At 43.4% G+C, this 121,896-nt stretch overlaps 2 protein-coding genes across 2 annotated transcripts; both read right to left on the reverse strand.

The window, feature by feature from the left end:
* Positions 1 to 5,144: 5,144 nt before the first annotated feature.
* IL12RB2 (interleukin 12 receptor subunit beta 2) lies at positions 5,145 to 28,392 on the reverse strand. The gene is made up of 12 exons (XM_054980383.1): positions 28,134 to 28,392; positions 25,833 to 25,947; positions 22,268 to 22,443; positions 18,968 to 19,137; positions 17,946 to 18,084; positions 17,129 to 17,269; positions 13,114 to 13,215; positions 12,878 to 13,033; positions 9,730 to 9,846; positions 8,181 to 8,280; positions 6,995 to 7,061; positions 5,145 to 6,015 (listed from the first exon to the last, which is right to left on the reverse strand). The coding sequence occupies exons 1-12, from the start codon at positions 28,390 to 28,392 to the stop codon at positions 5,494 to 5,496; spliced, it is 2,064 nt and encodes a 687-aa protein (XP_054836358.1). The 3' UTR covers positions 5,145 to 5,493.
* A 30,492-nt stretch (positions 28,393 to 58,884) lies between these two features.
* Positions 58,885 to 107,109, reverse strand: IL23R (interleukin 23 receptor). Its single transcript, XM_054980384.1, has 13 exons — positions 106,992 to 107,109; positions 106,259 to 106,276; positions 102,296 to 102,592; positions 100,657 to 100,780; positions 92,661 to 92,824; positions 90,432 to 90,577; positions 90,137 to 90,296; positions 87,435 to 87,517; positions 80,640 to 80,856; positions 73,167 to 73,367; positions 63,323 to 63,464; positions 62,005 to 62,095; positions 58,885 to 59,490 (listed from the first exon to the last, which is right to left on the reverse strand). Exons 1-13 carry the CDS (start codon positions 107,107 to 107,109, stop codon positions 58,885 to 58,887), a joined length of 2,367 nt encoding a protein of 788 aa, XP_054836359.1.
* Between the last annotated feature and the right edge of the window lie 14,787 nt (positions 107,110 to 121,896).

Raw genomic sequence — 121,896 nt, forward strand, 5'->3', positions numbered from 1 at the left:
GGCATGGTTATATCTGACTGCATGGAATTTGAAAGGGAAAGATTATTCTACAAGACTCTCAACCAGCATGCTAGTCTCCAGAAGAGTTTCTGTTTCTAGAATTTATAACTCCTCTTGGAAGTCATATGCCAGTTGGTGCCAACAAGGATATCTAGATCCAAAATATCTAGATTCTTGCAAAACAGTGTTGACCGAAAACAAGACTAATATGCTGCTGTGATGGATTGCACATGTTAAAAAGCCTGGAAGGGCTGTATACACAGCAGTACAGAATCAGAGGGTTGTGAGTGGCAGGCTACTCCAAGGCATCTGATTGGGTAGCATGAGCTGGAACGAGGAGGGTCTTTTTTCATTCTTAGCAGAGATCCAATGTGGAGAGTTGGGAGATGGAATCCTAATGGACAGCAGATTCAACACAGGCAGGAGAACAAGTTGGCAAGGAGGTTTGGGAAGTAGGTGAAGACTTCCAAACAGACCAAAGAAAGGGGTAGATTATCTAATGAGATTTTCTCTACCCAGTTAAATAGGGAGGGAGCTCTGGAAAATGGAGAGGTCAGATTCAGTTAATGACTGAAGGAAAGCAGTGGTGTGAGAAAAGAGGAGACTTGGTGTACGAGAAAAGTATACCTGCCTTCCTAATACCAAAAGAGAAAGAGAATACGGGAAGAAAGTATACTGGAGTGCTTATAGAAAAAGAAGGGAACTAAAGCCTCAAAACAGAAGCATTTAAGTGTCTGTGAACAACATAAGAACTGAAGTCTGTGCATGTTCTGATTTTACCTGAGAGAGAGAGAGAGGTTGAATTACCTTAGAAATTTTCAATCCCTGATTTCACCTGACCTTTCCCCTCTAAAAAAAACAACTACTTAGTTATTTTTGGAATTTAAAAATGCCTCTGGTGCCATTTCTGTGGTTTAAGGATGAAGAAACATCATTAGACAAATATGTTGCATAGACAGGTAGCTACCTTCGCTACAGTTCTTCCACAGATTCAGTCTGGATCCAAACCAGTTTAAAGCAAGATCCAATCAAAAGTGTAATCAGACTGGGGGAAGGCTGCTACAACTGTTATATAAGCAAAACCTAGTGCAGTTTGATATGCAGATACAATAGGAAGTTAAATAATTATTACTGAACTAGGTACCATATATAAGAGGTGGAACATGCAAGATTTTGGCATCTATAGTGCAGTGCAAGATTTTGGCATCTATAGTGCATGAGGAATTGCTAAGATAGGCAGGTAATAGTCTTGAATTTATTAGCAAATTCATCAATTTCTTACTAGATTCTTTCTGAAATTCCTTTGTAGAATAGTTATTTTTAGACCTGCCGTAGAATGCTCTGCAAATGTTCACCCACTAGTTTATGAATATTGTGATTTTTAATGTCTGATTTGTGTTCATTTATTCTTTTGCATAGGTACTGTTTGTCCAATGGAGAGAGTAGAAGGGCATTGTTGACACATGCTGGTGTAGATTAAGTTTGAGGATAAGCAAGCGATTTGAGTGCAAGACAGGATCACTGATGTTATCGATATTCTCAATGTGGCTTAATCTGTTGATACTTGTCCAGAGTCTGGGAGCCATGGAAAGATAAGACAGTTCTTTCTACAAACCTGTGGAAAAAATATGGAGGGGGAAGAGGGGGTAAATGTCATCCAAAAATAAATGATGCACCTGTAACTTGAAGAAGCCTCTGTGGTTGTTGCTAAGCAACCACAACAGTATTGCCAACTGAAGCCTTGGTTTCTGTCAGGGCTCTTTCTAGGGCTGTTTTGGTCTTTGAGGGAGGACTCACTGGGACCCTGCATGGCAGCAACTACTGGCTAACGATGCCATGCAACTTGCGTAACTCACCCAAGACTGGCTACTTGCTACTGTTCAACAGCAGCTACCCCACAAAAGCCAGTGTGATGTAGCAGTTAGTTTCAGACTAGGGTCTGGAAGACCCTAGTTCAAATCCTCTCTCTGTCATGCAATCTTGCTGGTGACCTGGTTATTCGTGACCTTATACTGGTAACACTCACTTCACACTCACTTCACTGGTAACCTACTTCACAAGGGTGTTGTGAAGATAAAATGAAAAAGAATGATGTAAGCAGCTTTGGGTTCATAGTGTGGAGAAAGGCTAAAGGTAATAACAAATTATAGGTGAAGATTGTCAGATAAAAGGAGGGTGGGTACTAAAGAAGGAAGCATGGAAAGGGGTTGCCAAGAGGAGGGAAAGAGGAAATAGTGTGGGGAAGGGGATAGAGGGGACAGTGAGGTGCTCCATACAAGTACTTGTTGGTTCACCACTTTTCAATTGGTCCCAGCACAGCAGCAGGCATTGTGCAAATGGGCCATAGTTTTTCTGGGTGAAGGCTGCCAGGAATGGGGAAGAAGGGAAAGCTGAAGATGGGGGGGGGGCAGAATTGTAGGTTGGGTAGTGGGTGGGAAGTGGAGAAGGAGGCTGATAAAGGGGGAGCTGTGGGAGGCATTCATGCAAGGGGAAAAAGGAAATGGGGTGCTCACTGCAAGATTCTGGAATTTAGAAAGGGTTTAAGACTGGTACACTGAAGAGGGCAAAGTAGGTTTTGTCCCATGGCTCTTCCATCACAGATACTCCAAGACCTGAAACCCCTCTTTCCTGGATCCTTTGCTCATACTTTGGATATTTGTACTGCAGGATCAGAAAATGTAGGAAACTTTCTGCCTTACATTTTAAAACTGCTCCCTTTCCTTATCAATCTTTCCTAAGCTCTCCCCCACTACACAGAGACCTCACCATCCTTGAGCCCCACTTGGGGGAAACATCTATCTTCGCTCATGTCATCAATCTCCTCCCTGCATCTTGGTCTCTGGAGACGTATGCATGTATCAAAACACCAGGGCAGGCTCTGATTCTGGGACTAGCCCATGAAGTACGATACTTAGCCAAAGCAAGATGACTTCCATTAGGAATGCTGTGACTGACTTAGTAAATGCTCATTTCCCAAATGCCTGTGTGATTTTATATGCTGCCCATTACTCAGTTTATATACCCCAAAATATCTCTTGCTCTTTCATTGTGTTATCTTTATATGTTCATTCAAGATAAGAATCATGGTTATTGATTTCCTCTGTCCTTTCCCATACTTCCATCACATGAGATTGTTCTAAGTGTGTGAACGTGAAAAATCATACCAAAAGGCCAAAGGCACTGTAGCTCCTCCATTCTCTTAGAAACCAATGGTTAGTGAGCAAATTATCATTTAAGCAGATTTTAAAAAGTTTTTAAAACATTGCAGCAGCAAACGATTTGAAAGAATCATAACAATCAGATTTAACTAAATCTCCCAGAAACCCTCAAGGGAGAGAAGGAAGCGAGAAAAGAATACTAACCCCAAAAGCCCGGAAGAAATCCAGCTAAATAAATAATAATAGAGTGGTGAACAAAGTCAGTGTTATTATCCCCACAATACAACTTGGACTGAGAGGAGTGGCTTGCCCAAGGCTACCCGCTGTGCTCATAGCAGTAGTGGGATTCAAGACAGCAGAATTCTGATTTGCAAGCCAACCACTTAACTTTGCTACAGCCTTAGGCACCAGGTGAATAGCCGTGGGGAGGGTGTTCCATAATCAGGATGCTATCATAGAAAGCTCTTTCTGACAGCTGGTGTAGTATAGTGGTTATTGTATTGGATTAGGATCTGGGAGATCCAAGTTTGAATCCTACTCTGGGTGGTCTTGGGCCAGTATCACACTCTTAACTTACCTCACAGGGTTGTTGTGTGGATAAAATGGAGAAGAATGTAAGCTACTTTGGATCCTTATTGGGGGAAAGGGCAGGATATAAATGAAGTGAATAAATGACTTCATAAGAAGCTAATTCTCTGTACAAGGTAATGAGGGATTCAGTGCAACACTTTTACAGGTGCACGAAGTTCCATCTGCAGAATGTTCAGTTCCCCCCTTGTGGAGCAGCCCAAAAAGTCCCCTGACGTCCAGTTCTTGTAGTGAGGCTTCATTAGAAGAACATGAAAGTTCATCAATTTATCTCATAGTAAACTCTGTGGATTCCAGGTTGCAGGACCAGGCTACCCATGGACAAGATAGGGGATCTCCAGGTATGCATAAAAATACAACTCTTTAAATTCACCCGAAGAAAAAGGAGAGGGAGAAACTGATTATAGCTCACTTCCTGCTGCTGCTGCTGAATTCTTTGTGCTTTGCCAGTTAGCCCAACATACTGTAGATAGCTGTGTCTTACAGTACACTCTCTGACCCCTGTGAAAATGACAAAAACAATCAAATGGGCCACCTATGGGCAAGGTGCGGTCTTTGCAGACTTAAAGCACCTCATATATAACTTTCTATACTAAAGGGGAAAAAATTCCTCAAACCAGCCAGATGAGGGCTAAATAGGCTCCAGAAGGGCCCTGGATGTTGAGTGTTCACTATTAGTTAAAGGGATCAGTCAGCTCAAGCTTTTCAGAGCATAGAGAATTTTGGATGGGGAAATTCCGAGTGGGATTTTCTCATTGTAACTGCTACGATTCCTTACAGCCTCTAATGAGACTGATCCTTGCCTCTGGCAGTAAGAAAAACAGCAATCTGGACAAAAGTTTTTTTTGTCACAAATGCTGGATTATTACTTTGGCATGAATGTTTTTGTACTTGATCACATCTATAAATGCTACATTTAAACATCCTCAGTTCCCCCTCCCAGGCTTGACATTGCCTTTAGGAGAAGCAGTTTATACTAAGGTAACTTAAATAGGATATTTTGATTTAAGTTGCTACAACTGAATATTAGGCTTGAACAAAGGGATGGGATTTTACTGTTTTTCATAATTTTCTGTTCTTTTCTGCCGATTTTCCCATGTATTAGGTTAATAAAAATACTTTCTATTTAAGCATCCATGTCTGTCATACCTTTTTCTCCTATCAAAACTGGAAGCCATGTAAAACAGATGAAAAAATTCTGTAATTTATGTAGTGCTTGTGTTTTGAAGTTCTTCATGTGAAAAAGGGGGCACACTTTGCATGACAGACCCCTACACAGGGACTGTTCTGTCCACAGGAGGAGTGCAGTGATTTGCCAGCCAGTTACCTAGTAGGGATCGTATTTGTGTGTGTTCTGTTCAAGAAGTAAGTGGATACAAAGAAAGACGTTGTAAAATGTCTCGGTACCTCTATTCATCATGTTTAATTTCAATAGCACATTTTTGTCCCAAGCATTATTGTTGTGCTGCATAGGAAACAAGTGAGATGATAGTAACCTTAAATGCCTCCTTAAGTTCCAAGGAAATCAATTCATCCTGGAGGCTGGGAAGCTATTTGCCTTCTGCGTCAGCCTCGCATGAGATAAGGGCGCAAGATAAAGCTAATATGCACAGCTGAAGTTCATACAAACAGCCCACTACAAAGTTATCCAACTGTGCTGTGCAAATTTTTACCAGAAATATGATGAATGATGGTTACATATACTTGTGGTGTGTGTTTAATTAGGGTACTGTGGATACTTCGTAACTTAATCTGTGAAGGAAGTACAATCCATTTTTATGGCATCTAGAGTAAGTTTTCCACCAACAGAAAATATCTGTGGTAGAAAAGTTCTTGGGAAAGCAGCAAGCAAATTAAACTCCCCTTCACTGCAGTCTTCAGCCATGTTTGTGATGGGGGGCACAATGGTTGAAGGCAAGTAGTTTACTGTTGTATCTTCAAGTGGGTTAACGAGGTAGTCAGAAAACACTTGGCCATGATTTCCTTCTTCAGATGCAACTTTCTTGTACAAGAAGAGTAACTGATGCTGGTCTAGTGTGTCATTAATCAAAGGGTGGTGGTTTAACTTGTCTATGGTGGGATTTTCTTCTTGGAAAATATCAGGTGACCACTTGTGGCTTTCCATTATCTCTGTTCTTTCTGATAATAGCACATCCTCAAAACCATGAGACTGTCTTTTTATCCAGACTTCTTCTATTTGTAGAGTTTCAGGCTCTTCCAAGTTGCCTAGATTATTTAGGAACTGGCTGGAATATACACTTGGCTCATCCTTAATGAGAGACAGAGAAACACCAGTACATCAGTTAAATATGCACCTTGCTTAAAATAAACCTTAATCCTTTGTATAGAAGCCAGTGTTTTATGACTGCTCTGCCAGAACATATATATTTTTAAATGCCCTTTTAGTGCTCAATTTGGTCTACTTTTAGCAGGTAGAAAGACGAAATTACAAGGAAAATTGCCTTTTGTCTTGAACAAAACTGCTTTTAAGACTCGCAAACATGGGGGCAGGGAGTAGAGATGGGCACGAACCACAAAAAAACCAAACCATGAGGTTCGTGATTCGTAGGTTTTCATGAACCAGGAACCACAAACTGGCACGAACTGCGGCAAGTTTATGAACCAGTTCATGATTCGTGGAGTTTAAATGCCCCTTTCTGGCTGCTTAGCAGCGGCAGGGAAAGGGGCATTTGACAGTTTAAAGGGCCCTTTCCTACCTTGCAAGTGGCAGGTCCCTTTAAACTATCAGTTGGCAGGCGGCATGGGGGGATCCTCCCCTTGCCCCCCCCTGCGGGCCCATGCAGCGGCAGAACATGCCAAAACGGCCTTCCCGCCTCTTGCGGGAGGAGAGGGAGGATGCCGTGGGGTTTGGGCAGTTTAAAGGGACCTGCCGATTGCAAGCTGCAGAATAAGTTTATATGGCCATTTCCCCAGGGAAATGGCCATTTAAACTGCCCCTTTATGACCAAAATGAACCAGTAGACCAGTTTGTGGAAAGAAGCTTCCATGAACCACTGGTTCGTGAACCACGAACCACTCTGGTTCGTGCGTTTTTTGGGGGTCGTAATTCGATTCATGCCCATCTCTAGCGGGGAGGGGAGAGACTTACAAACAAGGGCCTGCAATTATTCACAGCCTTTCCGCTGCAAACACCCCCCCCCCAAACAGCAAATGTGTGATCTTTATGTACAGAAAGTAATGAATCAGTCAAGATAATTTCATTAGAGATTCCAAGTAGAGAAGATTACCTCCACAGATGTGAATTTTTTAGCCCATGAGGAATTGGCAGGATCTGGAACAGCTTTATTGTACCACCTAGGTTAACAGAAAAGAGTGAAAAACTTCTAGTAAAAAGTAGAACAGAACAATACGTGCTTAAACTTCCAGTTAGAATGTTCCCCAAAATCTGATTATATAAAGTACATTTTTGAAGTTCTAATTTCAGTAAATGCAGAGGGAGGAGTTCACACAGTGCCATCATGCAGTCCATGTTCTTTTATTGTGTTGACTTGAGCTGCCAGGAGTTATTGGGTGGATCCAACTGTCCTCCAAGAGCCTTCCTAAGGTGCCTTCCTCCAACTAGAAGACTCCTTAGAGGAAGACTTCAAATTTGAGCCAGAAGGAACTCGGGGGTATAAGTATTTTAACAAGTATATTAAAAATAATTGTTGCTCAGTGGAGTGGTAGAATGGGAGTAGGATCCACCCCTCCAGTTGCTCTGACTAACTCTTCTCTGGCATACTGTAATTCTTCCTCAATGTTCTTCAATTTTAAAGTTAACTAGCCTAACTTAGTAAAATATGAAGGAGTTCCTGACATAGCAAAACTGGATTTGTAGATTGATTGCATAAGACAAGTCTTTCATGTCCTATAGAGTCTTGGAAGACCTTGGTTCTAGTCCCCAAGCCATGAATCTCACTGAGTGACTATGGGCTGGTAGCACAGCAGGATTTGAGCCCAGTGGCATCTTAGAGACCAATGAGATTTTCAAGTTACAAGCTTTTGAAAGTCAAAGCTCCCTTCTTCCAATACCTGATACCAAATATCAAAAAACCTGAAAATCTCATTGGCCTCTAAAGTGCCCATGGATTCAAATCCTACTGTTCTACTACAAACCCACACAGTTGCTTATCTGTAGTGCTCATATGGGCTAGTAGCATTCTCTTGGCCTAGAATGGCTGTGAGGAAAAAATAGGATAGAAGAGATCCACATGTATTGCTTTGAACTATTTTGAGGAAGGGCAGGATAAAAATGGATAGATTTTTCATTGACTAGTGGAAGCAAGTCCTGTGCATTTAATCTGAACACCTATTCTCCTATGTGCATTTCTGAGTTAGTTGTTCTGTGATATGCAACAAGCATGTATCATCATTTTCTGGCCATTATACACTTGACATGATTATACATTCTAATAGAAAGGAATGTTCACTTACTGTGGCCTAGCGCACACAACGCAGCAGGCAGAGACGGCAAGACCTATAATGCAAAGGACTAAAATAGGAGCCCAGCCAGGTTCATCAGTAAATCCAAGTCCTGTTTATAAGGAGCAAAATGAATTGTTATACATATGACAATTTGTAAGCTATAGAAAGGAAAGTTTAGAAACTCCCATATAAAGTTAATCAAACATATTCCTTCCAATGCTTTGATTTAACTCTAGTTCTAGCATGCAAATGAAATTTGCTCCTGGGGTGTGTGTGTGCATGCTTGTGTGTGTGTGTTCAGGAATAAATAATTAACCAGTTTATATAACTGTATATAACATATACAGGGTGTACCACTGCTCCTGGGGAAGACCTGCCTGAGTGAAGTCAAGGTGTGGAAGGAATAAAACACTCAGTTTATGCAAAACAAATGATCTTTCATCTGTAGGGATGCTTTTTACAATGATGCTTGTTTGAACTGTTTCCCCCACCTCAGCCTCATCACCAGTGTTTCCAAAAACTTCTCTTCAAGGCCAATCCTGTGACAGATAAAGTGCCTCTGAACGTGTGCAGAATGCCTTCAAACAGGGGAAAGATTCCCCCCCTCCCAGCTTCAGGTACTTTAAAAAAAATGTAAGCTCTGTTAAAAGGTATTGCTGAAAGAATCATCTACCAGTTAAGCATATTTGATCTGATTAGTAAAAGCTGCAGTTTTTTGGCTGACAATAAAAATCCACAAAAAGGTCCCTGGTGAAATGCAATGCCACTTCCTGGGAAAAAGGTTAATCAGACGTAGTGGTATTTTTCCAGTTATAGAAAGCAGAATTGAACTCTTACCCCATTGCAGCCCACTCAGGGCCAAGCTACACATGACGAATGACACTTGAATGGCAAGTGGATTGAGTGGAGGGCAAGTGAACAGGGAGAAATACACTTGCCATTCAAGTGTAATTCGTCATGTGTAGCTTGGCCCTAAGTTACCTTAAATGTTATTCCTGGGGCACAGAAAAATTAACTCTGGATCCAACCCACTGAAGATATAAAACAGGGCTGCCATGTAGGGACATAAACGTTCACGTTCTCTTGCATTTGTTCCTCAATCAGTTCACTGTTTATATACATGAAAGACATATCTGTATTATAGATATAAAGGGATTTAGACTTTCCCTCTCCTCAGAGGACTCTGAGGAGGACTCTGAGGAGAACTAGCAGCAAAATCAAAGTAGCTAGTATGGCTTTGTCAATAAAATGGGTTTAAACTTGATGACATAGTTTGTCCCTAAGTCAGGTCTTTGAAATATAATAAAATGCAATTAAAATGTTAAGAAGTGTAATGTGCTATTAAAATGTACTGCTTTCTTTTTGTGACTGAATCTTGAATCTTGAATTTTTTCAAAAGTAGACCTTTGGACCTTTCTGAATATGTCCTTATCCCAAAATGAGTTCTTTCCATTCCTCAGCTAAAATATGAAATGTCGCCTCTGATGCAAAGACCACATAAAGTATCCCTTGGTTGTGCCTTTACGCAAGAGCTATACAAGCACAATATTGAAATTACTTTCATTCCCTTTAGGACTCTCTCTGGCCTTGGGGGAAGTTGTCATCCATAAAGTATATGCAGCATCAGCCCGTACATTTTTTACTGAAAATGGCTGTGGGGCTGCTTTAGGGATATCTGGAAAGAAAAAGAAAAATGCAAAGGTATTATTGTTTCTTGAAGACAAACGTGATTATAAATTAAGCTAAAATTCTATTGCAAATACCTTGTCTAAACCATGCCTCTGCCTTTCCATAATCTGAGCATTCAGAGTAATCTGAACTTCTAACAAGTTCTAAATTTGGTCATTTTCTGCTGTTGGCTGGATTCAACTTAAGGCCTCAGCCCCTATGCCACCTTTTTTTTGTTTCCTGAGAAACCGTAGCTAGTAGGAATAGTAGTCCTTGTTTAGGTTAGTACTCATCATGGGGTGTATGTGGAGTAGGGTTGCCAAGTCCCCTTGCCCTCCGGGCGGGAGGTAGGAGACCTGGTACTCTCGTTACAGAGGTCTCACGCACGTATGCACTCCTGTGCGTGTGTGCGCACCCCCGGGGCTACACAATGACATCACTTCTGGAAAGTGATGTCATCGTGTAGGCCATGTGCTGCCCCTGGGAGCACTGCAAGGGTGGCATGATGGGCCCTAGAGTGCTCCTGCACTCCGCAGTGAGCTGACTTAGGCCCATTTGGAGGTGAATAGGGGCTAAATCAGGCCCATTTGGGGCTGAAATCAGTCCACTGTGGCGCACGAGAGCACTGCTGGGGTGATGCAACGGGCCCTGGAGTGCTCCTGTGCTCTGGAGAGGGTTGATTTGGGCTGAAATCAGCCCACTGCAGTGCGCAGGATCACGGAGCGCCACCTGGGAGTGCTCCCTGGGAGGTGGGTTCCCCTACTTTCTCCCCCACTGGCCAGGTAAGCAGGGATGGAGGGTGGGAGCGGAGGATCCCCCGCCCCCAGTGGGATACTGGCAACTTTAGTGTGGAGGGGAGCGGATTTAGCTCTTGCCTCTCTGTATAGTTTGATGGAAGCTGCTCTCTTCCATATATACACACACTTGTTTTAACTGGAAGAAAAAAAAGACACCTCTTTGTCTTTCTCTCTTCTCTTCAAGGGTGGGGGGGGAGGGTTGGTTTCCATTGAGGAAACCTTGGTGAGGGAAGAATAAAACATTTATTTCTGTTTGTGAATCTGTCCAACAATAATGAGCGGCTCTTCCACATAGACCAAAAATTCCTTCAACAAGGCCACCCAGGGCTAGAGTCGGTGAACCTGCTGTTAGCTGAGTTGCATAGTAAGCAGGGATGCATGTGTGCAAACCTGTGTTGCAGAGTGTGTACATGAAGAGAAATAAACTTACTCTCAGATCCTTGGTTACCCTTTAGAAAAGAAATACAAGTCCATTTATTGTTGGAACTCCATTCTGGATAGAAAAGAGTAGAGATAGGATTCTTTATAGCTATCTAGTCTAAAAAATGCCAGTGGATGGCATGTCTTGCACCCATGGTGGCAAGATGGAGAAGAAGGACAATGGAAGAGGAATTCCCTAAGCAACCTAAAATGGCTACTAATATCTTCCAAGAGATTTCAGTTGTCTTTTATTTCCCTTTAAAAAGAACTAAAGGGTACGTTGAAGGAGAAGCGGGCAGGCCGAACAAAAAGGAATACAGAGGGAGGCAAAGAATGAATGAGTGAAGGGTGGAAGTGGAGCCAGGACAGAGGGATAGAGGAAAGGAAACTGAGCAAAAGGGGGAAACATGAGTGCCGAGCAGGGCCGGCGCGCCCATGGAGGCCAGGTAGGCGGTGGCCTCGGGCGCGCGGGCACTGGAGGGGCGCTGGAAGGGGTGTTGGGGGGTGGAGACGCGCGCAGCGAAGCTGGCATGACTTGGCTGCAGCTACTGCTGCAGCCAGTCAGCCAGCCCCTTGCTGCCACGACCGCTGCCACACACCCCAGCCGGGCGCAGCCTCTGTGCGCCGCTTGAGCCCCGCTGCCGCCGCCACACTTCCCAGCCGGGCGCAGCCTCCACGCACCGCCCCAGCAGCGGCTCGCAGCTTCTGCTCCCGGCTGGGGCGTGTGGGGGCGGCGGCGGTGGAAGCACGGGGCTGGCTGGCTCCGTTGCGTGTTCCTCCGCCCCAGCCGGGCGCAGAAGCCGTGAGCTGCTGCTGGGGTGGTGCACGGAGCAGCCTCCGTGCGCCGCCCCAGCCCCGGCTCGCAGCTTCTGCGCTCGGCTGGGGCATGTGGCGGCGGCAGCATGGGGCTGGCTGGCTGGCTGCAGCTACTGCTGCAGCCAGCCACCCCAGCTCTGCTGTGCACTCCTCCGCCCCAGCTGGGCGTAGAAGCCGTGAGCTGCTGCTGGGGTGGTGCACGGAGCAGCCTCCGTGCGCCGCCCCAGCCCCGGCTCGCAGCTTCTGCGCTCGGCTGGGGCATGTGGCGGCGGCAGCACGGGGCTGGCTGGCTGGCTGCAGCTACTGCTACTGCTGCAGCCAGCCACCCCAGCTCTGCTGTGCACTCCTCCGCCCCAGCTGGGCGTAGAAGCCGTGAGCTGCTGCTGGGGTGGTGCACGGAGCAGCCTCCGTGCGCCGCCCCAGCCCCGGCTCGCAGCTTCTGCGCTCGGCTGGGGCATGTGGCGGCGGCAGCACGGGGCTGGCTGGCTGGCTGCAGCTACTGCTACTGCTGCAGCCAGCCACCCCAGCTCTGCTGTGCACTCCTCCGCCCCAGCTGGGCGTAGAAGCCGTGAGCTGCTGCTGGGGTGGTGCACGGAGCAGCCTCCGCGCGCCGCTCCAGCAGCAGCTCGCAGCTTCTGCGCTCGGCGGTCCTCCACACGCCGCCCAGCCCCCCTGCGGCGCGTGATGATGTCTGCAATGACGTCATCACGCAGTCCGTGGCGCGCCCGCGCGCACACGCCGCCGCGGGCGCCAAAACCTCTGGAACCGGCCCTGGTGCCGAGACGGCAGAAGGAAATTCTCCTCCCTTCTAAGTCTTAACGGATCACCCACCTATTATGTTTCATTTGCTACTTTGCTATATCTCGATTTTTAAAGGTTCCACTCAAGCTTTATAGTTCATTTTTTCTTATAAATTCCAGAAAACAATTTTCTTGTTTGAAAGCTGAATTATTATTTTTAATATCCGTGCAATATAAAATGTTCTAACTTTGAGTAGGGACATACCATAAACTTCAGAGTCCACACTGGTGGATTTTTGCTGCACATATATCTTGTAGCTAACAATACAGCCTGGTTGCTGATCTTCTGGAATTTCTGTCCAGAAGACCAATATGCTCCCATCTCTTACTGTTGTATTAATATGAGGTCCAGTTAGTGGAGCTGCAAAACAGAAAATGTTCTTGAGAAAATAGAAGTAGTCTTTTATGCTGAATCTCAGACTGAGCATCCATTGCTCTTACCTTTTGCTGATACATCTCCTGTAGTGGGAACTGCTTTTCCTTCTCTGTTCCAATAAAGTGCAAACACATGAATGTGATAACACACATTAGGCTTTAGGTGCTCTAGAAATGAAAAAATGGCGTGTGACTCAGAACTGACAGATATAAGTCTATTATGTTACTAACACATTGTTGCCAGGTGCCCCCTGGTGGCGGGCAAATTCCCAGGGATTTGCCTCCTTATCCACCGATCGCTGAGCAATCAGCGGGAGGGGGCAAACTCCCGGAGTGTGCCTACCACTGGTACACACCTCAGGAGCATGTGTCATGCACGCACTCCCACCCCTCGCACTATCCACGGGAGCATCCCTGAGCTCCAATTTGGCCCCAAACCGGCCAAATCGGAGCGCGGGAGTGCTCCTGCAGTTGGCGCGATGACATCACTTACAGAAGTGATGTCGCCAAGCACTTGGTGTGGTGACATCACTTTTGGAAGTGATGTCATGCCGCTGCCGGAGCCCGCGCGCAAGTTCCAGGGCCCTATCCTCCCACTGAGAGGATAGAGGGACCTGGCAACTCTATACTAATACCAAATCAAGCTCAAAGAGGACTTCCCTCTCCCTTTAAAAAAAAAGTTGTGGGTATTTTGCAAACAGCCTTGTAATGAAAAGCGCACTCCAGCATAATGTAGTCAGCCGATTTCAGCCCAGAAAAGGGCCAATTTGGCCTGCTGCAGAGTGCAGGAGCAGTCCAGACTCCCTCGTGCTACCCCGGCAGTGCTCCTGCACACGACAGCAGCCCATTTTGGGGCAAATCAGGCCTCTGCGGGGCGTGGGAGCACTCCAGGGCCTGTTTCACCACCCCAGCAGTACTCCCTCACTCTACTGTGGTCTGATTTGGCCCACTGCAGAGCGCGGGAGTACTCCCAAAGGTGTCATGTAGCCTGCATGATGACATCACTTCCAGGAAGTGATGTCATCATGTAGCCTGGGAGCATTTGTTGCCTTGCACATTTAACAGTGATGAGCTCTGTTCTCTCAGGTAACTATCACAGTGATTCAGAACCCGAAAACTTGAGGCACCAGTATTTAATGGATAACGGGAGAGGGAAAAGTCCATTTCCAAAAAAGATGGGTGCATTCCATATCATAAATGAAATGTTACCCTTCAGATTCATTATCATAAAATTCCATCTAGAAAACAAAGGATTAGGAGTGAGCGGGGAGTTTTGGCATTTATACTTTGTCTTCTGAGTTAGTTGTCATTTCATATAGTAACTGACACCATCAACAATAGTCTGTGGTGTAATGATTGCAATTCAAAGGAAGATTTGGTAAGTCTGATAGAAACCCACAAAAAACCCAGACTTTTGGTTTCATTTATGCCTTTGATGCTAACAAATCTTTGCCAAAAATCAGGTCTCACAGAGGAAATGAAAACTGTGGTCATGGTTCTTGATTCAAGGTTCAGTTTCAAGGAAAGTGAGCAGCATTTTATGAGAGCTTTTAGAAATCTTTAGAGAATTTTTAGAATTTTTAGAGAGCTAGCCAAAGCAGGTCTTTGCAAAATCTTACTCAAATCTATTCAATGGGGCTTACTCCCATGAAAGTGTTAAGAAGTACACAAGAAGAACCCTGCTGGATCAGACCAGTGATTCATCTAGTCCAGTATCCTGTCTCACACAGTGGCCAATTAGTTACTATGTAAGGTGGTCAGGTTTAGGTTGGGAAATTCCTGGAGATTTGAGGGGTGGAGCATGGAGAGGACAGGATTTGGGGAAGGGAGGGATCACAGCGGGATATAATGCCATGAAGTTCACCCTCCAAAGCAGCCATTTTCTCTATGGAAACAGATCCCTATGGCCTGGAGAGCAGTTGTAATTCTGGGAGATCTCCAGCCACCACTTGGAGACTGGCAACTAGAGATGGGCACGATCTGAATTACGATTTCAACCCCCCCCCAATTTTGGCGTTTTCGCCATCATGACTCAGCTAATCGGTTCTGTCCATGGCAACTGATCCAGCCGTCGGGAGTTTGCTAGTTCGGGACTTGATCGTATGGGTCAGTTTCTGTTCAGAATTGCAGACACTCTGGCGCTAGCAATTAATTCCCGGGGCAACGGAGTCAGGGAAATGAGCTGTGTTTGCCCTCCTTCTGTCGCCCTCGAAACACGAATGGAAGCCCATCTTTCCTTGATTAGCAGGCTTCCTTCCAAACACGGAGCAGCAACCCAGGGGAGGGAGGGGGAAGGGGGTGGGCACAAAGGAAAGGCAAAAGGCAGCGCGGGAGGCTGGGAGGCCACCCGCGCCGTTCGCCTTTCCCCAGGACAAGGGGCGTGTGGGCAAGCCAGCCGCGCCTTGTCCTGGGGAAAGGCAAAAGGCAATGCGGGAGGCTGAGAGGCCACCTGCGCTGTTCGTCTTTCCCCAGGACAAGGGGCGTGTGGACAAGCCGGCCGCCCCTTGTCTTGCGGGGCAGGTGAACGGTGCGGGCAGCCTCCGAGCCACTCGTGCTGCTGCCAGCTCCACAGCGCACCGGGACAGCCGGCTTGCTGCGTGGGCAGGGGCGACTCAGGAGCGCGTGCACGTGCAACAGCCTGACTACGGTTGCTCTGGGCGCTGGCCTCCCCAATTCCCGATTTCAGACCGGAAACAAGACTTGATCGGTTAGAACCGGGAACCTGCATTCGGCGGCAGCCCAGATCCAAGATCGGCTTAATCGGGATTTATTTTTGGATCGTGCCCATGTCTACTGGCAACCCTATTACTATGGAGGGCCAACAACAGGCCATAGAGGATGAGGCCTTCCCCTGAAGTTGCCTCCTGGTACAGAGGTTTACTGCCTCTGAATGTGGAGGTTCTCTTTTGTCAAAATCCCCCTTTAAAGCTGTCTGTGCCTGTGACTATCACTACGTCCTGTGTCAGTGATTTCCACATACTAATCCCTCATTGAGTAAAGAAATATTCCCTTTTGTCCATCCTGAAACTACTTCCCACCAACTTCATGGTACACCCCAGAGTACAAGTGTTTTGGGAGCAGGAGAAAAAGTTTTCTTTGTCTACTTTCTCTACCCTATGCATTATTTTATAAAACTTGATTATGCCTAGGGTTGCCAGCCTCCAGGTACTGGCTGGAGATCTCCCGGAATTACAACTGGTCTCCAGGCCACAGAGATCAGTTCACCTGGAGAAAATAGCTACTTTGGGGGGTGGACTCTATGGAATTATGCTGTGCCAAGGTCCTTTCCCTCCCCAAACCCCACTTTCTCCAGGTTTCCCCAGGTTTCACCCCTCAGATCTCCAGGAATTTCCCAACTTGGAGCTGGCACCACCTCCACAAGTTATCACTTTATAAACTGAAAGTCCCAGATTCTTCAGCCTTTCCTCATAGGATCCTAGTCTAAAACTACTGGCAAGCCTGGGTGAGTCATGCAAGTTGGATGATAACAAGTCACCTGGTGGGCCTAGCCCTGATGTGGCCTCCTTCAAATGCCAAAACAGCCCTGGAAAGCCCCCCTCCTGCCTTTTACTGATAGAAACTACGCCTGGAATACTGACAAAATTGTTTTGGTTGCCTAGCAATGGAGACTGAGGGCATCTGTTTCTTAAAGCTACAGACACTGCTTCTATCATTTTTTAAAACCAATATATATAATTTAAAGAATCAAGATTATTATGAAAACCTGGGGTGTTTTTCAGGTTTGTAAAATGAGTTGTCTTGTCTGTTCATGACTCCAATCTCTGAATTTCAGTATCCTCAGATTAGGCCCTTCTCTCCCTTTGCCCAAGATGGAATAATAACAAAATAATTCACATACAACCCATTCAGCTCCTCTATACTCTAAGGTTCTATATGAGTGAAGTCAGGCTTACTGTAGTGCACAGTTCCTTGTGTGACTTGAAGGAGCAGCAAGCCACCCTCCCACCCTCCACTATTCTGGACTGATGGGGGGGGGGACTGTCACAACTTTATGGGTTTGGTGGTTTTGTGGCATTGGGCCGGATCCCAACAGGGTGAGTGGGCCTTCGGGACTGCTCACCCCGACGGATCTGGAAGCAAGGGTCACCAGGCAGGGCTGGCGATGGAACAACATGTGCTGCGGGAGATGCATCGGTCAGCAGCCAAGCCCCCGATGCCAACGGGGATCCGTGCCCAGATGCCAGACCAGTGCTCCATCCAGCTGTAATCAATAAAGTTGTGGTCATTTCTAACCCAAACAAGAGTCTAGTGTGATGCTTCAGTTGGAATGCAGTATGACATAGCACATAGGTGACAAAAATAATTTTTTTTACAAAACCATGTTTTAAATATTCTGTAGCTCCATACTATTATTTCCCTCCCTTAATGAGGCCAATTCCCCTTCATGCCCCTTTGTAACTTTTTTTTTGTAAATTGCAGTGTTTTCTCTGATGGTGTTGAGGATCATTCCCCCCCCCCCAAAGTGTTGAAAGTTAAAACTGAAATTAGTATACAGAATGAAATTGACAGAATTTTATGTTGTTAATTTGATTTCTCCCTAAGAAAATGAATTTCCTGCCACAATCAGCACAACCCACAAGGTTTTGGTTTTTTTGTTCCATGATTTATTTGACTTATTTACCCCCACATAGTGGGTTGAACCCAGGCTAAATTTTCCATCAGCAGAACAAAACTTTCCTGCCTCCTCCCTCCCACTACATCCTAACGATTACCATAAAATGCTGCTCCTGGTGGAGAGGGGACCCTGAGGAATGACATGAAGGGGGTCTGCAGTAGGAAGGAAGAATCAGTGGAAATTGACAGTTTAGCCTGTATCCAACCCCATATCACTTAAGTTTACTTTCTGTAGAAATTAATGAGAAGACTTATATTATCACCTGCTTCTGTTTGAACTGACTTGCTCCAGTCGCTCCATAAACCTTTGTTTGGAAAGAACCTGCAGGACACCTGGAACTCATACTCTGTGTCTGGCTTCAGGCCATATAGCTTGTATCTTCTAGCAGTTACATTTTCAAGCTTTAGTGAAAAGTGAAAAGCAAAACAAAAAAGTATTAATGCAAAATGACAGGTACTGATATGAATGGTTGGCTGTGGTTGCTCATCGGAGAAGAAAGGGTGCTCTTCCTATGTTCCAGGATGCCATATTGTAGGTAATGTTGAGTATCCCAGTTATACACTATGCAGGAAATAAGTGCCAGTTCCAACATTACACGCATGAAGTATGTATGCTACAAGTGGCCTCTTGTATATTGGCATAAGCCCACCTCTATATTCTTTGTGAGGCTGTATGGAAGGTTATTGAAGACTTGTTCAACTGCTATTTTACATTTCTAAAACGATTAATGCCTCATTAATGGAACAGTACTGAAACCTATTGTATGGTTATGACTTCCATGGTTGGTTGGTGAACTTTTACTTTACTTAATACAAGGAATGTTCTGAATAAAGGATTAGCCGATTTTCTATAAACTCACAAAACCCTCAAACTCAAGCATGGCCTAAGATGCCTGTTTCTATCAACAGAAATACAAGTAGAAGTTAATACCCCATTAAGGGTCTTGTGCATATTGGGAAGACTGGAGAATTAGGAATTTAAGATGTGTACACTTATGTTTATCACACTGCTGATTTTTCTACCTGATGGTGCCTAAAAAGGCACAGCTTATACATCTACTACTACAGGTTCTCCTGTCATGTTTTCTAATCTAGGGTAAGTAAATGTAAAGTGTGCGTACAAGGAATTTAATTCCATATCAGATGCATGTTATTCCCTCTATATAGAACACTATGGAAAGAAAAATTGAAATTATGTTTATAAACGATCAGGAGGTCACATCTGAATACCACACGAATGATACACAGATGTAAAATAATATGTATCATATAAAATTGTTGTTACCATTATCCAGGAATTACTGTTAATTGGTTTGAATCTTATTCTGAAGAGTTGTGTGTCTTGTTGGATTCGGAAGAGTTGCATGTCTTGTTGATCTTGCCAGAAAATAGTGCAATTCGTTGCATCAGAGCCATCAAACTTCACAGAGATATCCATTGGGGGATGAGGTTTCACTAGTGATGGTTATCAAAAATACATTCAAAAGCAAAAGTTAATACTACTGCCAAAGACAATTTCAAAAGTACACAAAATGTTAATTTACTGAAAGGGGACCCTTATTCAGTCCTGCTATAATATAGTGAGATCCAATGTGTAAGCAAATGAAAATGATGTATTGTCGAAGGCTTTCACGGCCGGAGAACGATGGTTGTTGTGGGTTTTCCGGGCTGTATTGCCGTGGTCTTGGCATTGTAGTTCCTGACGTTTCGCCAGCAGCTGTGGCTGGCATCTTCAGAGGTGTAGCACCAAAATACTACTGCCAAAGACAATTTCAAAAGTACACAAAATGTTAATTTACTGAAAGGGTGCTACACCTCTGAAGATGCCAGCCACAGCTGCTGGCGAAACGTCAGGAACTACAATGCCAAGACCACGGCAATACAGCCCGGAAAACCCACAACAACCAAATGAAAACGAATTTCTGTGTAAGCAGTGCATTTCTTTAGGGGGTACATGCTTTTATGGACTACTGGCACCTCCTATGCATTTGGGTCTCTGGGCTGAGAGAACATCATGGGTACTAGCACCTCTTTTTAAAAAGGAAGTGCTAGTGTATAAGTGTCTTCTGTTGGGTTGGGACTTGTGCATGCAAACCAATTGCATACAACCAGGGCTCTTTTTCAGATGGAACATGGTGGAACGGTGTTCCAGCACCAATTAAAAATGGTCACATGGCTGGTGGCCCCACCCCCTAATCTCCAAACAGAGGGGAGTTTAAAAAACTCACCCCTTGCTCCAGTTGACTGGTGCCAGTCAGCTGGAACAAGGGGGGGAGGTTAGATAGTCCTCGGTGCCGCTCGCAAGCGGCACCAAGGGTGGTTTAAACTTTAAAAAACTCTCCCCCACACACTACATGCCAGTCAACTGGAGCAAGAGGGGAGAGTTTAGATCACCAGTGGCGGAGGGCAATTTAAACTACCCCATTGTGGGAGTGCTCCCGGGGAGTGGCTGCGCCCTGCGTGATGACATCACTTCTGGGAAGTGTTGTCATCACGCAGTCTTGGGAGTGTGCGTGTGCTTTGATTGTGCATATGGGGTACCAAGGCACCACCTCCTGCCAGGAGTTGCCCTCTGTGCTGGCAACCCAAGTTCCACCACCTCTTTCCCCTAAAAAAAGCCCTGCATACAACACCAGGGCCTTCATGTGCTATTCCCATTGCTGGGTCAGAAACTTTATGCACAGGCTGATGAGATCAATATCGCCAACTTGTTCAGAGGTGAGAACTGAACCTATTCTTCCCTTTAACAGTCTGATTGACTGGTAGGTGACCACAGATATGCAATATCTAGAGTATGTGAGCCTCTCTGAATTAGGGCTTACAGGTGTTCTTTATTCCCACTATATTATAGCACTCTTCTCTTACCCTCACTCCTGAATAGAGATGGGCACGAACAGCAATATGAACAAAAACCACAAACAGCCCAATCTGCTGTTTGCAAACAAGCTGTTCATGAGGCCTCATTCTAAACAAACAGGTGGTCGTTGCAAGCCTCGTTCCTTGCTGTTTGTCTGGCACCTGCAATCAATTCCCTTGGCAACTTAGGCAGGGATTGTCTGAACTCTGTCTGAACTCCTGCTGTTGCCCTGGAAACCCCAATCTAAGCCCAATTTAGCTTGATAGGCAGGTCTTCCTTTCAAGTGTGCTCCAAATTTGTTACAAGGGAGCAAAGAGCAGTCGGGAGGAGGGCTCCCAGCTCTGGCTTAGTTTACAGACAGTGGAGAGGGAGAGACAGTTGCTGTTGGCATTTTGATAGAGTGCATTGGAGTTTGAATTTTCTTTGTGTGTGGTGGGATAGGGATCTACCCCTTCAAGTTCCAGGGCTGCTGCCAGGCTCTGGGCCAAGCTATTGTTTATTATTGGTACCTTTCCTGCTGCCTGCTCAGGTCAGGTTTCTGGGAGTGGTGCAGTAGGGATCTTAACCAAACTTGGATGATGGCTGTAGGAGAGCCTGCTGGCCCCCATGAACAGCCAACCACGAACATGCTCGTGAACAGGGCCGTATTCGTGAGTCCCTGTTCGTGGATGGCAATGAACAATGAACATCATGTTCATTTTTTTTTACTGTTCGTGCCCATCTCTACTCCTGAACAGTTTCCTGCTATCTACAGATTTCATATCCATAGATGAATAACAAATCACAAAAATAAATAGCACCTCTCACTTTGGTTCTCATTTGGGAGTATCTGATTAAAATGGGAGGGACCAAGCCAGTGATCTTGCAGTTGACCCTGGTGCTGCAAAAACAGAATAAGAACTGCACACTGTACTACGGTGGGCCCATGAGAAAGCCCTTGCACCACCCAGTCATACAGACAACTATTATCAAGACTTTAAAAAAACAGCCATCAACCAGACCCTTAGTCCTTTAGTGCACGAATCAGAGCTGATTCATGGAATTTCACACACACAGATTACCAAGGATTACTAACTTTTACAAGGACTGCGGGTAGCTATGCTGGTCCAAAAAGAACAACAAAAACAAATGTTATGTGATACTTTTTAGCTAGACCAACCAAAATAGCATAAAATTGTGTGCAGGCTTTTGCTTTCCTCTAGCTATCACTAGGTTGCCACTTGCCAACAGCTTCAATAGAGCATGTTGTTTCATGTTATGCTGCTTTATGTTTATGAAATTCTGAGCAACAGTCTCATCAGAAGCACATTCTGATTCTTCCCCTCCCCCTTCCAGGTTTCTGAAGCATCTAATTCTGCTGGTAGAAGGGATGAGGTTCTTCGGAGACAAGAAAGCAAAAACCTCCCCCACTGAGCAAGTGAATTTTGCCACGGGCTCTTTTGATTGGTGGGAAGCAGGAAGATGAGAGCATTCCATTCAAGCCAACATTCTGTTGGAATCTTTTGGAATGTTAGATTAATCCGATGAACTGATCTGAGACAAATCCCTTACATTCAGGGCTGCTGGAAGTCACTAGAAGATTCTTCTCGCACCACATTTGGGCAACTCTTGTATTCCAAAGGACAAATGCACGATGATCTGATTAAAGCAAGTGTCCTGCTATAATCCTCCAGCTGCACCTAGCCCAACCAGAGCCCCCAGCATTATTTACTCTTGTTTAATATTTACCTATGTCTAATAATTTGAATCGAAATGGTAGGGAGAAAGCATTCCCTAGCTTGTTTGAGGCCATAACTACAACTGTGTAAGTAGATTCAAAATCCGGCTTTGCTCCAAAATCCACTGAGACACATGTAGAATGCATTTTCAAAATCTGTGTTTCATTAGTGGTTCCTTTTGTTATCCTGAAATAGAGAAGCATAACCAGAAGAGAATGTTGGATGATCACACTCTGTTAGGGAGCTCTTAATCTAAAACCAATATGCAATTGCATGACTAGAACAGGATCTGCTTTTATTAGGGTAGTCAGTTCAGTTGATGGACACTTACGCATAGTAGGTGACATGATCCAAACCCAAGGTTTAGACTAGACTTGACTAGACTAGCTATCCAGAAGTCAGAACGTCTCATGTGATTCTTTCCTCCTCCGCATTTTCTGCACATCAGTCATGAGAGGCAGGAGAAACTAAGAAAAGGGGAGCAGCTCAAAGTTACCCAGTAACTTCATGGCTGTGGGGGTTTGAACCCAGGTCTCCTTAGTCTCAATGTGACACTCTTGCTGTTATCCACACTGTCTCTGAAATATTGTACTTGGGACCAAAAATGGTTTTGATGCTTCAGCAATAAATACAATGAAGTGACAGGAAATGTTCTGGGGCACCTTTTAACTATTGAAATGATATTTGTTGTTATTCTGGGTGAAAATATGGTTTTGTCATGAGGGAGAGCAAGCTTCTTTTCCCTTTTCTTTTGTTTGAGTAGAGGTGAGAAAATACTTTTTCCACAGCAGTAGAAACAATTGGCAAGGGAGCAGGTAGGAATGGCATCTATAGACCCCTCAATCCCACACCCTGCACTGCTGCAGCCACCCCCACCCCCTGCTTTTCCTCCTTTCCTCATTGGCTTGTGTAAAGCTGCAGATGCAACAGACATTTATTTTTATTTATTTATATTTCAATTTATATACCGCCCATCCCCAGGGGCTCTGGCCGGTGAACAGTTAAAATCGATAAAAACAAGAACTAAAATCAATATACAAACAATAAAACAAATTAACAAAGTGCAGTGGTGGGGAGAACCCTCCCCCACCCCAAAGGTGGGAGGCCGACATGGCACCGCCCCCTTCAATCACCGAATGCCTGGCGGAACAGCTCTGTCTTACAGGCCCGGCAGAACAATAATATGTCCCGCTGGGCCCGGGTTTCCATTGACAGAGCGTTCCACCAGGCTGGGGCCAGGACTGAAAAGGCCCTGGCCCTGGTTGAAGCGAGGCAGGCTTTCTTAGGGCCGGGGACCACAAGTAAATATTTATTCGCTGATCGAAGCGATCTCTGGGGAACGTACAAGGAGAGGCAGTCCCGAAGATATGCCGGTCCCAACCCGCTCAGGGCTTTAAAGGTAAGAACCAACACTTTGAACCTGATTTGGAATTCAACCGGAAGCCAGTGCAGCTGGCGCAGGACATGTGTGATGTGTGACTGGTAAGGTATACCAGTCAGGACCCGCGCCACCACATTCTGGACCAGTTGTAGCTTCCGGATCAGGCCCAGGGGTAGCCCAGCGTAGAGTGAGTTACAGTAATTTAGCCTGGAGGTGACCGTTGCATGGATCACTGTAGCCAGGTCCTGGGGCGTCAGGTAGGGGGCAAGTTGCCTGATCTGACAAAGATGGAAAAATGCAGACTTGGCAACCACTGTGACCTGGGCCTCCATCGATAGGGAGGCATCCAGGAGCACACCCAGACGCTTTACCACTCGCAAAGTTGCCAGTGGTGTCCCATCCAGGGCAGGGAGCTGGATCCCAACATCTGGCAGCCCCCGTCCCAGCTGCAGGACCTCCGTCTTCACTGGGTTCAATTTCAGCCTGCTCTGTTTCAACCATGCCGTCACAGCCTCCAAAGCTCTGGCCAGATTGTCTGGGGCCATGTCTGGCTGGCCGTCCATCAACAGAAAAAGTTGGGTGTCATCCGCGTATTGATGACAACCCAGCCCAAACCTCTACACCAACTAGGTAAGGGGGCGCATATGTTAAATAACATCAGGGAGAGTATTGCCCCTTGGGGAACCCTGCACACCAAAGGGTGACGGGGCGATAGATCTCCCCCGAGCACCACCCTCTGTCCCCTGGAGAAAGGAGACCAGCCACTGTAAGGCTGTCCCCCTAATCCCCACATCGGCAAGGTGGCTGGCCAACAAATCATAGTCAACCGTGTCAAACGCTGCTGTGAGATCAAGTAGCACAAACAGCGCTGACCCGCCTCGATCCAGGTGCCTGTGAAGGTCATCTGTGAGGGCAACTAAGGCTGTCTCCGTCCCATGGCCAGGACGGAAGCCAGACTGGAATGGGTCCAGGACTAGAGCATCATTCAGGAATTCCTGCAGTTGTACCGCCACCGCCCGCTCAATCCCCTTGCCCAGGAACAGGAGGTTCGACACTGGGCAGTAACTGGACGGGTCGGTGGGGTCCAAAGATGGTTTTTTCAGGAGGGGCCGCACTACCGCCTCCTTTAACGCTCCTGGAAAAACCCCAGAGCTCAGGGAGATGTTAACAATGGCCTCCAAATGGTCCCGTAGCCCCCCCTGCAGTCTGCACCCCCTGCAGTCTGAAATCCCCCTTCCTCTCACTGTCCCTTTCCCTGCCAAGCCATGCTGCCATATTCCAGTGCAGTCCAAAATCCCTTTAAAGGGCTAGGGGGGGGCACCACGTGGCAGAGAGTTGCCCATGCTATTCTGAAAACCAAAAGGGCAATTACGGGCAAGAGCCAAGTCAAACAGACACTAGATGTCCCCGTAATGATTACTATATACCAAATTATACTATTCAAAGTATATACATCCAATATAATTACTACCAATCATGTAAAGTGCAAGTGCTACACAATAGGAATTTTACAAATTCATCTATGACACACACAATCCCCGTCAGAGCTCATTTAAAGGAATAATGCACAATGGCCACACTATCAGTTCATGTAACATATAGTCCATGTATGACTATTTATGGAAAATGTTAAATGACTGTTTATAGATCTTATATGTGTTTCTACTCATCATGATATTTATGGATTATTATCAATGAATTTGTACAGAAGTTGTTAGCATTTATAGTTATATGAACTGATATGAACTGATAGATGAATTTGTAAAATTCCTATTGTGTAGCACTTGCACTTTACATGATTGGTAGTAATTATATTGGATGTATATACTTTGAATAGTGTAATTTGGTATATAGTAATCATTACAGGGACACCTAGTTTCTGACTTGCCTGCTATTTTGAAAGTAGAACTTAGCTCTGTCCCCTCCTTGTGGTGGCTATAGGTGGTATGTTCAGACAGATGCTTCTCCTGCAGCCACCCAATGGTTCCCCCTTTGAACTGGATAAAAACAGCTTTCTCAAAGGAGAAAGTCCTGGAGCCTTCATGAGATGAGCTTGTCAAATGGATGTTCCACTTTTGATCTGGGGGCCTCCTGTATTTCCTGTACAGAGAAAAATCCCTATGTGAATGTAGAGATGCTGAGGCAAGGCACCCGTAATGTACTCAGTCCCTAAGGCACAGATATTTTTACTTACTGTAACTCATAGACTGTATTAAGATATGTATAGTTTCCATTCGTCCAAGTGCAATTAATGGTCCCATTTCTTTCGCATGGATTGCAAGATAAATTTTTTGGCTGGTCTGGAGGAACTTAAGAAGAGACAGATGATCAGAATCTAAGATATGAACAGGTTAGTAATCTAGTGATATGAATTGCTACTTTAGTGGCAATGGTTAGATTCTTTTTAATTCTTTAGATTCTTTTATAGTTGTTTGTTCCATTTGATAGTTGCCTATTCCATTTTGTTTTTCTCAAAAACACACTGAGAACAAAATAGGATTGCTCTGCAGACCAATTGTTTCAAGAGATTGCTCAGGGTCTTTCCTTGAAAAATTGCTACAAGTGCATGCTTTGCAATTGTGAGAAAGCATATGATAACCATATAACATCATGCCCTCATCTAATAATGTGGTAGTATGAGGGAACATATTTGCATTTGACATCTAGCAAAGAAATCCTGTTTCTCTGCAGACAAAATACACAGTGTGTATGGTAGTTAGATGGACAGTCAGAAAGTAATGAAACAAAAAGAATGACAACAAGAACAGAAAAGATTCATTGGCAAGGGATGGATTTGCATTGCTCTTTGTTAATTTGCATCACAAAATGTATGTGCCCATAGCTTTCATCTTTATTATAGTAGTGCTACTTCCCAGTTTGTGGTGCTAGCACCCTTATTCTGGAAATGTAACTGCTTATAATAATAAAACAACTGTTTATAAAATATTTCTGCAACAAAAGCGCTGTCTTGAGGGAAGACATGTAAACTCTCCCCCACCCCTGACCTGACACTACACACACACACACATTTATTACCTAAACACTGACTGGAGTGGAGGGGAAGTCCTTAAGTTTGTTCAAATTGTAACCTATTTTATCCCAAAATCAAAGGTAATATTATGAAATAATAAAGTAGCAGACAAAAAAGAATAGATTCCTTTACAACAATTTTCTTTACATAGTATGGTTCAGACATCACATTAAACCATGATTTAATCAATACAATTAGAGTTTGTGTAATCATCCCAATGCAGACCACTCCACTAACTATGGTTAGTTATGGACCATCAAACCAGCACCTGAAACCATGGTATGAAATTTATTAACCATAGTTGCAGGTGCGTAGCCATGTTGGTCTGTAATAGAAGAGCAAGATTCATCTTAAGGACCAACTAGATTTCCAGGGTGGCTCTTGAAAGCTCATACCCTAGAAATCTAGTTTGTCTTTAAGATGCTACTGGACCCAAATCTTTCTCTTTTATTAACCACAATTAGTCTTAACAAAGCACTGATCAAACTAGAATTTCTCAAGGCAAAGCAGGATTTGAGTTGTTGCCTACCAGCTGAGTCATGGGCTGATTCCGCACACATTGGATAATACACTTCCAATCCTCTTTAGAAATCATTTGGAACTGAATTTTTCGAGTGTGAAACAAAAAAATCCACTTCCAAACGATAGCTAAAGTGCATTGAAAGTGCATTATCCAATGTGTGCGGAATCAACCATGGTTTCAGAAACCAGGTTTTAGAAACATGGGCTTAGATCCTATAATATCTTTCTGCTGATTCTCCACTGTGGAGTTCATTCATCTCATGCAAAACGCATTTTGGCTCCTAGAAAAACATTGTTCTTCCATGGACAGAAATGTCTAGTGCCTGAGGAACGCATGATCCACAGAGGAAGGCCACCTCCACAATGGTAAAGAAGACTGTAAGCAGAAAGAAGTTATAGGATCCAAGCCCAGGGCTACAGTCAGCCAAAGATAAGGGCTGTTGTGCCTCATTGACTTCAGTAAGGAAGTTTAGCATGTGCAATCCTAGGAACACTTTCCTGGGGTTATGTCCCACTGAATAGACCTGAGTAGCATTCTGAGTAGATCTGCTTAAGATCACTTTTTAAATCTCTTTCATTAGCACTGGAACTAAAAAGTGATGGACTTAAACTGGATTGTGCCCTTGGGTACAACCTAGAAATGTCTCTAACCTAAACCAGACTAAAATGAATGAGAGCAATTAACAGTGATGGTCATCCAATTCCTCTTTAACTAAGGGAATGGCAATAACTGTGGGAATGGCAATTGTACATTCTTCCATCCAAAACATGCTGGGAGAGATCAAAGCAGGTGAGGCCAGTATGGCACAGTTTGATCTAATAAAATAACTCCCCAACAGACAGCAGCATCATAGACATCTCCTTGCCTCTGCTGCATGTTTCATAACCCCCACCCAGCCTGTTAACCTAAGCAAAATGCTTACAAACATGCAGACATCTTACTTCCAACATTGATGTAAATTCCACATATGAGCTGTCTTGACACATGCCCTGTAGAAAAACATTGAAAATTCTGCTTCCCAAAAGTGTCCATTAAAACGTGAGCACTGACTGAGTGCCCATAACGACTGTTTACTTCTGATCCATTTTGTAAAATTGCTATATTGTGCGCATCCAATGCAGGGTCCAATATGCTTCTGTTTTTCAAGCAGGAGAGAGTCACATTTGATCCATGTGACACATCTGTGGCACTAGCATTCATGCTTCCGCTACATGCAAGGGGGGAAATGAATGTTTATACTGTAAGAATTCCTCGTAGAACAAATCAGTTTTGGATACCACATCTATCTTTTTAATGGCCAATAAAGATGTCAAATACAAATGGCCTTCACCTGCTGTGAACTGAAATGCCTGCTAAAAACTCATCTTCCCTGTTGTCCCAGGCATTTCATGTTCTTCATGAAGTCTCTTCCATTCCTGTGCTTCTGTCTGCTTTGCAGCTGTACCTTTAATAACCATTTGATCAGTACCAAGTAACTGCAAGCCAGAAAAGAGTTCAATCTACTGAAGTCTACAGATCAAATTCTCTTAAAGGTCCAGGGACAGATCAGACTTGTTTTTATAGCCAGATAGTAACTCTACTCTTGTCTACTCTTCCTAAGAGCCACATCAGCCCATTTCCCCCTTCTGTCCTACTCAAGTGCCTGCTATGTTGCCTCAGCCACACTTTTTGCCACTATAGAAGTTATACTCTAGCCAGGAAACACGGAAACACCTCTGTGCCCTTCTCTAATGTGCTGCCTCATCACATATTTTGCCAGATTGCATGCGGGAATGGCTGCCAAATCTTTAATGGCTGTGAGGAAGAGAAAATTTAAGTTTCACTGGACCAAGTCAGGTGCTGAACATATGTGCAAACTGTCCTCCATGTGCCATCATGTTTGCTTAACAGATGAGTAGAATAGGGGCAGCACAGCTGGAAAGCTTCATCACACTCCTGTATATATAAGGTAAGCTATGTGCAAACATGCCTTAACCTGGATAGCCTAGGCCAGTGATGGCGAACCTTTTTGAGCCCAAGTGCCCAAACTGCAACACAAAACCAACTTATTTATTTCAAAGTGCCAACACTGCAATTAAGCCTGAATACTGAGGTTTTAGTTAAGCAAAAACAACTCATACAGTTGTCTGAACTAATTAACATCTCTCTCTCTCTCTCTCTCTCTCTCTCTCTCTCTCTCTCTCTCTCTCTCTCTCACTCACTCACTCACTCACTCAAGAGCCACGACTGAAAGTAAAGCAAGTTAAATCAAAGCAGCTTGCTCTTCTTTAGAAAGCCAGCCCGAGCATCCTGGCTGCTGCCTCCGCTTCCTGCTGCTAAAGAGACGGGCAGCAGGGAGGAAAAGGAATCACATGGGCAGGGCCAAAACCCATGTGATCTCTGCTCAGAATGCCTTTCCAGGCGTTCCGCCTCCAAATGAGCTCTGGAACTAACAATCTGGTGACTTGGCTCGCGTGCCCACAGAGAGGGCTCTGCGTGCCAGCTGTGGCACGCGTGCCATAGGTTTGCCATCGCTGGCCTAGGCAAACCAGATCTTGGAAACTAAGCAGGGTCAGTCTTGGTTAATAATTGGATAGGAGACGTCCAATGAAGCCCAGGGTTGCAGAGGCAGGCAATGGCAAACCTCCTCTGTTATCTGTTAGTCTCTTGACATAAGTCAGCTATAACTAGACAGCGCTCTCCACCACTATGTGCAAATACAAGTTGGACATATACAAATTCCAATAGGTAAGCCTTTTTATCCACTGTATAAAGATATACATAATTTTGTATAGTACAAACAATCAGTAATGCTGATTAGTGACTCTTAATAATGGGTTGGATCCAGAGACCTGTCTATAGAAGCACTAAGAGTTGTGGATCTTCCCTACTTTCCTCTCCCACCTCAGCAGCCACTTCCAGGAAAGTTTATTTCCGGGGCTGCTAGTCCTACGTGTGCAAATAGTTGCATGGGTTTACAGGCTGCAGTTGGAGGAGGGAGTGGGTAGAATGGCTTCTTCTTGCATGGTGGCTCTCCAATGACAGAAGAGGCAGGGGGGATTTTGAACCTTTGCCCCTCCTTACTTTGGCCTTATGGCTATTACCCAATGTGGTTCCCAGGCTCCAGGAAATAAACTTTCTTGGACATTATTGCTTGGAAGAGGGGAACGTGGAGAAGATCTGAGGTCCCTGTGCAATTCATGAGCTGGATCCAACCCACAAATTTTACATTAATAGTAGAAAATAATATTCTCTCTCTACAAATTCCGTATGAAAATGGAAAGCAAGGTACTCAACTCATCACAGACTTCTGTTGTTCCAAAATTTACACCTAAAATAAAAAAGGTATTTTTTGTAAATAAGCAATTCAAAGAATAAGGATCATTAAAAAAAACTTGCTAACTTTTTTTAAAGTTACTGTAGCCAAGAATGGTCTGCTGGGCTCCAGAAAGTGCTAAGACTGGGCACTTGGGCTATAATCACAAGATTATCACCAGGTGAGAGGCCCATAGCTCAGTGACAAAGCCCCTGAGAAAAAAGGCCAAGCTGTGGAACCATCAGGGCCAGACACTGGGACAGGACCTTATAGAGGGGAGGAGCCCAAAGCAGGCTGTCGCTTTGCATTTGAAACAAACATCCATTGCCATCTAAAAGGGTCTCCCATAAGACCATTAAGACCAGAGTCCAAAGTTACATAGCTGCACTACAGAGGCCAAAGTTCAAACTGTTGCAGATGATTCTGATCAGGCTTGAATCAGATGCAGGTGTGCATTTACGAAGCCTTAAGTGTCTAGTCAGCTTTCCTAGATCAAATCATTTAACTCCTGGCAAGAGGTACCAGGTATAGTACACAAGTAAATACTATTACAGAATCTCTGCTTCCATTTTAAGCCTTTATGAAAATATAAGTATTCAACATTCTTAACACTGGCTAAATCAACCAATTATACCAGCCAACATATCTACATAGATTATTAAAGGAGAGCAATTACATGAGTTGAAGAAAGTATCTTGTCCCAAAGATAAGCAGGTCACAAGCAAGGAGCCCCTTCTAAGAAGAAGCTCCTGATCAATTCAGCATCTCATCAGCATCACCTCATAATAACAACTAACTGTCCATCTTGATAACAGCTCCCATTTTTGGCTAACTATAACTTCAAACACCATATAAGTTTATCTGTACTTGAAACATTTTCTTAAAATATATTAAAATTGTTAATTCATTTTTGCTACTTTTTATCTTAACAAAGACAATGTAAAATTAGTGCTTACAAGCTTCTCATACATATGAATATCTTTTAGGCCCTCAACCAATATATCCATCCTTGAATCATATCTTTACTTCTGTGAAGTTAGACATGATGCGATCTTCAGAAGCTCTCTGGACCTTGGCCTCAACACATATCTACTATATGGTTTAGACAACTCTTCTGATCTACACAAGGCCATACAATTGTGTTACTACTTTGCCTTTTGCCCCTCTCCAAGGTTGTTCTGTTCTGGTCCTCTAGACTTCCTTTAAGGCATGTCAAGCTGTGGAGCCAGGCTGACTCTGTTCCTGTGTGCAGAGACATCTTTTATGGTCGTCTTGGTCAAATCCAGCAGCAGCAGCCTTATACTTCTGGCTATATCCATGACAAAACTCTAGTACACCCCATACCTTCCAGATTAAGGGGGCAATTTACTCAGTGGGCAACCAGGACTGCTGTTTGAAAATACAGTACTTACCTATTCTTGTGCATGCAAAAAGCCAAAGGATTAAGAATGCATTCCATGTAAAGAGCATCTCAAGTTACCCTGAAAGTCTTTGCCTGTTTTAAAAGAAATAGATAAGCACTGAAAGATGAAAAAGGAAAACCTTTTTTCAGCTAGCAATTAAAGACAGTTGTCAGAATAATGGGGCATTGCAGCTCCCAGGTTCAAATTTGTGGGTCTTTAGGGTTGCCAACTGCCAGAAGAAAAAAGTCCCATCCTTTAAATAGCAGTTTAATAGTGCATTATTTACTAGTTGATGTTATTTATCGCTGTGCCATGATAAAGCTTCAGCTACTCTCTGTTAAAGGGACAGGACATTCTTCTCCAGGTCTATTAACCCCATTGAATATAGACCTGAACCTCTGAATTTAAAAAGAAACGGCGAGGGATAATGAAACATGGAGCTCCTTCCACTGTGGAGGCACCCTTCAATGCAATCCTCAGGTTTCTACTGTTTTTAGTACTATTGCAAGATATCCCAGATTTCTTTTCTGATTGTGTAAGTGCTGAAATATAACAGAAACCTTGATAAATGGGAGAAAGTCATTCTGAGAATCATTTAATGTGTAGAGATGGTGAAACCTTTAGTGGCTTGGAGGTAAATAACATCCCATTAAGCCTTTTTAAAAAGAGCTGGACACTCTTTTCTCCAGGCAAGTGACAACCCTAACTGGGCCTCCTGTCCTGTTCATCTGCTGGTCCCCTCGCCATGATTTTTCTATACCTGTTGTTTACTGGTGCAGCTTGTGAGGTGGAAGGACTGTGGTATTGGTGAGGAATGGGTCTTCATTTAAAAGTCTAATCAACTTCTCTGGGTGAGGATCTGGCACCTCCAATATAGGTATTATTTGTGAAAGGACATAAAAGACAGCTAGCATGATTGGTCAGTCTATTTCTCTGAGAGCCAGTGTGATGTAGTTGGACTAGGATCTGAAAGAACCAGGTTCAAATCCCCAATCTGCCATGAAAGTTTACTTGGTGACCTTTGGCAAGTTATACACTCACAGCCTAAACTTCCTCACAGTGTTGTGAGGATAAAATGGAGAAGAGAATCATGTAAGCCACCTTGAGTGCCCATTGGAAGAAAGACGGGGTATAAATTAAGTAAGTAAATAAATAAATTGGAGTAATTACATTATGTCATTTGCTGTCCCTGATTAACCAAAAGGGGTAAGTTAATAAATACTGTTGTATATTACCAGACAATTTTCTATTGAGAATCATTGCGCTTTCAGTCTTTCACAGGCTTGGCACGTTGAGGCGAATAAGTCTCTGGTGAAAAAACTGATCTGGTGAGCCAACCAAATCCAAAATGTGTTGAACCAACAAAATTAGCCTTCTTGAATTCAGTTGTAAAAGTACCAGATAAAATTTTATCCAGTCAGTCTTTGGAGTGCTTCAGCCATGTTTCATATATGTTTGAATTACATTTGTGATGGAAGGAATAATTTAGCTGCACTAATGAGCTGCCTCACCATTAAAGCATTTTCCAGCAAATATGCCTTGTTCATTATAAGCATCATTCACACTCTTCTCTTTGATAGTGTGAAACTATGGTTATAGAATAACTTGAGTAAGCAAGAATGGACATATAGCCCACCCATTTGCTTCCACACCCAGAGGTATATTCAGATTTCAGACCATGGCCATTTCCACACAGCTCACCTTCCCTCAGAACGACCCAGAACATCACGCAAAAAACACAGAAGACTGCATTTTCTCACGCGAGATTTGCACGATGTCATGCAAATCTTGCTCAAGAAAATGCAATCTTACGCGTTTTTTGCGTGATGTACCGGGTCGTTCTGAGGGAAGGTAAGCCGTATGGAAATGGCCCGTGTAATCTAGCTGGAAATTTGTGTAACTACAAGGGGAAAAAATCATACAGTGTAAACGGTATGTTTTTCTCTTTCAGCTTAAGTTTCTGTACGAGTGAAAAGAAACAAATATATACAGGGACTTTCTTTATGGGGAATGAAAACTCACTTTAACCTTGCACACCAGCTGTAGTGGTAGTATGTTCTTATGTGTAAATGACCTTCAGGCAAAGATTTGGCTGATTCTTTCTAATAGGTGAAATGCAATCCTTTCCCCAGACATCCTCGGCTCCCTTGCTCATAAGCTTGCTTCTTTGCCTCTCTGAATCATCTTGATAATGAAAACTCCCCTTTTCTTCCTGACCTTATAATATTGAGCCTTGTACTCATAGTGATTTCAGCCAGGCAGTGATGTCAGCTCATGTGAGTAACTTTATTGCAAATACTATATATACACACGTGCTCCCGAAGGAGCCATATATATACACCCCAAACGATGCCCCCTTTCAGTAACCCCCGCAATGAGAACACAGACAACTAGGATCCTTCATTTGCATGTGCAGACAAAAGATAACATGTTTACAAGGCAGCAATTGGTTCATATCTCGGAGGAATGATTGGCTGCTGCTAACCCTATTTCCCAATAGGATTGGAGACCTGAGGAGCCCCACTTTACTCAAAGCTAGCCCAATACATAACACCTTACCTGTCTTTCTCTTTGATTCCTTCCCACCCTCCTCCTTCTGCCTGGGGTGTCCTGATTGTCTTGCATCTCAACCCCTGCCCTGTTCTGTCCTTCTTCCTCCACTCCTCTGGCCCCTGTTGTTTAGCTCTCCAGTTTCCTTTCCTTCTCATAGTCTCTTTACATATCGTGAATTACCTAGGGATGCTCAAGTGCATGATTTTATGTGTGGTCCTCAATTCACCTGCAGGCTGTTCTTGTTTCCTTGGCTTCCTTGGGTCTCTCATGCTTCTCTGGAAAATCCATGATCACAGATGTTTGAAATATCTAACCAATAATTAAAGGATTGAGACTGTTTAAATGCTGTATTTCTTCAGATACAGATTGCAGCTTCCACATGGAGAGGATTCTATGTACTGCTTTCATTGCCACTGCGAATGCAGAGGGCATGCACATTGGCAACAGAGCTTCCAGATGGGAGTTTATGTGCTTTTCTACCAGCCAGCCCCATGCAGCTGCCATTTCCCCTGATGAACCACCAGAGGGCCTTTTTAAAAAACGATGGTTGCTAGAAGAACACTGTAGCTGCAGCACTAGAGCAACTGCCAGTTTTTTAACAAACTCTCAAAAGACCTCTAGTGGTGCAGCAGAGAAAATGGTATCCATGAGAGTTTGGGGAGGGACTTTTGAAAACAACAACAACTACTGCACTTATATACCACTCTTCTAGCTTGAGAGGAACAGCTTACCCAAGACCACCTACTGAACTCATGGCAGTAGTAGAATTCAAACCAGCAGAGTGCTGACTCACAACAACCCAACAACCACTATGCTGCAGCAACTCTCACGCACACTTTCCCATCCAGATGGCATGACAATGTAGCTGGACTGCATTTTTTCCTAAAAGATCAAACCAAAGCAGGATTGGAAAAGAGTTTACTGAGGATGGGGAAAAACATGGGAAAGAGGATGATTAGGACACAACGTCATGTAGATGTTTTTAAAAGTGCTCCAGTTTGGAAACAATAGCAGAGAGAGAATCTCTATATGGAAGCAGCCAATGTTAATATGCATTCATGGTATCTAGTAAAAGTATGTTTAAATGGCATAACTTCTGAGATTCGGTTTCGTTTTCTCAGCCATGCCGGGCACTCCTCTCGGCTGGTCCGGGAGGAAACGACCGGGCACCCTGACCGGGCGGCTGATCCGCAAGGATTAGCCCCCAGGACTCCCAGGGAGGGAGCCAGGGTCCGGGACGCGGCGGGAAGAACTCCCCGAAATCAATGCGGGGGGGGGGAATTGCCCGTTTGTCCCTATGGAGGCCGGCAGATGTGCGCGGCGCCTCGAGTGCCGCCGGGCAACGAGAAACGGCAAGTAAAAGAAACAGGCGGAAGCCTGTAAACAAGCGAATCCCTTCTGTTCTACAAGCGTTTGTGGAGGAGAGGTTGATCTGAAGAAGACTCGCTCTTCCCCTTCGTTGAGTTCCAGAATTTTGTTGGCGCCCCCCCCCAAATGGCAGCAAAGAAGCAAAGTCCCGCTCTCGGTAAGTCAATCTCGGCTACCTTGCAGAAGGGGGAGTCGCTCGAAGAGTTGGTGCGCAGGGCGGTGGTGGAAGCTATAAAACCCTTTGTTGACAAGCTGAACGAAACTGATCAAAGGGTGGGCTTAATTGAAAGCGAGGTGAAAACCATTAAGGCAGCAGCGGGGGGGGCAGAAAAGTCTGCTCTGGAAAGTGCGTCACTTGTGAAGGCTACAAAAAAGGAGCTGAAGTTGGTGGAGAACCAGCTGATCGGGCTACAGGTGGAACGAACGCAGACAATTTTGCGTCTCCAAAACGTGAAAGAGGAGGAAAATGAGGATCTGTGGGATTTGGTCTCGGAACTATTGGCGACACCCGCGAGGACGACTAAAGAAGAGGTTAAAAGCGCCATTTTGGAGGTCCGTCGGGCTTCTTCAAAATATGCAACAAAGCGACAGTTGCCTCGTGAGATCATTATTGACTTTTCATCTAAAAAGATTCGGGACACCATCCTATATAACTCATACAATGCGGATTTGGACTTTATGGGTTTGAAAGTCAAGATTTTGAAGGACGTTCCATTTCTAGTCCGGAAACGGCGTTTTAAATATAAAAAGTTTGCAGCTCTTCTGAGGGACCATGGAATAAAGTACAAATGGTTATTCCCGGAAGGAATATGGTTCAGATATAAAGATCAGGCCTATAAGATATTATCAGAAGATCAACTAAAGGATTTTGAGAATAAAAACCCAGAACTCTGCTGCACCAAGAACGAAGAAAAGGAGGAGCCGGAGGGGGGGGAGGAGGAGGAGAGCATCACAACAGCAGTTGCACAGAGAGAATTGCGTCCGGGACCTAGAAGGGGGAGGAAAGTTTAATCAGAATTTGAAATGTTTATTCTCTGTATGATTAACCACTCCATCATTATTCTATGGAGCTATTTTTGTATTATGACAGTATGAAGGGAAACATTGAAGTGTAGTGTTTAGTGTTTGTAGTTCATTCCCCCCCCCCTTTTCTTTTTCCACCTCCCTTTGTCCCTTCCCTCTCCCCTTTCCTTGTGATAGTCTGGTGTAGTGTTTTGTAGTTATGAAAAATAAAAAAAATTATAAAAAAAAAATGGCATAACTTCTGGTATGTTACCCAAGGTTTATTTTGGCTAGCTGCAGATGACTTACTTCAGGAGCCCCACACCAGTCACTGAGATGTTCACTGCATGACAACTGAAACCTCTTGGGGAAGTGGCCAAATGCAGCCAACCTTGCGGATAATCTGTGCAGTACTGTTGCCTCATTTTCATTTCAAGAGGCTGAGGTGGTGGTCGTACTGGCTTAATTGTAATTTCAAGAGGTTATTGGCAACCACTACACAGTACAGGCATTGTACAGATACAAGATTTTAGATGCCTGCTGCGTGTCTCTTGGTCATCTCAATTCAGATTTTGACAGCATTCAGAAGGGAATGCCTTCTCTGATTTCAGAAGACAAAAATGCTTCTTGTTTTAGAAAATTGCGCATGTTAACTGCATGCTGAAACTGTGGTCAGCAATATTTCATAACAATGTACAAACATAATCATTCTGAGCAAGAGATAGTGTCAAAAAGTCTAACTGAAAATATTCAACTGAACATGATGGGTAATTGACAGCTTGATTAATAACCCCTAAAGTTTCTGTAGCCAAACACTGGTTGTTGTTACTCCTTTATTTGGCAGTGGTACATCTGAAGTCTCATGATAAGAGAAAATATATATAGGTGTCCCTTGCATGAAGGCTTTAGTGCACTGGCATATATCTGATTTGCACTTGAATTGCTGGCAATTGTTCTTCTCTGTCATTACCCTTTATTATCTCACATATCCTTCCAATATACCTTCATTTAAATATTTTATTTTTAAAACAACCATATTTGGTTCTGTAATGAGCAATAGGTTCTAAATGTTAGTTCTCCTACTGTGTTTCCATGCTAGAAAACCAGAGCAGATAGTCCCATATTACGGCCAGTTCTATCTACTTGGGCAGAAACCTGGACCCACAGTATCTCTGTAAATGTCTGACAAGATAAGATCTCATCATAAGAAAGCATCTGATGCCTTCAAAGCATGCATTTGGAAGAAAAGGAGAGCAAGCATAGAAATTTGGATGAGATCTGCTATAGCAAAGAAGAGCTAGTTAGTACGGAGATCAGCACAGTAACAGTTCAGCAATAATAAGTTATCTCTGTGTGGTTGTCACAACCATGAGACTCTCACTCCTGTTCCTGAATGCTGAAGCGCTGCCACAAATCAGGACCTCTTGGAGAACTTGGAAGGCTCCAGTCTATGTTTTGCGAGGCTTTTCAGCCTCAGGTCCACTCTGTGTGCGTGCATTCCTTTGGCAAGTAACTTTGGACACAGGCAGGTAAAATATATTATTGTACTTTATTCAAGAAAGCACATAGGAGCACATGCAAAGCAGGAATCACTCTTTATAGACATTCAGGCAAGGCTCAAAACAAATAAGGCTTTGCTATTCTAAATATAATCTGTCTAATTAAAATACTGCAGGCTAGCTATCAAGCAATTCTCTGACTTGGTTCCAAGGCTGATTGTTCTTACCAAGGCATAAGCAAAGAGTCCATCCATGCCAGCCAACTCTAGGCATTCTGATAGAATGGCATGGAGCTGGGAAGCTCTTCCTTTCACATAATAGTAGAGAATAAAGGCTGAAAGGTAAAGGTATTGAACTTTGCCTAGAAACAATGAGGTCTGAGGTGGTCGGCCCACCAGACCAATGGACCAATCACGACTCAGCAACTTAACTGGCATTACAGCATGAGAAACTATGGGGAGTACAGATTGCAGATGACTTCACCTACCAGACTCCAAGCTTCTCAATGACATTTCTCAAGCGAACAAAAGAACCCACAGGTGTATCCAATTAGCAGGCCAAGAGACTTTTTTCTCCAAAGACAGGCCTGCACAGACAAGAGCCTGAACCAAAGTATCAAACTTACAACGTTAGGAGCCTATTAAGAGCATTTTCCTTACAGTGGGATTACCAAATGACAGTGTTCTACGGAGGGAAAAAGGTAATATCATGGAGTTGCTTTAATGTTTTTCTGCACGCTGTATTTCCATATCCTGAAACATTGCTCATACTACAACAGGAATATTCTTCTACACTTAAAACAGCCCAATCCTTACTCCAAGAATCACCTGCCTGTCTCTGTTCCTGAAAACTCTTCTTCTATGGGACAATATTTTTTATTTGCTCTCCAATAGCCTGTCTTGTGCTGGCATCTGAAACTGACCAGAAATATCTTTAAAAAAAAACCCTTAACAATGTTTAATAGAACCTTGATTACTACAGTGGATGTGGAATAACTGGAACTCACACACAATCAATAGTATTACCCCCCTTTTGTGACCCCCCAAAGCATTTTTATGGGGATCTATATGGCCAAACAACCCACCAGGTAAAGCATTCTGCAGTTAGGAGAAGAAATGGAGCAAATTTGCTACTACTCTTACACCACCGATAGCTTCCACCAGCAAGACAGATGGAGGCGTTTTGCCTGATTTCCTCCTCACTATAGCTCCTGTTGCCAGTGGCTTTTTATCCACAAGAGTCTTGCAACCCTAAGCAATGCCTTTTGTGGAGTCTCAGAGGACTATTTTGAGAAGTAGAAGGCGGAGATGATCCTCCTCTGTGAGCACCTTCCAGTCATGCAAGCTTAGGATCCATAGGATCTGAAGAAGGGCACCCTGACTCTCAAAAGCTCACACCCTGAAAATCTTGTTGGTCTTTAAGGTGCCACTGGATTCATATCCTGCTGTTCTACTGAAGGCCTACAGGGCTACCTATCTGAAACTAACCATAGGATCCAACCGTGATAGACTAGAGCATTAAAATAACCCAGGAGTAAACCTAGCCATGTCCCCTGCAGCGCCAGCATATGGGGTCCGTTCATCTTATGCTTAGGTTTTGGCAAGCCACACTGGTCATCACTGCCTTGACTGAACTTTTTGCATGCCGGCGAACCCTGTAGGCAACGTACATTACTCAAGAGAAGACTTCTGTTAACCTGGACGCTACATTCTTGTGGAAATTCTGGCTTTATATTGGACTATTAGGGCTTCCAAGCCCCTTATGTATTGTTTACATGTACTGCTTGTAGAAATTTTGTGACTTGTATACCATCGTTGATGTCTAAAGAAAATTTGTGATTTCATACCATTGCTGATATTTGTTATATGACAATTTGTATGATGGAACAATTCATATAATGGACTTATTCGCACTGAGCACTTTTAGCACCTTAAATATATGAATTTGGGATAATTGTTGATTGCATTTTCCCAAGGGCTCTTTGTATTTTTTGACAGATCCCAGCTGATTGAACTCTTGCCACCTTAAATCACAGGGACCCTTTGGTTCAGTTTGCTGTTTGTCAAGAGTAGCCCTCCATGTCAGTGGCCGTCCAGGAGCTTCCTGGTAAGTTAAAGGGCTGATCCACCCAAGGGCCATCATCCAGTGAGTTACCAGGGGCAGGGACCAGAAAATGGGCCTTGTCCATGATCAGTAGGGACAGTTAGAACATATGCATGCTCAGGCTTGCTGTCAACATAAAATGTAAGCACTTGCTTAGGGCAAAAAGTATTTGTGACAAAGCTCATGGATCTCTGCCAGGGTATACATATAAGTTATATGTATATACAGCCACAATTCAGATCAGAGAAAAGGAGATTTAACCATCCTACTCCCTTTGAGATTTAATGGAAACAGGCCTTCACAAACTGTTCTTAGCATTCTAAAGGGGGAAAAGACAATATCTGTTTTTGTCTTTTTTAAAAACCCAAACCCTTCAATTTTCCTTTAAAATGCTAATAACAGTACAGGAAGTTTGGTTTTGATTTGTGAAACTGAGCAGATGAATAATTAAATCCTTTTCTCCCCTTCCCATGCCCCCCGGATCTAAATCATGGCTCTGTGTACAGATTTTTTACAGGCTGAGGGAGATCCATGATCTTCGTTTGTGCCCTCAAGCAGCGCCGGATCCAGGGTTGCCCACGCCCGGGGCAACACTTGGCTTACTGCCTTGCGCGTGTGCGCACAGTGCACTGCATGATGACATCACTTTGGTGACATCATCACGCAGGGCGGACGGAGGCAGCGTGTAGGGCTGAGAAGCCACCCGCCCCATTCGCCTCCCCGCAGGCGAATGGCGCAGGTGGCCTCGCAGCCCCCCGCGCTGCTTTCGCCTGCTCCACAGGACAGGGGGCAGCTGGCTTGCCACACACCCCCTGCCCTCCAGGGCAGGTGAAAGCAGCAAGGGGAGCTGCAAGGCTGCCCGCGGCATTCGCCTCCCCGCAGGTGAATGGCGCGGACGGCCTCACAGCCCCCCGTGCTACTTTTGCCTGCCCCACAGGACGGGGTGGCCGGCTTGCTGGGCACCCCCTGCCCTGCAGGGCAGGCAAAAGGCAGCGTGGGGGTTGCGAGGCTGCCCACTCTGCCGCCTGCGCACTCGGGCAGCTGGGAGCTGCTCCCGGCGCCCCCTCCCTGGCGGCGCCGGGGGCAGACTACCCACCTGCCCCCCTGTAGATCCGGCCCTTCCCTCAAGTTCCAGACTGTTCCCAGTATCACTGACTATCCAGTCTCAGAAGACAGAAAATACAGACTTCCTTCCTTCCTTCCTTCCTTCCTTCCTTCCTTCCTTCCTTCCTTCCTGGATACTGCATATGAATAGCTGCTCAGGTTGCTATGTCAGGTGTGAAATACACCAGAGAAGTTTTTCTTTTCAGTTTCTTTATATGTCAAGGACACGCACTGAATGAGTGATCAACACAGGTCATTTACAAGAAAGTGTTCTGAAGTCTCTTTTACAAGAATTTTGGCAGATTAATAATTTTTTAAAATCTCTCATGGGTTTATACCAGAAGATTCCAGATACAATCCATTCCCCCCACTTGACCATTTTAGTGTGGCGAAATCAACCCATGGAATTATATCTTAATTTGGAGTCACCTGTTCCCTGATCTAAAGTGAAACACACAACAGCAATATACACCATGCAGTCTGCAGACCCACTGTGGACAATCCCATCGAGTCCTGGTATAAGCATTAGAGGAAAGTAAGATGAGAAAGGAGTTACCATAATGGAAGAGAAAGCAAAGTACTTTGAAAATTCTTTCGTATACAGGAGAAATTATATATATCCTTAAAAATTATGTTTGCAATACATAAAAGAGGTTCTTTGCTAGTGGAATAATGACAGAAATCAGCTCATGAGCATAAATAATTTTTTCAAGTATCAAGAAAAGGGGGGGGGGTATGAAGGTGGCATCACTAGGTGGGCCATGGCATGCATCTTCTTGACCTAATTCTACCTCCCAACTGCAAAAGAAGATGGAAGCAAACCTATATAGTCCCCATATAGTGCCACAGATTCTAGGTTGGATGAACAAATTCCTGTTCACCTCACCTGGGAGCTCATCAATTAGCTTGAAAAAGCAATTGTGCTGTAGTCTGAGACTACTGAAGTTACAGGCAAGCTGAGCAGGAGTTATTCATCAGCAAATTATTTATCTTTCCTATGAATCCTCACAGTCCCAGTTTGTGATTTTCTAATGGGAAGATGTTGTGCCAGTCATAATAAAGATGAAAACAGCAGGGATAGAGGGATTTAAGTACTCAGGAATAAAAGAGAACCACAGAATATATATTTAAATTCATTCTCTCTAGGTGGCTGGAAATCTCTCTGAGTGTTTGGAGGCCATCACCTGCATGCTTTCTTCTATGTTGGAGACCTCAAAATTGCAGATTCTGCATCAAGTGTATATATACATATTATCTTTTTAAAAAGCAAGAAATGCTAGAATATATCATTGCAGTCCTATGCAGAATCACTCCAGTTTAAGGCCGTTGATTTCAATGGATTTAGAGGACCAGAGTAACTGCACAAGATTTCACTGTATAGATACCCAGCAGTGCTCAATATATGGTTCTACGGTTCAGGGAAGTTGTTCTGAATGGGGAGGAACTTTCCGTTAAGGATCAAAAGAGGTGCTATTATTGGGGCTGTCTTTAGGTCCTGTGGTTGAGGGCCTTATGCTGGTATACCAGGGCCTTATGCTGGTGAATGGATCTAGCCTGGCCTTAGTTATCCAAACCCTTGTAACATCCAGGTTAAATTATTGCAGTGCACTTCCTTAACAAGCAGTTGGTCTGGAATATGGCAGCCATATTAGGGTCTGAGATTGATCGACTAGAACATATTACACAAGAATTAAAACACTTCCATTGAATGTTTCAATTTGTTCTGGTCTTAAACCACAAATAATTTGATACCAGGATATGTGAAGGACCATCTGCTCCTATATCTGTTTATCATCTGAGATAATCTTTGGAGTCCCCAACTCCAGAGACCAATGATGACTTGGAAAAGGTGGCAGTGACACTCCACTTCTGGAATCCCCCACCCCCAACCCAGATATTCAGTTAATCAACTGGTTTATTAGCTCTTAGGTTCCAGGTTAAGATATATTTGACTGAATTATTTTAACAGTATCTGCTTCTTTAATCAGTTCTTGCAGATGTTTTTAACTGTTTATAAACTTTGTTTTTAACTGTTTATAATTATTTTTTCTGCTTTTATCAGTGTTTTTTGACTTTTTAATTTGTTGTGCAGTTTTCCTTATTTTGTTAGCATCACAGTAAGATTTTTATTTGTTGTTTATGGTTCTTAGCCTCAAATGCTTTTTAGCAGAAAGGCAAGGTTGAACTTTTGAAATAAATCTAAACATTGAATCATAGAAGTAGTTAGCAGTGTAGGACAAAAAAATGGAATATTTAACATTAAAAAAAATTAGTCAGTTGAGGACCCTGAGTCTAACTTAACATTTTGGCAATACTCCGAATACATTATCCTTAGATAATATCTTACATATAAACACACCTACATTAACTCCCTGTATTATTTCCTACCAACTTTAAATTCTAGTCTTTACTTTTGAAAGTCTCCATCTCTGACTCCCAATGATCTTCTCCCTCATTACTTTGCTTTTTGTTCCAACTAATCCATTTAACTTCATTGCCTTTAGTCATTTTCTCTCTTCTCACTTCTGACTTTTTGCCTTTTGTTATTATATGCTTTCCCCTCTCTGTTTTATAGAACAGTCTCATAGTGAGGCTGTGTCCCTTATAAATAGTTTGTGTCCCCACTGTGAAGAAAAGCAGAGTAACTATAGCTAAATAAATAAAAAATATTGTTTTCTCAACCTTCTAGTTGAATATGTAAGGTTATGAAAGTTACAATTCCTTCAGCCCTGGCAGGAGTGCTGGGGAAGATTGGGAAGAGTAGATTATAAGAAAGAAAGGTTGAGTTTTAAAGAATCACCCTTCATGGCTTGTTGCTTCCCATCTTTTCCTCTTTTCCAGTGGGGACCCAAAGCCGCTTAAAACATCATTCTGCCATCATCCATTTTATACTCCCAACTGCCACCACCCTGTGAGGTAGGTTAGGAGTAGCAACTGGCCCAAAGTCCTGTTACATAGAGAAGGGGAGAAGAAGCAAACTGGGACAAGCACGTTCACATGCGTATCGTGTGAGCATCCTGTGAAGTAACTGCAAATGCCCATTACGTTTTTCTGAGTGTTCAGCAGGGGTGAATGTAAGAGGTTTCACCTGTTCCTACTTTGCCACTAATTTATTCATAATTGTAGTTTTATTTATTTCTATTTATTTAACAAAATTTATATCCCGCTTTTCTGCCCTTGTACAGGTCACCAAGGCAGCTAACAAAGTAAAATATACATACTCAAATCACATTATAAAACCATTAAAATCAACTGAAGTGCATCTTTAAAACAGTTAAAACCAGAGCTTAAAAACATACAAAGACATAAAAACAATAACTAAAACGTTTAAAACCATTAAAACATTGGGCATGAAGGAGGAATCCTTCAGTTGCTATTCAGTTGCAGGGGAACCAGATGCCTTTCCTCAAGGCTAAGTTTCTTTACAAACAGGGCACACTCTTTTTCCTGGCAGAATTAAAATTGCAGCATTCTGTCACTAGAGAAATTCAGCTTCCCACTTACAGCTCATGCTTTCATTGCAATTGAGAAAACTATGAGGAACGCAGGGGCACAAGCATGTCAGGCACACATTTTGGATGGTGCCTGTGCTGCCATAGTGATGAACTCCTCTACTCCCATGTCTAAGTGATTTTGTGACTTTCTAAAGGTTTTATTTTTAAAAATTGTAATGAAGCATCTCAGCTTTCGAAACCCTAAAAAGAGCAAACACCATCAAATCTATTCTTGCTCCCCACATCAATATCCTGTCATTTCATTAACCTTTTGCTTCCTCCTTCTTAAAAAGCTCCTTCTTTGAAGGCTCTGCACTCTCTAATGCTGATTTAGCTAGATTTTTTTTAAAAAAACTTATTTTTGCAAGCTGCCTCAAAATCTCATCCACTTCTCTCACAATTCATTTGACAAAAGAAATACAATAATATTTTAAAAGAGGAGCACAAGCACAGCCGTCCAGTGCAGCAAAACTATCCTCATTCCCAGTGCATTACGTAGGAGTTGGGTGTCTCAGAACTTTTACTGGCTTAGGGCCTGCACAACTTAACATTAAGGATAATTTTTTTAAAAATACAAGGGCTTCCATTTTCTTCCACCTTTTCCTTCCAGTTCTTGTTTAAGAGTTGAATCTTTGACAAAACCTTTCCTGAACAATCTGCACCTCCACTGGCAAATGGCTGCCCTTTACATCATCATCATCATCACATTCGATTTATATATTGCCCTTCAGGACAACTTAATGCCCACTCAGAGTGGTTTACAAAGTATGTCATTATTATCCTCACAACAAAACACCCTATGAGGTGGGTGGGGCTGAGAGAGCTCCAGAGAGCTGTGACTAGCCCAAGGTCACCCAGCTGGCCTCAAGTGGAGAAGTGGGGAATCAAACCCGGCTCTCCAGATTAGAGTCCCGCACTCTTAACCACTACACCAAACTGGCTCTACTTCTCAGGTGTCATTTGTGGTTCTTTCCCCATCCACATCTTGCATGTCCAGTGGACTGCAGACAGTCTTGAGGCATAGCACTACTGTGAGCTCTACCATGCTTAGCACATAGCACCAACTACATGTGCAGTAAAAATAACATCTTTACAGATCCTGAACAATTATAGACTCTCTAATGAAACAAGGGATACAATCGGCTTCTTTTTGCCATAAACGCTCTTTGATATAGGTGACAAGTCAGGAGACTCTTGCCCAAAGGAAATACTGGTGTCATTCCTCCACAAATTCCTGGCAAGCAGAAGAGCCTTCCTTCCCTCCTGTCAGTCCCTTCTTGCAACTCACCCATGTCCCATTCTGCTTCAGCTTCAAGTCTTTTTCCCTGTTGACATATCCTCGGTTGGTCACTCAGAGCCTACAGAGAGCAAGCCCAGCAACATGTGTGTGAGCAACCACAGCAGTTCTTGCCTGATTAAAACAGCACTGTCTTTTCTCACTCTACCTCTCCGCCCATGCAGTGGTTTCCTCATTCACCGACTGACTGACGTATGGTGCAGCAGTGAGCTGTGTTTCACTGGCAGTCCATTAAAGACACCTTTACTCTCTCTCAGACAACAGCTGCCTTCCATCTCAGGAGTTACTGTCGGAAGTGAAGTTCTGAGGGGAGGCTACGGATGGGGACCAAGGAAGGGAAAGTAAAGAATTCAATATCAGCATGTTGGAAAAGTGCATGGATAAACACTGTAAAAGTCTCTATTTCTAGAATGGTCAGCTACATTTTATAATGATATATACTATATAATGACATAAAAGACCATTCTTTTTTTCCTTTTTTAAAAAAAGAAATAGCTGTAATTTGCAGTTTGTGTACCTTGGGCCAATTCCTCTTTTAGTGCCTGAGGAATTATAAAGGTTAAATTGTTTCACTTAAACACATAGCTTCTGAGGGAACAAAGAACACTCTTCTGGAGAGAGACTGTTGTTACTGGGAATAGAGCTCCTTGCGAGTAAGTGGGGGAATTAGCGGCAAGGAGCAAGGCTATGCGAGAGGGGTAACTACAGGATAACTATACCAGTGTTTAGAGGGTCCTTTCTTCAAGGTAGCAGACAAGGCGTGGTGCTTTTAAGGTCAAAGAGTATTTTTATTTAAAGAGGAAAAACCAACCAACAAACATACACAGCACACATACGAGGCTAATGAAGAGGATATCGGGGAGGATAGTGGGGGAGAAAGCCATTGCAGGGAAGGCTGTAATTATTAGTCTCGAAGATGGAGGTCCATGGAGGCAGCAGCAAATTGACCCGCGTTTCACAGACAGAGGAAGAGAAGCAGTCCCAAACTGATTTGAGGGTACATGTAGGGATCCAAAGACACACACACATTGAAAATACTGAACTCTTTGATACACATTATAGTATATTAATTGTTGCTAAAATTGTTCACATTTTTAAAAAAATCTTGAAAATTTGTATATGTCTGCAGTGTGAGGTTTTTTTCCAGTGCTCACCCAAATCTCCCAATTTTCCCATGCTTTTTAAGACAAGGTTTTCTCACTCAAAAAGAGAAAATGTTTTATAGGAGGTTTTTTTCATGCTTCCCCTACAGTTCTCAGTTTTCTCACTGAAAACGTTGAGCAAGGTTTTTCATGCTATACATTTTGAATGAGAAAAACTTTGGCTTAAGAAGGTTTATGAAGGTCATCAAACTCTCTGTCTGATGACACTAGGGCCTGGCAGGATTTGTTCTTTCCGCTGGGCCTGTAAGACAGAGATGTTCCGCCAGGCATATGGTGGAGGCTAGTCTGGGCCCTGATGGCTACATAAAACATAAAACAAAATAAAAAATATAAAACACCTGTCCACCACTCTGTATATGGGCCTATGGACCTGGCTGAAATGCAGCACTTTATGGTTATTATTCTATCACTATCTGAGGAGGATGTTTTATTGTATGATATGTTTTAAGGAGTATGTTTTTATTGTATGATATGTTTTAATGCCTATTTATATAATGTTTAAATGTACTCCACCCTGAGTCCGCCTTGTGGGGAGGGCACGCTAAAAATTGAATTAAATCACTAACTAAATAAATAAAGGTTTTCCCTTATTCTAGAAGAGGAGACATTTCAAAGGAGTTTTTCCCAGTGCTACCCTGATTTTTTCAGTTATTCCAATGGGAAAAAATGAGGGGGCGTCTTTCAATTTTTTTCCAGTTCACATCCCTAGTCAGCCCACTGGTTCCCTTGCTGCATGCTATCTCTTCTCACTGGCTTCAGATCTCTAGGCTTCTTAGCTCTCTAGGAAGCAGTCTGGTTTTTCCCAGCCCTACAGCTTGAGATTCTTTCAACTAGAGATGCCATAAATTGAACCTGAGACCTTTTACAATGCACAGCTCTGTGCTCCAGAGGAGTTAGCCGTGTTAGTCTGTAGTAGCAAAATCAAAAAGAGTCCAGCAGCACCTTTAAGACTAACCAATTTTATTGTAGCATAAGCTTTCGAGAATCAAGTTCTCTTCATCAGATGCTCTGTGCTCTGACTCTGTGCTATATCCCCAGGTACTAGTGTGACCCCTATGGTTTGTCCTCAGTGCTGGATAATCTTGCAATTACTCCCTATGGCTCTCTCATTTTCTAGAAATAGCTACAAAACTTCCATAGCAGATTTTGTAAAATTATGCACTTCTGATAAACATTGCATTTCTGATAAACATTTTGATATTAGTTATGTTTGCCTCTAGGAATGCTGGTTTGGAAAGAACAGCGTGATCTGTGGAAAATAAAATTGTGACACATCATTGTGTCCGAATTTTGGAAGCTTTTGTCTACATACACGCACAGAGGGAGGGGGGAGAGAGAGAACTATTCTCTATTTAACCTTTATAAGGAAACAGAAGTTTGTAACGTGTTTTCTTCTCTTTTTAAGATCTTATCTAAGCTTGTAATGAAAGATGTATTTTCTACACAAAGTAAGCAGTTTTTCTTTCTGTCCACTATGTAGTTTATCTACATATATTTGAAATATCAACTTAGACCTCAGACCAAAATTTTGATAAATTAAATCTTGTGTTGCCAAAATCAAAAGAAATAGTCTGAAAGAATGTGGGATTCTATAAATATGACCAGTTTTGCTTTCTTTATGATTCTTTATTGTAACTTCACACTTTATCTTTCAGTTGGTTTTACTTTGCAGTTTCATTTACTTGAAAACTGGAGCCAGTAATACCTATACAGTGATTTTCCGGTTGATCATTTTTTACCCTGTCTGTTTTCTAAGCAACTCAGGATATCAGGTACAATTCTATTTTCCTCTGTTTTTAATCTTCCCAACCACCTTTGAATAGGTTAGGGCCAAATCCACACTTACCAGCACAGTGCTAAGCAGGCGGAGTGAGAGCGTCTTTCTGGTGCGATTTATGATGTCATCGCACTATGATGCCGCTCTCGTGGCACGATGATGTCAGAAAATGCGCCAGAAAGACGCTCTCACTCCGCCTGCTTAGCATTGTGCCGGGTAAGTGTGGATTCGGCCTAGGTTGAGGAAAGTGTGACAGACTCAAGGTGGACTTTGTAGCTGAATGTGGATTTGAATCCAGATCTCAAGTCAAAGACCAACACTATTAACTCCTACCAGCTTTTCTTCTGGCACAAGAGAAAAGTGGGGCTATTTCATCCACTTCCCTTCCTCATCATAGCTTCATCCTACGTAGCTTTGAATTCACATGGGTTCTACAATCTCTGGCACTGCTGGGATCCCTGGGATAAAAAGTGAGCCTTCTTCCTTCTTGTACCAGCCCAGAAGCTGATAGGATCCAGCCATTTTGTGTGGTTATTTATCCACTATGTTTTTCTTATGTTGTGCCTTTTAGAATGCTCATAATAGTTTAACACAATATTTTCATTGACCCCCATATAATCCTAATCAGACTCACCCATTTAGGGCCAAAAAGTTCTCTCCCACCGCTGCCAAACCCCAGGGCTTTTACCCTGTAACATTTAGCTTGTGTGTGACATCACTGTTGGCAGTTGCACAGCAATTAGATATAAGTTTCCAGAGTAGCAGAGTTTGATAATAGCACAATGGAAATAAGTAGACAGACTTCTGTGATTCTAGCTCTATAAAAATACTTTACTACATAGTAGGGTAAAAAGGGTACATTTGGTAGGAAAAACAACAAACAGTTTCTGACTACATCTTGATAGCCTCAACTAGGTACTAGAGAGAGAAAAGCTTAGACTGCATGGTCTAGTGAAGTAGTACTAGTGTAGTAGCAGACGACGACTGAACAAAGAGCAATAAAACCTTAGTATATGTTGCTAGCTAATTGCCCCCCAATTAACTGGCTCATCCAATAGACATTCCTGGATTCTCTCATTAAGACTAAAGACACCCACTTTCTCTGGCAGGAACTTCTCTCGAAGCCTAAGTGGTCCTATGCTAACTAGCTATCTGACTAAACAAACAGAATAACAATTTAACTCTTTCATGATTGAGCATAGGACACTTGCAAACATTCCAACAATCACAATGTTCTCTGTTACCAGCTCTGCTGTCTAGGATTGCTAGATACCTTAGGCCAGTGGAGGACTTCCCTGGTGCTCCCCACCCCCTGCCACTATAAAGTCACTTCCAGCTAGGACCTGGAAGTGACTTTGTAGTGTTGCATGACACTCTAGGAGTTTCCCTGATCTCTATGGAGTTTACCAGAGAGTATTAGGGAAACCCTAGAGCATTACACAATGTGATGTCACTTCCAGTTACACAGCTGGAAGTGGTGTGATATTGCACAACACTATTTCTGCCTGTCTTGGCATCCCAAAGCTTCCTGCCAGTTACCAGCCAAGTCTTGGATTATTCATATTATTGTTAGACCCTTATTGGTCTCTTTTGAATTATTCACACCTTTTTGATATTGTTCCAAATTGTTCTTGCCTGTGTGCAATATAAACTATTCTGCTTACTTTGGGAGCAAGTTTATTTGGAGCTTGAATAGCTAACTGCTGCCTTTAGAGTAATATAAAGAAGTTTAATAAAGTTTGTTTTTTACTTTTGGTATATTTAAGTTTAGTACGTTTCACTCAATTCCAGTAAATTGGTCATGGTTTGGTATTCAGTGAGGGAGCTTTTTCTGTGCCTCTCTCGACTGTTTGGTTAGTTACCAGCCAAGGGCTGGCAAACCTACTGCTATCAGCAGATGATAAGAAGTGGGAACAGTGAAACACACATTGGGCAATGCACATTGAGGAGGAGGAGGACTGAGCATGCTGGCACCACAGACAATTAAGTGCCCTGGGCACATCCTCAACTATGCACATTTGCCTAATACGGGCACAGAACCACGGGTTGTCATGGAGGCGGGTCAGCATGCTCAATCCCTTACCCTGTATTGTTCTGTAGTCATATGTCTTGTGTACACGGCTACTGTGTTATGACATTATGATATGAGGCAAATTCTGCTAGTGATGGAATAATTGTCCAGTTGATGTTTTTGGCAAAAGTTACACATTTAGGTTAATAGCTGTTTTGGTCATAAGCTTCAAGAGGGGGGCAGCAGCAGATACTCTGAGACCACTAATTATAGTTATCACTAAAGACAAACAGATAATTGTGTGAAGCTGGCAACACAGATAATCTTGTTCCATTTGATAATCACAACTAGAGATGGGCAGGAACAGCAATATGAACTAAAAAAAGCCACGAACAGCCCAATTAGCTGTTCGCGAACAAGCTGTTCGTGAGGCCCCATTCTAAACGAATAAATGAACAGGTGGCCGTTGCAAGCCTTCTTCGTTGCTGTTCATCAAGCCAGACAGTCTGGCACCTGCAATCAATTCCCTTGGCAACCGGAGGCAGGGACTGCGTGAACTCTGTCTGTTGCCCTGGAAACCCCAATCTAAGCCCAATTTAGTTTGCTAGGCAGGTCTTCCTTTCAAGTGTGGAACTCCAAATTTGTTACAAGGAAGCAAAGAGCAGGGGGGAGGGGGGATCCCAGCTCTGGTTTTGCAGATAGTGAGGGAGAGACAGTTGCTGTTGGCATTTTGAGAGAGAGGCAGGGAGAGTGCATTGCAGGTTGAATTTTCTTTGTGTGTGGTGGGATAGGGATCTACCTCTTCAAGTTCCAGGGCTGCTGCCAGGCTCTGGGCCAAGCTATTATTTATTACTGGTACCTTTCCTGCTGCCTGCTCAGGTAAGGTTTCTGGGAGTGGTGCGGTAGGGATCTACCCCTCCAGGTTCCAGGGCTGCTGCCAGGCTCTGGGCCAAGCTATTATTTATTATTGGTACATTTCCTGCTGCCTGCTCAGGTAGGGTTTCTGGGAGTGGTGTGGTAGGGATCTTGATGGCTGGAGGAGAGCCTGCTGGCCCCCACGAACAACGAACAACGAACATGTTCGTGAACAGGTCATGTTTGTCAGTGTTCATGGATGGCAACGAACAACGAACACCATGTTCGTTTTTTTTCTGTTCATGCCCATGTCTAATCATGACAGGACTGAAAGCCCAGATCACATCCTTCCATTCTGTGAACCAACAGCTCTGAATATGAGACAGTGAGTTACATTCTAAAACCAGGAAAAGTTAACATTAGTTTCTTGCCTCTTTGCTGGCTGTTTCTTCTTTCATTTTGGGGGGGGGGGGTAGGTGGATCTTAGCTGGTAATGGCTTGGTGGGAAGATTAGGTTATGGGGAGGAGAATTTGATGGAAGTGACAATGGGAGACAAAGGTATGGACAGGAGTCCATTTAGGGTAAACTAATGAGGATAGTTCTTGTTGATCAGGATGCTCTTCACTGAAGAAAATTACCTAAATTATAACTAACCACTGAATGGGGGTAAAATTCTCTAGAGACTATAACACAGAATCCGTATTTTAGAGGCAAAAGAAATTCTTACTGGCACAGCAAATACAGGGAAGCACCATCTGTCACGGTGTGAGTCCCCCTTCCTCTTTTCATAGGATGTTCAAGTCGGGCTAGATAGTAGAGGTGGGTGCTATTTTTAAACAAAAATGGATCCTAAAATGAGAAAAATGCTCTCCCTCCCACTTTAGCTCACCTTCAGGATTTCCCCCAACCCAGTTGACTTCTGGTGTTAGAGCCTGGTTAAGAGAAAATATGCTTCAAACACTGGAGGAAGATATAGGAGGGAGGAAGATTTAGCTCCTCTGGGTCATGTTCTCTGGTTTTGTTTAAAAAGAAGAGCCTTACCTACTCAAACTGTCTTTTCCCCTAAAAGGAGGTTGCCTCTTTGTTTTCTCTACCAGAGCTAATAGCTGGGGTTGCCAGGTCCCCTTACCCTCCTAGTGGGAGGGGCAGGACCCGGCACTACTTTTTTTCATCTCCCAAACTATTCAGCCCATTGGAGATCCAAATTGGCCTGGCACAAAGCGTGGGAGCACTCCCATGGCCTGCGCAATGGTGCCACTCCTGGGGGTGATGTTGGTGAGCCATGCTGGGAGCATACCCAGGAGGCCTGTTCCCCTGCCTTTCCCCCCCTGCCAGCCAGATGAGTGGTGGCAGGGGGCAGAGAGTGGGAGTGGGCGATCTCCCACCCCTACTGGGGACCTCACTGCCCTACAAGCAATGGTGGGGTGGGGAGGTGGATTTTTCCAAGAAAAGGTACAGCTGCTTGTTGTTTTTATGTCATGTTGAAAGATCTTAGCTCATGAGTCCATGGTTTTCTCTCACATAGAGTGATAATCTGATCCTTCTTCATCATTGATCTCTCATGCCATATCTGGTTGTTGTGTGTGATTTATCTCCATCAAGCAAATGAGCTGTCTTTTGTGAGGGGGAAGCCTTAGCTTCTGCCCCTCCTCTCCCCCTGGCTCTTCAATCTACCTTTCTGCTGGCTTGAGCCAGCAAAGCATTTTTTTTCCTGTTGTCCCTCAAAAAGGGGTGATCTACCACTGAGGGCAAAGACTAGGCCTCTGCCTCTATCTCATCTTTGCAGTCCTGCACAACTACCAATTAGTATAAGCAAAGTGTTTTCATTTTGTTAACCTACTGCTAGTGGAGGGAGGAAAGTCTTGGTCTCTACTGTTATATCTTCATTTCTGCAGCCCACACACCCCAAATGCCAGCTGGTTCAAGCAAAGTTTTGTCCCAGGCTCCTAGCTAGCAGCCAGCAGTCTCAGATAACAAATAGTTTGTTTATGTGTTTATTTAGTGCTTTTTATCTCACTCTTCCTCCAAGAAGGTCAGGGTAGTATACATGTTTTCTCCTCTACTCCATTTTACAACAGCCCTGTGGGTAAGTTAGGCTGAGAGTGACTGATACAAGGTCACCTGGAGAGTTCATATCAAGTGGGGCTTTTTTGTTCCTTGCTAGTATTCATTACTACTAGAGATGGGCACGAACTGAAATACAAACCAAAATCAAGCATGAACCAGGCCAGTTCGTGGTTTGCGAACCAGCGGTTTGTCAGATCCCATTTCTGACGAACCTCCACGAACTTTAGGCTGGTTCGTTTGGTTAGTTTTTTGGATTGTCACTGTAGACAGCCTGGTGCCAATCAATCAGTTTCCCAGGCAACAGGGGATGGACTTCCTGCAGACTTTCTGCTGGCCCAGAAATGAACTTCTGCTGGCCCGGAAGTGACCTTCTGCTCATCTGGAAGTGATGATTTGCTGACTTGGATGTGACGTTTTCATGAACCAAACGAACCAGTTTGTGAACCAGGGGCAGGTTCATGAAAGTTTGTGGTTCGTGAAATTTGACGAACCACGAACCATATGGTTCGGGTTTTTTCCAGTTCGCGCTCATCTCTAATTACTACACCACACTGGCTCTCAAACAAACAGGACCTGTGCCTTTCATAGAATGAGAAATCCTACCTCAGACTCTGATTAGCAGAAAGTAGAAACTCAGAAATATCAGTTGGATGTCCAGTAGGACCATCAGCAAATACTTTTGGTTAGATGCCATCCCTGTTGAGTACATACCTGTTGAGTTACTTCCCCCACTACTTTGTGGAACAGTAACAGTATCAGTGAGGTGCCCAGGTTATACAGAGGATGAAGAACTGCTCTATTATTTCTGAATGTCATTATTTTGGGGTTCAGATTATACAACAATGATATTCAAGAGCACAGTTTGTTTGGGTTGGCTAATTAGTTTCTGTCTGAATGCATGGTCCTAATTATATGCAGAGTTATCTCCCTTGAAGCGTTAATTTCTGCTTTCAGTATAGTGTTAAATTCATTTACTTGCTTGAGCTGGTTCTCAGTGCTCTTGTGTAATCGTCATTTGTAGAGGTGGGTACAGACCAGGAAAATGCCATGGACCACCGGCCTGTGGTCTGTCGATTTTCACCAGTTAGATGTCCATCACTTCCGCTGGCCCTGGCCCCACCCCCTTCACACCCAGAGATGCCAAACTCAGAGCAAGGCTTCAGCAGGCTCTCCTCCAGCCACCAGCCAAGTTTGGCCAAGATTGCATTTTGGAGGTCCAAGTTACAGACCCCCCAAGCAGCTGCCCCCAGGAAATTTCCAGTAGATAGCTAGGAGTTGCAAATGCCAATTGACTTGCATTAGGTTGCAGCACCAAAAAGTTGCAATGAAGCAAAATCAACCAGAAAAGGGTGGGGGAAGAGCCCCTTCACTCACCACACAGACACCTTCCCAGCCCTTGCCTAGGGAATTAATTCTTGCTCCTTGCTGACACAGACCAGAATGGGAGCTCTCTGGTTGGCCAGAAGAGCTGCCTAAAAAGGTTTTGAGGGCTAAGATTGGTGCAGAACGCCAACACATCCATTGCCTAGGGAATTAGTTCTTCCTCCCTGCTCACATAGAGCAGAATGGGAGCTCTCTGGCAGAGCTGCTTATCAAGTTTTTAAGGGCTACAGAAGTTCTGCGGATGCCCCCTCCATTGCCTAGGGAATTGATAGATCGGAGCCAGGATGTCTGGACTCACGGACCATGGACCCACGGACCAGCCCAAATGGAACAAAGTTCATGAAAAAGGTAAGTCCCACAAACCATGTGTTTGTGAATCACGAACTGAGCTGGACCGTGTCAAATTTAGGTCAATTTTCCAGACTGTGCCCACCTCTAGTCATTTGTATAAACAGAGCGTACATAGGATGTCCTGGAGGACTGGACTGCAGCATAAAGGGCAGCACAGCAAGTTCTCCCCAACAACTATTTCGCTGTGAAGGACAATGCTTTGTGGTTGTAATTTAAGATCTATGGGCTTGCTATGAGTTTTACTTTGCTCACAGATGCATTTTCCCAGTTTGAAGTCTGCAGCAACAGCAAATGGCGCAAACAACTGCCACATGCATGGTCCTCCTCTTCTGCTAAAACTTCATTTTACACAATGATTAATAGTTTTCAGTGGGTCTTTGCACAAATGGAAGTTTTAGCAGAGACCATCTAGTGCACACAGAACTCATTCTTAGGATCCAAACCACAATAATTTACATTGCTGTATATGCTCAGAATTTGAAGAGATGAGTACCAGCTCTGGGATGTGCACAACTGAGAAAACGTAACAAGATGCTGTACTAGATGAATTAATGTACATTTATTTATTTACTTTGTTTATAACCCACTTTTCTCCCCAGTAGGGACCCAAAGCAGCTTATATAATTCTCCTTTCATTCATTTTTCCTCACAACAGTCCAGTGAGGCAGGTCAGGCTGAGTGTGTGTGACAGGCCCAAGGTCATTCAGTAAGCTTCCATGGTAGAGTGGGGGTTTCAACCTGGCACTCCCAGATCCTAGTCTGTCACTATAGCCACTACACCACACTCTCTCTCAAATATAAATGCATTTTGTCCAGACTAAGAAGTGGATAAGGACTATTTTATACTCCGTGAATTAAATTGGCACTTTCAGTTCAGGACCATACCCTTTGATGCAACAGAAACACTTCCAGCTCATAACAAGAATTTTATGTTTTTCTGTGTTGTATACTTCAAGTGTCAACAGGAGTCATAACAGCATTTTGTTCATTATGTTCCACATTGTACACTTTGAGTCCTGATGTGTGTGGGTTTTCTCGTACAATTTCCTTCCTGTAACAGCAACCATCACTAATTTTAGATCAACCTGTATACTACAAGCATTTATGTTTAGTGATAGTTTTCAGCTACTAGAAAGCCATTCATCTTTTTGACAAACTTCAGACACAATAATGTTCTCACACCAGCTCCAAAACATCAGGCTCTAACTATACATTAGAAAAACACTGAGATATCATACTGAAAGCAGCTCCTGGACAGGCTTATCTTTGATAGGAAAACTGGGTGCTTCTTGTATGAAACACAAACCTAGTTCATATGTTTCTATGTCACTATGGCTGCCATTGTAACCCTGCTTCCCATGACTGGATTTTATGGTACCAAGGTTAGTATGAAAAGGATGAAAATACCTTCTCACATACTTGGACACTAACTAGTCAGTGTCATCTCTTTATAAGGTTCTGTAACAGGAACCCATGTGATGCTGGTCATTGATGTGAGGTTTTCATATGTTGTTGCCATGCAATGTGAGAGCCAATGATGATAAGCAGTTTTGTGGGGGTCAATCTGTCACCAAACTAATAGCTGAGCTAGGCCTCAGTCGCTACTTAATGTCTACAGAAGTGCTTTTAGATGTTAAGAAATTGTTCCAGACTGGCAACTTGTTTGATGAAAGAGTGGCTAAACTGGAGACATATACACTAATTATGATCTCTTCTCACTTTCCCTGGGTAACAAAAACTGATAGAATTAGAAACTGAAAGTTAAGTGATGTACATAAATAAAATTTTGATTGCATTCCTCTATCTAATTATCATAAATAGATTTTAGGAGGAACAAATGGGGGACCCACAATGAGTCACAGGATAGGAGACACCCCATGTTCCCCCACCCATGCTGGTCCACATGGTCTCCAATGTGATAAGCAATAGGAAAGTGTGCTAGGTGAGCATTCTACCAAGTCTCACCTCCAAACACATACTGGCTTGGATCAGTAAGTGTGCCAGAGGCCTTTTCCATTTTAAGCATAGTTTTCCCAATCTTCTGGCCAGATGGCTGGGATAGAGGCTTGGAACAGAAAGTGCATCCAGCATACTTTCTGATCCGTGTCTCCCTCCCCCACCAGCCGTCTGGAAGGGGCTTGGCATGGAGCGGAAATACATCCTCCACTCCCCTGGCCATGTTTAGGGGAAGTTGTCTTGGAGTGCCAAGTATGTCAGTTGATCTCAAGTGGATCAATGAGGATAGGAGCAGAAAGTGCCTACAGTGCACTTTCTGGTCCAAGCCACCTCTGGATAGATGCCACTGATGTGTAGCTATCACCTCTCCATTCTGGTATTTTACACACACACACCAACTGTTTTTAGGATTTTTCTGCAAAACTGGCAGCTCCTCCCCATCTCCCCTTTCTGTACCTGGTCCCATTGGTGTTTTTTTTAAAAAAATCTGCACTTTTGAGGCCATGTGCAGAATTAGACCTATTATTTCTCTCTTCAATCAAACTGGCTAGGATCCTGTGACATTCAGGGGTGCTGCAGTCTGTTGCTTTGCTTCACTTGCCTGGGCCATCTGGAATTACACTGGAAAAATTATTTGGAAAATAATTTTAGTTTTTTGTAATATACCTGTTTCAGTTTTACTATTTCGAAACACTATTTTTGCAGTTTTAGAGGTTGTTTTATGATGGATCGGAAGACAAGTACCTTCACCTTTTAGGATAGGATTGCCCAGATGTTCTTCTGGTACTCTTCAGCTCTATGGTTTAAGAGTTGCTTATAACACCAGAATGAATTGGCACAGAAATTTAATACTGCAACAGTCTCCAGCTTCATTTTTTGACCTCGTTCAAGACCAGTGTTGAGGTAAAATGTGAATAATTTGTCTTGAAGATGCAGAACAATTTTGAATGTTCTGGTTGTATGATTACTGTTTTGTTTTTGTTGTTCTTCCAGTCTTCTTTGTACCCAAATCACTTTGCAATGCTTTGTGGAAAATAAGACATTAAATCTGTAGAGTTTTCATTCACAGCTCTTAAACAAGAGAGAAATTCATCTGATATTAAGGTCTGTTCTTGAATATTATCTTCTGATGATGGGAGCTTCCATTGATTTTCTGTTGGTCTATTTGGTTCTTCTGTAGAAGTGAATATGTTGCTCTGCCCACTTCTACTGTTGCTCAGAATAAGATTGACTTTCTCAAGTAAAAGTGTATTTTCATCAGTGCCCTCAGTAGACCACGTGGAAGTAATAGGGCTCATATAATCTTTTATTAAAATATTCATGGGTGAAGCTAGGAGATTTGATTTTGCATCCAGATTTTGAGAATGTGTTTCAGAACTGCTCTGGAAGAAGGATGCCTTGTTGCAAACCTGAGGTTTGTAGCCATTTTCCTCTGTCATGTCAGAATTGTTGACAAATGGTAGGCTGATCTCGCAAACGGCTTTTTTGGTTTCCCTTTTATTATCCAAAGCTCTACACTCTGTGTCTACCAATGTCTCCTCTACTTCAGTTACTACTGCATCTTCATAATCCAATGACAGCCAGTTGAAATTGTGCATCGTAGAACAATTTTTTTCCTGAGGAACAATTATGGGAAAATGTGACCATAACTAAAAATGCAATTTTCACATAAGGAGTGGAGGACACGCAGCAGAAACCAATCATCAATGAAAAATCAGTCTCTAACCCAGTACAGCAGCATTAATCTTGTGATAACATGTGGTAGTAAAAGGAGTTGAGATCTCTATAAAACAGATAAAAACCAGTATAACCATTATGAGAAACACAGAAATTTGAAAATAAGGAGTTGGACTCTGCTTTCCATTTCTGCTTGTGTGAGGTCATAGTCACTGTGGCTGCAGAGATTTTGGGCAGTCTCCACCAGATCCTCTCATCCTCCCCACAGCTATTCCCGAATGTCCTCTGAACCCAGGGCAGTCTTTGGGAGGAAGGGGGGACTTTAGTGGGAGGTAGGAAAGTTCTCTTTCATGAGCAGATATTCCACTTGCAGAACACTGTGTCCAACACAAGGTGTGTATGTTTACTTAAAGCAAAACCCAGTGAAATAAATAATGGCCCAATAGTTTAAGTTAATCATGAATACCTCTAATTCAAAGCAATGGACAAGTTAATCAAGGTTAACTTGTTCCATGGCTTGCAACGGGATTCAGAGTAAAATGTTATGCATGTTTATGTGGAAGTCCGGCTGTGTTCAGTAGGACTTACTTTCTGGAAAATATGCATAGGATTGTAGCACTAATCATGACCGATCATTAGGGATCCCATTTCCCCAGTGAGGGTGGGGGATCCCCCGCTTTCACTCTCCACCCCCTTCCTGCACTTACCTGGCTGGCAGGGGAGGAAGGCTTGGGAACGGGCCTCCCAGGCATGCTCCCGGGGTGGCACGATGACATCAATGATGTCACTTTTAATGGATTTTAAACTTGCTGGCATTTTCTTGGGGGGAAAGGTAAGTGGGGTTTTACCATCTTTTTGTTTCTAATATTTGAAATTGTAAGCTTCCTTGAGCTTTGGGGGAAAGATGAGGTGTAAATATTTTAATAAAATAAACTGTGCAGAGCTATGGCCTCTACATGGTCTCTTCACACATTATGTAGCACACAGGCCCAATTCATTATGTAGCACACAGGCCCAATTCAGATTTGTGTCTCCCCCTTCCTCCAGTGTCCTGTGTATCAGTCACACCTAACTTGTAGTTTCTCCTTTGTTTCCATGTATGCAGTTTCCAACTTGGACTAAGAGCCAAACTACAACTGACGTCTTACACAGGTTGGACACTAGTCGGCTTCCCTCAAGTTTTGATGGGAAATGTAGGCGCCCTGGTTTTACAGCTTGGCTCTCCATTACAGCTGCAAGACCAGGATGCCTACATTTCCGATCAAAACTTGAGGGAAGCCGACTAGTGTCCAACCTGTGTAAGACGTCACTTGTAATTTGGCTCTTAGATTCTGGAACATGTGAAGAAGGGTTTCAGCCTTCACCTCTGTGCAGGGGTCATTTCGTAGAAAATGAGCTGGAGGAACTCATTAGCATAACTCATTAGCATATGTCATGCCCCTTGACATCACCAGAAATGTGTCATTAGCATAACTGATTTGCGTATGCCACACCCCCTGACATCACCCATCCTGGCTGTTTTGGACCCAATCATGGCCATTCAGGACCAAAATTGGGCCCAAAATGGCAAAAAGGGGCTGAAAATGGCTGAAAAGGGCCCCAAAATGGTCAGGATCGGGCCACTGCTGAACAGGAGAGTGATCCACCACCCATCAGAGGCCCTATCCAGGCCGTTTCAGCCCCAATCCAGGACAAAACAGGCCCCAAATGGCCGAGAGTCAGGTGGGCAGGGCCACCTAACATGTGACCTCTTTGGGGGAACTGCCGGAACTGCGTTCCTGTGCGTTCCCCCTCTAAATGAGCCCTGCCTCTGTGCAATCTCCCAACCTGCAGTGGTCATGAGAGCATGGTATTTGGCCATTGGGGAAACCCATGAGCACATTTCTGGGTTTCTCCAACAGGAAACCCCCCAGAATTTTATATGGTGAGGAAAATGGTGAGGTGAGGCTCTTCTCCACACATGGCACAGTCATGATCCAAATCAGGTTCTACACACTTGGGAATTGAGGAGAGTCTGTAAGTCATGTGTGACTGTTACACAGGACACAAGGTCCTTGGACTCATTCTGTGTCCTCTGTAATGTGCGGAGAGATGTGCATACTTTTCATATATTGCGATCAGGAGCAGGTCTTGATCTTGCATGCTTTCTAGCAGGTTCTGTCTTGCAGTAGTAGGGGGATTCTGTGTTCAAATAAATGCAGGCTTTTCCAATTTGAATAGTGAGGGGAGTGGGGAGTAAGTACATACATCCAGTCTCCTCATGCACAGAGATGAGGAGCAGTAATACCCAAAGTGGCCCACAACATAAGAGGAACCTGTGAGACATGAAAAGTAAACATCTATGTACAGCATTTTTTGTAATATGTCATGTAGTGATTTCTGCACATAGAAGCGCCTCCTCCCAAGTATGGTTAGGCATATTAAACACAGAGAAGTTTGACCTGGTAAATTACCTGAAGCAATCTGATCACACTGCTGTTCTGCACCTGAGGATAATCTTCAAGTAGCCATTTGGGTGTCACTGAAATAAACACTGTGCTAAACCTTTAAAATACAATGTTAACAATATTTGTCAATTATTGATCATTACTTAAATTCATTATTGTGAAAAAATACTTATGTGCTTTTCAAGCCAGGCTGAGGGCAGAATTGCATGTGATGGCTGCAGGTCTTTGTCTTCAAACACAGGTCTCTTACAAAACCTATAAAGCAGGTGTGAGATGGGGGAGGGGGTAGTCGACCGCGGCAGGTGGGAGAAGGAATCAATCAAACTGTTTCTCCAGTCACCACCCTCCCCAAGAGCACTCTCTGATAATTTTTTGTCTGCTGGATTAATTTCTAGTTTGGCCCACCACTCTCCCACTTCCAATTGTTTCCCCACAATTGAAGTTACGAGTCAGCCACTATCTCATGTAGTTCTACTATTAAGTTTCAGCCTAAAAGCATTTAGAACTTAAAGCTCAGGATTAATCTACCGCCAGTCCTAAACAACTTCCCCGGTGAAGAAAGTCCTACTCAAATCATGTATATCCATGATTAAGGAAAGGCAGATTCAAACTTTCACTAGCTTTGATTGTACAATCTTCTGAAACTTCCCATTCAATTTCGATGTGGGGAATTGCTGGTCTGAAAATATTGCCATATGAAAACCACACCCCTTAGCAACTCCACCCCCAGATCTTCAGTTCAGCATTTTGACCAAACAGGGAACGGCCAGTACAAACTGTCAGCAGTCCCTTGTCAAATTCCCTTGAGGTGGAATGAATACCCATGTTCAAAATGGCCATGCAGATATCGATGATCTTGGGGAAGGGGGGAGGTTATAACAGGATGGCACAGAAATCAGGCTAGACAATGTCTTTGCTTAAGCCCATAACTGGTAACAATTTAGCCTACTTACACAATTCCATAGAATTCATCAATACCATTAATACCAAACAGGAGAGTTATAGAACCGAAATTTGCATTACCAAATGACCCAGCAATATGAGGCTGGAGGATCCTCCTTACTGATTTTCAAATAACCCACTCTGGGAACCCCTGTCTGCATTTTTGCCTGTACAGGCTGGAAAAGAAGGAAAGTCTTTGAGATTTCAGGGATCTGATGTTGCATGGGTCTAGCACTGATTTCAGTGTGCTTCTGCATCCCTGTAATAATCAAATGATCACATTGCTCTGTCAGGGGGAACTAAGCATTAGAACAAACCATGCTTATATTTCTTTGGGTTGAAAAGCTTGCTCCAAGGCTAGAGGAGGAATCCCAATCTGTACCTTTTTCTGAATGACTTCTTAGTGATGAATGCCAAAATAAAGAAAGATAAGAAGGCTACTCCAATGCCAATTCCCAAGAGAACTCCAACATCATCATCTGCTTGCACCACAGCACCATTTTTTACAACTCTATATGAGTTTCCTGAATCATGAGGAAGAAAAGCAGACTATAAATATTTTCATAAAATTAATCCTACTATATAAGAGGCAAGCCATGTTAGTGATGACTCACTTTTTATTCTTGTGCAGGCACATTGCAGATGACTCTGGCCTCAAGGCTGCTGCAAAGCACCCGCTTGCCACCAAGAGGGGGCCCACTGAATCGATGGCCTAAACACTCCTCCTTGCGCCTCTCCTCAGCGCCCTCCCGCTCTGGCCTCCAGGCCGCTGTGAAGTGATCACTTGCTGCCAGGAGGGGGCCAGCCGAATCAGTGTTCTAGAACCCGTTGTATTTTTTCAGACAATGGGCGTTATCGCTAGTACATAAATATTCAAGGTTCCCTGAATAAAACATTTTTACCTATATCATTTTCCTTGAGTGCTTGATGGATAGCTTGTAAAGTCATTACAGATAATATAATACAGGGTTTTGATTTCCCTATACCCAGTTTTAAAATAACTAATTGCACCTGAAATTGAAGATGTGATCTGAGTGATCCACACACACCTCTGTTCATATGTTATCATATCTGAAGGGTAAGCTTAAACAATTAGGGGTTATTTTCAAACTGTTCAACTCCCCACCCTTTGTATAGCAATAGAATTGGTAGGGGATAGAAATAACTGAAAACTTCAGCTTGTCCAAAATGTGGCAGCCAAGCTCCTCTCAGGGATGAGATACAAGGATCATATGACCCCCATGCTTAAAGATCTGCACTGGTGGCCCATTTGTTTCCAGGCACAATTCAAAGTGTGAGTTCTTACTAGAGATGGGCATGAACAGCAATACGAACAAAATAAGCCACAAACAGCTCAATCTGCTGTTCGCGAACAAGCTGTTTGTGAGGCCCCATTCTAAACGAACAGGTGGTCGTTGCAAGCCTTGTTCATTGCTGTTCGTTGCTATTCATCAAGCCAGACAGTCTGGCACCTGCAATCAATTTCCTTGGCAACTTAGGCAAGGATTGTCTGAACTCTGTCTGAACTCCTGCTGTTGCCCTGGAAACCCCAATCTAAGCCCAATTTAGCTTGATAGGCAGGTCTTCCTTTCAAGTGTGGAGCTCCAAATTTGTTACAACAAGGGAGCAAAGAGCAGGGGGGAGGGGGGCTCCAAGCTCTGACTTTGTAGACAGTGGAGAGACAGTTGCTGTTGGCATTTTGATAGAGAGTGCGCATTGGAGCTTGAATTTTCTTTCTGTGTGGTGGGATAGGGATCTACCCCTTCAAGTTCCAGGGCTGCTGCCAGGCTATGGGCCAAGCTATTATTTATTACTGGTACCTTTCCTGCTGCCTGCTCAGGTAAGGTTTCTGGGAGTGGAGCGGTAGGGATCTTGACTTGGATGATGGCTGGAGGACAGCCTGCTGGCCCCCACAGACAGCCAACCACGAACATGTTCGTGAACAGGGTCATGTTCGAGGTTGTTCATGAGTCCCTGTTCGTGGATGGCAACAAACCATGAACATCATGTTAGGGTTTTTTTTTCTGTTCGTGCCCATCTCTAGTTCTTACCATTAAAAACATAAATGGCTTGAGGCCATTGAAGGAACACCTTAACCTATATTGTCCAGCCTTGTTACTCATATCAGTTAATTTTCACATAAACCTCAGACTACTTCTCCCTGAGTAAATTCCATCACTTTGCTTACCTATTTACCTAATCCTGTTCTAATCACTTACACAGAGAATTTACCCTACAATGACTCATGATGGACTCATGAGAGACCATTCTGTCTCTCAAGCCCTTCCTCTTAGTAATCTTCTTCTTAAGCACAATTCCCAGTTTAATTTCCTCTACATGTCTAAAGGAGTGAGTTGTGACTCATAAAAGTTTATATTGAAATCAATGCTGTTCATTTTTAATCTGTCCAATTTGTCTTAATATAGCAAGACAAAGGATTGCCTACATTATCTTCCTATAATCCTTAGTATTATTATTCTCTGGTTACAGGTGGGAGGTAGAGGCTGAGGCTTACAATGTCAAATGTGGCACAACAAACTCACTAGGTGGCCAAGCTCATGGCAGAGGGAGAGGTTCAGGTCTGTGAATTCCTAAGTCATACCTCATGCTTTCATTGTCTGTTTATGTAATCTGTAATCTAAAATTAATCTCAAATTTTAATATATCAGTTAATATATTTTATCACTGCTCACGGCTTTTTAAGAGATTAGTGTGTTCTGTGTGGCATTAGAGAGACATGTGATCAGTGATTAAGGTAGAGGTAGTCCCCCGTGCAAGCACCGAGTCATTACTGACCCATGGCGGGACGTCGCATCACAACGTTTTCTTGGCAGACTTTTTGTTACGGGGTGGTTTGCCAGTGATTGGTTATTATATTTTCAGTTGGAGCTGCCATTCTCAGTTTTCACAGAAGGCCTCAGCTACAACCATATCCTAGCACCACCAAGCACAATTTCATCTATTCAAATCTGCCTGACATTCTATGCAAGATGCAGACAAATTCAGTGCCTGAAACATCTGACCCACTCACCCTTTTGAACCATCCATCTTGATAATGAATTCTGGAAAGCTTGCAAAATATGGTGTTGTTTTTTGGTCCCAATAAAAGCCTTCTGATTTTGAATCCAGCCACTATAGTATCAATGGGACAGTCCAATACATAACCCTGAGATTCGTCTCCCTTTTTAAAATCTGTGTGACTTGTGCAGTCTAACAGATTCTACAGCTAAGAGATGTTCTCTGACGTGAATGGTTCAACAGAAGCTTCTCTGAATCTGTTTTTGAGAACCTAGGCAAGGGAGGGGTTTTTCCTGAGCTATGTTTCTCAGAATTATTAGGCTCTGTGTTTTAACTGTTAGTTAACCAAACACTGGAACTTATTTACAGCCTCAAAATAAATACAGTTTTCATTTTGTTTCTTCTGGTGTACCCTGAAGTTTTTAGTTACAGTAAAGTGGCAAGGCAGTTAACATAAAAAGAACATAAAATCAAATCCAGCATCCTGTTGCCAACAATGGCTAACAAAATGCTCCCAAGAAGCACACAAGTAGAACATCAAACTGACAGTGCTCCTCCAATGCTTGGTTCTTGCTAGTATTCAGAGATATATGGTTGGATCCTACCACTTTAGTAGTTTCCACACAGGAACAGGATTGCATGGTTTCCCCTTTGCTGTTTCATCTGTGGTCTCAGCACATCAGTGGCACTTCCACAGGGCAGATTTCCTGCAGTTTTCCTGCCCTAGATCTCCAGCAGCCGTACCCCTGGGCCTCTGGGGCCTTCCCATTTTTTAAAAAAATTGGCAACTAAATATTGTTATATCAATATAATGTTATAACAATATATATAACAAGTTATCTGAATTCCAAGATTTTGTCGAAAAAAGTAAGACTGCAGCCCTTTCCATTGCGGAAATATGCCTTTTTCTTTATAAGTCCACAAAAAGCAAGAAAGCAGGGGACCCAGTTACACATGTTACAACAGTGTTATATCAACAGAATGATATTCAACTAGGGTTATCATTTGCTGTTGGGGGCAAGAGATCGCCCATTCCCAGCAGGCCATTCCTGCCACAGCTCAGCTGGATGATGAGAAAAAATGGTGGGGGAGATTGGCCAAAACTGCTAGACTATAACCAGCAACACGTTGATGTGGCTTCTGGTTGTGCTGGAAGTGACATCAATGTGTCGCTGGCTATATGATTATGTCACTGGAAAGCCCTGCCCCCCAGCATGCTGAGTTTCCCTCCTGTTGCCAGCCTCATGTTGGCAACTCTATTATCAACTGCTATTTTTAAAAAAAATAAAAATGCCCCCAGTGGTGGTAGAAGGGGGAGAGGCTGCCATAGGGTATGAAAATCCTTCACAGCATTATTATGAGGATAAAAAGGAGGAAAGGAAGATGAAGTGAACCACTATGGGTCTCCACTGGGGAGAAAGGCAGGGTATAAAGAGGGTTGCCAGGTCCTTTGACTCCCCTGATGGGAGCCTGGGAGTCTGGCACCTACCTTACTGCACTTCTGGGTTCTGGTTTTGCATGCAGCATCCACGCATGCCCCCGGCTTGTGCAATGATGTCACTTCCAGAAAGTGATGTCATCATGCGGGATAAAAGGAGGTTGGGAGTAGAGATGGGCACGATCCGCATTACGATCGGAAAAACCCCACGATAATGGCGATCGCGCGATCATGACCCGGTGGATCGTGATCGTCCACGGCCAACGATCCTGCGATCAGGAGAGGCCTGGATCGTTGCGTTCGGGCTCGGATCGGGGATCCAGACACTCAGGCGCCAGCAATCTATTCCCTGGCAACGGAGCCAGGGGAAAGCCTGAGCTCTGTTTGCCCTCCTTCTGTTGCCCTGGAAACCCGAATGGAAGCCCAGCTTTCCTTGATCAGCAGGGCTTCCTTCCAACCACGGAGCAGCAAAGCAGTCACAAGTTGGGAGAAGACACCCAGGGGAGGGAGGAGGAAGGGGGTGTTCTGTAGCCATGGGCACCCGAATCTCATCCCTGCAAACCCTGATAGGCAGCTCTGACAGCCAAACACAGACCTCCTGTGTTGCTGAATGGGACCTGAGGGGAGGCAGCTTGTCGCCACCTCCCCGTGCCCACCAGGCCCGGCGGTTGTCGCCACCACCCACCTTCCCACATAGCTGGGAATACCTGCGTGCCCCGCTTTGGCATCCACGATCCATGATCCACGGCTCAGGAATGGTAGATGATCGGTGTGGATCGTTAATGTGGGATTGTTGTCAGCGCTGATCCACGATCAGCTGGATCGTTAATTTTTTTTGGATTGTGCCCATCTCTAGTTGGGAGCACTCCCGTGGGCTGGATCAGCCCACTGTGGGCCACAATTTGGTTTGAAACGGGTCCACTGCGGGACGTGTTTGGCCCGAAGCAGGCCACTGTGGGCACGGGGGCACACTGTACTGCCTGGGGGCAGGTATAAACGATGCAAATAAACAAATAATTGAATTTATCCTTTTTAAGTATTCTTGTTTATTAAAATGTATGCATTCTTTGGTAAACTTGCCCTGAATAATAGGATAAAAGTATATCCAGTAGCCTGGGTGAACTTCAGTATGTTAGTAAGACATGGTACACAACTTTCAATCTCTCATTTCCTTCAGTTCTTGTTTGGCAGAGAAAAAAGCAACGAAAAGAGGGGAGGCTACTCCTAGCACATTTTTAAAAATGAGGTTTGAACATGTACGGTTGTATTTGGGGACTTCCTCATCTTCTGCAGGATGGCAGAAAACTTGTAAATAACCGTTAGCTGATAGGCAGAAAACTACCTAACACTCAGACTACCAAGCCACTTCCCACCCAGTCTCTATATTACTTTATATGTACCAAGTCTTCTCTGTGTGAGGTTGCCATTGGACTGAAATTTTTAAAATCTTCCAAACAAACTGAATACATCTGCACATTACAAAATCAGTCCTGAATTCCTCCATGATGGTAAGACTGATCTGAGGCTAGATCTGTGAAAATACCTTAACTTTCATTTCCCTAGTATAGCGTCAGTGGATGTGGCTGTCAGTTCCTACTACTCTGAGTTGCCGTTGCTACTGGGCACATACCTCCCAGTTCTGGTCAGATAGAAACCTTCCCCCCTCCCCCGCCCAAGTTTATTGTAGTCCTTTCTTACCATGGGGAGCTGGAGCAATGCTTTCTAGATGCTTATCAGCCTGTCCACCTGCAAGCTTTTTCACTAATAAAGCGGGGGGAAATGAAAGGGAGTAGTTAGTAAGTACACTATTTTAACACTAACACTCAAAAGGGAATTGCATTTTTATTGTTTGAAGTGACTCAGAATAGTTCTTAAAAATTAAATTAACTTTGATTACAGAAAAGAATACATGAAGTTTCACATTATCCAGAAAATTGTCACTCCAAAGCATTATATCAGTGGCTGTTTTTCAACAAATGTATCTGTTATATTTCCTGTTCTATACCTACTACATTTCATTAATTATCAGTATGGTAGTCCAAACTGTATTGTAATCAACAAGTTAATTACTACAACCAGCTCCACTACATCAAGCAAGATCATTAGGCACTTGATATCTGGTCATAACTGTAATTACATATATTATAACATCCCAATATTTTTAATAATAGGGCAACTTCAAAAAATGTGCAAAAAAGTCTACCAGACATCTACGACATCGCCAGCAATTATTAATCAAAGTATGAGATATATATTTTATGGTGTTAAATACCACTGATGCTGCTTTTTAAAGCCATTCTCTTTTAGATCTGCAGATATTATCCTTAGCAGCACATTCTTCCATATCCATTTCCATTCACTATCATGTATCTCCTTCCCTAAGTTTTCTAAGAGATAACATCCTTCATTGCTTTCATCTGAACTGTGATTTGCATTTCTATTTATGTGTGATCTCTTTTGGGATAGCTAACCAACCCAGCATGGCAAGGGAGTATTAAGGATGGTACAAAACATCACTTTAGTTGGCGCACATCTGAGCCATGGATTCTTCTAATGTAATTGCTATTAGATTGCAGTCTTGGGGTTCTAAGAAAAATATATATGTCCTCAGTACAGTGTCAGTGTTGGATAATTCCACGTCCTACTATTATCACCAGTATCAGAGGCAAGTATTTCACCTCCTGCTTCCATATGAACTTAAGGATATTATCATCATACCTATTCAACACCATCTGTGCTTATGGTTGCTATTCTGGTAGGTACAATATATAACCTATATGGAAGTCTAGCCAGTATAGTCTTGTGGATTGCTTATGGAAATTCAAAATATTAATAAATTTTCTTAGAATCATATTCTATTCTGGATGCTGCAGTTGAAAAGCACCTAAGTTTCCTAAGTTGGCTAATATTTTGAAAACAAGGAGAATATACCTTTTCCTTCAGATCTATGGCTTACATCTACACATATTTATGCAAATGCATCCAAAATCAATTGATCGCAAGTCTTACGATGAATAAGCTAAGATTTCTTTAGTTGGGTGACAGCCCCAGCAAAAAGCTATCAGTAATGGTTGACTTCTGTCTGGAATAGTCAACAACGGGAATTCCATAAGAGTTTTCTTTCTCAGGATCACTGTCCTTCTATTCAGGGGCCTTCATCTTAGTTTTTTGGTTTGTGGGTTGATAAGAGCTGGACAAGCCTTCTCATGAAGCAGTAAAGCAACATATTCCAGAAGGGTGGTCCTATGCATTATTAAAACAAAAGGCTTTGATCCAGAAAGGGGAACATTGTTTTGACGTCCTCCTTTGGAAGAAGACAAATATGAAGTCCCTCAACAAACAGTTGGATTTTCAAGGATCACAGATTACATCATTGAGAATATGTTGGTTCTCCCTTATTTCTGTACTCTTGAAATCAAGTGGATTCAAAATATCCTTAATGTTTGAAATGCTGTTCAATCAGCACTAGCCAACAACCCAGCAATGCTTATGGAGATTTGTTTTAACTATGGAAATTTATATGGGTGGTGAACAGCAGTATAGTTAAAGAAGTTAATAGAACTGCTCATGAAATACTGCCACCCTGTGGTTTAAGGGATCACAGCAAACCCCACTAGAAAAATGCACTGTAATAAATGGTGAGGTAGCCACTTCTCAAAATCTATTACAATATTCCAAGTTTAGATGAGCCAATTAACATATACACATGAGAGACAGAAGCATGCTTTCCCCCTTTAATTAGGGAGATTAGACCACACTATAAAAGCTAACTCAAAAGACATATAATGCAACAGTCACTCTTTCCGCAACTTACACAACCCACCTGAATGGCTTTGTTCGGAACATGCTTTGCTGGTTCCATCATGGTACACAGCATACACTGAAACATTACAGTAGCTCTTCACTCTGATGTCTTCTGAAAAGGATAACATTTTATTTTTAAAAGTTGTGGCATAGTGAATTTAAGAAACACAACGTTCTAATGTTTAGGTAAGGGGAAAAGATCATGGCTTAAAGCAGGAACCCATGAATTCTAATCCTACCATATTTTGACCCAGGGCAAAAATGATCATGTATCTCCTTCATGTTCCCATCTCTTCTAACACAGCCCTGGATAATTATTAGTTATTTTAAATGTATTACATTTATGTTTCTCCCCCTTTCTCCCCAGGTAACACAGACGGAAATTTCATAGTTACCTCTTTTTATTCTAAAGAGAGAGAGAGCGAGAGAGCAAGAGAGAGATCCTCTTTGTTCACATTGAACGTAATCAGATGTATTTATTTTAAGATTTATTTTAAAAAACTGTCTCTAAACATTGAAACCAAAAACTTGCTAAAAGAAGTTCTTTGATGATTGAGGGTTATAATTTATTTATTTAGTCAATTTCATTTCCACCCTGACTCCAGTGAGTTGTGTGCTGTCTCCCTCCATTTCCCCCTCACGACAGCCCTGTGACCCAGGCTAGGTTGAGAGAGAGTGACTGGCCCAAGGTGGGGCCAGCAAGCAAGTGGGGATTTGAACCCAGCATCATAACCAGTGTGCCATGCTGACTAGGACAGACCTCGACACATTTTCTTTGGATATAGGAGCCACTCCCAAAATTTAGGACTCACTTTTAGCATTCAAGGTTTTGTATTTTAACAATCACATTTTCTAATTATTGCTACCATAAAGCCTAATCCTAACTTTTCCTACAGTGTTTTGAAATTTTACTAATGTTACTATGACAAAACTGTTGTAATATATAAATAAATATGGGGGTAACCCATGGTTATCACCACCATAACAAAAAGCTAACCTCTAATCTTAACATCTCCCACCAATTTTTCATAATTTCATCCTTTTTTAAAGCTGGATTTAATTGAACACTTAAGACAGTATAGAAAGCATCTGGTTAACAATGAACTCATCCGCCATCACTAACAGGTGTCAATTAAAATCTGCATATAAAAGAAGACAATGGAACATATTCTAATAAGAAATATACAAACTTGGCACTTCCACTGAGAATTGCTGAGTGGTATGATAAAATAGTTGTCAAAAAAATAGACTCCATGATGAACTTTCCAGGCACCATAATGACCTGCCGTTTGGGCTTTGTCAAGCCCTGGGCTAGAATCCTAGGAATCTGTAATTCCATGAAAAGTTATCTGTATAGCTTTCTACTCCATGGGCTAAGTAAGAAATAAATCATATGTTGGATCCAGAAACCTAATTAAAGGATTCCATGTTTGGGCTGTTAGCAGAGTCCATTGTTTAGCAGAGGAAGTGTGATTATAGGTGGTTGTGAGCTGGTTCTGCTCACTAGTGTGCAGTAACAAAGCATACACTTGCTTATATTTAGAAAGGAAATAAGAATTCTTTATTGTAGGAACTCCATACTCTGATAGGAAAGGAGGAGAGACAGATCCTAACTACCTATCTAGTCTAAGGATGGACATGGATGCTAGGACAAGTCCTGCATCCATGTTTCCACAATGGAGGGAGGAAAGGAAAGAGATGTTGCCTGGAACAAAACCAGGAAGAGAAGAAGTGAGAGGGAGGAAGTCAAGAGAAGGAAATCCTGAGAATAGCAATCTACATATCAAAGGATAGTCAGAGCAGTAAATAGAGTGCCCTGACCTCTCTATCTTTCTTTGGTTTGCCCCCTCTGCAACCTGAGGAAAAGGACAGTGCTGAATCCTCCTCTTCCAACACTAAAGAACTGAGCATTTTATTAGGCCTACATAGTATGAAGACTGGGGCAGGGAGTTGTGCTCTATCTTACCTGGTATATATGTTGTCGTGTTCTGACTGGGGATTTTTTCCCACAAAATGTCATGCTGGTAATCACTATGCCAACCTGCACAAGTCCATTCCACTATGTACCACAAGACTGTTTTTCCAATGGACATGGGAAGTTTCCACATAACATAAATTCCCTTCTGTTCATGATGAATAATTTGCATATCAGTAGGGGGTGGAAAATCTACATGGGGAAAATTAGAGAACAATGAATTTGAAGCAATTCCACTAATCCTCATCTTGAAAGGAAAAAGGGCTTTGCATCTTAAAATAAATTAAGAAATGACTGAAACAATGCACAGACACAAAGCAGAATATGTGAGCATATGAGAATATGAGCATATGAGAATATGAGCATATGAGAATATGCTCAGCTGTAATACAGATGAGTCAGAAGAAATACTTAATAAACCAGTTGGTTAGTTTATGAACCATTTTGACCCAGTTAGAGTGATAGATATTGACATGATTCTGGCATATGTGAAGACCACATACAAAGCCTTTCATGGCCTTGGCCTCTCATAGCTGCAGGACCACTCCTCCCCCTATGCTCCGCCATGGCAGCTTCACTTATCTGAATAGGGCCTTCTGCAGATACCACCATGCAGTTGGGCTAAATCAGCTGCCTGAACACACACATTCTCTGTTGTGGCCCCACCTTATGGAATGGCCTGCCTGAAATGGTCAGGGAAACTCCCACTATCTTGATTTTCCACAAGTGATGCAAAACTGAATTGTTCAGGAGGGTTTTTCTTTTACTCAGGTAATAGGACTGTGCTGTAAGAAATGTCTCAGAGAGAACCTTTTGGTAAAGGGATAGGGACTGTAAATGATACTACTGGGTACTGTCTGTTTATGTAGAGATGCTCCTACTGGGTAGTTTGCACATCATTAAATATGTCATGTTTAATTACTTATGCTTGGTTTCAGCAGTGTTTGTATTGTCGAAGGCTTTCACGGCCGGAGAACGATGGTTGTTGTGGGTTTTCCGGGCTGTATTGCTGTGGTCTTGGCATTGTAGTTCCTGACGTTTCGCCAGCAGCTGTGGCTGGCATCTTCAGAGGTGTAGCACCAAAAGATAGAGATCTCTCAGTGTCACAGTGTGGAAAAGATGTGGCAGGTCATTTATATCTACTCAGGAGGGGTGGGACTGAGCTGAGTCATGACTCAGCTCAGTCCCACCCCTCCTGAGTAGATATAAATGACCTGCCACATCTTTTCCACACTGTGACACTGAGAGATCTCTATCTTTTGGTGCTACACCTCTGAAGATGCCAGCCACAGCTGCTGGCGAAACGTCAGGAACTACAATGCCAAGACCACGGCAATACAGCCCGGAAAACCCACAACAACCAACTCAGCAGTGTTTCCTCTCAGTATTTGGATTTATGCTAATTTTAAAATTTATGCTTGCTTTCATATTGCTGCAACCCATATTCTGTTGTACTGTTCACTGAACGTCCTAGCTGTTAATCAACTGCACAATCTCAGATATATTTCTTGGTGAAGCTAAGAGTGTATAACTCTCTATAACTCAGGATTAATTATAGGTAAGTAGATGAAGACAGATACAAAACCAGAATTTGAGTGGAAGAAAAATGGGCAAGCAATCATATGGTGGGGAGCAGAAGTGCCCAGGGAGCTAACTAGCCCCTATGCCAACAAATCTGGCATTTACATTGGCATAAGGCAAGTTTTGCTGCCCAACTCCCTGGCCTGGGGGGGGGCAAATTCTCGTGCCAGTGTGGGAGTGAGCAGGCCATGAGCTTGGCTGAGAGTTAGTTGGCTTCCTAAATTGCTCCAGGTTGTGTAACTTTCCCAAACAGCAGCAGACAGTTACACTATGAAAAAAGATGGTGTAGCCAATAGGCAAAGGGAAATGTCAACACACACACACACACACACCCATGCAGTCCTGCCCAAATGGCCCAGAGGAGCACAGGATACTAACTACAGCAGCATCCAATCCCTTTGGGCCCTGATGGTAGCCAAACCCCCTCCAAAGCACCCAAGCATGCCCTCCATCCTTTCAAATGTCCCTGAACTCAGTAGGTAGTGAGTATGGCATAGGGTTCTGTCTCAAAGCTCCCTGCCATACAGACTTAGAGTGTGAGGCACCTTGGTGGTGGCAATTGGGCAAGCACTTTGCACTTACACCTGGACGGGAGAGCCAAGTCCAGAATGTTTGACTACATTTCTCATTGCAGATTCCTAACAGGTCCCTCATCTCCAGAGGCTTGTCTCAAAAGGGTGAGGATGCACTGACAGGTAAGCAAGAACAGGGGATCCATCCACCAACCCTGGCACTATTGTCCACATCCGCCTCCCCAGTTCCCCTTGCCTGAGGCTGGGTGCTGCCCTCACAATAATGGCCTCTCCAACTGAGGCAAATAGCAAGTTGGAGGGGGGGAAGCCTGAACTTGGCCCTCAGGGCACCATGGCCCATGTCTAACAATGGGGCAGGCTCCCAGGGAAGTGTACTTGACAGAGTCACCTTGGGGGAGGGAGGGATGCTTGCAGCCCATCACAGGACTGCTTGCAGACTCCCTTGACTGGACTCCCCCCACTTTGGGCAGAGAACAGCCTACAAATGAGGGTCAGGCTGGAAGCTGCCCCTCTATGTCTCCTCAACAAGGGAGCCAAGCAATCCTGGGACTCATTTCTGTGCAGGAACAGAGCCCAACTCCTCCTCTTCCTCCTCCTCCTCTTCTTCAGCAGCTGCAGCAGCAGCAGATACATCTCTGGCATCCACAGAGCTTCCCCACGTTGGATGGGTGAAAGTCATTGGGATGGCAGAAGCATCTGCCTCAATGCGTCTCCTGAATCCCCCTGCCCTCAGCATGGGGCTATGGTTCCTCCCAGGTTGCTGCAGACTTGGGTGTGGCTGACACTGAGGCCGAGCCCTTTGACAATGCAGCACATCTCTCTTTTTTCCCTTTGCGCAGCTGTTCAGCCAGGACACCTGGGACACCTGAGGTCATGTGCATGGCCATTACAGTTCCCGTCACTCTGCTCAGAGAGTGTTTTCAGCCTGGCTCCTGGAGCATCCTCTCTCAGGGAGCAGTTTCACTTGGGAGTCTTCCTTCGCTCGTGTGAGCGTGCAGCACTAGGGATGGCTCAGCCTGCCTCCACATGTTGGCAACCTGGGTCCTGGGATCCCTTCATGAGTTGCGGCTTAATAAAGACTGGGTTGTTCCACAACTCAATCCCTGTCTGTTTGCTTGTGCGTGGATGGCACTAGCCCCTTGCCCCTCTCTGACCCAGCTCCCCCTCACCCCCCAGCTATTATTTCCCTGTAGGGCTGCCTCTTCACATATCCCAGAAGGAGGGTTGTGGCCCACGGGTAGTAATGCAGGGGTGGCTCCAGTAGATTTTCTAGGTGTCAGAGGACCTCCATTTTGTTTTGCTGCCCAATGGAGCAGTGGTCCAGTGGCACCTTGTAGGCTGAGCCCACACTTAACTCCCCACCCTGTTCTTTCCCCTCACATAAACTGCAGGGGGCTGGGTGCAACTGGGAGGTTTCTCCAAGATGGTGTGTGGTGGCTCTGGGGTGGAGGTCTCTGGGGGAATCCCACACTCTGCCACAGCACTTCTGGGGTCTGATAAGCTGTGAAGATTGTTAGCGCATGGGGGGATCCAAGGTGGATGCTAGGGTGCTACTGCCATGGGTGCAGCAACATACCAAATTGATGAGCAGCATACCGGTCAAAATGATGCTCTCTGGGGTGCTGTATCAGCTTAGCCATCCTGTTCCCTCTTTAGCTGTTTGTGGGGGAGGAGGGGAGAGTCAGGCCTGGGGCTTCAGCCTGTCCCTGCCTTCTCCTCAAGTGCGATTTGATCCAGGATCCCCAGCCATGCCTATCCCCTTGCCTTTCCTTTGAGCCATGCTGATCTGTGTGATATTCTCTGCCTGGTCCCATGTTGCAGGTGGTGACCTCAGAGTTTCGGCAGGGTGCCTAATCCCTGCTGGCATGTCTCTTGGGAATCTCCTCTCCCCGTGCTGGGATATTTTTGGTATCAATGCCTTTCTGTTCTTACTTTCCAAGGGAAGGGGGTTTGTAGCTTGGAGCAGGGGGTATTTGCGAGCGTGTAGCACTTTTGCTGCCAATCTGGCCCTCACCATCAATGGGGTGGGCTCCCTGTCTGCTGCTTGGGTGTGTGTTCCCACCAAGCTGGGAAGGGGGCCTCTTGAGCCAAGTGCCTCTGTTAGGGTGCTGCATTTGTGGGTTCTTTCCATCCTGAATGCTGGCTTTGGGGTAAGGGTAGTGGTATTGAGAGGCAGCAGCCACATTAGCAGCCAGAGATTGCCCCATTGGTAGCTGCCTCACCATCAATGGGGTGGGCTCCCTGTCTGCTGCTTGGGTGTGTGTTCCCACCAAGCTGGGAAGGGGGCCTCTTGAGCCAAGTGCCTCTGTTAGGGTGCTGCATTTGTGGGTTCTTTCCATCCTGAATGCTGGCTTTGGGGTAAGGGTAGTGGTATTGAGAGGCAGCAGCCACATTAGCAGCCAGAGATTGCCCCATTGGTAGCTGCCACTCATGAAGGTGTCAATGGCAGCTGTTTTGTGATTAGTGGATGCTATTGGAGTTTAAACGGAGACTGAAGAACTTGCCCTGCTGCCTGTGCCTGGCCAGGTTCACCCATCGGCATATCTCCCTCCTGAAAGTCCTTAGGGAGAAGACTAGCACCACTGAAGTTACACAGCTGTCTCCATGCCTCCACCACAGCACCCCTTAGGACTGCGCTGCTGGAGTTTTTGAGAATGTTGCCTAGGAATAGTTATTCCTTCTTTTAGTTATAGGTTAGAGTATTTTAAAGATATTATATATTAGACTTATTAATGTGTGCATGTACGAGAACTCCCTCTCTGTATGTTTTTGTAGATACCCTTATGAGACAACAAATCTTGAAATGTATCAATGTGCACTGGCTTGGGTCCCAAGGAAAATTACCACTGATGGAAGGGTTTCCATTATTTTATTGTCTCCCCCTCCTGCTGCACCACCCAATGTTCCCTGAATTGCTGGGGACACCCATGAAAAACATGAACGTAGAGTCATGAGATCTGCCCCAGGAGGAGAGAATTGTCCAAAATTGCTGCTGTTTCTGACAGCAGAAATTTTAAGTGATTGGTGCCCTTCATTCTTCTGGGTAGTGTTTACAGTTATGAGCTGCCTTGCTCAGCCATGAAGCTCAGCAGACCCATGGCAGCTGGATCCAGCAGAAAACCTCTGCTAAAGGTGTGATTTTTGTCAATTTGTTTCTCCTTCAGCAGGCTACTGGCTCCCTTGTCATGCTGTACCTGGGGTGCATTTTAGGCTGCAAAGAAAGTGGGAGGTTGGCAAGTTCCACTCCACTAATGGAAATCCCTTCCACCAGTGAAAGTTTTCTGTAGTATCCAGGGCCGGCTCCAGCATCACCGGCACCTGAGGCAGCTTAATGCTGCCTCTGTGTGCACATGCGTGCTCGCGTGCGCACCGGACTGTGTGATGACGTTACTGTGTGTGATGTCATCATGCAGGTGCATGGGGGGCCTTTCAGCCCTCCCGTTCAGTTGCTCTGCAGGCCAGGTGCAGCTGGCTGCCCTGGCCGCCGGCTGTGCCTGGCCTGCAGAGCAACTGAATGGGAGGCTGCCCGCTCAGCTGCCCCACGCTGCCGCCGCCAGCATGTGCTCCTGGCCAGTGGTGGTGGTGGCAGCTCCATGGCGCACACACCTGCCTCTGGGCCAGCACTCCTCCGGCACCTTAGCGCCCTGAGATGGCGGCCTCACCAGCCTCAATGGGCAGGCCAGCCCTGGTAGTATCCAAACCATGGGTTGGATACAATAATCTGTCAGCAGGAGGCTCTTATCATCACAGATCTTTCTGGTGTTCCTCTCTACTTAGCAGTCTTATCTGACCCTGAGAAAATTGATTCCTTGGGTTGTAGGATCCATCTGGACTAAAAGATATGGGGCTGCAAAGTGGAAGGCTAGTTGACAAATTTCTCTTTGTGCTTCTTCCATTAGAAGAGCTATGCTGATGAAACAAAGAGAAGGATTTCATCCTCTTCTGCCTCTTTAGCATAGCCTCCCAACCCACATGGCTTTTATTAACCCTAGGAAAATCAAAAAGAGTCCAGTAGCACCTTTAAGACTAACCAATTTTATTGTAGCACTCTTTTTGATTTTGCTACTACAGACTAACACGGCTAACTCCTCTGGATCTATTAACCCTAGGAATCAACTTTCCTGGGCTGTATGGGATTGACGGGGGAAAGGAAGGTGGAAAGATCTGTAATAAGACCTACTAATAGTGGGCAATTCTCTGCCCCTGCCCTCAATCCCTCATCCTTGATAATTTGAGGAACAGGAGAAAAAATGGGAGGAAATGGTATTGATGGTGACATTTCCCTAGTGACAATGGTTTACCACTGAAATTAGGGGAAATTCCTAGAGCATCACCTGGAAGTGATGTCACTTCCTTCTGAAACTTCACTCTCCTGCAAAATCTCCCTGCATTTGCTAGAGCAAATGTCTGTGGTCCTGATGCCCATGGATTTCTGGATTTAAAACAAATGTATACTAAATTGAGCTCCTTGGAAGGAGGGCAAAATACAAATGTGATTGGCAGGATAGCTAGAATGTTTGTACCACTGAAACTAGTAGCAGAAGGAAGTAGGTATAGTCTCTTATTAATACAGTTTGCTGCAGAGGGTCCAAGCAAGATATAAGGCTGCTTATAGATACTAGGGTATATCCAACCATTTGCAGATTGTGGAGCAGGACTTTCTCACTTCCTTCTCTCATTGCATTCCACTGAGAACCCTGAAATTTGGTTCCTGGGGTCAGCAGACCCTCAGGAACAACATCAGTGGCAAAGTGGGAGTCTGCAGACAGAGAGGGGATTGATAAACATTGTGGCATCCTATTCCAAAGACTTATGGGCCATCAAGTCTTTGGAAAAGAGTGATAGGATACATCCCCAAGTTAGGAAGTGTCATAAGGATAGTCCCCTCTCTTCAGGGCCAGCATGCCCATAGAGGCCAGGTAGGCGGTGGCCTCAGGCGCGAGGGCACTGGAGAGGCGCTGGAGGGGGTGTCAGGGGCAGAGGCGCACGCTGCGGAGCTGGCGTGGCTGGCCCGCAGCTGCTGCAGCCAGCCAGCCCCGTGCCACTGCCGCTGCTGCCGCCGCCACATGACCCGGCCGGGCGCAGCAGCCACGAGCTGCTGCCGGGGCAGCATGCAGAGCGTGGAGCAGCCTCCGCCCACCACCCCAGCCATCTGCTGGCGAATGCCCCTGGCTTGCGCTGCGCGATGACGTCATCGTGCAGTCCGTGGCGCGCGCGCTGTGCGCGCGCCTGGGGGGGGGGGGGGTTGCAGCAGGCGCCAGAAACCCTGACGCTGGCAGTGCCTCTCTTTAATCAAATATGACAAAGCAATGTTCAGTTCTGAGCATTTTTGCATACTATTATGACTTACCATGATAATTAAAGGACTGTTGGTTCACCGTAATGTTTGCAGGTTTGGAACTTCCTTTTGAATTTTGTGCTGTCACATAGACACTGGTCACTGTTGCAGGCACCCAAATGTTGCATTTTGTCTCTGTTGTATTACATAAACTCATAATTTCCCCTTGGTTTTCACAGAACACACTGTAACTCAGAATTTGTCCTCTGCTTTCTTTTGGAAGAAATGGCTGGAAGCAATATCAAAATAATTAGAGGTCACTATTTTTGCTTTCCTAGTCCAACAGTTTAATGGTCACAATATCTATGATAAAAACATGACTGAACCAGCAGCTCCCTGTCACCTGAAGAATATACGACATACAGGCATGTGCAATAGTAGCCTAACCGCCCATTTGGATGAGGAAAACCCATTAGAGGAGCAGGAAGGGCAGAGATAGAGCCGTCTTTACTGTCCTTTCATCTGTCCAAACTGTGCTGTCCTCCCCAGTGGCTTTTCATGTGAACACATAAATCTGCCTTATATTGAATCAGAAATTCATCTGTCAAAGTCAGTCCTGTTCACTTGGACGAGCAGTGGCTTTCCAGGGTCTCCAGCAGAGGTCTTTCCTATTACCTACTATCTGGTCCTTTTATCTGGACATGCTGGGGAATGAACCTGGGACAAAGCAGATGTTTACCATTGAGCTAAGGCCTCCTTTATCTTCCTCTGTTCAATTTTTTTATGCTAACTAGAAAGTAAGAAAATAAAAAAATACACATTCTGGATATCAAAATTATAAAATTAGCAATACATTATTATATTAATAGTAAAGTGTCTGGCCTATACCAATCATGAAAACAGCAAAATCAGGCTACCTAGTAGCAAGGGAGAGGTCTTTCCATATGCAGGGATATAAACAAAAATTAATTTCTAAATTAACCAAAAGAATGGAAAACACTCAATAGCAGGTGAGTGTCAATCAAAGGGAAAAGAAGGGAGAACAGGAAATTAAACCAGCCCTGACAATTTATAGAATGCTGGATAGGTAGATTGAGAGGTGGGGTGATTTCCAAATTATTTATCTCTTCCCCCCTGATTCCTCATGGTCTTACAGTTTGCACAGATCATTATATTCAATTATAACATTTGCAATGTTACTAGTGTTAGATCGTCTAGGAATTTCACCCATTTCAATCCTCCATCAAAACATAGTATTTCTGCTTCCCCAAAACTTGTTTTATATGATACATTCCCATATTATAACTTGCCTTGGGGTACTAACCATAATTCAGTACATACGATTTTAAAAAAAGATAAAAGTAGTCCCCTGTGCAAGCACTGAGTCATTACTGACCCATGGAGGGGGACATCACATCATGATGTTTTCTTGGCAGACTTTTTGTTCTGGGGTGGTTTGCCATTGCCTTCCCCAGTCATCTACACTTTGCCCCCAGGAAACTGGGTACTCATTTTACCAACCTTGGAAAGGTGGAAGGCTGAGTCAACCTTGAGCTAGCTACCTGAACCCATCTTCTGCCAGGATCGAACTCAGGTCATGAGCAGAGCTTGGGCTGCAGTACTGCAGCTGACCGCTCTGTGCCACAGGGCTCCTACATACTATAAAACTGTCATTTACTATGTTACATTGAACTTTGAAGTATTTAGAACTTACTGTTCTCTTAAACTCATTGCCATATGAGATGGTTTCCACTGGGGATAGAACAGGTCTAACTTTAGCTTTATAGTTATACCTACCCTTCTAAGGTATCATAAAATTTTATTTTTCATCATCTTTGTTCTGTCTTAAAGCTGTACAAGGGAATATGTTAAGACAACCACAGAATAATCATATTTCAAGCAGCACTATAATATATTCTGCTATAAATGGATTCAGAAAAGGAAGAGGCACTAGAGATCACATTGCAAATTTATGATGGCTAATGGAACAGAATGGAATTTCAGAAGAAAAACAGCCTATGTTTTATAGATTACAGCAAAGATTTTGACTGTGTGGGTCATGAAAAGCTATGGATGGTGTTAAAAAAAATGAGATGTGGAACTAGAAAAGATCCTTAAAGATAAGGATATCTCTTTGGGAACCAAGATCAAAATAATCCAAACTATAGTATTCCCCATGACTATATATAGATGTGAAAGTTGAACAATGAAGAAAGCTGACAGAAGAAAATTGATTCATTTGAAATGTGGTGGCGGAGGAGAGTTTTACAATTACCATGGACAGCCAAAGAGACAAATAAGTAGGTTCTAGACCATATCGAGCCTGAATTCTCCTTAGAAGCTAAAATGAGAAAACTGAGGCTATCTTACTTTGGTCACATCATGAGAAGACAAGAGTCTCTGGAAAAGCAAAACAGGAAAATTTGAAGGCAATAAGAAAGAGGAAGACCCAAAGCGAGATGTCTGGACTCAATAAAAGAAGCCATACCATGTAAGATCTGAGCAAATCTGTTAATGATAAGACGTTTTGGAGGTCTTTCATTTATAGAGTCACCATAGTTCGGAGGCAAGTTGACAGCATATAACATATACACATAAATGCAGCATCAAAATGTGTAACATCAAAATACTGTTGTAAGATAAACATATTTATGTCTCACTCCACTTATTTTTTTTCAATGATCTGGCTTTATTTTTTTAAAACTACAGCATAAAAATATTGTACACTTTTTTAATGCTTAAACACAGTTTGGAGCAGGATTATGATAGTAACTGCCAGTTTGTTAATCTTATATTATACTTCAAGCTGTGTATTTAAATGATAAATAACCTCTTTTTGCTTCATTCTATAAATGGCCGTATAATACTTCAAAATGGTCATCATTAGTAAATAAGTACTGTTTTTATATCTTGCTTACAAATTTCCTCCCCTGCCCTTTCTATTTCAAAAAGTTTTATAAAGACTATGAATAATACTGGGAAATAGAGGGCACAATAATCTAATTCCTCAACAGAACAAAATTGGGTGGAATAGCAGCCTCTTTATGAACCAATTATGTAATAATTTGAGGTGAAATAAAAATTGATCTGCCAGTTCAGATCTTTAAGCTATAAATAAAAGGCTCTACTCCATCAAGAAAACCCAGAAATTGTGCATTGGATACAAACTGTGCAGTTTTGGATCCTAAAATGTCCTCCCCGTTACAAAAGTAGAAAGGTAACATTGTTTTATTTTTCTTTGCCTTGTTAAATCAAGTTCTCTTCTTATATGTGTGTACTGAGAGGACTGAATCTAGCATGCTTTCCTGGAACATGAGATAGGAATACCAGAAATGCAATGCCCGAGAAGGCTTTTTCCTCCTGTCAAGTCCCCATAGGGATTTCAAGGGAAGAGACATTCAGAGGCCTGCCATTGCTTGCCTCTCAGTAGCACCATTGTCTTGCTTGGTGGTTCCCCATTAGAGATGGGCACGAACAGGGGAAAAAACCCAAACACGATGTTTGTTGTTCGTTGCCATCCACAAACAAGGATTCATGAACATCAATGGACACGACATGTTCACGAACATGTTCGTAGTTAGAGGTTCCTGGGAGCCAGAACAGCCCCCTTGGGACTTAGCTGAACTTGAGCCGGGTAAAGGAGAGTCCGTGTCTCTCCCCCTTTCATGTCATTTTCTCTTCACAGCGGCAAAAACTGGACTGTCTGCTGGAAGCTAATTGAGGAGTTACAAACTGACCTTCCCAATGTCCAATACCCACCAAATTTGCAGGGGACATAGTCCTCACTGTTCTCTGAAGACTCCCAGAGTTTCAGAGAGATTGGACCCTGGGAAAGACATGATCCATGGGTCCCTCCCTTTCCTGTCATTTTATCTTCACAGCGGCAAAAACTGGACTGTCTGCTGGAAGCTACTTTGAGGGGTTAGAAACTGACCTTCCCAATGTTCAATGCCTACCAAATTTGCAGGGGACATAGTCCTCACTGTCCTCTGAAGGCCCCCCCCCAAGTTTCAGAGAGATTACATCCTGAGAAAGGCATGATCTATGGGTCCCTCCCTTTCCTGTCATTTTATTTTCACAGTGGAAAAAACTGGACTGTCTGCTGGAAGCTACTTCGAGGGGTTACAAGCCAGAAGGAAAGCCAGAAGGAGTTCAGACAGTCCATGCCTATGTTGCCAGGGGAATTGATTGAAAGGCACCAGACTGCCTGGCTTTACGAACGGCTGACGAACGCCATGAAGAGGGCCTGGAACGAACACCTGTTGTTCTGGAACGGGGCCTCACAAACAGCTTGCTCACAAACAGTGGATTGGGCTGTTTGTGGCTTTTTTTTGTTCATATTGCTGTTCGTGCCCATCTCTATTCCTCATCCAAGTACTAATCGGGGCTGACCCTGCTTTGCTTCCAAGATCTAATGAGGTTGGGCTAGCCTGGGGTATCCAAGTCAGGTCGTTCCATATTATTTTATTATTAGAAAAGGGCTTATATCTAATAGTAAGATGACTGGCTCCCATAGCAATCACAAGAGCTTAACAACCAGTCCACTCACAGAGAAGGAAGGGGATTCAAGGTAATCGAGGAGTCCCCTGGTCTGCAGAAAATGTGAGTAGCATCAGCTCTGATTAGTACTTGGACGGGGAGCCATCAAGCAAGACAATGGTGCTACTTAGAGGCAAGCAATGGCAGGCCTCTGATCAAAGCAAAAATAGAAAACACACGAAATGGTTGGATGAATACTAAATATGCTTCAGGAGTAGACATGGGCATGAACAGCATTATGAACAGAAAAAACCCTCAAACAGCCTGTTTGTCTGTTCGCGAACAAGCCTTTCGTGAGGCTCCATTCTAAACGAACAAGTGGTTGTTGCAAGCCTCCTTTGTTGCTTTTGTCAGCCGTTCATCAAGCCAGACAGTCTGGGGCCTTATCAATCAATTCCCCTGGCAATGGCAGGGACTGAACTCTGTCTGAACTCCTTCTGGCTTTCCTTCTGGCTTTAACCCTTCAAAGTAGCTTCCACCAGAGAGTTCGGGTTTTGCCACTGTGAAGAGAAAATGACAACAAAAGGGGAGACCCATGCATCATGCCTTTCCCAGGGTGCAATCTCTCTGAAACTTGGGGGGTCTTCAGAGGACAGTGAGGACTATGACCCCTGCAAATTTGGTGGGTATTGGACATTGAGAAGGTCACTTTGTGGGGTGTTTAAAGGGCCCTGCCCCTTGCACGTGGCAGGAAAAGGCCCTTTAAACTATCAGCTGGCAGGCGGCAGGGGGGAATACCCCCTACCACCTACCAGCTGATAGTTTAAAGGGATCTTTAAGGGGCCACAAAAAACAAGCAACGAATATGTTTGTGAACAGGGTCATGTTCGTTACTGTTCATTATTCATTGTTCGTGGATGGCAATGAACAATGAACAGCTTGTTCGGGGTTTTTTCCCCGTTCCTGCCCAGGTCTATTCAGGAGACATGGATTAACAAAAGCCATTGAGAGTTGGATGAAGGAAAGATAGGGGACAGGATATTAATTTTCTCCAGTCCCAAAGATTCCTGAAAGGAAGATAAGGAGGCAGGATTTTCAAATAGATTCTTCCTTCCATGATTCTTTGTGGGCCCCTAGCTTATATTTCATGACTGTTTCTGTTACTCTGAAATCAAAGGGAGATATTATAATTAACTGAAAGGCTATGTATGATGTGCTATTGAATTGGTTTGTCTAATTTCTATTACAAGAAGTAATATGGAACAAATTTCAGGAATATCCACTTCCCCAAGTTAAAATCACACAGAGGTCCTCCGTCTCAGTTGCAGCAGGAAAATGCTGGGTAAGTAAAAATTATGTGCTTTCTCTGCTCTGTTCTGGATCACAGTTCTTCATCATCCAAATAAGTCATCAGGCTACCATTACATGTATTTTCACTTAACATACGGTTAGGTTGTTTGACAGTTACAAAAAACTAAATGAAACTCTGCAAGCTATGTTGAGTCCTTGTTCTGGAGAAAGGTGGGATATTTTAAATTAATAAATAAGATTTCCATTAACTAATTCATGTTATTCCTAATGCTATTTGCACCAATGGTATAACCTCCTCTCATTCCACAGTAGCTATTCCTATCCATGGAGCTAGAGGATAACTTCTCCATTAATGTTTACACAAACAGTAGAGTAAAGGCTTGACTACTCTCATTCTTTTCTTTCGAGATTCTGAATTTAAAGAAGAGACACACTAGACCATAATTTGGCCAAATGGAGGCAATGCACACAAAGTTAAGTACTTTTAAGTTCCATGGATTTTGAAGTGAGAATTAAACATCTGCTTTGAAATTAATAGGTTTTGAAACTACCAAATTGGGGCTAGATTGTGCCCATTATGTTGAGTAGTTGTATCCATCATAACCTGCCCCTCCCCTGCAAAAAAAGTATCCTTCTTATTCTTCTTTTCTCTTTTTATGAACAGTGAATTGAAGGAGTTCATGGAGTTCAGCTGTTCCTCTATTCCTATCCTCTGCAGCCTTTTTAAAAAACTGCTCTTGAGAGTCAAGTCCCCCTTCAAGAATGGGGAACTGTCAGATATTGATATTGTCCCCCAGTTCTTCTGCAAACTCTTGCTCTTTTCATGGGAGATCTTATGTAAGAAGGGAAGAGAATTTTTCTCCTAAAGCAAAGAGTAAAGTGAGGTGGTATACAACCACAGGATGAATTCTTCCTGGTGTTGACTCCAACAGAATGAACTGTTTTAAACTTTCATATGTCTTGGATTTTTAGACCATGAACATAAGGTCATCCTAAGCTTTAAACATTACATTTTTAAACTCTAAAACAGAGACACAATTTGAAATGTGCTCAGTCTGGAAAGTAAAACAGTATCACCTTGATTAAGATGGTTACTTCTTGGCTACCATTCTGGTATTTTGGTCCCAGATATCTCCACACATCAAGTACTGAAGATGGTTCTGCATTTAAGACAATACATAAAGAAGCTGAACATTGTATTTCTGATATCTCCTTTTAGATGAACTACATGTTAACTATCATCAGTTTTTTCAGTTACCTGAAGTTCTCATCATAAATCAATAAAGAATTTATTGAAGAAACCCACATAATTGTTTGGAGCTAATGAGAGGAGCTGTTTTTAAAAGCTTTTTATAACAGTAGCAAGGCTGGGAAATGATCATATCCATGTGAGGTCTTGTGTTGCCACAAGTGAAAAGGGTTGGATCCACAGCAGCACAATCTGGCCCTCCTGGCTGGTGGACGAAGGCTTGAGGCCTAGGGTTGCCAGGTCCCTACACCCTCCCACTGGGAGGGGGACCTAGCACTTATCTCATGCCAGCAGTGTGGTGTTCCTTCATGTGTGTGCAGAGCACACGCGCACCCTGGCATCTGCACAATGACATCACTCCCAGAAGTGATGTCATCGTGCTGGCCACATGAGCGGTCCCACACTCTGTGTGGGGCCAATTCTGCCCATTTGGGGCACAGGAGTGCTCCCGTGGCTGGCATGATGACACTACTTCTGGGAGTGATGTTGCACCTGCTTGGAGCTCATGTGCTCAGCACGTATTCCTGGCATGTCTTCCCGTGGCGGGCAACCTCCGTGTGTTTGCCACCTCCCACCAATCACTGGCAGGTCAGTAGACGAGACAACCCCCCAAGAGTTTGCTTGCCACCGGTGGGCACATGGGGACCCTATTGAGGCAAGAGGCCACCTTTGCTGCCCCAGAAGGAAAAAGCAGAAGTGTCCCCTGCCCATATGAGTACTGCAAAGGCTTGGTGCCTTAAAAGGCAGCTCTGTCATCTGGCCCAGCAGTTGCTGCCTCATGGTCAGCCTGAGCAGAGCACACCTCAAGCTCTCTTGGCTGAGCTTCTCTGAGGTTGGCTTTGCTGAAAGCCCTCTAGTCTAGGCGGCAGCAGCTGCCTTAGAGAAGTGGTGAGATTCTCCTGGTTGCTACCTTCAAACTCCAGGGTGAGAGCCAGGGCCCAGCACCAGGCTCAGTGGTTTGGCAGAGACTTTTTTCTTATTTACATTTGAGGCCTGATGTCTATCAGTTGGGAGGGATAAAGCAGGGTTGTTATTCATGTTCAATGTCCTCAAAACGGGGCTGGTGAACCACCACCAGCCCCGTTTTGAGGACACTGAACATGAATAACAGTACAAAAGGGTTCTGTTTTTGGACTGGCCATTGAAGAACACATCTAGCTTATTATCAGGACTTGTTTAAACTGTGTATTGATTGCTTATTCCACAATTTGCATGATTTACATTTGTGTGTTTCATTATTTTAGTAAATAGTGTAGTTTAGTGCATTGCCTGTGTATCTACACTCTTGTTTTCTTGCTTTTTCTTTCTGCTTTATATAGCCAAATAAAGACCCAAACTAGTTTAATTTAAAGTTGCCTCTTGCTCTCTGTCTGGTCTATTATTTACACCTGAAATATTGCCCCCATGATAGCACCTGTGTACACATGGATTTGGGATCTCTTGTCTTGGAATTGAGAGGTGTACATATAAGAGCCACACGCATGTAGCCCCTTCTGGTTATGTCAAATGAGTTTATGTAATTATAAATTAATCTACCTTTTTTGTTGCTTCTTGGCCTCACTGCCTTGTTATGGGACAAGAACTAGTACAAAGGGGAAGGAGGTCATTTCTAGCTTTGATAAACCTAACATGCTTCATACAACATGCTTGATACAAGCATGTACAATATAACATGCTCGATACAAGCATGTTTCCATACAAATGGCTGTAAGGCATAGCAGCCATAGCTTCTGGAGCAGCCAATGGCCCATTGAAAAAGGTGATGCTATTTAAGGCTGTTCAACCTCATGATACGCATTTTTAACTATGGTGTTCCCCACCCCGCCCCCTTTGTCCCATCAGTGGTATTAGCTGGTCACTTCCAGCAGGAATTTGGGAGGTTTTTAAATTATTGTCCAAGGGGGATCTTTTTAAAGTCTGGTTTACATTGACTGGGATGGCATGAGATTATTAAATAGGGCTGGTCCTTAAGGGTTGGTTAGGTCTTAACTGTATGGATTAGGTGTTTACAAGTAACATAGATTGGCTAGCACACTTAGGATCTTTTGGCCATATTTTAATATTTTAAAATATTTCTGTGGGCTCTGGATACTGTTGCTGTGTGTTGCCTAAGTGCATATTCTTGGAGCAGAAAGGGTATGATAATTTGGCTTCCCAGTTTATGAATGTCCAGTTCATATTTTCCTTTGTAAAAATGAAACCAATAGAAATATTTTGCATATATTTTATGTGGGATTTTTCCACAGACTGTTGATATTCATTTTACTACGGTGAGGTAAAACATGCTACTCAAATCTTTTATTTATAGTTTTTTTGCTGAAGACGTCACAGGAAACAAAACCACAGTCAAAGATTAGAATCTCATACTTCTGTTCTTGAGAAAAAGCTTCCTTTGGTGCTGGAGTTTTTTTTGTATCCAAAAGCTCACTCTAGTGGGCTACCTGCAGCATAAATTGCTTGGTATTTTTTCATTACTTTCTTCTTTTCATTTGAGTAAAGAGGATGGGAAAGAGGGAACCATAACGCTTACCAGCCTCTGAAGTCATGTATGTTACAGGTTCACTCCATGTGCTCCAAAAACTTCCAGGTTGAATTAATTTGCATCTAACTTGGAACTCATACTTGGTGTTTGCATCTAAGTTGTACTCAGTGTAATGATCTCTCTTAAAATCAACAACCAGTTCTCTGACCTAAAACAGAGAAGCAATGGGTCAATTATGTATGTATCTTACTGATATGGACCAGTAACTCCCCATCAACATGTGTGATCCAGCTCTTTGCCTTTAGATTGTTCCAATAAACCTTTGCTGGGGTGAGTAACTCACATGCCAAGTTTCACTTGTAGTCTCCTTGTGACGCTCTTCGCAGTGGGTATCGTTGAATGCAGTTCGCTTCTCCCACTTGATTATAGTCTTAAATACTGGATAATCCACAGTTTCAGCCTGGGTTATAGTTGGTGTCATCGGTATCACTACAAGTGATACAAGAATAAGAAGTTTCTAAAAGGAATGTATACATTAGATCTAGCCTATGCTGATAAAGCTGCTAGTAATTTGTCCTTCAGCAAACTTCCGAAAAAAGTGGTTTCTAACCTTGAAGAGAAGCAAGTGAGGGTTTCTGTTTAAACTGATTATTTTCTTTAAAGGAAAAATATTCTGTAATCATATTCCTGAAGAAAACTTATTTTTGTAACATGAATATTGATACAATAGTTAACCCACAGGATTAACTCATAGTTAACCCATGGGATATTAACCATATAGTATCCTAATTATATAACAAGACCAAGTGTAGTGGGTTGGAGCTGGAGGCTGGGGTTCAAATCACCATAACCATGAACCCTGGCATCCTTGAGCCAATTGTCCTCTGTCTGTCCCACTTACCTCACAGGATTGTAGGGGTGAAAATGGAGCAGAAAAACAATTATGTATGCTCCTCAGAGCTTCTTGGAGGAAAGGTAGAGTAAGAAATTGTAACAAATTGTAATGATGAGTTTGTTTTTTGAGGAGACAATTTAGTGAATAAACATTTTTTTCTGTTTTTTATTATTAATTGTGAAGATGGTTTTGATGTTTTAAATAGACTCGAATTTGTATATTTATATTTTTGAGTTAGTTCTGGTTTAATTGTGCATTAAAACAAAAGCAAAAAGTTAATGCACTGTATGTAACTTTGTTTTCTCCTGCCAAAAAGAATATCATCCCAGGCACCGTTTATACTGAAGTATGACTGGTGTTTTATGTAGTTGGTTATGGAAATAATTTTTTCAATAGTAAAACTGCTGGCAGGATGTGCTTAAACAATTATCAGTAACTTTAACACATTCAGCTGCTTCAACACAACAACTGTCTGTCATGGGTATTGTATGGAAAGCATATCAAACTGGTAAACAATACATCGAGGGATTAACAGGTCTAAAAGTGTCATTCTGTGTATGATCTTCTGGGTCACTTACATCTCAGCAGATTATCAATGGCTATTGAAAGTGAGGGCTTGTCTGCAGTGTGACTTATTGATGTTTCTAAGGCGTGCACTGCCTTTTTTAAAAAAAACAGGCTGCCTATTTCTTCAGCTGTTGTGATTGGACTATCTCCAGAAAAAATGGACACGCACAAGTTTTCTTATTCACCTTATTGGTGGGTATTTTTGTGAATGAATTAGGAAAAATAGTATTACTGAGTAAAGAAGAAACAAACTTGCCTTTGCACTAAATGCCCTAGACAGTAAATGATAAATGGTTTCCTGACATGTGACCTGCTCTTTTCACCTGATGGAATGAACTAGGGCAACTGAAGAAACCATAAAGGCAGGCAAGATAACATGTCACTTTAGCCAACAGAGGAATTATGTCCAAGTATATGGCTAACTTGAAAATAAGACCTTCAGATGTTCTTCTTAAAAGTTTTAGCTGAAATATTTGTGCTTCAGCAGTTAATCTGGAACACTTTGTGCCACAGAGAAGAATTGCAGTGTAACAGAGGTGAAATACTTAAGTAGCTACAGCTAAACAATATATCATGAAGGCAAGCAACAACAATATTTGATGGTGTCTCAACTAATTCCAGATGTTTTCATTCTGGACCTTGAAGGTCAAGTGCTGGTTCAATCTAGTTCAAATCAGCAGTGAATTCAATGACTTGCTAGTGCTGTGCTGATCTATATTAGTTCAAATAGTTTAGGACGAGGATGGTCACATAGGGGATTATTGCAAAAATCTCCGTTCAACTTTATACTAGCTACAGAATTGTTTATAGCCTATTAGTCTACTCGTGTGTGGAGTTGTTGTTGGGACACCCTCATTCATGTAGACAATCACTTAATCATGCGATTCCCGGGAGCAGTGTAAAACACTATAATAATTAAACTACTGCAACTTTCAAAATATAGATAGCAGCTAGCTCTGTAAATGCAAAACAGTTCTCTTTGTAGAATAATGGTGTTCTTCAGAAGCTACATCTTCACACATCTGTCAAGATCTTAATCATATTATTTTAGTAATAAAACTAACAATAACAGCATTTTGCAAAAAGCATATCTGAATGACTGTACATTACCTGTCTCCTCGAGGTCAACATATAAGGGATCTGAATGAGCTGTTCCTAGGTCATTTTCAGCAAAGACCCAAACATAAAACCTTTGGCTTTTCTGCAGATAGGCCAGAGGGATGATAGATAAATTGCTGCTTGAAGTGAAGGTTTTGTTCTCTTCTGTCTGTAAACTGTAAACATCAAAATATATCAAGCTACATATAATTACACTGCAGCTATGAACCTCTGGGTTGAATTTTATGGTTTTGAGAGGGGGAGGCGCTTACAGAGGTGCATCTCTCCAGCAGCTCTCTGTCGCCCCTGAAAAACTATTTCCAGGAGTCAGGGCTGTGGTGTGGAAGGGAATCTGGTGCAACTGATCCACCAGATCTCTTGGTCCACCATGTTTCCTCTGCCAAGCTTTCCATTGGCATAAGAATGAGGTGTGTGTGTGGGGGGGTCATTTTACCTGATTTCCTCTCTTTGCTGCAAATTGAATGCAGTCGTGGGGGGGGGGGACTGAGTCAAGCTCCTGCACAATGCAGGAAAATTCATAGCACCCCTCCCCCACTCTCTCCAGTAACCCCTGATCAAAGCCCAGAGGAAGGCAAAAAACCTCCAGGATCCCTGGCCAATCTGGCCTAAAGGAAAATTCCTTCCTGACCCTAAAGTGACAGTTGGCATTACTGTGGGCATATAAGAAAGGGTCATCATGAGAGCCGAGCACTGGCTCATCCCTTCTTGCCCTCCTCCCTCTCACAATCTGCTCATTCATACTGAATCACAGAATTAGCATTGCTGACAGATGGCCATCTAGTCTCTGCTTTAACATCTTCAAAGAAGGAGAGCCCACCACTTCCTGTTCCACTGAGAAACAGCTCTAACTGTAAGAAAGTTTTTCCTAAAATTTAGCCCAAACTCTTTTGGTTTATTTTTAACCCATTATTTCTCATCCTACCCTCGGAGGCAGCAGAAGACAACTCTGCTCCATCCTCTGTGTGGCAGCTCTTCAAATGTTTGAAGATAGCTGTCATATCACCTCTCAGTCGCCTCCTTTCCAAGCTAAACATACCCAACTCCTCCAACGTTTCCTCACAGGATGGCCTCCAGATCTCTCACCATCTTTGTTGTTCTCCTTTGGATATGCTCCAGCTTGTCAAAATCCTTTGTATACTGCAGTGCCCAAACTGAACACATTACTCCAGATGAGTTGATACCATTACTTCATATGATCTGGACACTATACTTATGTTAATGCAGCCCAAAATCGAATTTGCTTTTATCACAGCTGCATAGGGTTGCCAGCCTCCAGCTAGTGGCTGGAGATCTCCTGGAATTACAACTGGTCTCCAGGCCACAGAGATCAGTTCACCTGGAGAAAATGGCTACTTTGGGGGGTGGATTCTATGGAATTATGCCATGCCAAGTTCCTTTCCCTCTCCAAACTCCACTTTCTCCAGGTTTCTTTAGGTTTCACCCCCCAGATCTCCAGGAATTTCCCAACTTGAAGCTGGCAACCCTACACACTGCTAACTCATGTTCCGCATGTGATCTACTAAGACCACAAGAATCTTTTTACATGCACTACTGCCAAGACAAGTCTCACCCATCCTACAGTTCTGCATTTCATTTTTTCTACCTAAATGCAAAACTTTTACATTATCTCTTGTTGAAATTCATTTTGTTACTTTTAGCCCAGTTTTCCAGACCATCAAGACTTGTTCAGCAACGTAGGCACATATTTTCAAGAACAGGGGAAATGTTTAAAAATAATGACAGAGAATGACTATTGAGATTTCCTGTCATTTTTAAACACCTCCTGAATAGTCATGGGCACAAACAGCATTACAAACGAAAAAAACCCACAAACAGGCCGCTCGGCTGCTCATGAACGGGCTGTTCGTGATGTGCCACTCCAGCCGAACAGGCGATCGGCGCAAGCCTTGTTTGTTGCGCTTGGCCACTATTCAGGAAGCTAGACACTCAGGCGCCTTCAATCAATTGCCTCGGCAACGGAGGGGGGAAGTGCCTAAATTCTGTCTGCACTCCCTCTGTCGCCCCGGACACCCCAATCAAAGCCCAACTTATCTTGATGGGCAGGTCTTCCTTCCAAGTGTGGAGCTGCAAATTGGTAACAATTGGTAACGTGGGAGCAGACACCAGGGCCGTTTCCAGACGGCTTACCTGCCCCCGGAACGTCACGCCACGTTGCAGGGAAAACACAAAATATCGCGTTTTCTTGTGCGAGTTTTGCGCAACGTCACTCCCCATGGTCCAGGAGCTGCTCCCCATGGTCCAGGACTTTGTGAGGAGGATCCAGGCGTGCATGGCCGAGCACTTGCATCCTCTGTGCCACAAGGTGCCATACCAAATGGCCTCCCTCTGTGACCCCTGGATCAAGGGCAGCATCGCCATGCGGGCGGGTCAGATGTTACACTGGAAAAAGGAGCTCCACAAAGCAGTGCTCTGTTACCAGGAAGAGAAGGCTGGCCTGAGGGAACTGGGCAGGGGTGAGGGCCGTGCAGTGGAGAAGGAGGAGCAGGAGGAGGAGGAGGAGGAAGAGGGGCGGGGGGAGTTGGGAAGAGAGCCATGCCAGGAGAGACCCTCCCAAATGGCCCCATTTGATCTCTGGGCCTCGTCAGTGGGCTGAATGCTTGGCTGCAGCACAGTGGGCACATCGCTCTTGGTGGAGGACTCGGCAGGGGCTATGGTGCAAGAGTACCAGGCGGAGCCCACCGAGCCGCCCCACTCTAATCCCTTGGAGTATTGGGTGAGCAAATCTTCCATCTGGCCGGACCTGTCCATCATGGCAACCAACATCCTGTCCTGCCCTCCCACCAGCATGCAGAGCGAGCGAGTGTTCTCCCACCTGGGAGACCTCCTCCGTCCCCGTCGTGCACGTCTGCACCCAGACCTGGTGGACATGTTGACCTTCGTGAAGGTCAACCTCAACCTCCTAGGGCATCCCTCCTTGGACTTGGACCTATCGGCCCTCTGAGCTTCTCCAAGTCTACTGTGGCTCTCGGCCAAGGTTCTGTGCAGCGGGCTCCAGCACTTCTCGGTTCTTGGGGCTGCCTCCATGGCTGGCAACCTCTGGTCCTCCTCTCCCAGACAAATTCCCCGACAGTCCCTCTGTCTACCTCTCCCTCTCTTGATGGCAACTCTACGACCCCTCCCCACAACCTGTCCAGCCCATCCTATCCTCTAGCAGACAATTCCCCGGACGGTCCCTCTTTCTTCTTTGCCGTCTGCGGTTGCAACCACTCCAACCCCTCCCAATGACCTCTCCTCTCCACCCCATCCTTTCCGCAAAGGCCAGACAGTGGGTGATGTCAGCTGCCGCCACTACCCTGCTCTGCTGCTGCTGCTGATTGTGGTAGGGCAACACAGCACAGGGGGCCCTATCTATGGGCTCCTGCTGACCCCTCTGGGTGGGGGGGAAGGGTCCCTCCCACCCCTCTGGGCGGGGGGGAAGGGTCCCTCCCACCCTTTCCACAAAGGCAGGAAGTTGGGTGTTGCCGGCAACAGCCTGCACTGTGACACAGGTGGGGTGGACTAGCCTATGCCACAGCAGTTTGTGAAATCCAACTCGGTGGATGTTGTGATCCTCCCAGTCCTGCTGCGCAGTGCAGCCATTAAGGCCATTTTTTCCTTGTCTAGCTCAAGGTCCCTCTTTGAACTTCACCATCTCAGGAACCACCCCAACCCTTCCCATCAACCTCCCCTCTAGTCCTGTGACCATCCCATCCTTTCTGCATAGGCAGGACGGTGGGTGATGCTGGTGGGAGCTTACACCACTTATTTGAAGTTCCTGTCCTGCCTGCGCAGGAAAGGTGTCTCAGACTGGTGTAGATTGCTCTATCACCACCTCATGGGGCTGCTGGTCCCTCTTTCAACCTCTCCCTGTCCAGAACCACTCTGACCCTTCCCCAACCTCTCCTGTCCTGCACGTCCAGCCCTTTCCGTCAAGGCAGGAAGGTGGGTGCTGCCTGGTGCTGCTGGTTTTGGCCACAAGGGGCAGCTCAGAAGCAGTTGCTGTCCCCTCTGAGCAGGGGGGAATGGGTCCCGTGCCGCAACTTCCATCCTTTCCATTAAGGCAGGAAGGTGGGTGATGTCAGCCGTCTCCACCTTTGGGCACGGGGGAATACAACACTTTGGACGCCATGTTTGGACCTTCCCAGTCCAGCCCTGCGATGCGGCTGTGACAAGCAACCCATTGTGTTCCTCTGCCCGGCAAGGTCTTGAACGTTCCCTCTTTCGACCTCTCCCTCTCTGGAACCCTCCAGCCCCTGCTAACCTCTCCTTTCCTGCCCACCCCATCCTCTCCGCGAAAGCAGGAAGGTGGGTGATGTGAGCTGCTGCCACTGAGCACATCAGTGGGCTGCTCGGAGGTGTCGGGATCTCCCAGCTCCCGGTCCCTCTTTTGACCTCTCCTTCTCTGGAACCACTTTGACCCTTCCCAACGACCTCTCTTCTCCTGCCCACCCCATCTTTTCCATGAAGGCAGGAAGGAGGGTGATGCCAGCTGCTGCTGCTACCCAGCTCTGATGCTGCTGCTGCTGATTGTGGTAGGGAAACAGCACAGGGGCCCCTATCTATGGGTTCCTGCTGACCCCTCTGGGCGTGGGGGGGAATGGGTCCCTCCCACCCTTTCTGTGAAGGCGGGAAGGTAGGTGCCGTACTGCTGCTGCTGCTTCTTAGCACGAGGGGCAGCTTAAAAGCTTTTGCAGATACAGTTTTGCAGAAAGGTAAGGTGCGCCCCCATCCATGGGCACCTCCTGTTGCCCCTGTGCATGGGGGAATGGGTCCCGCAACTCACTTCCTTTCCACGAAGGCAGGAAGGTGAGTGATGCTGGCAACAGCCTCCAATGTGACACAAGAGGGGTGGACAAGCCTATCTAGCAGAAGTCTGCGCAATACAACATGGTGGATGTTGGGATCGTCCGTCCCAGTCATGCTGCGCAATGCGACCAGGAAGCCTTTGTCCTTTTCTCCATGTCAACTCCCAACTTTCCCTCTATTGACCCCTCCCAACCACCTCTCCTGTCCTGTCCATCCCATCCTTTCCATGTAGGCAGGAAGGTGGGTGATGCTGATGGGAGCCTACACCACTCATTTGAAGTGCCTGTCCTGCCTGCACAGGAAAGGTGTCTCTGAGTGGTGTGTGGACTGCTCTATCACCACTCAGTTCCTGGGGCTGCTGGTCCCTCTTTCAACCTCTCCCTGTCCGGAACCACTCTGACCCTTCCCAACCTCTCCTGTCCTGCACGTCCAGCCCTTTCCGTCAAGGCAGGAAGGTGAGTGCTGCCTGGTGCTGCTGGTTTTGGCCACAAGGGGCAGCTCAGAAGCAGTTGCTGTCCCTTCTGAGCAGGGGAGAATGGGTCCCGTGCCATGACAACCATCCTTTCCATGAAGGTAGGAAGGTGGGTGATGCGGGAGGCAGCCTACAGCTGTGCATGTGGGCACCTACCTGTCCCCCATGAGGGGGGGAGGGCATCCTCCACCACCTCAATGGCCAGCACGTGAGCCTGCGCTTCTACACGTCAGGGGCGGGCCCCACCTCCCACCCTTGGTTCTTTCCTTCCAACTTTCCAATGATGGGATAATACAGACAGTAATGCAATTCACCTGTCTCCCCAATATCCCTGAACACGGTATCAGTCTCTTCTGTCTATCCAATACAGGTATTCCATGTATCCATGCATCCCTCTATCCTATACGCCTATCCCATACAGCTATGCACCTGTCTATTGAGAAACCTATCTATGCCATGCACCTAAACATCCAGTGCTCCATGTCCAGCCGGTGTGTTTGTGCCGTTACAGCCTCTGCACCACATGCAGTGTGTGGACAAGAACATTGACTCCAATGCTATAATGTCCTCACCTGGTGGACGTGTGTTAGTGTCTCTGACCCACTAGGGTGTGTGTTTGTGTGTGCAAGGCCTCTGCGCATGCCATCATGTCTTGCTGGAGAGTTTTCTTTGCAGACTGTTGCTGGGTCATTTGGTTATGCGGTGGGCGGCTGTAGGCATGCTGCCTTGGTGGAAAGTAGCCTCGGGAAGGCCTGGCGGGAGGGCACATGGGGGGTGCTGCCAGCCAGTGGCCAGACCTCCCACCCGTGAGAGGGGAGGTGGCCCACCTTCAGGTCCACCGCACGGGGCCAAAGTGGACTGGGGAGGGTGGCTCCGTTTGTATTGATTGGGAGTTTCCCGGGGGCGTCAAATTTGGGAATGTATAACTCCAAGATCCATACTGCAATCTTGACCAAACTTGGGTGATGGCTGGAGGAGAGCCTGCTGTACATTCCCTGTGAATATGGGCTCTCTACGTGCTAAGAGGGCCGCTCTGGTGCCGACGAACACCGAACACCAAACATGTTCGGGAACAGGACATGTTCAGGTCCAGTCAGCTGTTTGTGTTCATCGTTGGGAACGAACACCGAACAGCCTGTTTGGGTTGTTTTTCCTGTTCGTGCCCATGTTTGGTGTAGTGGTTTGGTGTAGCCAGTTTGGTGTAGTGGTTAAGAGCACGGGACTCTAATCTGGAGAGAGTTTGATTCCCCACTCCTCCATGAAGCCTGCTGGGTGACCTTGGGCGAGTCACAGTTCTCTGGAGCTCTCTCTGCCCCACCCATCTCACAGGGTGATTGTTGTGGGGTAATAATAACACTTTGTAAACCGCTCTGAGTGGGCATTAAGTTGTCCTGAAGGGCGGTATATAAATTGAATGTTATTATTATATTATTATTATGTCTACTCCTGAATAGTCCTGAAGAGTCATAGAATTGTTCTAGCTTTCACATTATGAACATGATCCAGCTAAAATGCACACTTTTAAATTCCATTGATTTCATTGAGCAAGTTAAGGGGTCAAGCCATATATGATAATACAGCCATGTTTTGTGTGATCCAAACAACAGCTGCTCTGATCCAAAACATCTTCAGGAGAGGGAGATTTTCGGTAAAAGAGCAGCAGAGCAGAGGGGATGCTTAATACTTTCTCTGCCTGCTAATCTCCTCTCCCCATGAGACTTTCCCCTCCAGCCAAAGAGTCATATGTACCTCCCCCAAGCACTGAGGTATGGAGGGGGAGGGGAAAGTTCTGAATGATTGCAGAGAATCTAGTAGCCATATAGTATAGTAGCAATATAGTAGCCATGCATCTCTCATCTCATGCAGTCCTCCTCTTGAAGTGTGGTTATTGATATCTCAGATCATACACCACTTTCTTTCAGTTTCTTTCTTTCTTCACAACTGCACAGGTTATGTAGAAGAGTTTTGACTTATGGGCCAGGATGCAAAGGGCTTCGTGTAGTCTACTTCCCATGCCAAGCAGTTTTTCAGGCCCTCCTCCCAGCAATCTTCATCCCCCTCCCTAAAAGTCATTCCCAACTTTTAGGAGAACTTCTGATGCCAACTGCAACCAGGAGAGGACTATTGACAGGGCCTCCCTGCTGTGCTTGTAAGCGCTCTGCATACACCAGAGCCTTTTTTGAGCCCAGTCTCACGGCATACAATATTTTATTTTCAGAAAGTACTTAGGTTAGTGAAATGAGAGGTGCTAAGGATCTCCCTTACCATGAAGCCACATCTTCTGTGGGAGAGGGTCCTACAGTCTGATCCAAACTGTTTGACAGCAGTAGCAAAGGAAAGGCACTTTTAAAAACCTCACGTTGAAGCCAGAATAAGGACTAGATCTAGTGACCTGATTTTTCAGAAAGTGTAAGTAGGTCAGTCCGTCTGTTTCCAGTTATTTAAGCTACAAGGCGTGAATGATCAAATTTGGTTCATGGTTGCTGACTGTGACCACATGCTAGTCTACACAGTCAGACCACAACATCAGTAACTGCTCTGTCATATATAGATCCCCAGTTTAGTATGCAAGTTACCTAGATTTGGAGCACACACTAGCTGTTACTCACAAGTGCGTGTAATGAAGCCCCATAGTTCCTTCCTTGTCTTGAGCTTAATCATTTCTTCAGTTTATGAAAATCGTTTACATTTGAAATAAAACGCTCTTACCTCTTCAAATGCACATTGTATCTAGTGTTTAAATGTGTGTCTTTGCCAGGGTCCCAAGTGCATGTCAGATTATTTGAATACTCCTGTATGAAGCAGGTTAAATCAGCAGGCTGGTCCGGCAAATCTACAAAAATACACAGAACGTGAGATTATGTTCATTCAAAATGTACAAAAGGTAGTTAGGATTGTGCTTATTCACTGACCAAATGTTGCTTTTTCCTTTTACTGAATACAGGATGAGCAGCATGAGCAGTCTGGAAAGAGTGATCTTGAGCACATTTTCTAGGGAAATAGTTTCACTGAAACTAATGGAATCAATCAAATTTATTATACGGTCAAAGATCAGCATAAAGGAAATACTACAAAATTACAGAGTTAAAATTATTAGTAAAAATAGCACAAAGTTAAAATAGTTAATTTAAAAAGTAATATAAAAGGGTGGTATTTACATAAACTCCAATAATGAGAGCATTTGATGGATTTTATAGGCTATTGCACAAAATTTTGCAAATGAGGCTGTAGTTGTCGGATTTCCATCTTCTAGAAGTAGCCTAGCATATTCCAAGCTCATTCTTCCAGATATGCTATTGATCAAACTAATGGAATTTATTCACAGGTTGTTAGTTCAGGAGTGGGGAGTCATTCTTCTAAAATGATGGTTTGCAGACTTTAAAACAAACTGCAATAATGGTTAATGACCTGACAGCAAAGCTTGAAGTTGCTTACAAGAGAATGTTGTTTTGTATCAGTCTTTGAATTTCATATATTAAATCTCAAGATTGGTAAGATTCAAGTTCAAGTCCCACCCAGTCAAGAAGCTCATCATAAGGTGGCCTGGGACCAATCACTGTTTCTTAGCTTCACCTACCACACATGACTGTTGTAAGGATTAAAGGGGAGGGGGGAAAGTCTGTTCCACTTTGAACTCCTGAACATATAGATGGATATATATTTCAATTATTCTGTCCAATTACTAAGTGCTATAGGATCATTTTTTTGATGTTTAAACCTAGTTCTTTATTGAGCTGTGAACTTGTGAAGTCTAGTTGTATGAAGTAAGGGCTGTTGTTCTCCCTCTGTTGTGCCCTAATTCTTCAGCCAAGGGCCTTTTCCTTTTTTCAAAGATCCAGTGCAAGGTGAGTGTTTTGTTTACATATCTCCTAATGAGGTCCAATTATGACCAACTATACACAGCTGGTGGAATGTAAGCAAGGACGGAACTTGTCTTCCTAGCGAAAAAGATATTCTCTAGGAAGCAACACTGGATTCCTCTGCAGAATTATGGGACTAAGCTCCATTAAATGTAATACATGTTACTGGTAAGGAAAATATGCAATACTCCTATTATCATTGATAAAGCATTTAAAGTTGATTAGCACTGTTCAAAAACTAAAACCCATTCGGCCTGTAGGTTTACATGTGAAACAAGCATTGAATTAGTATTGACTCAAGAGACGTTACTGCAAGCAAGTGTGCTTGATAAAAGCCCTAAATAAATTATTTTAAATCGTAAATGTAACGCTCTACCTTCTAAATGTCAACCCAACCTATAAATCAGTGTCTGATTGTCCCAAATTAATTGAAATAATCTAGAGCTAGCAAAACAAACATTCACGCTCTATACAAATAAATTACTTACAGCCCATGCAAAATTGTGTTCCACATACCAGTTTAACTTCAGCATGTTGGGACTGGGGACAACTGGCATAACATACAACAGTGGAAAATGGACTGTTAAAATCTTGAAGCTGAAGCTGAATCGTAGTTTTGTTTATAACTGACAAGAATCTGTCCTCAACACGAACAAAATTTAGGTGCATATATAGTTGGGCTTTCTTGCATAGTTCTGTAGGGGAATGACAGTTTATAGAAATATTCTGACCCATCAGAATGACTTGGGCTGGTTCTATCCATACATGTCCATCACACTGTATATCTGTGAAGAAAAAATTAAATACCATAAGAATATGAGTCATTCTTTAGAAAAATGAATAGTAATATTTTGAGTATATAACACAATTGTCTACTTTTTATCTGGTCATATTATTTCATAGTATTTTAATGGTTCTAATCCAATTGCAAAATTTAATGCAAACTGGGCAGTCAGAGCAAACTGTTGATGGTCACAGGCTGATGCTATATGAGTTGATGGGGATTGACAAGAACCAGTTAGACGTAGCTTTGATGACTCAATCAGCATAAATAGGCAATGTAATCTCTGACTAAGGCTATTTCCACACACCCTTATATGGATGGCCCACTCACGGAACACTGGCAACATCTCCATTTGCAAAACGGTTGCGGGCTGTTTGGCTTCCATTTTTTTCAGCGCCTTTTTGGAACCGCGGAAAGTGTGTTCCCAGAAAAAGTGCTGAGAAAATGGAAGCCAAACAGCCCGTGACCATTTTGCAAATGGAGAAGTCTGGATTCCTGGAGAAAAGCTGCCAGAGTTCCATGAGGACATGGGCATGTGGAAACGGCGCAAGTAAGATATATGTAAATATGACTACATAATATGGAATGGTCTGTAAAAAATCATTATTATGAATACACTAAAGAAAAGGGCCACATCCACATGAGGAAGTCCAGGCCCAGAATCAAGTTTGGTAGGATCAGACATCCGTTGAGGACCATGATAGAACAGGCCCCACTGCATGCTGACCAGTGACGCATGGCCCAGCCATCCCTACTAGGTATGGGAGGGTCCACAGGGGTCTCTGGGGAAACCTCTTATTTCCATGGAAGAGGCAACTAATCCTCTTGCTGGGAGTGAGTGCAACTCTTTAATGTCTTTCGTCTTTGCTGGTGCCAGGAGTATGAAAGTGTATGAGAAAGTTACACTCTACTTAAAGGAGTATGAAAAAGCTAAAGTCCACTTGCTTCCCCAAGAGTGTGGGGTGGGCACATGTGCGTGTGCGTGTGCGTGCGTGCATGGGTACATGAGGTGGTGGCATACTTAGGGGTGCTACTTAGGGGTGCTACTTAGGGGTGCTACTACATGGAATCTCACCTAGGGCCCCCAAACCCTGTCCAATGGAGTCAGCCACCCCTACTTCTTAAGTGAAAAGATTGTTGAGCCAGCATTTCTTGCTTATTGCAAATGAGTCTTCTGTTCAAATAGATTCCCATGACATTATAAGTTAACAACATAAAGGTAGCTGTATTGCTTCAGATGAGTGGTCCATCTAATCTAACATCCAGTTTCACGCAGTGGCCAACCAGAAGCCCCTGGAAAGTAGGCAAAGAAAGTGTGAAAGCCAAAGGCTCCTTTTCTTGTTGCCAAAACCTGGTATTCATAGAATGATAGAATCATAGACTCAGGGCTGGAAGGGACCTCAAGGGTCATCTAGTCTAACCTCCTGCACAATTCAGGAACTTCACAACTCCCCCCCCCAACTGTCCCAGTGATCCTTGCTCCATGCCCAGGGTTACTGTCTCTAAATTCAGACAGTCCATTTAATCATTGTGCTTAATAGCCATTGATAGATCTATTGTCCATGAATTTAGGTAATCCTCCTTTAAAGCCAACCAACTAGTGGTCCTCGATGCATTCTGTGATGTTAATTAGAGTATGAATGAAGTACTTCTGCCCGGTATTTACAACGGAGTATTCTATTGGTGCCACCTGATACTTCCCTAAAACCACACAGAATGACATCTGCCAGCATTAATCTATGAGCAGATCTGTCTGCTGTATTGGTATGATGTCCAACTCAGTTCCACAAAAGCAACCTCCATTGAATTAAATCGGGCAAGTAAGTGTGCACAAAAGCTTGCATCTTAAATCTTGGCGATCTTTGTATTCTTTCTGGGAATGTAGTAGATAGTACAAATAAAACAGATTATAATGAATGTCTTTATTTACTTGTCTGCTAGATACATGAATAATAATAATAATATTCAATTTATGTACCACCAGGAAAACTTAATGCCCATTCAGAGTGGTTTACAAAGTGTGTTATATTATTATCCTCATGACAATCACCCTCTGAGATGGGTGGAGCTGAGAGAGCTCTGGGAAGCTGTGACTGACCCAAGGTCACCCAGCTGGCTTCAAGCAGAGGATCGAACCCAGTTCTCCAGATTAGAGTCCTGCTGCTCTTAACCACTACACCAAAGAAAGTTTGTAAACCATATTTTAATGTTTTCAAACATCTCACAGAATGCAATACTTAACTGGCTTCTTTGCTGCTGAACATCGATCATAGAGGAGTACTTGGTCAAACTTGTAGAAAAATATACTCAACACCAATAAAGCTTTAGATGTAATCATCATTCAAATGGTGATGGGTATAAGTAAAAAGGCATTGTCTAAAAACAAAGGAAACAATATTACTGACTTCCTCTATTAAACAATAGTATTAAAGATAGGTTTGCCAGGTGAGGGAACTCATCATTTATCCTCCTTTCTGAAGTGACAGCATTGCATGGGGCATAGCACACCCTTGTACAATGCTGTCACTTCTGATGTAACTGGAAGTGATGTCATTGCATGTGTACAGGAGCAAGCACACAGTGACATGTGGCAGGTGATCTCTAGACCGCTTGCCTCCTCCTGCCAATTATTAGCAATCGGGAGGCAGCGAAGCAAATTGCTAGGAGTTTGTCTGCCACCAATGGGCAGCTGGCAAGCCTCATTAACACGCTAAGAAAAATAAAGTTGTGAGATCCCAATGGAAGAATATTGAGCATAGACTTAATCAATAGGATTGGGTGGGATTGGTTTTTGGAAATTAATTTCTTTATATATGTGATGGATAGGTCCAGTTCTGCCTCTCCCAGAGACAGCCAATGGGAACTGATAAAATGTTGGGACAAGGCTGACAGTTGAAAAACAGTTAGGAGCAGCAGGTAGAGAAGGGAGAGGGCAGTCAGTCTGAGAAGGAAGATTTTGAGCTTGTGGAAGAGACAGCATGAGTGAAAGCTGATTTTTGAGAACTGATAGTTGGTAATAATTGGCTGTTGATCTGAGATCAAAGCTTCAAGTATGAGGAACAATGTATATCTGTGCTTGAGACATCCAATGTTGCCAAAGTTTTAAATAAAATTTCTTTTTTCTCTGTTTAAACCTGGCTGACTGGGTGTCTGGTATCTCAGGGAAAGTAGCACTCACGCACACCTGTCTTTCTGGCTACTAAATCCAAGTAACTAAGAGCAGAACCACAAGTGACAAAAGGCACTGATTGGACACTTGTCAGCTTCCCTCAAGTTTTGATGGGAAATGTAGGCATCCTAGTCTTGAAGCTTGGCTCTCTGACTGCTGTCCAACTTTTCAACTGTCACTTGTCCAACATTCTGCCAAGCTGCCTACATTTCCCATCAAAACTTGAGGGAAGCTGACAAGTGTCCAATCTGTGCCTTTTGTCACTTGTGGTTCTGCTCTAAATTATGGTAGCATACAAGGAAAGAGATTTTGAGTTCTATAACTTCAATAGCCCTGGGTAGTAGCTGAGTGGGGGTGGAAAATAAAAAGAACTGGGCTGCTTTGTCTGATGATATCTCTGGGAAAGAGGAGAAAGAGGAACTGGTATTTTAGAAAGAGGTCAGGGTTGTCTACGTGTCAAAGAAAGACAAGACAGGTGGTAAATTGTGACAGCCTTACCTGCCTGTAGCCCTGAACCTGGGAAGAAGGGAGACAGTGTGAAGGGGTCATATAATCCATATTTATTGATTTATTTAAAACATTTTTTTATTCTGCCTTTCCAGCAAATCAGGTCTCTCAAAGTGGTTAACAGTTAAAAAGACATTGCTTTTGTAATTAGTTCCAAACAAATTTAATCACCAAAATTCGACATGGGTCTGGACGTATATTGTTGAATGGCCATATCTCTCTATAAGAACCCACATGCCAGCTTAGACCCTCAGAGTAGCTTCTCGTTGGCAATGTTCCCTCTACCTGGTAACCTCAGGGACAGTAGGACTCTTCTTTGCTGGAGTTTCAGCTCTTTGGAACTCAGGGCCACGCTACAAGTGACGAATGACACAGGTTGGACACTTGTCAGCTTCCCTCAAATTTTGATGGGAAATGTAGGCATCCTGGTCTTGCAGCTTGGCTCTCCAACTGCTGTCGAATGGACTTTTCAACTGTCACTTGTCCAACACTCCACCATGCTGCCTACATTTCCCATCAATTCGATGGGACACGACATTCTTCTGAAGGCCAGTTGGTGACCTTAGTGAAGGTTTGGTTTCATTGATCAGATTAGGGCATTACAGCCATGAAGGGGAATTATTCAGACTCCTCTGAGCAATAATATCACCATCAAAATGTTTCTCTTGGTTTTCCGCTTCCTTCCTCCAACTCCCACAGGTTCATCAACAACGACAGTTGGTACCTGGAAATGTGATTACTATCTTTATTCTGTTCTTATCAGTGTGCTTGAACTTTGCTTGCTTGTCTTGTTTTCCTCTTTCCTCCCTCATTGGACTTCCTTTTGTGTTGTAATAAGTCATTCTGGCAGGAACCAGGCTGTTTTATTCTTTGTATAGTGCTTAATAATAGTTTGAGGAGTAAGTTAATAATGGAGTTGCTCAAACTGCCTGCCACTGTTTGGCATGGAGATTGAAAAATCAATTTATTTATCTATCACATCTCAGCACAACTTGGGTCACAACTTGCAACAAAATTACAAGGCATTCGCTGAAAATCAAAATGTGCTCTGTTGTTACACCTTGCAGATGCTCACCCAGCAATTGTATAACCTGGTAAACTGGTGAAGCCAACCCAGAACCATCCAACATTATTATTAATTTAGCCATCAGGTGAGCAGCTCACAGTTTTAATGCGGTAAAATTATTAAGGTTATCTATAGTTTTCTCCAATGCCTTTTTGTTCGTTTTTTTAAAATGCTAGTTCTCATATATAAGGTTGTATCGACTTCCACTAATTCCTCCCTCAGGAATTGGGGGAACCCACCCGCGTTCAAAGGTGCCAGCACTCAATACTGGTGAGTACCACCACAAAATAGCCCTGGTTTTATCGTACATTGGTTACATCATGAGAAGACAAGGTTCTCTGGAAAAGGTAATAATGCTAGGAAATAGTGGAGGCAGTAGGAAAAGAGGAACACCCAAAATGAGATGGCTTGACTCAATAAAAGAAGCCACGTCCTCCAGTTTTCAGGATCTGAGCAAGTCTGTTCATGTTAGGACATTTTGGATTTCTCTCATTCATAGGATCACTATAGGTCAGGTGCAACTTGACAGCACATAAACACACACACGCACCAACAGGGTGAAAAAAGGACAGAAGGCTAACACAAAAACAGATTAATAGGGTGCAGTTCTGGATTCAAAGCAACGGGAAAGAATAAATAACTATGATATTCAGGTGGGTGGGATATTGGGGTTAGTGGATGATCTGGAAGTAAGAGATGCCGCACAGTTGCCAGAACTAAGAGTGGGTAGACTTGGTCAGGTATAGAAAGCGATTAGGAACCCTATATATTAACTTTGGGTGGGGGGTAGTTGCTAACTGAAAATTCTTTTTAAAACCAAAGTTCTACAAATTATTTTTAAATAAGTAAAAAAACACATTATTTGTAATTTGTTAAATAAAACTGCAATATAATAATATCTTTTCATACACTAACAATGCAGTCCTAATCAGAGTTCCACCCTTCTACATCCATTGCCTTCACTGGACTTAGAAGAGCTTAACTTTGTTGATGAGTGCAATGATATAATATAGAATGGGTTATTGTTCCCTATTGCAAGGCTTTTCTGAATGCCAATGTGACATGACCACCAAGACTCCCCATATTTCTCCATGTGCAGTTCTTTGTCATCACATACTGAGAGATGTTTTTCTACAATTAGGAATGTGATAATGTTCCACAGTTCATTCAATTAACTTCCATAGATGATCTGAGCTGGGAAAATAACAAGAATTTTGGGGCATGCTATTACACGACTGACCATATATCTACTATTAGGGGATCACATCCATGAGAGATTATTCCAATATTTTGTGAGGTTTAGTGACTGAAATGCCAGAGTAAAGTCTAGGAACGCCAGGTTCAAATCCCCATTCTGTCATGTATGCTAGCTGGGTGAGCTTGGACTAGTTACACTTTCTTAGTGAAACACACACAAACCTCTAAGCATTTTTCTATGTAATATGCTCTGAAATGTTACAAATAATCAAGCAGAAAGCATTTATAACAGCTGCAAAATATATACATACTTACAGCATAGTTAAGACCATTGATATAATTTATCCCTGTTTAAAAGATTCAGAAAGCATTCGTTTAAGCTTAGGAATTGTTTGAAGACATGAATAGATATTTTACCTTACTGTCCATCAGGCCATGTGTCCCACTTCTGTGCTGGATTATTTCACAGTCTATTGCTGCAGGACTACACTTCCCTTCTCTTTAACATGTGTGATTCAGAATTCAGATTTCACTGCCAGATGAACCAATAGGGAAAGAAAGACATAAGCAGTTCATGAGAGCCATAAACCAATGATTTGAGGACGCAGCCAACATTTACTCTGAGTCAGCCTGTGGGGAAACCCACAGCTCTCAAAAATGTGCCCCCTTTCTCAAGTCCCCTCCCACCTTCTTCTCAGTAACAGACTTACACAAAAGCATGTGTACATTGCCAGCACCTCTGTAGCTGCCTAGAAAAACTAGTGTTTCAGGGTTTGAAAACAGTAGATGACAAGTTAATCTGTCAGGACAGAAAAACATTGCCTGATTCTGCATAATTATCCCAGTGTGCATTTGCAGCATAATTTCTATCAACATGGACATAGTCTTGGTACCACAGCACTAATTCCTACTCTATGGCATTGTGTGTGCCATATAAGCTGTTACTCTTAACTTGCTTGTGATGATAGATTTTGTTTTTCAGTTTTAATAGGCTAAGTATTAGATATGGGAAATAAATAGCCTTCACACCTCATGCTGAAATGATATATATAATAAAAAGAGTGTCTCACATCACCTGGTGTCCAAACTCATTTTTAGGCACTGCAATGTGATCAAAGAAGAACAGATTCCCAAGATATGGTGACTTGTTCATCAATCTAGTGCTTTGAAGCTGTGGTTGGGTGGCTAAGGCAGAACAAACTGCAGCTGAATTCAGACAAATTCTAGGGTAATGCTGATTGAGAAGGCTGATGTTCTTGAGGAGCAGAGTTCGCATTTTTAGAGCAGGTTAAGAGACCAGGGGTGCTATTAGATGCAGCCTTGCTGTTTGAAAAACAGGGTGGTGCAGTGGCCAAGAGCATCTTCTATCAGCTACATCTGGTTCACCAACTTCCTCCTTTGTTAGGCTTAGCTGATCTGGCCATGTTGTTACATGCTTTTGTTACCCTGTGGTTTGATTACTGTAACACTATGTTGGACGGCCCTTGAGGACAACCCACAACTGCAGCTAGTCCAGAAAGAGTAGCAGCCTACTCTCATATTTTCCCATTTAGGGTGGTCCGCCTGGTATTGATTAGAGCCTGGGCCTGTCCATCATGGCCCACATATTGTAAGAGAGGGGAGGACCTCATTGGAGTTCTTCTGGAGGTGCTGCAAGGCTTGCCTGTTTGCCATGGCCTTTGATGGGATGTGAATGGTAGGCATCTTGGCAAGGGGCAGTATTTGGGGGTTTGTTTTATCTGGTGTTAGTTTGTAATGTTTTGATTATTACCTATAAGCCACCTTGATCCAAGAAGACACAGTACAAATATCTAAATATGCAGATTATTGAATATTCATACAAAAAGGAGTGCTATTTGTAGGGGCTGCATTGACATGTATATACCTGGGAGACAGTGTGTGTGTGAATAAGTAGAAAATAATCAAGTTTCAGACATATGTGATCAGACTTCTCAATGCCCAGCTGCTGTTACCTCACCCCAAACCCCAATATTCCAAATGGGAATTATGACACGGTGGTAATTTCAGGTCGGGTCTAACAATAAACAATTGTCATTTTAGTGTGCATATATGAAACTTCTTGGCTAATTTATTTATTTATTCATTTATTTTATTTTCAACCCACCCTCCTTGCAAGCGGGCTCAGGGCGAGGTACAACATTGATTAAAATACAACTTAAAATCAACCATAAAACAGATAAAATACTGTGCCCCTTTCGGGGCAACCAGCTGGAGTGGACTTTCCAGACCCCTTGTAGAGGGAGACCGGTGGAAGGCTCGGCAATGACGAGCTAAAATTAGCCTCCATCATATACCTGGTGGAACATCTCTGTCTTATAGGCCCGCCTAAATGATATAAGATCCTGGCGGGCCCGAGTGTCCTCAGACAGAGAGTTCCACCAAGTTGGGGCCAGGACTGAAAAGGCCCTGGCCCTAGTAGAGGCCAGTCGAGCCTCTCTAGGGCCAGAGACCACCAGTAGATGTTTTCCGGTTGAATGAAGTGCTCGCTAGGGCACATACAGGAAAAGACAATTCCTTAGGTATGCTGGTCCCAGACCATTTAGGGCTTTATAAGTCAAAACCAACACCTTGAACTGGATCCGGAATTCTACTGGGAGCCAGTGAAGCTGCTGCAAGATTAATTAATGCTATATTAGCTAAATAAAGTAAACGAAGCCTTTAGAAAATGAAAATATTATTGACTTCAGTTAATAAAACCAGAATTGATCTTATCAAAAAGAAAGAAAAGCTGTTTCCCTCTGGGTCTTAGGTGAGCAGCAAAGTATAAACAGCTGAGTAAATGGAATTCTGGGACAGGTAGATGTTCTACATGTACAGCATAACTTCCTTCACCAAAGCCCTTAAAGAAACAAATGTCGTCTCCTGACAAAAACAAGTATTTTCTCTAACATGCAAATTAATAGTAGGTTCATGCAGCCTCAATTGGAACCATCCAGGGAGGAGAGAGGGTTTTAATTCTTCAACTTCCACTTAGTTTTGTGCTGGTATTAGTATTTTAAAGGAGCAAAGAGGTGTCCTTTAGCAGCATGTATTTCAGAAAAGAAATGTTAATTTGTGTTACTTTGTTGCTGGGAGTAGAGATGGGCATGAACCGCATTACGAACTTCCAAAACCCATGAAAATGGCGATCGCGATCTGGCGGTTCATGATTGTCCACGGCGAACGAACCAGCGTTCAGGAGAGACCTGGTTCGGTACGTTCGGCCGCGGTTCGGGAAGCCAGACAGTCAGGCGCCAGCAATCAATTCCCCTGGCAACGGAGCCAGGGGAATGCCTGAACCCTGTCTGCGCTCCTTCTGTTGCCCTGGAAACCCGAATGGAAGCCCAGCTTTCCTTGATCGGCAGGACTTCCTTCCAACCATGGAGCTGCAAAGCAGTTACAAGTTGGGAGAAGACATCCAGGAGAGGGAGGGGGAAGGGGGTGTTCTGTAGCCATGTGCACTCCAATCTCATCCCTGCAAACCCTGATAGGCAGCTCTGACGGCCAAACACAGACCTCCTGCGTTGCTCAATGGGACCTGTGCTTATAAATAGCTGTGGGATCCCAGGCTGGGTTTCACTTTCAGTGAGCAGTGGAGTGGGACAGAGCTCTTGCTTGCCACTTGCTAGCCTTTGGGGAGAGAGACTGAGAGTATAATTGAGCTGGATTTTTGTGGGAGTTTCCTGGGGGCCTTGGATTGGAGAGGGTATAACTCCAAGATCCCTTTTGCAATCTTGTCCAAACTTGGGTGATGGCTGTAGGAGAGCTTGCAAAACACTCCCTGGGAATATGGGCTCTCTAAGTGCCACAGGGGCCGTTCCACACCCAACGAACTGCAAATCGAGAACCGGTTCGGCAACAGAAAATGTTCGTTGTGGTTCACGATCTCGGGATCGTCGTCGGCACCGAACCATGAACCGCCAGTTCATTAAATTTTTTTGGTTCATGCCCATGTCTAGCTGGGAGTCTTGCAGCACCTTAAAAAAGTTTATTTGATTGTAAGCTTTTGTGAACCCTGTAGTGAAATTTACTTATCCAATTCATTTCTTTTTGAGTACAAACATCTTGAGTTAGACTTTTAATAGTTTTTTTTTTTTTTTAGGAGATAAGAGGCCTTGAGCCACAGGTGCAAACCTGAAACAGCTCTCAAGGACAAAGCTTCACAGAGGACAGCTGTAGGTAGCTGGTCTTGTGGGGGGGGGAGTTCCTTCAGTCTCTTAGATCAGGAAGGATCAGAGGAGTCAAGGAAGGGGAAAGAGAAAAGGATCTGTTCCTGCTTTTGCTCCGGTTCCTGAATGCTATGCAACTAGTGGATTCTTGTGCTAGCAACTTTTGTCTTTTTTTCTTTGGAACCTCTGGACTTAAGAGCTAAAGCTCCCTTTTGGACTCTGGCACTTGCTGAAGGTAACACCTGGAACAGGGCCGTTTCCAGATGGCTTACCTGAAGCCGCTCCATGCCGCAATGTTGTGGATCGTGCCGGGGAAAATGCAAAATATCGCGTTTTCCCCTGCACGATCCACAACATTGCAGCATGGAGAGGCTTCAGGTAAGCCATCTGGAAATGGCCCAGGTTCAGGGACCTAGTGAATATAGCCTAGCTTAAATAGCCTGTTGTTGTTTTGTGCTTCTCCACATACTTCTATGTTTATTTTGTTTGCCTTTGCAGTTGTTAATCTTTTTCTTAATTTGGTGTGGAGTTATTTGGCCATTTTTTCACATGCTACCCTGTTAGTTCATTTCTGGGCTCAACCTGCCGAATGCTTACCACACAGGGCTGACTTCCTGTTTAAAACTTGGTAGGGCTGGGAAATTGCCTCTCAGGTCCATGAGTGATGATTTAGTTTAGAGAGACTGGTGGCAGCTTTTTCCCCTGGCAGTGAGGCTTCACTTGCCAGTCCTTTTAGAATTTTGCCTTTTGACAGCAGCAGTTGGTCAGCAGCACCCCTGGGGGCCCAGGGAAGCTTGTTAGAAACAGCTACAAACTTCATCACCTGCACATTCAGTTTTTGTTTACAAATGGATCCCTGCTACTGCTTGAGGGTCCCAGGAGAAAGAGGAAGGAAAACTCACATGTAAATTCTCACTCTGTAACTGAGATTTTTAACTACCCATGGAACAGAGACTCTCTCATCCATCTGAAATTGGGCAAGCAAGAGGATAGTTGTGGCGAGGGGAACGTGATACTCACTTATGCTTTAGTGGATCGTGTTTGTAGATCTAACAATTAAAATAAATGTTGTGTTGCTCATTTTATTTTCATATCGACCTTTTTACCAAAGTAACTACTATGAAAATATTGGGGAGCACAATTTTATATTCTTGCTTCAGGAGCAAAATTAGCTAGTTATAGCTCTAGTTGGTGCCAAAGGGGGAATTTTCACAGTTACCTCTCCTTAGCATTGATTATGACTGTACAGTTGTCAGAGGCAGGGCAGACTATTTATTTATTTATTAATTTGTTAGGCTTCTATCCCACCCTCCCCACAAGCAGGCATGCTGGTGACAACCCAATCCAAAACTTCGTGCCAACTGGGTGAGGGGGTGCATATAAAGACTGAACAGCAAACAGGAGAATATCACCCTTTGTGGGACACCACATTCCAATGGGCGGCATGATGATAACTTCACCCCAGGTGCCACCCTCTATGTCAGGCTGTGGCATTCAAGTTAGCCAGAGTCTGCCTTCTTCCCTTCTGCAAGAAGCCAAAGTCTCTTGATTTCAAAAGGTTTATTAGAAAGACAGCATTCAGGCCCAGAGGTCCACACTCCAGAACCAAGATAGTCCTGGCTGAACACAAGCTTTGTTAGGAATGAGTTACAAAATGAAAGTTGTTACACATTCAACCCTCTGATCCCAGCCTCCCCCCAGAGTTCACATTGCAGGGCGCTCCTCTGTGGGAACGCTGGCTCGTCAAGGTTGATTCTTAAGAAAAACAGATAAGACGCAGCATCCTCTCCCATGGAAAGTGCGGTCCTGGCATGGCTAGACCTGGAGGGAGAGAAAGACTAAAGAACTACAGGAATTAACATGGTGTGATGTATTGTCGAAGGCTTTCACGGCCGGAGAACGATGGTTGTTGTGGGTTTTCCGGGCTGTATTGCCGTGGTCTTGGCATTGTAGTTCCTGACGTTTCGCCAGCAGCTGTGGCTGGCATCTTCAGAGGTGTAGCACCAAAAGACAGAGATCTCTCAGTGTCACAGTGTGGAAAAGATGTAGGTCATTTGTATCTACTCAGGAGGGGTGGGGTTGAGCTGAGTCATCCTGTAAGAGTTTCCCAGGGTGTGGAATGCTAATGGCGGGAGGCTTCACTGTATCCTGAGGAAGTTCTTTTGCATATGGATTGGTACTTGATGTGCTAATCTTCTCTGCAGGGCTATTGTCGGGGATAGAATGTTTTGTTAGCCTGGTGTTTTTCAGAACTGGAAACCATGCTCTGTTCATTCTTAAGGTTTCTTCTTTCCTGTTGAAGTTTTGCTTATGCTTGTGAATTTCAATGGCTTCCCTGTGCAGTCTGACAAAGTAGTTGGAAGTGTTGTCCAGTATTTTGGTGTCCTGAAAAACACCAGGCTAACAAAACATTCTATCCCCGACAATAGCCCTGCAGAGAAGATTAGCACATCAAGTACCAATCCATATGCAAAAGAACCTCCTCAGGATACAGTGAAGCCTCCCGCCATTAGCATTCCACACCCTGGGAAACTCTTACAGGATGACTCAGCTCAACCCCACCCCTCCTGAGTAGATACAAATGACCTACATCTTTTCCACACTGTGACACTGAGAGATCTCTGTCTTTTGGTGCTACACCTCTGAAGATGTCAGCCACAGCTGCTGGCGAAACGTCAGGAACTACAATGCCAAGACCACGGCAATACAGCCTGGAAAACCCACAACAACCAACATGGTGTGACTTAGGTTACATTCTCATAGCATGACAGATCCTGACAGTTTAACATGGCGAAACTTAGGTCAGGTCCATGACTCAGGGCCAAGCTACAAGTGACGAATGACATTTGAATGACAAGTGTATTTCTCCCTGTTCACTTGCCCCCCACTCAATCCACTTGCCGTTCAAGTGTCATTCGTCACTTGTAGCTTGGCCCTCAGTAACTTTAGAACAAAGGCATAATTCTTTAGGACATAACTTTGGTCAGGTTAAGAACTCTGAATATGACAGATCCTGACACTCTGTCCCTGACCACGGAGAAAGGAGACAAGCCATTGTAAAGCAGTCCCTCGTATCTCCACATCGGCAAAGCAGTGGGTCAGCAGATTGTAGCTGACCATATCAAACGCTGCAGAAAGATCTAACAGCACCAACATTGCCGACCCGCCCTGTTCTACGAAGATTGTCTGTGAGAGTGACCAGCCCTGTCTCCATCCCATGACTTGGATGGAAACTGGACTGGACTGGGTCCAGGACAGAGGAATCCTTCAGGAAAACATGCAGCTGTTCAAACAACTGTTCAAACATCTTTTTAATGTATCTTGAAGCTTTTCACGGTGGAAGTGCTTGGAAAATGCTACTGATTTGTTAAAGGGACAGCTGCAAGGGCAGTTAGGCATTGATAACAGCAACTTTACAGAGGAGTCACAATTACATATCTGGAAGCTGTTATGTGGAATGGTAAAAGTCACCTCCGCCCCCTTACAAAAAAGACATTGTACATAAATTTCTTTCCCTACCAGGTCACAAAATGTATGTATCAGGCAAAAGGAACCTGAAGTCATGTAGTCCTATATATAAGATTATTCACTGATAAACAACACTTGATAACATGTTTTTATCATAGAAAATGCTGACAACCATCTTAGAAACAGTACTACTAAAGAGAAACATTTCTACTTTGTAAGCTTCTTGTAAATTGTTACTGTACTTGTGAAAATTGTGCCCCCACCTATCTGTTCCTTCCTAAAACTCTCTCCTTCATTCTTAATCATTCAACATCTGTTACCATGGAGGCCTGCAGCTTGCTGAAACTAGTTTGGTCGTCATGGTTTTAGTCAACAATGATGACACAATAAGAGCATAGAAGTTCTACAAGACTGTTATATTCAGAGAGCTCTTCAGATAATACACAGGTATTATACTAGAAGATCCCCTGGTGGTCTTGTCACACATATTGCTTTCTTGATTTCTGCAAAGTTTGCCTTTTCTCTTCTCAAGATGTTTCTTAGGTTTCAGGGGTATTTGATCATGACCTGACCATATAGCATTGATTTTGTCGACTGAGAACATGTGTTGACTCTGCAAGGGAACTAACTACTCTTAAAAGTCAAGAATTAACTCAGTTCTGAGGCTGCCCCCTCTCTCACACTTCATATATAAAGAGATGTGATAGTATGTATTAAGAAGACCCAATTTTATTTTTCTTGTAGGTTTGAAATTCAGATAGTGTTAACCCACTTTTTCCTGAAAGATTGAGTTTGTGGACAAGTGGATGACTGCTTGCAGTACATCAGAGGGGATAAGTAATCAATACTATAAGTAGTAAAGACAAGAACAAGCCTCTTTGCAAGCAACCTTAATCTAAAATTCTGTTTTGTTTTTGGTAATCTCATTTTGATGGATCAGGATAGGGTTGGCAACTCTGGCTTGGGAAATTCCTGGAGATGGGGGGAACAGTACTTGGTAGGGAGTGCTCTCAGGGCAGCACAATGACATCACTGCCAGAAAGTGATGTCGTTGCACAGCCCTGGAAGCTCACCTGGGAGGCTCATTCCTGTGCCTTTCCACCCTGCTGGCCAAGTGAGTGGGGGGGGGGAGGGTGGAAGTGGGCAATCCCCCACCCCCACCAGGAGACCTTGGTTCCCTAATGGTTGGGGAGGGCAGAGTTTGGGGAGGTAAGTGATCTTAGTGGGGATGTGATGCCATAAAGTCCAACCTCCAAAGGGGTTATTTCCCATAGATGAACTGATCTCTATGGTCCAGAAACTAGCTGTAATTTTGAGATAATTCTAGACTCCCCACAACATCTTGAGGTTGGTAACCCTAGGTCAAATGGAAACATGTATTAATTTAAAATCAGTTATCTGAAATGAAAGATGTGCTAAACATACTTAGTAAGAAATTCAGTAGCTTTCTTGAGCTAATATTATAAGAAGCATCAGCTCTTGGAGCTGGTTTAGAAAAAGTTAAAAAAATTTAGTCTCATAATTTTTTAGATACTGAGAAAAATTAACGCTGTGAAGAAGAGTTAATTCAGCATTCTGATTTGTTTTGGTAGACAAAATAATGAGAGAATCGCAAAAAGCAAAGAATGGTAAATGGAATAGATACATTTTATAGTATATTTAAAATAGATGTGATATTAATCTGGCAAAGCCATTAGCCTACATTGGGCCTTAAACCAGTTCAAGATGCATATATTTGATTTGCCCAAGTAAGAGTGATGTAATCATGCTAGCAAATTAGTTTAGCTGACAGATTATTTGGACTGAAGAGTGAAATCAAAATAATTTGCTACTAGTACAGAACAATTCCATAGTTACAAAATGTGCAAAAGTCAAGGACAGTTTCCTTTTTATCATTTAACCATTATCCAGAGATGGGATAGGTATAAGGAGGTGGTGCCATAAGTATTATTTTAGCACTGGTAAGGCAGTATTAATTTAGATAATCAAATAAGTGAACTGTTTTGGACATTGTTTAAATTATTTTTTTTTATAAAATTTTTATTGGATTAGAATATATAATCATTCAATACAAACATTCCCCCTTTGTAAATATCTACTTCTAACCCCCTCCCTTTCCTCCCCCCTTTTGTTTGACTTCCAACAGTTTTCCAACCCTTTGTCTATCTTATTACTTACTTACTTATTACCTCATATAATCTATTAAACATACCTTTAGACTCTCTTCTAAGCTTGTTATTTTTTTATAACACAGAGTTACCTTTAACTCCTCCTTTACTAAATCCTATATTCTAAATAACACATTGCTAGCATATATTACTAATCTTTATATTATCAGTATAACATTTTATCCATTTTCTATTCCCTTACTTAATCTCTTTATTCTCCCCCATATAAGTTAATCAATTTAACTTATATTCTGTATATTTCTTTAAACATTTCTTATTCTCAATCAGTTTTAGTTATATGAAATATCTGTTATACTAAAAACTTAACTATATTAAAAATACCTGGCTAGCATACTCATATATATTCATAATATATATTCATAATAATACATCTATTATTTAATACTGTGAATAAGAAAACAAGATTTTCATCTTAACCCTAATAATAGCTTAGAATTTAATAATTAAATCCCCCTTTCCCGGTAAAGCCGCTTCTCTCTTCTTTTATAGAGTCTCAGTAATTCTCGAACTGCCACAGTTTCCCTTCCACATCCCATTTTTTCTCCAAATATTGCTTCAGTTTCCCCCAATCCATATTCAACTGTCCTGGATCAAGGTCTCTCAGCTTCCTTGTCATTTTGCCCATCTCCGCCATGTACAGCAATGTGTAAATCCAATCTTCAATAGTTGGTACTTCTTGCAATTTCCACTTCTGCGCGCATAAAAGTCTAGCCGCTGTTGTCATATAGAATAACAATGTTCTATGTTGTGCTGGAATATCTTCCATTCCCAAGTTCAGTAGCAGCAATTCTGGGTTTCTATTAACTTGAAACTGTAAAATTTCGTTAATCACTTCTATTATTCCTCCCCAGTATTGCTTAGCTACCTCGCAAGTCCACCACATATGATACAAAGATCCTTCATGCTTTTTACATTTCCAGCATTTATTTGACATATTAGTATTTCCTAGCACAATTTTCTTTGGTGTCAGGTACCAACGATATATCATTTTATAAACGTTCTCTTTAATATTTGTACATGTCGTGATCTTCAAAGTCGTTTTCCACAGGTATTCCCACGCCTCCATTGTTATTTCTTTATGAAAATTTATCGCCCACTTCACCATTTGAACTTTAAATGTCTCATCTTCTGTATACCATTTTAAAAGTACTTTATAGATCTTTGAAATTTCTTTTTTACCCTCTTGAAAGATTACCTCTTCTAATTCTAAATTCTCCATTCTTAGTCCTCCTTTCATACAGTCCGAATTATAGAGATCTCTTATCTGTCTATATTGAAACCATCCATAACTTGAGGACAACTCCTCTTTCGTCTTTATTCTCAATTTAGAGGATTCCAATAACGTTATCTCCTTATATGTTAAACACTGTTGTTCATTTTTGACAGTTCTTGGATCTATTACCTCGAACGGAACTACCCACAGGGGAATTCCGTCCTTCAGGTAATTTTTATACTTCTTCCAGACAGTAAAAAGGCTTCTCCGAATATAATGGTGTAAGAACATAGAGTCAGCTTTTACTTTATCATACCACAGGTATGCATGCCATCCGAATATTTTTTTTGTATCCCTCCAGAGCCAATAGCTTGCAATCCTTCGACATTGTTTAAATTATTGATGTAACATAATAGCAATACCTAATATAAATACACTATACGTACAAATACAACATCAGTTCCATGCATAACTTCTTAATCAATAAAGATAACATCACAAAACTAATTCTATAGTAATTCCTCTTCCAGATGCTAGATCAATGGTAAACAACTTGCTTCCATGCATTTGACATTCCTACACTGCTACAAAACTATTGGCTTCATCATTTTAATTCTGTTCTACACCTTCAATAACCATTCTTATTTATTAGGTTATGATTGACTCTTCCAATGTCCTGCAAGGACTATCCTTGCCACAGTCAAAACCCTGAAAAATATTTCTCTATATGATATTTTTATCATGTATATATAATTGAAAAGAAAAAATGGGATTCAGCGGACGCTCAGTATTCCCCAGTATCACATATTACTCCCTGAAACATTTTCCAATAAATCTGTGGCCCACAGAGCTTCCATCACATGTGTTAGAAGCTTGCACTATTTCTTAAGTGTTTATCAAATTATAAAGGCAAGATCTGAGTCCAGTAGCACCTTAAACACCAACATTTCCAGGGTATAATCTTTTGAGGGTTAAATATCCCTTTGTCAGATACCCTTCATTGGGGAGCTATGACTCTTGAAAGCTTATAACCTGGAAATGTTGGTCTTTAAAGTGCTATTGGATTCAAATCTTGCCCTTCTGCTGCAGACCAACAAAGTTACCTGCCTGAAATTGTTAATTATTATTCAATTATAAAAAAGCATATAAAAGTGTTATTATATATCAGAGTTATTCTTGCTGTCTTGCCCATTTCAACAAAATTTATTGTAGTACTGGTGCTGTAAAGTAAAGCAATATATTTGGTAACTCACAGCCTCCTTTTTGCAGGCGGGGGGGAGGGGGAATGATACATTATATTGGCTCTGGGCCTTGTTTTCTTTCCTTCTCAAATAAAATTGTATGACAGTTTTTGCCATTCTTTCAGAAAATTTTCAGGGATGCTAGTTAATACATTTAAAAATAAAAATATCAATTTAGGAAGTGTTGCTATTTTTATAGTGTTTATACAGTCTAACAAAGATATCTTTAGGGAACACCAAATAGCAAAGTGTGCCTCAATTTGAACTATTAAAAGATTAACGTTAAACCTAACAATATCTTTACTTTCTCTGGATATCATAACTCCTAGATATCTCATGTCTTTCAGATCTATCTGGATATTCTTTAAAAAGATACCTTGTTTAAATTTCAGTTGTTACAACAGTTGTTTTATGCCAATAAAGGCTAACTTGACTTGTTACAAATGATAGACTCATCAAAATTCAGTTTATGCCTTACAAATTTATTATAACAATCAATAATTTTGCTACCGCTAGACTTCAACTATCTGGTCCTATAATATAAATAGCAATATCATCTGCATATAAATTACATTTATAAATATGTTTACCCATTTGTAACTGTTTAATCTTATTTTGCCTGATGATTATTGCCAAAGGATCCAAAGACAAAACAAAAAGTAGTGATGAAAACAGGCAACCTTCCCTAGTCCTCTTGATGCTATAAATCTTTCAGATTCATTTATCATTTCTCATGCCTGGGCTTCTAAATGAATACGTTTGTAATTGTGATATAAAATATTGTCCAAATCCAAAAGTTTCTAGTATCTGGTCAAAATAATAAGCTCTAACTGATCAAATGCTTTTTTCTGCATCCAGAATATTAACAGCAGCTAGTAACTCTTTTTTTCCAAGTATGCCACAATATTTTAAAATGTTCTTTATATTGATTGAGTTTCTTTTTTAGAATGAACCATGATTGGTCATGAAAATATATATTCATAAAATATATTTTATGAAAAATAGATTGTTTTCAAAATTTTATAATAATAATTCAATAAATTGGGTGATATGATACCACCCATAATACAACCTGACTACCCAACC

This window comes from Eublepharis macularius, chromosome 5, assembly GCF_028583425.1.
Source record: "Eublepharis macularius isolate TG4126 chromosome 5, MPM_Emac_v1.0, whole genome shotgun sequence".
NCBI lineage: Eukaryota > Metazoa > Chordata > Lepidosauria > Squamata > Eublepharidae > Eublepharis > Eublepharis macularius.

Excerpts from the sequence above, each read along its gene's own strand:
- IL12RB2 (XM_054980383.1), bottom strand. The coding sequence starts at position 28,392 with ATGAATGCTAGTGCCACAGATGTGTCACATGGATCAAATGTGACTCTC. Across the intron at positions 18,085-18,967 it reads ACAGTAATTCCTGGATAATG|CTTGAAAATGTAACTGCTAG; the intron begins GTAACAACAATT and ends TTTTCACTAAAG. Across the intron at positions 6,016-6,994 it reads AAAAATTCACATCTGTGGAG|GATGAGCCAAGTGTATATTC; the intron begins GTAATCTTCTCT and ends TCTCTCATTAAG.
- IL23R (XM_054980384.1), bottom strand. The coding sequence starts at position 107,109 with ATGACTTATTACAACACAAAAGGAAGTCCAATGAGGGAGGAAAGAGGA. Across the intron at positions 100,781-102,295 it reads AACACAATTTTGCATGGGCT|ATTTGCCGGACCAGCCTGCT; the intron begins GTAAGTAATTTA and ends GTATTTTTGTAG. Across the intron at positions 63,465-73,166 it reads CACGACAACATATATACCAG|GAAACTCATATAGAGTTGTA; the intron begins GTAAGATAGAGC and ends CTCATGATTCAG.